Source organism: Artemia sp. Qi Xiang Cuo, chromosome 13, assembly GCF_049724085.1.
Source record: "Artemia sp. Qi Xiang Cuo chromosome 13, ASM4972408v1, whole genome shotgun sequence".
In the NCBI taxonomy this organism is placed as follows: Eukaryota; Metazoa; Arthropoda; class Branchiopoda; order Anostraca; family Artemiidae; genus Artemia; species Artemia sp. Qi Xiang Cuo.
Window position 1 is genome coordinate 23246626 of NC_142806.1, and position 122433 is coordinate 23369058.

Below are 122433 nucleotides of genomic sequence, written 5' to 3' on the forward strand. Positions count from 1 at the left end.
TACAGACGGACAGACGGACAACTTTTGCAATGTCTTAGGTATCCCTCCACTTACGTTTTGGGATCCCGACAAGCAAAACAAAAGAAGTCCAAAACGGATAATAGTTGAACAGGCATTTAAAATGAACAAGACCAAAGGTTTCTATGGAATCCCAAAATTTAATCTGTGATACAAACAATTGGCTCTTGTAGGTATCCGTTCTTCTCCGGACTCCTTAAAGTTGAACTGAAATGCAAATTTTTTTATGTGTATTTTAAGTGAATACAATGCAATATTGGATTGTGTTAAGAGGAGTTTTTGGCATTTTTACTGGTTTCTCTAGCATGATGTTCAGAGTATTTAAGGCCATGCTCACAGCGCAAAGTTTTACTATGACACGGCAACTTTGAACCTCAATAAAAACTCGGCTTTTCAGTGGCCCAATCAAATGAGCTTGGTTAACACTGCTCAGTACGTGAACGCCTATTTGTCGTAAATCGTTTTCGTCAAGCATGCAACACAGCTACTAGCTGTAGCAAGTCAATCCATGAAAGAAAGGACATAATAGCTAAATATTTCTCTTGTTTATAGACCAAACGTGTTACAACATAATGGCAGAAGTGATAGATATCGATCAGGAATATGAGGACGGTGATAAAGACTCGGACGATAGTGAACCCTCCAACAAAAAACCGGGGATCACAAAGAAAATGGAAGATCAAAGAGTGATTGGGAATGAGAATCTGGCCTTAATGAATGGTTTCGAAAATCAAAGGCGCAGGCCTGTCAAAACAGGAGATATTTACGTCACTGTCCTTGCTTCAAAAAGGATTTTGATTTTAAAAATGGGAAACACGACTCAAGAAGGCAGAAACAGACCAAATCTCCCGAAGAAAATAAAAAAAGCCTGGATAACTTCGTCTTCTAAGACCATAGCATTGAGTCTTCATTTTCTGGTGATTCAAAAATCGAAAGAGTGGCCACTGTTGAAGCGAAGCTAGTGACATTTCTCGTTGAGCACGATCTACCCTATTCGCTTCCTGGAACTTGTGAAAAGTATGCCAGGCCCAGATCTTCTAAGCCAGGCCACTCTTGGTGGAACTAAAGCAACTAATATTGCTCGACAAGCGTTGGACCCTCATTTTCATGAAAAGCTTCTTGAAAACCTGAAAACGAATCTTTTCTCCATAGTAATCGACAAGACCACAGATTCCTCTGTAGCCAAACAAATTGCTGTTTGTGTCAGCTTTTGTGACGAAGCCATGAATGTGCAGGTAGATTTGCTCGCTCTTGTCGAATGCAGCGACGGATCAGCGTCTGGTCTATTCAACCAGCTAGTGAAGGTGATGGATGATGTCAAGAAGGCGGGTGTTCGTCTACAAAACTGGGTCAGATTCTGCTCTGACACAAGGAATGCTATGATGGGGATAAACCACTCAGTCAAAACACTTGTTGAATGGAAATATCCCTGGTTACAGTTGTGAAATGTAGCTGCCATCTGTGTGCCCTAGTTGCAAGTCTTGCTTGCAAAAAATCTGTCCAAGAGCCTCGAAGATCTATGTCGGACTCTGTGCAATAACTTCAAGCATAGTGCAAAACCCCAACATGCATATAGCAACGAATTTCAAGTCTTTACTCTAGCAGAAAAGCAGATAGTCCTTGCTTTGGCTCCAACACACTGGTTGTTATTTTAAAACTGTGGACGTCGTATTCTCGAACAATGGAATAGTCTTACGCTTTACTGGAACTCGTTGGTACTTGATTATCCCTCGCATGCTAATAATAATGTAAGAATGACACTAAACAACCCATACTCGAGGGTTATGATGTTTTTTGTCGAGTACTTGCTAGGAGAGCTGAATGAGTTTAACACCATCTTCCAGTCTGAAAAACCCCTATTCACCTTATGAAAACCCAGGTGGAAAAACTTCTTCGGATAATAGCCATGAACTTTATGAAGCCTTCATATGTTAGAACAGTCAACCCTTTTGACATCAATCCGCATGACGAAGTGAACTATCTTCCCGACGAAAATGTCTATATTGGCTACAAAGAGTACGATTTCCTTGTGGGGCTCGAAACGAGAGAAGTTACCAAGCCGTTTTGTAGCGGAAAGTCTCCGAATTTGTTGCTCCACGAGGGATTTCTTTGTCGAAGCTGTTCGACAAATTCTTGACCATTTTCCATTCTCTGAAAATATCTACGAGCTGGTACACTTGCTTACCCCAAGCTCTAGTAATGAACTGAAAATTCCCAGTCTTCGTCAGTTCTTCGACTACTACGATTCTGTGCTTCAGAATAAAGCCAAGCTAGAGCAGGAATGTTGGTCTATACCAAGTGTAGCTCTACGTAGTACTGTCGATCTTCCGGACGTAGATGAAATGGAGATTGTCGTTTACTGGCACCACATCTTGCAAACGAAGTCACCAAATGGTAGTCGGATGTTCCCAAATGTCGGGAAAATGGTTCAGTACTTTTTCTCACTCCCTTTCTCAAACGTTATTGCCGAGCTCAAGTTTGCTCAAGGAAGTGAATACTGATAAGCGAAACCGACTGAGTGCAGTGACTCATTCGGCAACACTGAAAACTAAGCGTGCTCTTAAGCACAATTCAAAAGGAGGGGTTGACTCGGGCAAGTCAGTCCTAGAGCTAGAACCCGGACTAGTCAAGCGTGTACTCAAAGTTAAGGATAGTGCCTCTTCTAGTGACTGTAACGTTTTGAACCAAAGCATTGTGTATAGTCTGGCCAAAGATATTGTTTGTGACACACCTGAACAGTCCGATTCCGATTAATCTTGTCTGTTTATCTTGTATTATTTATCTGACTGTTCCTTCTTGAAGCTTTTGATATTGATTTTCATTAAACATTTATCGAAAAAGGTTAAGATACCAGAATCTAGTTACCCATCAATTATTCGATTGGATAGGCTTGAAGGCCAAAGGTAAAATCGCTTATAATTTCTTCACCATTAACTTCACATTTGCGTGATTTTCCCACCGTAGACTTTCCCAGCTGTAGTACCTTTATATTTTTACTTGTGTCGCGCGCTTTACGAAAACGACGACCGATAAGTTCGTAGTTACTGACTCATCTTACCGTCCTTTCCTTTGACCGCTTAAAAGAAGGATAGACAGCACGTGTTTTCTCAAATTTATGGCCGATCTTCACCACACTTCACTTGACACTGAATCAACATTACTATTAAAGCAAGATTTTTTAACCATTCTCTCAAAAATACAAAACACAGCTTTTCCGAGAATTTCGGGCATGCCGCGGTTTTTACCGCATTTTGGTTCAAGGATGCCGCGGAAATGCCGCTTTTTGACGAGACCGGCGGAGCGGTCTCGTCTAGTAGCAATACTGCTACAAACGCTTAAGACAGCAAAAAATTTTAGAAAGAAGTAGAATAGAATTGCTTAATTTCAAGTATTGCCAGCTATCTTTAAAGCTGTGACTGTGAATCCATACCTGGGGAGACTATAGCCAGCAAATTAAGGTAGGCTAACATTATAGGCTAGTGGGCTAACTCAATCTAAAGATTGGTAAAGTTCTAGGTAGGGTAACGTGCTAGGCTAACAAGTCATTGCAGCACCAAGCTGCAGGAGGTCAACACAGCTGTACATATTCTGCTACCCCACTCTATGGAAAAAATTTAATAAGGGGCCTGCCTCTATCTTAAAAAGTAGTTGATTTAGGTGAATGAAACTCTGGTGAACAGAATAGCTGAAGATCCTCAATGATTTCTGAGAAACGTATTTTGAGGTAGCTACCTCCACCTCTTCTCCCTTCAAAAGGCACTGACTGTTGGCAGTCTGGTAATTTTTTTGCAGTTCATATTATTGACTTACAAATAAAGTAAACATCAATGTCATTATAGGCTAGTGGGCTAACTCAATCTAAAGATTGGTAAAGTTCTAGGTAGGGTAATGTGCTAGGCTAACAAGTCACTGCAGCACCAAGCTGCAGGAGGTCAACACAGCTGTACATATTCTGCTACCCCAGTCTATGGAAAAAATTTAATAAGGGGCCTGCCTCTATCTTAAAAAGTAGTTGATTTAGGTGAATGAAACTTTGGTGAACAGAATAAGATCCTCAATGATTTCTGAGAAAAGTATTTTGAGATAGCTACCTCCACCTCTTCTCCCTTCAAAAGGCACTGACTGTTGACAGTCTGGTAATTTTTTTGCAGTTCATATTATTGACTTACAAATAAAGTAAACATACCACTCAATGTCTTTTTTTATGCTTTTTCCAAATAGAATAGGCCTAACAATTTTTGACAGAAATGAATTTGTTAAATTTTTCATTGTTCATATTATTGACTTTACATACCACTCAATGCCCTTTTTTATGCTCTTTCCAAATAAAATATAACCATTTTTGTCAGAAATAAAGGTCAATATCTACGAAATCATATTATTGAGTTAGGAATAAAGTGAATACACCATTCAATGCCTTTTTTATGCTGATTACGAATATAATAAGCATTTCTATCAGAAATGAATTTCAGCCCCCCCCCCCGATATAGGCTAAACCTAACCCAACCTAACCTAACCCTGAATTGGCCTATATAGGGGGGGGGGCTGAAACTCATTTCTGATAGAAATGCTTATTATATTGTAATCAGCATAAAAAAAGGCATCAAATGGTGTATTCACTTTTGTCCTAACTCAATAGCCTAATATGATTTTGTAGATATTGACCAAAATAAATTTTGCCCCCACCCCTATATACCAATTCAGGGTATAGTCTATAGTTGCAAATTAGGGGGGTGGAGGTAAATTTTATTTCTTATGTAAATGAGAGGTAAATTTAACCCCCCCCCCTAATATGCAAATATATACCCTGATATGGTATGTATAGAAGTGGGGGTAAAATTCATTTCTGACAAAAATGATTATTATATTTGGAAAGAGCATAAAAAAGGCATTGAGTGGTATGTTTACTTTATTCATAAGTCAATAATATGAACAATAAAAAATATACCATGAATTTTACCCCCACCCCTATATATACCAATTCAGGGTATATATTTGCACATAAGGGGGGTGGAGTGGTAAAGTTTAAACTTACCTCTTGTTTAAATGAGAAATAAAATTTACCCTCCCCCCTCCCCCGAATGTGTAAATATATACCCTGAATTGGTATATATATAGGGGTGGGGGTAAAATTCATTTCTGACAAAAAAATTATTATTATATTTGGAAAGAGCCTAAAAAAAGGGATTAAATGGTATGTTTACTTTATTCGTAAGTCAATAATATGAACTGTGTAAGTCATGCACCAGAATTTTTCAGGTAAAGCAGGCAAAGAGTTTACCTTCTTTGACTACTAAAATTAGTAAGCTAATCAATAGAAAACACAGAGCTTGGAACCATTATAGAAAAAATAAGACCACAGAAAATTATCTAGTCTTTAAATCCTTTTGTAATCAAACAACAAACCAAATTAAGGTGTTGAAGAGAAGGTTTGAAGAAAAACTGACAGAAGTTAATGTTAACCCTAAATCTTTTTGTCATTATGCCACTCAAGAATTTTGCAGCAGATGCACAATCCCAGATATCCTGCATGATAGTATATCACTTGCTGATCCTGAACTGAAAGTAGAAATTTTCAATCAATATTTCTCTTCTGTTTTTTTGTCCAACCCCAGTATTGTATATCCTAAACCTTCCTTATATGATATATCACATGCTATGGAACCAATTCTGATTACAGATACTTTGGTTCTAAAGGAACTGACATCCCTCAAACTGAATAAATCTGCTGGCCCAGACAGCATTCACCCACGTACCCTACACGAATGTTGTACAGTCTTGTGTCAACCTCTCCCTGCTTTTTGAATTATCATTAAATCTTTCTAGACTACCTCAGGATTGGAAAACTGCACATATTATTCTTATTTTTAAAAAAGGTAGAAAGGACCTTGCTGAAAATTATTGTCTCATCAGCAGTTCTTAAGGTTCTTGAAAGAATAATTAATTCTGCATTTGTTAAACACCTTGAAGCAAATAATGTTTTACACAGATCACAACATGGCTTTTGTTCTGGAATATCTGTTGACACCAATCTCCTTGAATCATATGATCACATCACCAAGTTGCTTGATATTGGGGTCCCTGCTGACATGATTCTGCTTGACTTTTTTAAAGCTTTTGACAAAGTGTGCCACAATCGACTTGCAATTAAATTGTGTGCAGTTAAGCTTGAAGAGAAATCCCTGCTTTGGATCCTTGATTTTCTTTATTTGCAAAACCAATGTGTTCAGTTGTTTGATGACTAAAGATTGTATTCTTTCTTCCTCAACGTGTGTTCTAAGTGGAGTTCCTCAGGGAAGTGTCTTGGGTCCTACATTATTTAATATTTTCATCAATGATGCTCCTTCCATTATCAGTAGTAATTCAACTCTTTATGCAGATGACCTGAAGCTTCTTGGACCAGCTTTGTCCTGTGAAGATCATGCCCTGGTACAAAATAATCTTCATCTGCTGGGTCACATGGCTGAGGCCTGGCTTCTTGAATTCAATGTTGCCAAGTGCCATATCATTCACTTTGGCAAACAGAATCCATGCTGCTCTTATTTTTTCTTAGGTCACCCACTCCTCCTCTGTTAATAATGAGCAAGATCTTGGTGTCACTATTGACAACAAATTACAATTCAGGACACATGCTAAGAGATCTTCAGCTGGAGCTAGCTTAATTTTGGGCTTGATTAAGTATACCATCTGAACTTGTTCCTCATTAATCATCAATCTTCTTTATAAGGGCTTATACATCCTAAGCTTGAAGTTGGAATGTCAATTGCCTCTTCATATTTAAAAAAAGATATAAAAGTTCTTGAAGATGTCCAGAGACGTGCCACTAAAGTGATATCTGGTATGCATGAGCTTTCCTATCCTGTAAGACTATCAAAGTTGGATCTCCCTACACTTGTATACAGGAGAAATAGAGGGGGATGCCATTTTAGCCTTTAAGTTATTGAGGGTTAACATTCTCCCAGCATTATTCCCTGCTGTTAGAACCAATTCAAGAACTAAAGGTCATCAACTGAAACTTGTCAAGCAGTCTACAACATCTAGAGTCTGTACTCAATTCTTCTCAACACATATTGTCAACAATTGGAACAAATTATCTAATAAAACTGGTAGTGCTGAATCTGTTGATGTTTTTAAACAAAGGCTAGATGCTGAGTGGTCCTCCAAAGAGTGTAAATCCAATTGGGATGCTATTGAAGATAGAGCAGCACCTGGTCCCCAGTGATTCTTGCATACAATTAATCATCATTCTGGAGCTCTACAAGGAGAAATCCTTAGATTGCTCCTAGCTGCAATTTAAGGTGTAAAATTTACCAGCAATCTTTATCTTATCTAATTGATTTAGCCTACTTCTCCAAAGAAGCACTACTATTTTATATTCATTCCAAAAATCATGGTCACTTTTCTGACAATGCACCCCCTTCCTTTGTTGGAAGGGGATTAGGAGAATAAAACTTTTGGGGATGGGTCTATATGTTAAAGTATGTCCTGGAAGGTATTTTGAAGTGCCTACCTCCACTCTTTCTCCCTCTAGAGGGCAGTGACCTTTGATGACCTTTAAGAATGTTTATGTTATGAAAGTGAAACCTTGCAAAACAAATCTTCTGCTTAAACAAAGTACAAGAAAACTGTTTTTAGTTTCACAACTTTGCTCAATCATAATTTATGAGGTTTCAAAGATCTGCAAACACAGTTCATAATTTTAGAAAAAACTCATTGTTATGGCTTGTAATTCTACTCAAATAACAGGAATTGCATTTTCAAGAGTAAAACCAGAGAAAAAGAAACTGAAAATTAAGGTAAAATGTTGTTGTCAAAATTCCAACATGTATAGACCTTTCAAGTCAGCAAATTTCAAAGACTTAGGAATCAGAAATGGGGCAACATAGAAGCTTGGTAATATCTTCCCAGAGTATGTTAATGGCCCAGGATTGATTACTGAAAGTAAGATTTTCCTAACCTAATCCCTTTCCAAGAAAGCAAAAAGTAGCTAATCTAGAATTTTACCAAAAATAAAAAATTGTTCAAATCTAGAGTGTAATTGCCCCTACTCCCATGCCCTCACCCCAAATCAGCACCCTTAAGTAATGGGGGGGTCAAATTTGAACTTCAACACACAATTGTTGACTTTCAAAAATAGTAGCCTAGATGCAATTCTTATCCTTATTTTAAATAATCTGGGTTGCAGCAGTAGCTAGCAACCTTGTAAGAGGTGGTCACATCCAATATATTTACATTCATGATTTGATTGTTTTCCCTCAGGTGAAACTAAACTTCATGAAGTTGAGAATACAGAATGACATCTTGTGATGCATAATGTCATGAAAAAATTCAACACAATAGAGAAATATATTATTAGGGCTTTATATGGGAGTGTAAGGGTGGGGGGGTACATTGTCTGAGTCAGCCATTAAGTAAGTAACAATGGGTTTATTTAAAAAAAAAAATATATATACATCATCGATTCCCTGAAGCAATGCTTGTGCGGGAGAAAACCCACCTAATAAATAAAAAACCAAGAAACCAAAAAAAAAAAAAAAAATAAACAAAAAAAGAAAAAAAAAAAAAAAAACATAATTAGAGCTCAACTTACCGGACTCGAAAACCAACGAACCTCCAAACAACACCCAACAAAATTATAATAATTATAATCATATTCAGCTGCAACTAAACCCTCCTCAAAAACAAAACTTAAGTGGCGTGGAATAATCCATTCAAAATATACACATCAAAACAATGGTTCTTTAGCGACTTACGAAAATCCTGCAAACCCCCAACATTCCTCTAATCCTCTGGCAAACTCTCCCAAACTAACGGAACAACATGGCGAATTGAAAACCTAGACCTAGACGTGACCATAGCTGGTCTTCGCACCAATTGAGAAGATCGTGTCAAATGATCGTGAGTAGTAGACGCAAGACTAAACATTCCTGAAAAACATGATGGTAACTCCGAAGCTAAATATTTAAACATAAACAGAGCATTATAGAATACACATATTCCTGCCAACGGTAGAATTTTATACTCGCGGTAAAGATGCCTCACCGATACAGAAATGTTAATTTGACTACTATAAAGAACTCTAATTGCCATATTCTGTGTCACGCAGAGCGGATGGAGTTGAGTTACGAATGTTTTCGACCAAACCATACAACAGTAAATGAGATATGGTTGAACCATAGAAAAATACAACATTCTCAGAATTTCACACGGAAAAAGATACCTAAGTTTACGCATAATACCAATATTACGAGACAATTTGCTGTTAACAGATGCAATATGGTTTTAAAAACTAAGGCTTTCATCAATTATAACACCAAGGTATCTAGTACTAGTAGATCTTACAATAGTATGGTGCCCTACTTCTATATTATTAATCCATGGATAATGTCCAGTAATTCTACCATAAATCAAAAAATTCGACTTATTATGATTCAGTTTCAATTTATTTACTCGCATCCACTTTTCAGTCGAAGAAATACCTTGTTTCAATATAGTCATCAACTCATTTTCAGTTCTAGCAGCTACGGTGAAATGGGCATCATCAGCAAAACATGGTAGAATTCCTTTTGTACCGTAAGTATCAAGGTCTAAAGAACAAGACACATTACTTGAAGCTCTACAAAGGTCATTAATATAAACCAAAAACAACAAAGGGCCCAAAACGGAACCCTGGGGTACTCCAATCGAAATATATTCAATTTTAGATGTAACTCCATCCATCACGACACACTGAGTCCTTTCACTAAGAAAACTAACTGTCACATTTAAAAAATCACCACGTATACCACTACTATATAGCTTTTGAACTAGTATATCATGATCAACAGAGTCAAATGCTTTAGTAATATCCAAAAATATCGAAGCTATCTTCAGACCCTTGTCTAAAGCATCATTAATAAAAGTTGTTAAAAACAAAACTCCATGCTCTGTAGAATGATGACTCCTAAACCCAAACTGACTAGAACTAAAAAATTGTCTTTTTTCGAAAAAACTTACCATCCTACTATGAATCAACTTTTCAAACACTCTTGAAATAAATGGCAGTAAAGAAATCGGTCTATAATCACTAAAACAATTCTTATCCCCTCCTTTAAATATCGGGATAACATTCGCGCACTTTAGACAATCAGGAAATATTCCAGCTTTTAAACAATTATTTATCAGTCCTAAAAAATGACTAGATATAACAGGTAATATTGACTTCAAAGCCTTCAACGAAATAAAATCGCCTCCTGATGCACCATTTTTCATATTATTTATAACATCAAATAATTCATCAACAGTTACAGATTTAAGGTACGCAGACACATCACAATCTTCAGGTAGGAACTGACGAAAATCTCCATCTTGATCAAATACTGGCACCGATGATGACACACGCTGTCCAATAGTAGCGAAGTGATTACACATCTCATCTGCAACATTATTATTCATTCCCATATTATCTGGACGGATCAAGACGCTACCAGGGCAAGTCACCGACTTAATCAATTTCCAAGTCTTACTCGGGTTACCCTCAACTTTTTTAAATTTAACCTTATAATATTCTACCTTAGCCAGTCGGAGTGCAGCATTTAACCTACTATTATAAACTCTATATATTACTTTATCATGAGGATCATTGCTCCTTGTTATTAACTGACTGCTATAAAACTGTCTTCTATTAACTGACTGCAACAAACTCTTTGTAATCCAAGGTTTATTCGGAGACACCCTTCTCTTCTGTATTCCTGACACTTCACAACATTCCAAAAACGTATCCTTAATCTTACCATACCAAAGCTCAAACTTCAAATTTAAATCTAATTCTTCTTGTAAAAATTTAAAGTCTAACTGTTCTATCCTAAGCTTAAATCTTGAAATAGTATTTGAATCAACTATTAATTTCTTAGGCTTAGGGCGAGCATCACAATTAATATTAATATTCTTAAATATACCCGGAACTAATATAGCCAAACCAAAGTGATCCGAAACATCATTTAACACAACACTCGACGAATCATGGGGAACATTCAAAAATACATTATCAATTAGAGATGAAGATGAATCCGCCACTCTAGTACAAATATTTACAGCAGGATGCATCCCATAACCTAACATTAAATTCAAAAAATTCCGGGCTTTTAAATTAGATGCTAAAAATTTCAAATCAATGTTAAAATCTCCACACACAAAACCCGGCATGTTCTTACGAGTTAGAAGGTCCATTTGTTGCTTTAATAATTCTAACAAAAAATCTACACTAGCTGAAGGGGGGCGATAACAAACAGCAATAAAAAATGGGTCACCATTCTTATCAACCTCCGTAACAAAACACTCAAAAATCATCTCTTTATTAACAGACAAATCATCCCTAACCTTCACATTCAAATCAGTTCTAATGTACAGGGCAAGTCCTCCATGCTGATGGTGAGTACGGTTCTTAAAATACATATTATAATTCAAAATATCCAATAGTCCAGAATTATTATTCATTAACCATGTTTCAGTAAGTGCAAGAATATGAAAATCAGATAGCATACACAGCTCCGACAAATAATCCAATGCACTATTTAACCCCTGACAATTCAAATGAAAAATGCCAAGTTTATCTGGTGCCAGTCTAGTATGTAAATCAACTGGGCACTTATAATTAACCTTCGGAAAAACATCATCTACCCCCATATCAAAATCCCTGTGAAGTATCCCTAATCCTAAATCCGAAACACTCAATGGATTATTCTCAAGCCAATCCAAACGATCATTACGAACAATTACCATTTTTTATAAATATATATATATATATATATAAAAGAAAAGGAGGGTAGTTGCAACCAAACCTAACCAACTGAATAACTTACTATAACTCGGAGGGTCGGTGGTCCCGTTTCCAACGTAATCGAAGCTCCAGAGAAAACACAATATAACCTAAAAATAATAAGAAACATATTAACAAAATAGTATAAATAAACAAACGAATACAAAAAAAGTGAAAAAATTGACACTAACACTAGCCTGTCACAATACAGGCTTACTGTTTCCATTACTGAATTCCAGAAAATTATAATTGAAGAAAACGCAATGTTCTACCTGTGTCTACCACTTACCCATTCTAAATTCTACCAAAAACTAAATAAATGAGGAAAAAAGAACAACTTTTCATTTTTTCCATAAACACAAATACAAAACAAAAAAAAACAAAATAAAAATATCTTAACAAACTCTTAATTCACCATTCATGATATAACCATCTATTGGTCACATAACTCAGGGATAGGCTCATCGTAACCAAATTTTGCCGCCACACCACCACGGTCGATCTGTATATATGGTGGAACTGTATTGGAAACCCATGATGAAACTCCTATAGCATTTAATCTAGATTTCTTTGCATACAACTTCCTTCGAGCTTCGCGAACTGATATTGGTGCATCATCGCTAACAGATACATTTCTATGGTGTCCAATAACTTTACCTTGTAATTTCTTTCCGTTTTGAAGTACACCGACCTTCACATCTCGAAAACTAACATCAACTTTAAAATACTGTTGCTCCTTACGGACATTACCAACAACTCAAAACCTCGGGACCATGGACAGACCAAGACCCTCCAAACACATCTGTTAAAAGAACGATTTGGCTTGGGTGGTATTTTCGGAGGGAGCATTCCAAACGATAATTTTCGTCTCTGTATGTCGATACTCAGATGCCATAAGCCGACGAGACAGATCTGCACTCCCAGTTTCATACTTTTTCGTTGCACTAGCGATAATTGACATTTGATTTCTTAAGCTTAGAACATCAGATTCAAGCTGTGTAACACGCGAATTCGTAGTATTAACTTCTGATTTTAGCTCAGACTGTGTATTCTCCACTGATACCATACGATTTTCTAACATTTTTATACTATCGTTTATAGAGTCTAGTTTTTTACCATTTTCAGTAAGTATTGTTAGCATCTTAGCAAAATCATCCGCCAGGGTCTTCAGTGAAGCGACATCGTTATTCCCTTCAGATGAAACGGTCGAATTCAACAAACTGTTCTCAACAGACTGGGATCCTACTTGGTCAGTTTTAGCAATCTTGCTTTTTCACCCCATGGCAAGTGCAAATAAAATAAAATATGTAATCTCTCTTACCTATTTTGGCACCTATAATTTATCCACGTCGATGCGGACGTGCAGTTCGCTAAGCCACCGTTAATTTGGGCACGGCTAACACCCCTATCTCCTGCACCGACGATTTCCAACAGCGTTTGAATACCGACGCTACTTCAGGAATCACAACCAACTTTCAGGAATACTTTGTAGCTTTTGCAAAATTCAATTAATCAAATATTTGCATTTCATTCCATTCCTCAGGGCAAGCGGTAAAGACACCTGAACTACTACTCAATCAGAGCTTGATTCATTGACTTTGGTCTATTTTTTTTTTGTCATAATTAAATGACGTAATCCAAGGTGTATAATCCCAAGCCAATTCAATGTTTCGCAATATCTTCACTGTCTAACAAATACACTTTTTTCAAACCAATTAAATTCAAAGTTAAATCCAATTTGCGTCCTCACTCCTATAGTAACTCCTAGTGTTAGTGTCAATTACTCCTAGGCTAGTGTTAGTGTCAATTTTTTCACTTTTTTTGTATTCATTTGTTTATTTATACTATTTTGTTAATATGTACAATAGCACAAAATAAGGAGTCTGGTATTACAGTACTACTTTTTTGTAAAGTTCTACTTGAGGTGCTACTTGCTATATTGGAAAGCAGTTGAGTTGGGCAAATAGAATTTTCAGGAATGAGTCCAGGGCCAAAATATACCCTGGGAAGGTATTTTCAAGCTGCATTTCTGTAATATCTACCATTTCCTTGTTTATAAGGATTTGAAGGTTACATTGATGATTAAAAAATAATGAAGGCCTATGGTGCTGATAGTGCATTAAAAGAGTTTTCTAATTATAATAATTGCAGAATTAGAGAAAAAACTGAAAATTATGGATATAATTTAAAAAAAGGTGAAGTAGTCTACCTAGCAACTTTAGTAAAACTTGTAATAAAATCCCATTGTAAGAAAAGTGATTGGTTTTAGGAAGGCACTCACCAAATTTTCACTCTTAAATTAAGATATACATTAATCACAATATTCCTTTAGTCCTCAGTTTTTTATATCATGAATAGGCCTTAAATTCAGCAGATAGAAGAGCTTTAGTAAAGGTCCTGTCCTTCTATGGTCGTTGGTCTCTTTTCATTGGCTCTAGTTTCTGAAAGTGTAATTCCTATTCTCTCTGCAGGATTTGAAGCTATGCTGCCTTAAATTGCAGCTTGGAGCAATCTAAGGATTTCTCCTTATAGAGCTCCAGAGTTGATGAATTTGAGTTGTATTCAATATTCTTTTGTGACCAGGTGCAGCATGCTGATCCATAGCTTCCCAGCTGAGTTTACACTCCCTGGAGCACCACTCAGCATTCAGCCTTCACTTGAAGATGTTGACAGATTTTTGAAGAGTTTATCCTAACTGTTGACAATTCATGAGGAAAAGAATTTTGTGTGGATTCTGGATAGGGTAGACTGATTAAAAAGTTTCAGGTGATGACCTCTTGTTCTTGAGTTAGGACCAATAGTCGGAAATAAGGCTGGGAGTGTATTAGCCCTCATTAACTTATAGGTTAAAATGGTATCACCTCTATTTCTCCTAGTGTTGGGAGTTTCAACTTTGCTAGTTTTGCAGGGTATGAAAGTTCCTGCGTGTTGGATATCATTTGGTGGTATGTATCTGGACATCTTCCAACTCTTTTTTAAAATAAGGGGAGGTTAGAGACATTCCAACTTCAAGCTTAAAATGCACAAGTCTCTTGTACAGAAGACTGATGAATTTATGGGGAACAAGTGGAAAGAGGATGCTTAATCAGCCCCATAGTTGAACTAGCACCAGCAGCCGACTTCTTTGCACAAATGCTGAATTTTCATTCATCAATAGTGACTCCAAGATCTTGCTAACTATTTACAGAGAAGAGCAGGTGGCATGAGAAAAAAATAAAGACCAACAAGGGTTCATTTTGCCAAAGTGAATGACATGGCACTTGGCAACATTAAATTTAAGAAGCCATTCTCAGCCCATTGATCAAGCTGTCTAAGATTATCAAACAGTTTGTGGTAACAAACTGTAAGTAAGGAGCAACCCAGCTCAATAGTAACCAAAACTCTAAAAAACAGAATTTTGATACCAATAGATAACTCAAAAGAATCAGATTTGTATACTGATTTCAAATATATAAGTTTCATCAAGTTTAGGCCTACCCATACAAATTTACGTGCCCGAGAAAATTTGCCTTATTTTCGAAAACACGCGGAAACATCCTCTAAAAGACATAGAGCCTTAATGAAAATCATTCCATCAGATTCAACATATCAGAGAACCCTACTGTAGAGGTTTCAAGCTCCTATCTGCAAAAATGTGGAATTTTGTTTTTTTTGCCAGAAGAAAGATCACAGATGCATGTTTTTTTTTCCAGCGGTGATAGTATCAACCCAGTGGTCCTAGAATATTGTGAGAGGGCTCATTCGAACGGAAATTAAAAGTTATTATGCCCTTTTAAGTGACCAAAAAAATGGAGGGCAACTAAGCCCCCTCCCATGCTCATTTTTTCCCAAAGTCACCCAATCAAAATTTTGAGATAGCCATTTTGTTCAGCATGGTCGAAAATGTAATAATTATGTCTTTTAGGATGACTTAAACCCTTAAAATTCCCAGGGGGAGGGCTGAAAGTTATGAACTTTACCCACTGTTTACATATAGTATTTTTTATTGGGAAGTATACAGACGTTTTCAGGGAATTCTTTCTGTTAGTGGTGGGGGGGGGGGATATGTGAGATGATCTTTCCATGAGGGAAGGGGCATTGCTATGAAGGGGGCGCTGGATTTCCCAGCATTATTTAAAAAAAATTAAATGAAAAGAAACAAGTGTTTCACCTAAAAGTAAGGAGCAACATCAAAACTTAAAACAAACAGAAATTATTGCATATATGATTGGGTTTGCCCCCTAGTCAATACCTTGCTCTTGAAGCCAAATTTTTTTTAGTACTTTCATAAGAGCTATTTATTCTAACTAATGGCCTTTGTGATTAAGGGGTCATGTTTAAAGAATCGGAACACAATTCGAACTTTAGCTAAAGAGCAAGGTATTGACTAGGGGGTGAACTCCCTAATATAAAATTATATGAATATAGAAGTTTGTTATTTAAGTTAATTTGTAAGTTACATATATTTATTATGGAGTTACAAGCTTAAGAAATTTTGCTGTTTATGTATAGTTTTAATAACTGGAGATGTTTTGCATGACAAAACGTTTTATACTCAGAGGAATTGGATATAGATAATTATCTCCATAATGTTACCTAGGATAGAATGATCATAATATGCCTGTAAGAGGTTTGGCATAATATGCTAAAGATTACCTTCAGGTTTTTTCATTGTCTTAGGGCTATCTTAGAAAGTTGTATGGGTGTTAAGATACAATGTTGAGGACAACTTGCCATACCCATATATATGTCATCAGTCCGATTCTGAAGATTTTATTTACCTAGTATACAGTTTTATCCAAGCTCTAGGACAAGCTGTACAATGAAGAATGAATATTCCTCAAAATAAGAACTTAAAAGTACCTTCCTAGGCCCTAATTTGGGCTCTAGATGTATTCTTGAAAGCTTGATTTACTTATCTTTACAATTTTACAAAGATAAGTAAGCTGAGGCTCCGACTCAAGCTTAGGCTGTTCAACAGCAACATCCTCTCGACACTTTGATATGGTTCTTAAACTTGGCACATAGATCAAATACTTGAAAAGAAACTTTTCGCATTTGAAAACATTTACTTAAGGCGCATTCTAAATATCCACGGGTCCAAAAAAGTAACAAGCGCTACTATACGACAGATGACATCCCAGCCACTGGTAACCAAAGTGATCAAATATAGGAAGTGAAGATACCTTGGTCAAGTGATCCGCATGCCCGAAACTCAACTACCGAAGATCGTCCTTCAGTGGCAGCCACGTGGTACCAGAAGAAGAGGACGCCCCAAAAATACCTTACGACGCAGCTACCGAGCTGACCTCACAAACCTCAATGCCTCAATCCAACCTGAATGTGAAGATGGCTGGTTGGCCGCAGCAATGAGAGATGACTGGCAACTCTTCTTGGATGCCCTAAGTGCCTCTGGAGGCACAGGAGGATCTAAGGTCTAAGGTAACAATTTTACAAGATAGGTAAAAACCCTTAATCTAGAGTTTTTTGAAAGAAAGTCTTTCATAGGCAGTGTTAGATATGGAAACTGAAGACAAGGGGTGTGGACCTGCAATGCTTTTTTGTAGTGATAATGTATTCATGGAAGGGGTATCAGATAGAATATAGTATGAATTTAAAGCTTTGAATTGCTGCTATAGGATATCTGTTTGGGTAATTATTGTGAACACTTTTTTTTTTGCTCAAAAGGTGTGTAGAAATGTAAGTGAAAACAGCCCACAAATCACTTATATTTATGCAAGGGGATAATCAAAATCTGTCAAAGTTGATTCTGAGTTTGGTTTTCATTACATTGTAGATTTCTTTCTATTGCATATGAAGTAATTAGGATTTAGCTTACTATTTATCAAATAATAATAATAAAAAAGAAGAAAAAACTGGAACAAATCCAAATTTGGATCTAAATATAAAACATCATAATCCCATATCTATACATGATTCCCACTATTAAAGCACAAAAAGTGCTGTTACACTGTTAGGTGATTCAAGATAAATATTACATAGCAGCTTAGCTGCATATCAAGTTGAGATGCAGTGTAAGCCAAATTTGACTGGAAGGATTTTTCATTTAGCAGTCAGCCTTGATGACATGTCTCATGAAGAAGAAAGTAAAGAACAATGTTGGCACAATGTGCTATTTATTTATTTATCATTATTATTTTTTTTTAGACCAGGGCACATTGTAGCGAAGGAGTTGTCGTAAAAACTTTAAAAAAGGCTCATTTAATTGTAAATTGAAAGGGCTAGTGCTCTTTTTAATAGTTGAAAGTGATTTGAGGGCAACTAACCCCCCTCCCACATCTATCATTTCCCCAACACACCCAATTAAAATTTTGAGATAGCCATTTTGTTGAACATAGTTAAAACATAGTTAAAAAGTCCAAAAATTGTGTCTTTCAGGATGACAACCCCCTCAACCCTCAGGGCAAGGGTTGTAATTTATGCCTTGGGGGCATATAAGGTTTTTATAGAAAGCATGGTCATATCTAAATCGGTTGGGGCTCATTGGATTGGCAATCAGAAACTCTAGTTCCCTTTTTAAGAGTCAAAGTGATTGGAGGTCAGCTACCTCCCTCCCCCCAATCCAAACGCCATATTTTTGTGAAATATATCTAATAGAAATTTTGAGATAGCAATTTTATTCGAAATAGTCCAAATATCATATAACAAGGCTTTTGGGGTTGAAACAAACCCCCAAAGCTTGGGGGCAAGGGTTGTAAGCTATGCCCCAAGGGCATTTATGGTTTTTACATAGGCTAAGGGGTGGTTGTATAAACTTTAGAAGAGGCTCATTTGGTTGAAAATTGGAAGTTCTATTTCCCTTTTAAGAGTCAAAAGTGATGAAGGTCAGCTAGCCCCCCACCCCACCCCTCTCCCCACTACCCCGCTTTTCACGAAACAAATCTGATTGAAATTGTGAGATAGAGGTTTTGTTCAAAGTAGTCCAAAGAACATAACAATGCCTCTAGAATTGACACAACCCCCCAGTGCCTGGAGATAGGGTTATAAGTCATGCTCTGGGGGCATATAAGGTTTTTGTGGAATGGATGGTCATATAAACTTCAGATGAGGCTAATTTCATTTGGAATTAGAAGTTATAGTGCCCTTTTTAAGAGTCAAAAGTGGTTTGAGAGCAAGCAGCCTGGAAGTGGCTCACTGGATTGGTAATCAGAAGTTCTAGTAACCCTTTTAAGTGACTGGAGGGCGGGTACCCTCACCCCCAACACCTTGTATTTTCCAAAAATGCATCTGATAGAAATTCTTAGAATGTAAGAGATGGCCTCAAATTTTCTTTTTTTTGAGACTGTCTCCAATTTTGGGACAATCATTTTATTCAAAATTTTCCAAAGATCATATAACAAGGCTTGCAGGGTTGTTACAAACCACCAGAGCCGTGGGGCGAGGGCTGTATGTTATACCCCGGGAGTATTTAAGGTTTTTATTGAAGGGATAGTTGTTTAACTTTATTAAAGGCTCATTTGGTTGAAAATCGAAAGTTCAAGTTCTCTTTTAAGAGTCAAAAGTGATAGAGGGCATTTAGCCCCTGCTCCCTGGGTAACTAGTACTAGTATCCCCTGATAACCCCTCTTTTCACCAAACATGTCTGATTGAAATTGTGAAATAGTAATTTTGTTCAAAATATTCCAAAGAACATAAAACAATACCTCTAGGGTTGATACAACCCCCCAGCGCCCTGGGGATATGGTTGTAAATGATTTCCTGGGGGCATATAAGGTTTTTATGGAATGGGCGGTTGTATAAAAGTCAGGTGGTGTTCATTTGATTTGAAATTGGAAGTTATAGTGCCCTATTTAAGAGTCAAAAGTGATTTGAGAGCAACCAGCCTTCCCTCCCGCCATGCCCATCATTTCCCCCAAAACCTCCAATCAAAACTTGGAGATACAATTTTGTTCATCGTAGTTGAAGAGTCCGGAAATTATTTATGTGAGGAATACCCCCCCCCCCCACAAATCTCAGGGCAAGGGTTGTAAGTTATGCCCTGGGGGCATATAAGGTTTTCATAGAAAGGGTGGTTATATGTACTTTGGAGGGGACCTATTCGATTGGTAATCAGAAGTTCAAGTGTCCTTTTAGGAGTCAGAGTGATTAGAGTGCAGCTACCCCCCCCCTCCCCCCCCCACACACGCACAGACGTCGTGTTTTCTTGAGTTGCATCCAAACAAAATTTTAAGACTGGCCTTTTATTCAAAATAGACCAAAGATCATATTATAAGGCTTTTGGGGTTGATACAAACCACCATAGCCTCGGAGCAAGGGTTGTGAGTTATGCCCCTGGGGCATTTAAAGTTCATATGGAAGGGATAGTTGTATAAACTTTATAGGTGGCTCATTTGGTTGATATTGGAAGTTCTAGTTCTCTTTTAAGACTCAAAAGTAGTGGAGGTCAACTAGCCTCCCCCCAAACACATCCCTCTTTTCACCAAACACATCTGATTGAAATTGTGCAATGGCCATTTTGTTTAAAATAGTCAAAAGATCACATAAAACTGCCTTCGGGGTTGACACCCCCCCCCCCCCCAGAGCCCTGGGGAAAGGGCTTTAAGTGACATATCAGGCTTTTATGGAATGGGTGGTCGTATAAAATTCAGACGAGTCTCATTTTATTTGAAATTGAAGTTATAGTGACCTTTTGAGTCAAAGTGATTTGGGAGCAGCCATCCCCCCACCCCCACCTCCCACGGCCATGATTTTCCAAAACAAATATCCAAACAAACTTTCGAGACATCAATTTTTTTTTACTATTATTGAAAGGTTCAGTAATTGTGTGTTTGGGGATGTTAACAAAAAGGCAATATTTGCACGCTACTACTACTACAACTACTGCTGCTTCTACAGCTACCACGACTACTACCACTACTAAAACTACTACTTCTGTAGCAATTTCTGCTAAAGCTAAGGATATTGAAATAAACATCTGAGGAAACGTTGAGGGGAACGTTGAACTAAATCAAAACATATTATGTGCTTACAGATTGCTAATACGGGTGCATCAACAATAATTTTTGAAAGGCTTATCAAAAGGAAACTTCAGTGGCATCATGAGTGGGATGTTCAGTTGACGAAAAGCCAAAATGTACCTGCTACTACTCCTATTAATATTGCTGCTACTGCTGTTACTACTAATGATAACACACTATTACTGCTACTAATGTTCCCTCTACTACCACCACTATTATGATACTAGTGCAATTAAGGGCACTTGTACAAAGATGAAAGTTTGACAGAACTTTTAGGGGAATTTCGAACTAAATCAAAACACACTATGTGCATGTAGATTGTCAAAATGGCGTATCTCAAGAATGGACTTGGGCATTAAGTGGGAACTTTCAGAGAATACTTAAAGAGGAAGACCAATTAACAAAAACGTAATATATGCATGTTACTTCTAACACTAATACTGCTGTTTCTTTTACTAATACTAATACTGCTACTAAACTACTCCAACCACTACTTCAATTGTAACAACTTGTAAGGCTTAGAGGATTAAGGTGAAAAGGGCGCCAAAAGGATGTCAAAAGTGCACATCAACAATAATTTTGAAACGGCTTACCGTGTCAAGGTGAAACTTCCGGGTTAATATGAAAGTGATGTTCAACTGACCCAAACGAAATAGTGACATGCTACTACCGCTATTAATACTGCTGCTGCTACTACTGCTACTGCAACACTGACACTACAACTACTTTTACTACCACCGAAACTACTGTGATAGTACTATTGAGGCTTTGTCTGTGAGGGTAAAATTTGAGAGAATACTAATGGCAAATTCGAACTAACAAAAGCACTATGTGCATTTAGATTGTCAAAATAGCGTATATTAAGAATTGATTTTTGTAATAAGTTAGAACTCTCAGGGAATGCTAAAAGGGGAAGATCAATTGACCAAAAGGCAATATGTGCACAATATTAATAACACTACTACTACTGCAACATTTACTAGTTCTACTACTAGTCTACTACTATTTCTATTGCTCGAACTACTATTTTTATCGCAACTACTTGTAAGGTTAAAAGCATTAATTTGAAAATTTCAAGAAGTATATGAATATATTGGTTATCAAAAGGGCATATCGACAGTGGAATAATAATGGCTAGTTGTATTAAGCTGAGTAGTAATACTACTGCTGTGAATTCTATTACAACTATACCTAGGGGTGTGACGGTGAAATTTTCACAGACTATTTCTGAAAATTTCTGTTGTACGGATGACAACCTGCCATCCGTATGCAGGTTGTCAAAAGGTTATATCAGCAATATCTTAGGAGCAGTTTTGGGTGTGAATTCAAAATTTACGAGGCTTAATATGGGAGCTGTTAAACTAACCAAAAGACAATTTAAATCATAATACTACTGCTTCTACTCCTACAACTACTACTTACTGCTGGTACTACTACTGCTACTAAAGCTAAGACTACTGTTATTACCTCTACTCCTACTGCTACTACTATAACTACTGGTGTTGATACTACTGCTACTAAAGCCAAGGGTATTAAGGCAAGAGTTTTAGGTAATATTTAATTGCAGAGTTTTAGGTAACATAAATTACAATAAACAATCGAGTCAAACTCAGAACGAACGGAAATTAACATGAGTAGGGCTCAAAACCCCTGTGCCTTCCCAAGGCCAGAACATAATTTGCACTTCACTGAAAAAATTTAAATGTTTTCACTTTTTTAAATTTAATAAATCGAATATTATTAACATTTTAAGGAATAATTATCAGCATATATACATTAAACTGACAATGGACATTCATTTGTATTTTTTTCAGTAAAGTTATGTTCTAGCCTTGGGAAGCAGAGGGGTTTTGAGCCCTGCTTATGTTAATTTCTGCTCGTTTTGAGTTTGAATCGGTTATTTATTGTGATTTCTGTTCGTGTTGGGTTTCATTTATTTATCAATGCGGATTTGTGGCAGTTTCCCTCTTGGTATATTATTTGATTCTATTTTGGCTCATTTTTGGTTTAATGGGGTTCTTTACTTTTCTTTGAAAAACTTGTTTTGTCGAAAAAGTTATTTTGATTAATGTTAAAAAAATTGTACTATGTGGTACTCTTCATGTAGAATGAATTTATCCTTTTTGCTTTTCTGTACAAGTAATTACCACCAGCACCTCATCCTAGAGAATCTCTGACAAAAAAAAGGAAAAAAAAAGATACGATACGCTACCCGCCAGAGATGCTATGAAATTTTAGATAATACGGTGAGAATTATGAATTTTTTTTTGTGTTTAGTTTTTTACATGATGCCGGTTGAGTAATTTTGTTTAAAACATGTTTCGTATCTAGCAGCATAACTGTAGGTTTAAGACAGAATACTAATAGATAGTGCACTTATTATAGATGGCATCTGGTGGTGATGAATCCGATGCAGATGTTATTAGGACAGCGAAAAAAGGAAACAACCTGCCTGTGTGGGGAAATGAAAGATCCATGAATTTGAATAGCCTTATCCTGACAAATATACAATCATCACAGTACTTTAAAGGTAAGTCGTCATTACCTAGTTCCTATTAGGAACCAAAATACAATTTTGCTACCTGGTGTATTGTATGTCACCAGTAATTACTACTGTGTTTTCTGGAATAACTTACATGCCTAATTCTAGCCCGGTAGTGCCTCAAAATATTGTATAGTTACGCGATTCACATATATGAAAATCACCATTTTAGTCCATTTGATGGATTGAAGAAGGTATTATTTGTATACTGACAAGGCCAGCATAGTTTTTCCTCTGATGTTCAAGCAAGCAGAAACCTGTTATCAGTTTTTGCAAGAAGATGAGAATTGGCTAGACTTAGAAAGCAAATTCAGGCTGGTAGTTGAACGTGTGCCGACTTGAAATCTTTTTTCTACTCAGAAAAAAAGAAAGGTAAACAGTCATTCTTTGTCTGGCTAAGCAATTATTTTGTTGGTTGAGAGACTTATTTCCTGGTGAATAAGCCTTCGTCAGTTAATTTGAAATCATTTTGCTGCATAAGTTTGGCTATCAGTACATCAATGCAGTTGTGCAGTTATGATTCTGTTACTGGAATTATTATAAAATAATTTAATTTTTTTTAGTTAGGAGTCTATCCAGTGTTTTTTCTCCAGTTCCGTAGGCTGTTCTTATCTAGATTTTTCAGATTCCTTTTAAGTCGAAATTGAAAACAGTACCATACTGGTGGATAATAAAAGTGATAGTTTAGGACTAAAAGAATTATTTCACCTATTAGCAGAACTGAAAAACTAGAAGCAGAAATATAGAATTCAACAGGATATTTGTTCTGCAATAGAGCTTTTGGTTCCTGCATATTGAAATGGTGGTACAACTAGTGCTCGGATTTTATTAAAACATTGTATTTAAATTGACATCATTTTGATTTTTGAATTGATTTTTTTTTAGCTTTATTACACACATAGGTACGAACAGCAAAAATTCAGTAGGGGGTATTATTTTTCGGGGGGATTTTCTAGCTCGTTAAAGTATATTTTTAACCATCTCTTCTATATTTCCTGTATTTTAATGATTTGTTTTTCAGGTAGGAGTGAGTCCTCCAGTAATCCTCAGGACAAACACTGCTTTTATCTTTTCTTCCCATGGGCTTGCACATGTTAATATTAAATTTTGTCCATTTTAGGAAGTGAGTAGCATATTTCTGCTTTTTGCTATGCTGAGCTTTTCAGTTATATAGTTGAACTATTATCAAAATCCTTAGCAAATGCCCTGACAAAGATAGGCTGGGTATTTTTACTATCCTTAAGGAAAAACCTGCTTGCATGGCCTGATCTGGGTGTTAGGGTAGACCTTTCACGAGTTTGTATAAACAGAATTGTGACTCCTAGCAGAACTGCAGGGTGACCTTGAAGGGCGATGCCCCTTGATGAAATTGTTGCCTAGTATGCAACAGAGCATTGCACTGGATCCTCATTAATGGATATTTTTTTATAGGTATTCTTTTGGCTGATTTGGGCTTAATAGCCTCTTCTTAGCCATTTTGTTTAATCTGGGTTGCCTTCTCGTTGTATTATGATATTTTCCGTCGTGAATTTATAATAAGTGGGAGGTAATAGGCTTGAGATTGCTTGTGGAGGATGTTGACTCTTGTTGGTAGAAGAGCATCGCAAAGTGTGGAGAATAATGTTATGACCAAGATGGGCATTGGATTGTGCGAAGCCTCCACTCATACTGGAGGTCCCAGGTACATCTTGCTCTCTGCTGTCTTAAGCTTTTTGTGTAGACTTGAGAATTTGTCATTAGTCCTTGACCTGCACTGGTGGATCCTTTGATTTTTTTGAGGCCACGCAAATTTTCAATGGTTTCAATGATGTGATAATTGCAAGATTGAACGTTGCAACGTTGAAAGACAACTATCATATTGAATTCAGACGTTTTTAACTAGACTAATTAGGACTTTTGGTTTAGCAAAATTTTATTGAAAAGGTGTTTTAGTCTCATTGTCTTGAGTAATGCAAGAATGTTGATGTAAAACGTACTTGCTGATGATGGTGAGGGAAAAGGATTTAGAGAGATATAATTCGTGTGTTTTTTTCAAAACTTGTTTTTTAACTTTTGGTGTTGCTGAAACTAAAGTCCATTTGTTTGTTATAAATTACTTTTCTTCTCAAGTTTCTCTTTAGTTTATCCGTAGTTTCTGATTAGTTTAGTTTATCTTCAATTGATTAATTTGTTACCTTTTCAATTTATTTTAGTGAATTTATTTGAGTTGAAGACTTACCATGAAGTTGTGGATGAGATTTACTACAAAGTAAGCCACCTTGAACCCTGGGAGAAAGGAAGCCGAAAAACTTTTGGTCAAACAGGAATGTGTGGTGGGGTAAGTAGTTTGAATTGGTCCGGAAAAGCTTGATTTGGAAAGTAATTATATCCAGCAATTCCCTTCTTGAAGGGATGTATTTGAGAAATGTATATATTTTTACTTTCCAAGCGTTGTTTGAAAACAGAACGTCACCATAAAAATAGAAATATGTATTGGAAATAAGAAAAGCTTGGAATTTCGCTTAAAAAATGATAAATAAAATTGTAATCAAGACTGCATGACGTACATATTCTGTTTGCAAGTCTTTAGGGTGACAATTAGAGGGCAGGGGGCAATTGCCCTTGCCTCAGATTTTTAAAAACACCTTTTTTTGGTATTTTACTTTTACCAAAAAAATAAATAAAAAACAAAAAAGTTTCCCCTAGATTTTGAAGAATACTTTTTTTGTATCTGTGCAAAAAAAAAAGAAATCCTTGCTCCTCCCCTAAATGTTAGGAAATTGGCGCCCCAGCAGGTTTTAGATTTAGGCTATTTAATATGGATAGACACTTTTTCTGTTTATTTTTGTTTTTACTAGCAATTGCTGTCACAGAGACAAGAAAAAGACTCAATTGTAATACTAGAGCAGGTTGTTCTATCTTATCGTTTTCTTCTTCTATCTTATTCTATCTTATCGTTTTTCTTCTTGTTTTTTTTTTACATATCTGAGTGTTATTGACTAGCGTGATATTGACCATAACTGTCTATGCTATGTGGTTTATACAGAAAAACTACTGCACTAGCTAATATTCATAAATTTATCCTTGATCAGATTTTATTGTCATTATGTTCTTATCTTTTTTCTTCTTCTATCTTATTCTATCTTATCGTTTTTCTTCTTGTTTTTTTTACATATCTGAATGTTATTGACTAGCGTGATAATGACCATAACTGTCTATACTATACGGTTTATACAGAAAAACTTCTACACTAGCTAATATTCATAAATTTATCCTTGATTAGTTTTTATTGTCATTATGTTCTTATATTTTTTCTTCTCCTATCTTATTCTATCTTATCGTTTTTCTTCTTGTTTTTTTTTTTTACATATCTGAGTGTTATTGACTAGCGTGGTATTGACCATAACTGTCTATACTATACGGTTTATACAGAAAAACTGTTACACTAGCTAATATTCATAAATTTATCCTTGATCAGTTTTTATTGTCATTATGTTCTTATCTTTTTTCTTCTTCTATCTTATCGTTTTTCTTCTTGTTTTTTTTTTACATATCTGAGTGTTATTGACTAGCGTGATATTGACCATAACTGTCTATACTATACGGTTTATACAGAAAAACTTCTACACTATCTAATATTCATAAATTTATCCTTGATCAGTTTTAATGTCATTATGTTCTTATCTTTTTTCTTCTTCTATCTTATTCTATCTTATCGTTTTTCTTCTTGTTTTTTTTTTTTACATATCTGAGTGTTATTGACTAGCGTGGTATTGACCATAACTGTCTATGCTATACGGTTTATACAGAAAAACTACTGCACTAGCTAATATTCATAAATTTATCCTTGATTAGTTTTTATTGTCATTATGTTCTTATCTTTTTTCTTCTATCTTATTCTATCTTATCGTTTTTCTTCTTGTTTTTTTTTTACATATCTGAGTGTTATTGACTAGTTGCGATATTGACCATAACTGTCTATACTATACGGTTTATACAGAAAAACTACTGCACTAGCTAATATTCGTAAATTTATCCTTGATTAGTTTTTATTTTCATTATGTTCTTATCTTTTTTCTTCTTCTATCTTATTCTATCTTATCGTTTTTCTTCTTGTTTTTTTCTTTTTTTTACATATCTGAGTGTTATTGACTATCGTGATATTGACCATAACTGTCTATATTATACGGTATATACAGAAAAACTATTACTTACTTACTTAGGTCCCGGCCATCCTCGTGGGACGTTTTGGGGCCACTCCTCTTGCTAGCTCATGCGTAAGGGCTCGGTACATTGCTCTATCTGGTGCGATACGTGATAGCTGGGCTATCTTGACGTTGTCGAAGTGGAAGTTCTCCACCCATCGTTTTCGTGGTCTGCCTCGTGAGCGAAGGCCATGGAGGGATCCTTCAAGGGCGATTTTCGGAGGGCGGCTCTGCTCCATTCGCTTGACGTGGCCAAACCAGCGCAGTTGTTGCTTCTTAATTTTACTGAGTATGGTTTCAGTGGACTGGAGCCTTTGACGTACTTCCACATTTTTGATTCGGTCAGTGTATTTGATTCTAGAAATGCGACGGAGACATCTCACCTCAAAAGCTAGAAGTTTTATCTCGTCTTCGGTTTTCAGAGTCCATGTTTCACATCCATAAATAACTATGGGGATTACTAAACTGTTGAATAGGCGCATTTTGAGTTTGTTGGATAGGTGGTTACTTTTCCAGAGGTTGGCTAGTCTTCGGAAGCTAGAGCTAGCAAGTGCAAGTCGACGTTTCACGACAGAGCTATGGCAATTATCTGAGGAGAGTAGGCTACCAAGGTACAGGAAGTGATCAACCGTTTCAACCTGTCTCCCGCCTATGGTGATAATGGGTGGGTTATCTAGTTCACGTCTCGTAGTTACCATGACTTTGGTCTTGCTGGCATTGATCTCCATCCCGAACGGCTTTGTGGTATCGTAGAGTTTATCAGCTTGTGCCTGCAATTATTGTGTAGAGTTGGCTAGCTCATCAATATCATCAGCGTAGGCAAGATTCTCTATTAACACCCCTCCTATTGTTGCGCCATATTCTGACTGCATCATCGACAGAACGGCATTTAGAAAGAGGTTGAAGAGATGTGGTGATAAGATGCAACCCTGAAGTACTCCTGACGAAGTTGTAAACTCTTCTGACAACCCATCAACGGTTATTACTTGGCCTCGGAACTGGTCGTACAGACTCTTGATTATTTGGACTATCTACTAAGGGATACCGTAGTGAAGGAGGATATGCCATAGTCCTTCGCGCCATATCAGGTCAAATGCCTGACAGAAATCAACGAATAGTTGGTAGAGTTCTTGGTTGACTTCGATGTGTCGTTCCATGAGTTGCCGAACGACAAATATCTGATCGATTGTTGATCTTCCAGGGCGGAAGCCGGCCTGATATTCTCCAATGGCAAAGGCAGTTGTTGCTTGAATGTGACGGAGTAGGATTTTTGTCAGGACACGTGACTGATGGCTCGTGAGGCTGATCGGACGGTAGTTTCCGCATTCTTTCTTTGACCCCTTTTTGTGAATGGGTACAATGGCAGCCTTGCACCACTGACGGGGTACGTGGCCGGTTTCCCGCACCGCAGACACAATGGCATGGTACAGATCAGTTACATCATCCGATCCGACGTTAATGAGTTCAGCGGTGACTCCGTCTGGGCCAGGGGCTTTTCCTTGTTTGAGCGTCTTGATTGCTTACTCGGTTTCTGACTTAAGTGGGGGTGGTGGTCTGAGTTCTTGGTCAGGTATGGGGAAGCGGGTTAGTATTTTAGGATCCGCAGCTACTGGGGAATTCAGTTTATCGTTAAAGTATTCTTTCCATCTTTCAAGTTTCATCTTTGAATCGTAGATGTTATTTCCGTCTTTGTCCAGGATCACTGATGTCTGCGGCTTTTTTTTACGGCTTAACTCGCGTACCATTCTGAAAACTGCTCCGCTATTCCCCTTCTTGGAGAGTACTTCGCAGTCTTCGCATTTCTTTCGCAGGTTGTTACGTAGTGCCTTTCTGATCTCTCACTCTACTCTTCTCTTGAGAAGCTTGTAAGTATCCCAACTGTGACGGTCGGATTTATTGCAAAAAAGTCGCTTATCCTCGCATAGCGCAATGATCTCATCTGTGATCCATGGTTTTTCATTTGGAGTTTTTCTTCCAAGGACGTCATTCACTGTCTCTATGATAGCTGATGTAGCCTGTTCGGTCAGGGAGTCTATCTCATTAGCAGTGGTCAAGGAAGAATGATTTTTCAGGATCTCTCGGAATTTTTCAGATAGAGTGGAAGTGTAGGTCTGCCTTTTTGCGGGATCCCGCAGCAGATCCAGCCGGAATCTTGGGATTTTTGTTGCTTTTTGTAATTTTGTCATTCTTAGCTTGAACCTTGACATCAGGAGAGTGTGGTCAGAGTCGAAGTCTGCTCCAGGTAATGCTACTGTGTCTAGTACGGAAGACTTTCAGCGCTTCGATATCAGGATATAATCAATCATGTTCTCGGTTTTACAGTCTGGGGATCTCCAGCTCACTTTACGTCAATGGCGGTGTTTGAAAATTGTGTTTGTTAAGAATAACTCCATTTTTCGGCAGAAGTCGAGCAGTCGTTTCCCTGTCGCATTGAGTTTTTCGTGGCCAAAAGTCCCCATTATATCGGATCGGCCGGTATTATCCATACCTACTATAGCGTTAAAGTTCCCCAAGACAATCAGTACGTCTTTTTTATGAATTTGGTCAATGACGGTTTGTAGTGTGAAAAAGAATTCATCGCATTCTTCCTCACTTCTGATGGAGTCTGGGGTATAGACTTGGACGACAGTGATATTCTTGGAAGCTCTCTTTAGTCGTAAGACGGTTATTCTTTCTGAGACTGGGGTGAAGGAGATTAGAGATTTTTTGGCAGCTGATGATACGAAGAATCCTACACCTTGTCGATGAACTCCGTCCTTGCGGCCGGACAACAAGAGGGAGGCTCCAGAGAGGTTTTACTCACTCGTTCGGGGGAGGTGAGTCTCAGAAAGCCCAATAACATCTCAAGAGTATCTCTGTAGTTCTCTAAGGGCAAGATCTAGTTTTCCCGGTCTGGCAAGTGTTCGGATGTTTAGTGTGCCAAAGTGTAGGGTAATTTTTGTCGGAAGGGAACAACCGTGTGGATTTTCGCCCCGAGTGGGGGTAGTCCAAGGCCTAGGATTGACGGCTGCCCCGGACGCGGTAGCATGTAAAATCGTAGTATTATCTGTCAAGTATCGTTGTTCGTCAGTTACCCCGGACGCGGTAGCACGTAAAATCGCATTATTATCCATGAAGATTGGTTGTTCGTGTGTTACCTCGGACACAGTAGCAGATGTTCGTATAATACTGGACCCTTTTTTCAGGATTTCAAGAGAGATGGTTTCTTGACTAAATGGGTGGTGGTGGAAAGCCATTCCTCTCCACCACCTTACATAGGCTGTTGTCCATAAATCTGGATCCTCCACCCTTCACAGTTGTCCTCCTATAGGGGATCCTCCCATGATGGTGTTCTGCTTCACCATGCAATTTAACCCCTTGCTGGGAGAAGGTTTGTAACGGACGGGACGTGTCCACACGCCGGTGGGCCCTGCTGAGTGTACATCCGAGGGGCCTTCTTCCTCCTCCGCCTGTATTTACGTCCCCCGGGCGAGGGTGCCCAAGTTTCAATTAAGGACCCCCAGGGACTGGGTCCCCCCTTGGTCCGCGCCTCCTACTCAATGGAAGTACCCTACATATCTGTAAGGCGATCCCCTATCCGCCACCTGGGGACGCGCTGAGTGGCCTGGGGGAGGCCCCTACTGAGAAAGCTCAGTAGGTCTCAGAGAAAGCTCAGTAGGTCTCAGAGAAAGCTCAGTAGGTCTCAGAGAAAGCTCAGTAGGTCTCAGTAAACTATTCAGTAAGTTTTTGAGTAGGTCTCAAAAACTGTTACACTAGCTAATATTCATAAATTTATCCTTGATCAGTTTTTATTGTCATTATGTTCTTATCTTTTTTCTTCTTCTATCTTATTCTATCTTCTCGTTTTTCTTCTTGTTTTTTTTTTTACATATTTGAATGTTATTGAATGGCGTGATATTGACCATAACTTTCTATACTATAAGTTTTATACAGAAAAACTTATACACTAGATAATATTTATAAATTTATCCCTGATTAGTTTTTATTGTCATTATGCTCTTCTCTTTTTTCTTCTTCTATCTTATTATATCTTATCGTTTTTCTTCTTGTTTTTTTTTTACATATCTGAGTGTTATTTACTAGCGTGATATTTACAATAAATGTCTACAATATAATGTTTATAAAGAAAAACTACTAAACTAGCTAATATTCATAAATTTATCCTTGATTTGTTTTTATTGTCATTATGTTCTCATCTTTTTTCTTCTTCTATCTTATTCTATCTTATCGTTTTTCTTCTGTTTTTTTTTTTAAATATCTGAGTGTTATTGACTAGCGTGATATTGACCATAACTGTCTATACTATACGGTTTATACAGAAAAACTGTTACACTAGCTAATATTCATAAATTTATCCTTGATCAGATTTTATTTTCATTATGTTCTTATCTTTTTTCTTCTTCTATCTTATTCTATCTTATCGTTTTTCTTCTGTTTTTTTTTTTACATATCTGAGTGTTATTGACTAGCGTGATATTGACCATAACTGTCTATACTATACGGTTTATACAGAAAAACTACTACACTAGCTAATATTCATAAATTTATCCTTGATTTGTTTTTATTGTCATTATGTTCTAATCTTTTTTCTTCTTCTATCTTATTATATCTTATCGTTTTTCTTCTTGTTTTTTTTACATATCTGAGTGTTATTGACTAGCGTGATATTGACCATAACTGTCGATACTATACGGTTTATACAGAAAAACTACTACACTAGCTAATATTCATAAATTTATCCTTGATTAGTTTTTATTGTCATTATGCTCTTATCTTTTTTCTTCTTCTATCTTATTCTATCTTATAAGTTTTATTCTTTTTTTTTTTTTTTACATATCTGAGTGGTATTGACTAGCGTGATATTGACCATAACTGTCTATACTATACGGTTTATACAGAAAAACTACTACACTAGCTAATATTCATAAATTTATCCCTGATTTGTTTTTATTGTCATTATGTTCTTCTCTTTTTTCTTCTTCTATCTTATTATAGCTTATCGTTTTTCTTCTTGTTTTTTTTTTTTACATATATGAGTGTTATTGACTAGCGTGATATGGACTATAACTGTATAAAGCTATACGGTTAATACAGAAAAACTACTGCACTACATAATGTTCATAAATTTATCATTGATCAGTTTTTATTGTCATTATGCCCTTGTCTTTTTTCTTCTATCTTATTTTATCTTATCGTTTTTATTCTTGTTTTTTTTTACATATCTGATTGTTATTGACTAGAGTGGTATTGACCATAACTGTCTATAATATAAGGTTTATAAAGAAAAACTACTACACTACCTAATATTCATAAATTTATCCTTGATTTGTTTTTATTGTCATTATGTTCTCATCTTTTTTCTTGTTCTATCTTATTCTATCTTATCGTTTTTCTTGTTTTTTTTTTACATATCTGAGTGTTATTGACTAGCGTGATATTGACCATAACTGTCTAAACTATACGGTTTATACAGAAAAACTATTACACTAGCTAATATTCATAAATTTATCCTTGATTTGTTTTTATTGTCAGTATCTTCTCATCTTTTTTATTCTTCTATCTTATTCTATCTTATCGTTTTTCTTATTGTTTTTTTTTTACATATATTATTGTTATTGACTAGCGTGTTATTGACCATAACTGTCTATACTATACGGTTAATACAGAAAAAACTACTACACTAGCTAATATTCATAAATTTATCCTTGATTAGTTTTTATTGTCATTATGTTCTTGTCTTTTTTCTTCTTCTATCTTATTCTATCTTATCGTTTTTCTTCTTGTTTTTTTTACATATTTGAGTGTTATTGACTGGCGTGATATTGACCATAACTGTCTATACTATACGGTTTATACAGAAAAACTACTACACTAGCTAATATTCATAAATTTATCCTTGATTTGTTTTTATTGTCATTATGTTCTTATCTTTTTTCTTCTTCTATCTTATTCTATCTTATCGTTTTTCTTCTTGTTTTTTTTTTTTAAATATCTGAGTGTTATTGAATAGCGTGATATTGACTATAACTGTATAAAACTATACGGTTTATACAGAAAAACTGCTACACTAGCTAATGTTCATAAATTTATCCTTGATCAGTTTTTATTGTCATTATGTTCTTATCTTTTTTCTTCTTCTATCTTATTCTATCTTATCGTTTTTGTTCTGTTTTTTTACATATCTGAGTGTTATTGACTAGCGTGATATTGACCATAACTGTCTATACTATACGGTTTATACAGAAAAACTACTACACTAGCTAATATTCATAAATTTATCCTTGATTTGTTTTTATTGTCATTATGTTCTCATCTTTTTTCTTCTTCTATCTTATTATATCTTATCGTTGTTCTTCTTGTTTTTTTTTTACATATCTGAGTGTTATTGACTAGCGTGATATTGACCATAACTGTCTAGACTATACGGTTTATACAGAAAAACTACTACACTAGCTAATATTCATAAATTTATCCTTGATTTGTTTTTATTGTCATTATGTTCTCATCTTTTTTCTTCTTCTATCTTATTATATCTTATCGTTTTTCTTCTTGTTTTTTTTTACATATCTGAGTGTTATTGACTAGCTTGATATTGACCATAACTGTCTATACTATACGGTTTATACAGAAAAACTACTACACTATCTAATATTCATAAATTTATCCTTGATTAGTTTTTATTGTCATTATGCTCTTATCTTTTTTCTTCTTCTATCTTATTCTATCTTATCGTTTTTATTCTGGTTTTTTTACATATCTGAGTGTTATTGACTAGCGTGATATTGACCATAACTGTCTATACTATACGGTTTATACAGAAAAACTACTACACTAGATAATATTCATAAATTTATCCTTGATTTGTTTTTATTGTCATTATGTTCTCATATTTTTTCTTCTTCTATCTTATTCTATCTTATAGTTTTTCTTCTTGTTTTTTTTTTACATATCTTATTGTTATTGACTAGCGTGATATTTACCATAACTGTCTATACTATACGGTTTATACAGAAAAACTACTACACTAGCTAATATTCATAAATTTATCCTTTATTAGTTTTTATTGTCATTATGCTCTTATCTTTTTTCTTCTTCTATCTTATTTTATCTTATCGTTTTTCTTCTTGTTTTTTTCTTTTTTTACATATCTGAGTGTTATTGACTAGCGTGATATTGACCATAACTGTCTATACTATACGGTTTATACAGAAAAACTACTAAAATAGCTAATATTGATAAATTTATCCTTGATTAGTTTTTATTGTCATTATGCTCTTATCTTTTTTCTTCTTCTATCTTATCGTTTTTCTTCTTGTTTTTTTATATATCTGAGTGTTATTGACTAGCGTGATATTGACCATAACTGTCTATACTATACGGTTTATACAGAAAAACTACTACACTAGCTAATATTCATAAATTTATCCTTGATTAGTTTTTATTGTCATTATGTTCTTATTTATTTTCTTCTTATATCTTATTCTATATTATCTTTTTTATTCTGTTTTTTTTTTACATATCTGAGTGTTATTGACTATCGTGATATTGACCATAACTGTCTATACTATACGGTTTATACAGAAAAACTACTACACTAGCTAATATTCATAAATTTATCCTTGATTTGTTTTTATTGTCATTATGTTCTCATCTTTTTTCTTGTTCTATATTATTCTATCTTATCTTTTTTATTATTGTTTTTTTTTTAAATATCTTAGTGTTATTTACTAGCGTTATATTGAACATAACTGTCTATAATATACGGTTTATAAAGAAAAACTACTAAACTATCTAATATTCATAAATTTATCCTTGATTTTTTTTTATTGTCATTATGCTCTTATCTTTTTTCTTCTTCTATCTTATTCTATCTTATCAGTTTTATTCTTGTTTTTTTTTACATATCTGAGTGTTATTGACTAGCGTGTTATTGACCATAACTGTCTATACTATACGGTTAATACAGAAAAACTACTACACTAGCTAATATTCATAAATTTATCCTTGATTAGTTTTTATTGTCATTATGTCCTTATCTTTTTTCTTCTTCTATCTTATTCTATCTTATCGTTTTTCTTCTTGTTTTTTTTTTTACATATCTGAGTGTTATTTACTAGCGTGATATTGACCATAACTGTCTATACTATAAGGTTTATACAGAAAAACTACTACACTAGCTAATATTCATAAATTTATCCCTGATTTGTTTTTATTGTCATTATGTTCTCCTCTTTTTTCTTCTTCTATCTTATTCTATCTTATCGTTTTTATTGTTTTTTTTTACATATCTGAGTGTTATTGACTAGCGTGATATGGACCAAAACTGTCTAAACTATACGTTTTATACATAAAAACTACTAAACTATCTAATATTTATAAATTTATCATTGAGTTGTTTTTATTGTAAGTATGTTGTTATATTTTTTCTTATCCTATATTATTATTTATTATCTTTGTCATTATTGTTTTTTTTTTACATATATGAGTGTTATTTAATATATTGATATTTAACATAAATTTCTATGCTAATATGTTAATAAAGAAAAAACTAATGAACTATCTAATGTTCATAAATTTGTCACTGATTAGTTTTTATTGTCATTATGTTCTCATCTTTTTTCTTCTTCTATCTTATTATATCTTATCGTTTTTCTTCTTGTTTTTTTTTACATATTTGATTGTTATTGACAAGCGTGATATTGACCATAACTGTCTATACTATACGGTTTATACAGAAAAACTACTACACTGGCTAATATTCATAAATTTTTCCTTGATTTGTGCTTATTGTCATTATGTTCTCATCTTTTTGCTTCTTCTATCTTATTCTATCTTATCGTTTTTCTTCTGTTTTTTTTTTACATATCTGAGTGTTATTGACTAGCGTGATATTGACCATAACTGTCTATACTATACGGTTTATACAGAAAAACTACTACACTAGCTAATATTCATAAATTTATCCTTGATTAGTTTTTATTGTCATTATGTTCTTATCTTTTTTCTTCTTCTATCTTATTCTATCTTATCGTTTTTCTTCTTGTTTTTTTTGCATATCTGAGTGTTATTGACTAGCGTGATATTGACCATAACTGTCTATACTATACGGTTTATAAAGAAAAACTACTACACTAGCTAATATTCATAAATTTATCTTAGATTAGTTTTTATTGTCATTATGTTCTTATCTTTTTTCTTCTTCTATTTTATTTTATCTTATCGTTGTACTTCTTGTTTTTTTTTACATATCTGAGTGTTATTGACTAGCGTGATATTGACTATAACTGTCTAAAACTATACGGTTTATACAGAAAAACTGCTACACTAGCTAATGTTCATAAATTTATCCTTGATCAGTTTTTATTGTCATTATGTTCTTATCTTTTTTCTTCTTCTATCTTATTCTAGCTTATCGTTTTTCTTCTTGTTTTTTTTTACATATCTGAGTGTTATTGACTAGCGTGATATTGACCATAACTGTCTATACTATACGGTTTATACAGAAAATCTGCTACACTAGCTAATATTCATAAATTTATCCTTGATTAGATTTTATTTTCATTATGTTCTTATCTTTTTTCTTCTTCTATCTTATTCTATCTTATCGTTTTTCTTCTTGTTTTTTTTTTTACATATCTGAGTGTTATTGACTAGCGTGATATTGACCATAACTGTCTATATTATTCGGTTTATACAGAAAAACTACTACACTAGCTAATGATCATAAATTTGTTCTTGATTAGTTTTTATTGTCATTATGTCTCACAGGATTGTCTTTTCGATGGCGCTTTTCCTGGTGTTTAGAAAAACTTGAATAACAATGTACATGACTATTGCAAGTGTAGAGGGAAAAAATGACAGAAAAATTGTCTAGTTGCCCCTTAAAACTTGAAATTTTTTTCTGCTCAAGAAATTGGTTAACAAAAATTGATAAGTTGACAATTAAATTGCTACAACAAGCGAATGTTCCTACTGGTTGAATGTCGAAGTTGGCTTTTAAATTACCACATCAAGTGAATATTCCTGATGTTCGAACGTTTAAGTTGGCTATTAAATTGCCAAAACTAGCGGATATTCCTACTGTTTGAACGTTTAAGTTGGCTATTAAATTGTCAAAACAAGCGAATGTTCTTTCTGTTTGAACGTCTGTAGTAGCCTAGAATTGGGGCACTGTAATTTCTATTAGAGTTTTTTCATTTCTAAGTAATAAACGCTCTGCAAAGAAGTAACCAAGTTTTTTTGAAGGAATTGTTATTTTGCATAATTCTCTTCTCCCCACTGGGTAAAAAACCCTAAAGAATTCCCATCCTGAACGATTCTGAGAATAGGTATATTACCATCGATTAGGGTAAGATGCCCAGTTGCTGGAAGCTAGTCACTATCTCAACAGATTTCAACTTAAAATTATAATACCATCTGGAAATTAAATTTTTTCTCTGTTGGATTTGTCTAAATATTTTAATAAGTATGTCATTAGTTTGAAAGTTTAAGGCATATATAATGATAATAGGGGTGCAGCTAAAGGGGGTGGGAGACCCGCTCAAGTTCCAAGGTGTCAGCACGCAGTGCCAACGCCATGGGACAGAAATTGATGTTTGATCCTCTTGATTTCTGGGAATATTTCTGGCTTACGCTTTTATTGTGAAAGTAAAGAGTAATATTAAACCCCAAAATTAGCAGAATTTATTCCGTATTGGAGGGGGACTGCCTCTTCTTCATCCCCACCCTCCTTCGTGGTTGTAGAAACTTCGGAGGATGCTCATTCGATTGGAAATTGAGAGTTCTTGTCCTTTTATGTAAGTAGTAATTGATTGGAGATCAACCAGCCCCTGTCCTAAAACTGTATTTTACATCTTTAAATGTTTTTACATTACCATTTTTAGGTACCTAGATTGTACTTTCTCTGTGACTGCTCAATTTTCTGGGTGAGGGAACTGTCCATGGGGGGATTTTCCAGGGGGAAAACACCTGCTCCCATCAAATATCTAGCACTTATCTAAATCGTGTCAAAATTAGGAACCTGCAGGTCCATGTTCAGGAGAGATACATTTTAACCAAAATATATGTCCAAGATAAACCAGTGTCAAAGTACTAGAGGCTTTTTCTTATATAGGTATTTTGATTAAGAAACACTATATATCCATCCTGCCATAAGGAATGCGCTGAAGTTCATTAATGTTATTAAACACCTTATTGGCTGTCCTCTCTTAGGAAATTCCACATTTTTGCTACAATAAAACACAATGTTTTCCCTTGTATTATAATTAGTGACTAATTGGATTAATTGGAACCATCTTGGTCAGAATATAAAAAAAAATGTTGGATATTTCTTCTTCTGAGAAAGTAATTAAGAAAATTCTTTTTAGTAAGTATAATGTTTAACTCTGTTTTTTTGGTGGGGGGGGGGACATTGTTTTTTTGGGAGAGTTGAGATCTTGAGGCATATTACATGTATTAGCGTGATCATTTATTTCTAAGGTTTGTGGTTTCGAAGGGAAAGTGAGAGCTGTTTGATTACCATGTTATTATTGCAGCAGTGTATGTAATTTACCACATCTACGGACATGTTTTTATTTCTTGGGGTGGTTGTTACACTGGTTTTATATTTTTTTTTTCGTTATAAATCTCCCCCTCTCTCTCTCACTCTATCTCTCACGTTCTCTTTTTATCACTTTCTCTTTTTCTCACTTTCTCTCTCTCTCTCTCTCTCTCTCTCTCTCTCTGTTTCTCTCTCTCTCTCTCTCTCTCTTTCTCTCTCTCTATCTCTATAACTATATCTCTTTCACACACTCTCTCTCTCTTTCTGAGAGAATGGTTTGGGAATGTATTTTCCTTATTTTAGGAGATATTGAGAGTGATAAAGAACACTACGTTTGTATGTTTTATATTCGCAAAGGGGAATAGGTTTGTGGTATCCCTCAGAATCGAGCTTTGTAGTAAAAACCACAGTTTTATATATATATATATATATATATATATATATATATATATATATATATATATATATATATATATATATATATATATATATATATATATATATATATATATATAGTAAATATATATGTAAATATATATGTGTGTGTGTAAGCATGTGTTGTTTTGTAGGTTCGTGGAGTGGGAGCTGGTGGAATTGTTTCCACTGCTTACTGTCTACTTTATAAATTGTTCACCCTGAAATTAACACGAAAGCAACTAACTGGACTAATAAATCATTGCGACTCTCCGTACATTCGTGGTCTCGGATTTATGTATATAAGGTATACTCAGCCACCAGCCGATTTATGGGATTGGTATGAACCATATTTTGAAGATGAAGAGGTTGGTAGCGTTTCAGTTTTTTTCTAGTGCTTTTTTTAGATTTTAGGCGAACAATACCAGGCGGTGGTTCGTTTGTCACATTCACAACCAATTTGTGATTGACTTCTAATACAGATTAAAGAAAAACAGCTTGGTGAATTAAATTAAGATGAATTCACTGGATTTTTTTTTTACAAATGGAGAAAACTAAACTTTCTAGTAAAAGATTTTATCATGATTCTTACTATAGGTATGGTAGTTGGTTAGTGTTTATAACAACTAGCCAATCATGTTTTGCTATACTATGGGTAGTCGATGCTAATGCTTATTGGTAATACTTTTACGATCAGTATCCAGTTAATTTTAAATCATCACGTGAGGGTTTACTCGGTTTTTTTTACGGACTTGAACCAGATCGAAACTTACGATTGTTTTGCTTTTGGAGGGGAGTAAGGGGACTTATAATATTATGTTTGGAAGAGAAGGGGAAATCCATCTTTTTTTCTAGTTCTCAAAAATAGTACAGGCTCGGTTTTTTATGATATTGATCTAACAATCTTTTCTTTATTATAGCAACAATTTTTTGTTGTTTTCTTATTGTTAAATCTAGGCAAGGAATTTAGGACGGTTCGAGTATTCATTTTACTTGGTATGCTGTCAGCTTGTGACTTTCGAATGACACCTGCAAAACTTGACTGGGGGATGGGTCTATTTCTTGGAAGAAGGTGCGTTTTACGGGTCCAATGTTTATATATTTCCCCCAAAGATTTTGCTTCATTTTGGTAAATTGACTTGAATATCCCTGATACGGTTGTGGCATTCAACGAAGATGCAGTGTGTCGCTTGCAATACGAATAGGATTCAAAAATTTATCAGAAAACAGTCTTTGGATTTAAACGTAGAATTGCAGCGTAAATACAAATAATGGCCAACGAAGAGCGAAAGATCAATGGATAAAAATATGAGTGTCAGCAACAGTATAGATTTGTTTTTTGAATGGATTCTTATAATAAAATCAAAGTAAACTGTTTGCATCAAGGGTGTATCCAGGATTTTTGTTAGGGGGGTAACTGTTTTTTCCGGGCCATGGGTGTTTAGAAAACACTTTAGAAAATGGATCAAAATGTGTTTATATATGCATTTTGTTGTATTTTATGTGTGGGACAATTTGTTTTTAGGGGGGGAGTTCAAGTCCATAAGCCCCCCCCTTCGATACAGCCTTGGTTTGGGTGGACACAGTTTAAAAAATCGCTTCAGTTAATTTACTGTATTTAGATGCTTGCAAGGTTAAAATTCTCTATGTTACACTTTTTAGGAAGCATTACCGAACTTTTTTTCTGTTAAAGTTAGCCCTTGTTGTCAAAGCTTAATGTAGAAGCTATGTTTTCTACTACTGATACTATTACTACTACTAACATCTCACTGCACCACCAAGCCCCCCGAGGACAACACAGCCACATACGCTGCTTCTCTATCCCAATCTATTCAAATCTTCCCTCCTTATACTGGAAGTACCCATTTCCCTTATATCTTCCCTCATTACATTCTCTCACCCTTTTAGGGGGTGACTTGCTTTTCGTTTGACCCTAAACGGTTAATTGGCAAAGACGATCTTGGAAAATCTGTCATCCTTCATCCGCAAGACGAGTCCGAGCCATCTTGACCTTTCTCTCATTATAGACAGTTAAAGTACGGAGAAAAGTGGGTCGAACCGGGCAAAATTGCAACAAAAGGTTTTTTTTACACTAAAATGTTCAGAAAAAATCGCTGAACTACATATCCAAAATCCTCTAAAATCACTGGTCGGGAAAACCCTCTGGGGCTGCTTAAAGGGGGTGGAATGGGGCGAAAAATTAGGTATTTACATTTTTGACATTAGGAAGCTTTTTTTACGCTAAAATGTTCAAAAAAAAAATCGCTGAAAAACATCTGAAATCCGCTAAAATCGCCCGCCGGGAAAACCCTTTGGGGCTGCTTAAAGGGCGTGGAAGGGGGCGAAAAAATAGGTTTTTTCATTTTTGACATTTGGGATGCTTTGTTTACAGTAAAATGTTCAGAAACAATCGCTGAACAACATATTCAAAATCTGCCAAAATTGCCCGCCGGGAGAACCTTTTGGGGCTGCTTAAAGGGGGTGAAAGGGGTGAAAAATCCTTTTTTCAATTTTTGTTATTTAGGTACGTTCGGAGACTCGATTCTGGTATAAACCAACTCGCTGAAACCGAAAATGATGTTACTTTTATTGTAACATGTCTGTAACTTATATAAAACTATAAATAAGATTTTAATAACTCCATCGCAAAAATAAAGAAAATAGCTTTTCTTCCGAAGTGTTAGAAAGATCAGATCAATGAAAGCCTGAAATACTTCAAACAGCAATACAGGAAAATCTCGAACGGCAATTTAAAGGAGCAGAGAAGTACCCCACTCTTTGTTGCTTCGCTAATCGTTGGAAACCTGGTTATCCGATGAGAATCAACCGTGTGAAGACCAAACTGCAGTAAAAGGGAAACTATAGGCATAGACGCACAGAAACTTGAAAAATCATTCTTTTTATCGGCTTCTTTTACAGTTGGAAACCAAAAACATTAACACGCCTATATATAAATCACAGTTTTGATAATCATAATTTTTAGATCACATAATATTGAGAATTATCATTTCATTAATGAGCACTACAAAAGAGCACAACCACAGTTATTGCAAAAAACAAAAATTCTTCTACTAGAGATGTTGGTTCAGAGTTATTACAACTTGTTCCCATGCACTCTCCGCAAGCAAGTGGGCAGGGCATGCCATTCTTACGGCAAGTGCATCTGGCCGTATCGCAACCTGATTTGCATTTGCAGCGGATAATTTGAAGAAGACTTTGGAGAACTTGTTTCCTCCCCGTCATTGCTGGGATGTAATTATCAGCAGAGAAACGCCATCTCCAGTTATCCAGTTTCATCACAGCAGTCTTGCTTTTCCGTTCTATTACCTGTAAATACAAGCGAAAAGAATGGAACTTTGCAGCTGAGGTTGTGGGAGGCATCCGATCAGGGCAGACAAATGCGGAAGAGGAAGCAAGCTTGTCCAAGAACAGGCAATGTCTCAAGGACAGGAGAATTTTTTCAGGCTTTCCTTTATAAATTTTCCAAAGAGCTTGTTCACCAGCTACAATGAGCTCGTCTTTCTTAGCCTTCGAGTCCATAAAGACCTTAGCGGCCTCATGGAAAGACAGATCGGACCGGTACAATGACAATCCGACAGATTTACCAATTCTTTGTAATGTCGAAGTGGTGTCACAGCCTAGGAACGCGTGCAGAAATAGAATTACACCACACATGTCCCTTAGTTTTTCTTTGATGGAACAAATATTCCATAGCTTATGTTCGTTTGAAGCTTTCGCCTCGGATCTGAAATACAGGCCTTTGTGGATGGCAGTGGCATGATAGAGGAGAAGGATAAGGAGGTCAGTGTCGTTGCCGATGAGACACGTCAACTGATTTCTTGCATTATGAATGGTAGTGGTTGCAATCAGGACATCCGCGTCAGTAGAGGTATGTTGTACCGAACAACCTGCTGTGGACAATTTTTCTCCTATCGCTAGAATTTGCAAGAACTCATCTTTATTTCTTGTTAACTTTGTTGTACCAGTGAATTCTACCACTGGGCACTGTTTACCCCTGGAACGTTTGAGGTGAGCCATACCTTTCGTCGAAGGACCATTGTCATATCCATCAAAAACTACCGAAGCTTTTCCAAATCTAGTGGTGACATACTTGACGTAACTTTCGCAAAATGAAGTCAAATGTAGAGTTGGGTTGCCAAGTCAATTTCTGGAGCAGCCAGCCGCCGTCAACGACATAGTGGATCGAGTCTAAGCGCTCATTCGAATGGTCCCCTGACGCCTTTCGAATTGCGTTTGCCAGAGATGGTTTGTCGGCAGGACGCAGAATTTCATAGGATCCAAAAAGGGATGGAGAATACGTACAAAGCTCATACGACAAAAGGTCTCCAAGATCGAATTCATCCTGGTTCACCACCGTAGCTAAGCGCTGGAACAGAAGCCCTTGATCTACATGAACCGGTTCACCATCGATATTAACAGCTGATTTAGATGCCATTGTAACAGCCTTGTCTTTCTTCCGGAACGAAAATGAATCAGCTGCCTTCCCAGTCATTTCGTCTAGAATTCGGGCTCCAACTTCTTTCGCGGTGTCCGCATCTACATTAGCTGATGCAGTTACGCCCGTAACGATGTTGAGGAGCCCTCCGTGTTCTCTGAACGGAATCAGGGTTCGCAAAAAGTCTAGGACCGCCTCCGTGTCATCAGTATCTCTTTTCATCCGCCACTGGAGCGTTTCGACTTTTCGATCACTTGTTTTAGTAACTCAGGCTAGTCAGACCTTGCATTGATGCACTTAATTCTAGAAAGATTGGCATCGAAAAAGCCCATATTAGACGCTGAGTTTGTGTGATCCCCCGTCCACGAGTTAGTCCACCTGGTGTCTTCAAACTGCGCATTAGAGCTTGCTCAATGACTAGATCCGGTGACAATTCAGCCCAGTATCGATCGCTTCTTCTTATAACAAGCTGACCGATTTTGAAACTTGAGTAGAGCTCTGGATTGTTTTCTTTCAGGTCAACCATAGTCTGGAGACTAGTAGAGAAGCATCTGTTTAAGGCTATCCAAATACAGATCCCAGTTCCCGCACCTCTCTGCTCTAGTAAAATTGCGCAATACTTTCACCATGTCCATGTACTGAAACCACAAGCATGCTGTTCGATTGTCCCTTAGCTCCTCCTTCTTCATCCGCTGCGATTCCGCTAAACTTTCATGTCTTTCCGACGACATCTAGTAGTCACATCACATCTAGTGACTGATCCTCGCCGTGGACGTTTTTCAAGGTACCGACAGATGGCTCTGATCTCAAAATAAATTGAGAAGGAGGTTCAATCCCCTCCTTCCTCGAACAATAACTTCTGTTTCAATATTGTTCGACCTAAGCTATGGCTTAGCTTCCTACGGATGAGGCAACATATCAAGTGTATCAAGTCTACTTACTCATAATAATGTGTCTGCCAAACCAGCTGCTATAACAGTCAGGTACTTTTGAAGATATATGGCGATCCTGTCGTGCGCGCTGTGCAGCCTGCGTTTTCAAATCCTAACCGTACCTAGTCTTTAATGGGCCGTATAGACTAGAATATTCAAGTTTTTATGCTTAGTCTATGCTAAGTCTTTCTTTTTCTAAAGTCTTGTTTTCACAAGTTTGATTCTCATCAGATAACCATGTTCCCGATGACTAGCGAAGCAAAAAAGAGTGAGGTACTTCTCTTCTCCTCTAAGTTCTTTATTTTCCGTTATTGCTTTTCGCAGGCTGTTCGAAGTATTTCAGTCGTCTATTGATCTAATCTTTCTGAAAAATTTCAGAAGAAAAGCTATTTCCTTTGTTTTGGCAATGGAGTTTTTAAAATCTCATTTTTTGTAGTTTAATATAAGTTAGAGAAGTGTTACAATAAAAGTGACATCATTTTCGGTTTCAGCAAGTTGATTTATACCAGAATCGAGTCTCCGAACGTACCGAAATAACAAAATCGAAAAAAGGATTTTTCACCCCTTTCACCCCCTTTAAGCAGCCGCAGAAGGTTTTCCCGGCCGGCAACTTTAGCGGGTTTTGGATATGTTGTTCTGCAATTTTTTCTGAACATTTTAGTGTAAACAAAGCTTCCCAAATGTCAAAAATTAAAAAACCTATTTTTTGCCCCCTTCCCCCCCCCCTTTAAGCAGCCCCAGAGAGTTTTCCCGGTGGGCGATTTAAGCAGATATTGGATATGTTGTTCAGCAATTTTTTTCTGAACATTTTAGTGTAAAAAACACTTCCTAAATGTCAAAAATGGAAAAGCCTATTTTTTCGCCCCCTTCCACCCCCTTTAAGCAGCCCCAGGAGGTTTACCCGGAGGGCGATTTTAGCGTATTTTGGATATGTTGTTCAGCGATTTTTTCCGAACATTTTGGTGTAAAAAAACCTTTTGTTGCAATTTTGTCCCGGTCAAACCGTACTTTTACTGGCCTATTATAGCTCACTGATCGTGGGATTTAGTCACGTTTTTTGTACAGCTTACAGTTTAAGATTTGGTCAATCGCGTTTGGATATACTATATTTAAAAATAATTTATTTTTCCTATGAATTTTCAGTAATAGCCTGAATAAATCAAAAAAAAACAACTGTAATTGTTAATTCCTATTAAAAAAATATTATTGACAAAAACATTAACAAAAACTATTTTATGTCGAATTTATAGTTTCAATTTTTCACTGAAGCGATGGAATAACCAAAATAATGACAGTTATTTTTATGTTTTTTTTTTTTTTGTCTGTCATAATTTTAGTCTCCGCCCTTTGTGATGCTTTTAAGACTATTTACTCCTCTTCGATACTAGAAAAGTATTAAGAGAAAAGAAAATACTTACTCTTTGGAGACTATTGCATTACAAAGTATTAATATCGCATAAAAATTGGTAGTGTTAAGTGTATAAATAACCCCTTACTTACACTATCCCTGAATTTTTTTGGGGTTTCCCTGAATCTCCAAAACGAAAATTGGGTTCTTCGAAATCTCTGCTTGAATAGAAGTACCCGTGGTCATGTTAAAATTCAACCTAAACTTTAAATAGTTTTTATGACCGTATCTTGGCCTAATTCATAGCCATCAGCCTTTCTCATAATTCTTTACGCTATTTAGTAGTTCAGTAGTTACCCAGAAGAGATGAGTACAAGAGACTCAGCATTATACTCATAGAAACAGAATTGCAAACAAACTATTAATATATCACTACAACACCAAGCCGCTTGCAGCAAACGTGTTTTCTATGATAGAGCAAACAATTATTTATACTCTCTAGACTGAATAGGATAACTAATGAATTCGAGAAATTTGTATTAAAAGGGTCGTGACACTAATCGAATAATAACAATAAAAGATTTTAATTTTTCAGATTTTAACTTTAAGGCGGAAGGCTCCTTACACTGAACGCTTTTCTCAGGTCACATAGGCCCGTTGCCTCCATACATATGTACACTAAAAACCTAGCTATTAGCTGGGAGAACCTAGGATATTCACAAAAATTAAGGGGGGCTATTGTTGTTTTTTAAATGATAGGGGAGAGGACAATTTTGTTGTTTTTTCACTTTATCGATGAAGATTTCAAAACAAGGCATTTTTAAAATTAAAATGGAAAAAAGGGTTTTTGAAATCTTGGGAATCTAGTGGAGGGGGTAATGAAATCTAGGGGTGTAGATTTTCCCTATCCTCATCCCAATTGAAACCACTAGGGAGACCCGATGATAAATTTGATCCCCCCCCCACTCTTTGCATATGTTCTGCCAGCTATCGGACTCTTCTTTTTCCTGCTATTTCCTCCAGATCAAATGATAATCTTAAGCAGCGATGATTCATTTTATAGCTATCTTAACACTAACGTTTGGGAAAGCATCGAGACTTGCTTTTTCAAGAAATGTTGTCCCAATCGGCTATGTAACTGGCTTCATCCAAATTTTTTTTTCTATAGTATCTATTCGAGTTATTTCTTACCGTTTTTCTGAAAAACTACTTGTTTTTAAATCTCAAGTAGTTTGAGAGAATACATAATTGTAGTTGCTGTCTAGGTAAATATCTCGGCTAGGTTTGAGAAGGAACTGTATATATCCGTATGTTTTAACTGTTTCTATGTTGATGGGAAAGACCAAAAATCTCAGTCAATCTGCTATTCTACCATTTTGCGTTCGTAAAGAGAGTTATTTAAATAAATAATTTTTCAAAAATTTACAGGAAACATAGACAGACACAAAGATCAATATAATCCCGCCCATATATGTATATTTAAGTGGAATTCCCTCCTCCCTCTTTTCCCCGAGATTGATTTAAAAGAATCTATCTCCAGTGAAAATAAGAACTAATGGTCTAAAAGTTCTTTTATTATATTTGGACCCTTCCTGTAAAGAATCCATTAATGGCCTGTACCCAAGGGTTGGACATGTTTTTAGCTATAGTCTCTACTATTGTTAAAGAGATTATGTTCCAAGAATTAGAATATTTTTTTAACTAGAAGTCTACCATGTTTTTAACTGTCCCCCTTAACAGTAAGCTAATTTTTGCTGAAGTTTTTGGTCTTTGAAGCTCTAAATCAGTTTTGGGAGTTGTGATTAAGTATTTATTCGTTTTTTTTTTCTTTATTTTTTAGTTGAAGCATCAACAGAACAGAGGACAATGTTAAGCTCTGAAGCAAGGTCGGAACCTTGCAAAATGTGGATACTAAAGAGGAGCTTAGACGATTATGGATTATCGAGTCCTTTTAAATACTGAAAGCCTATGAAATTATAAAAAAATTTTAGGCGCCGAAATTTTTTTTCGTCGGAGGGGTTGAAGATTTTTTTTAGAGTAAAGAGAGGGGTAGAGAGAAGCGTTTTTAGATTATGGAACTTCATAAAATTCTAAAAAAAAATTTTGTTCAAGATGAAAAAACTGTAATAGAGTTTGTAATTGCGCAAATATAATAAAATATACATTGTTTAAATCTTAAAATAAGGAAATAACGGAGAATACAATCGGTAGTTTAATATTTAGAACATAGTATTCAAAACTAGGGCATTGAAGCAATAAATGTTCTGGATTGGCCTTTTTTTAAATTTTTATTTTTGCAAATTTTTTATCTTTCTTCGCGGATCAACTGTTCGTTAGTCCTTTGGGTGCTTTTTACAACATGGTTATAATTAACCTAACCATCTTAAAGTAGATAACCTCTCTGTATTATCTATTTTACGGGTAGTTTTTTTAGTTGAAAAAATGGCAAAATAGTGGCTGAAAAATGGACTAAGGATCGGAAGCGTGTACAGCTGCTCTAGAATTTGATTGCAAATTGTAGCAACCTTTATCAAAAATTCTACTACTATCTCAAATATCCCATCGTTGTCTTGCAAATAGAATATTTTGCATCATAGTTGAGTAGGTGTACCCCAGGGATACATTTGGGACCTCTATTTTCTAATATTTATATTGGTAGCTTCAAGGACAAGACGAGGTAGGGCGAAAGTACCTTGCGCAAATGGTGCGGTACTTTTGACGTCTCCCTCGTCCTTAGGGTGGGATTTGTGTGCACCTATATTATCGGGTGTAGGCTAAAATATAAGGGTCCATTTTTCCAACGGGGCACCCCTGTAACCTCCATGGTATAAATTCAAAGCTTCTGGACAGCAATTTTTCTCAAAATGGTCGGAAGGTTCAATAACTTTAACTCCAGGAATGACTTGGCTTTTGCAACCGTTGGGATTATGATGGCTGAGTTGAATGGTGACCTCGGTGTACAAACAGCCAGTTAACACGGCTAAGTAGTTGCTGTCATTCACACTTACCTAATTTTAGATTGTTATACAGGGATATCAACCTAATTCTAACAATGACAAGATTACAATATCAAGATGTTACATCTACTTTTTTAAAGAGTGGCGAAGCAAAAGAAATGTAAGAATCGCTTCACTGAGCCTAACGTAATAACGAATGTTAATCTTATAGCTTTAATAAGTTTAATAGTGTTTTTGGTTGTCACAGAAGATAATTCTCTATCATTCAAAAGTATAGGTGCACACTGGCCCAGTAATGAAGGGGTGGGTGCGGTCAGTGGGTTTTTCTTTGAGGAGGGGGCAAAAACATGTAAAAAAATAATTACTCGGCAACAACTTTTCACATTCTATGGGTGGAAGGTCCCTTGGACCAACACGAGGTTGATAGGCCCTGTCCACCTGGGTTTTGGTACGTTAGTAACACCCCAAATCAAAATAAAAATAAAAAAAGTTGTAAAGAAGCTAGTTGTTTTTAGTTATCAAAAACTTTTTCTCTAAGACATGGGTTTCAATTCCTATTTGCCCGAGTGTTCATTACCTTATGTCGTCTTGCTTCTAATACTTCATATCTAATCTTATTAACACTTTTTGTCTTCACAGGGATGGAAAGCGGAACTCCGCTGGAGCCAGAAATAGCCAGAAACTTGCGACTTTTTCACCAGACAAGTAAACAGATAGGTTTTTTTCAAGTGTTGTTATAGTTGAACTTAGTCTTTACTCCCAAAACTGATTTCCTTTGATTTTACCATACTGAAAATCAGGAAAAATATGATTATGCAGTTCCTATCTCGTAATGATAAAATAACTCAATTTTTCAAAAAGATAGTGGTGTTGAAAGATTAGCTAATATCGAAATAAGCCTAGGTAGTTTGTACAGTAAACTTGTTCTCGGATTTTGAGAACCAGTGTTACTGTGATGTGTTAAGGTACTGGTAAGGAGTATCCAACACTATCGTGATAAACGAGAATACACCTATAAACCACTTTTATCGGCTAGCAACATTAGCCAACTGCAGTCGGTAACATTTCGGAATCAAAATAAAACCTGATATTCTAATTCTACACTTCGGTAGAATTCAATATCTCTCTCGACTACCACGACAGAATGGAGCTAGTTGGAGCTGGATTGTACGCACGCGGGTATAACCGAACGGAAAATTATACCTGGAGACGGAACCCTATTAAATTTGGATGCGGTAGCTCTTTGGTACCCTCTATTCATATCGAGGAACACTCCTACCAACACTTGAGTACCACACGCCCCGATTACTCCAATCGGAATCTAAATTCTTCTCTATCCTTATCCAAAGGATAATGAAAAGATAAACTCTCGTATTATACAAACAGACTTATAGTGTGTTCTCAAATTGTAGTAAAAATGAGCTCTCATGATAGACAGGATGGCCTTTAACTGTGTTTTTTTTTTTTTTTTTTTTTTTTTTTTGCGTCAGTGTTATTAGCCTCGACCATTCTCGCTATATTATTTGGTAAAAAAAAAAAAAAAAAAAAAAAAAAAAAAAAAAAAAAATGTTTTCCCAATTTAGTAATTGAGCTAAACCAGCACTTGAACAAGGTCATAACCCTACTCATGCATCCAATCACCTAGGAAAAAACAGTATAACTAATCCATTAGCCAAGTAATCATGTCCAAAATCGAGACCAGTTGACAATAATAAATGTACGTCGTTGCACAACTACAAACAAAAGTACATTAAATCTAATAAAATATTCCCCAAGTGATCACCTCACATCAGTGCTCCTCAGAGGAATACACACTTGCCAATACGGATTTCGACGCTTTAAATTGATGACCCAAGCAAGTGAGCGCGTCTGCCATAAGAAATTATGGCACCCTTTGTGTGGTGTCACCAGAGAAATATGCACAGAAAAATAAAATGAACTAAAATTGTATATCTACCCACCAGCTTTGAGCAGCTTCCATCAACACCCTTCACCAAGAACTAATTTGAATTACTGTATACACTAATCTGAAAGAATACCATCATGGCCAAATTACCTCCTTATTTGCATAACAACACTCCGTCAACAAATCCCCATTCACTTTCATGCAAAAACTTCTACCCACCTGTAATCAAGCACCTGCTTGAGTTGAAACTTACCCCAATTTAAAAAATATATAGAAAAAAAGTTCATCAAAAAAGTCACATCAAAATATCATTGAATATATCTTGATACCTTTTATTATACTTATTTAAAAGTTCATTATACTGAAAACAACGTTTTTTAAATTGCCAAGTAAATCTATTAGCGGAAAAACCCTTTAAGATTAATTTATGGCTAAGTATGTGACTTCTATTTTTAAAATCAATGTAATTACTGCAAATTCTCGCATATCTAAATAATTGGGAATAAAAAGCTGAATATTTGATATCTGACTGTATATTGCTTTTAAGGAATGGGAAATTGACTACTTCAAAATTAAAATAATCCGTTTTATTATAAATTTTAAAAATTAAATTATTATTATGCAAAACATTTATATCCAAATCCAAAAAGTGGTCATAATTACATTTCCCACCACTCGGTTCCAGAATTAATTCTGGTGGGTAAATATTATTTGAAATTTCCATAAAATCTTCACAATTTATTACCAGAAGATCATCTAAATATCTTTTATTATTTGAAAGCGAATGTATAAAATTACTTTGGTTATTCTTATTAATCATATATTCATATTCTAATTGGCTTAAAAACAAGTCCGTTATAAATGGATTGGCATTGCCCCCCATAGAAATTTTAATTATTTGCGTGTATAAATTACCATTAAACTTTATAAACATATTAATCTAGCCTTCTTATTATAAGCCTAAATTAAAAAAAAAACAAATTAGACAAAAGGAAAGCTTTCTTAATAATATTTTTTAAATTTCCAAATACTAAATTAAGTGGTAAATTTGTATATAAAGTAGCGAAATCAAATGAGTCTAATCTTTTGGCTGAAACTAGCCAAAGAATCCATTACTTGTAATGAATTATTGACATTCCAATATGGATTAAAATTAGGAAATTTTTTAATTCCCGAGCAATATGCCTGAAATTTATTTTGAATTTCCCCTAAAATACACGACAGGTCAGTAGCTGCAATTCTGGTTGGGCACCTGGCTGCACCAGCAATAAAGCTGGTTTAGGGGGATTCTTATGAAATTTTGCCGCCCAATATAAGAAGGGAAAGTTTTTATCATTATCATAAAATTTTAATATTACAATTTTTAAAAAGTATCTGTTCTATTTTTTTCATTAGACTACTTTTCTCGTCTTGAACCTTTTCATATGTATTCGTTGTACGGAACTCCTTTGATAAATCATCACAATAGAGTCTCTGAAAAATTTTTGCAAAATTATTATTAGCTTTATCCACAGGTTCAATTACAAGTTCATTCTGTATATTAGCGATTGCTTGTTTTATCTTATTATTATAAAACATTGCCTCATTATTAAGAGGGGAGTAGTGGGTTGGGTGGATGGGTCCTTTCCTTCAAAAGGGGTGCTTGCAGCCTTTTAGTCAAACTTTTGCCTGGAATCACGTTCCATAGCCAAGCCTTTGAATTTTAGAAATTTTTTCTGTACTTAACTCCTTTTTGGTCGAAACCTTGGGTGATAACTCATGTTGGTCATCACCTTGGCTGGAAAAATCAAGGAGAGTGTAATTTTGAGAATTGATTGTAATATCTTGTAGCCATTCAAAATAAGTAGAGGGCTGTCAAGCATGAAAATATAAAAGGTAGTCAAATATTTATATTATAATTGTTATAATGGTAATTATATTATATGGTAATTATTATAACACAATGATAATTAAACTATAGCGATAATTATAAGTTCTAGTTATATTATATATTTATAAATATGATCATATATATTTATAATAGAGTATTATATGATAATTGTTATCAATGATAGTTATAATCAAGAAGCAACATCTGATTAAACCTCTTATTCTGTCTTTATTTTTAAAATTAATAGTATATGAGGAAGGTCGTACTAAAGCATGAATATTAAGTCATTTCTGAGAGGGGAGGTTCAGCTGTATGAAAGCTCATTTTTTAGTCTATTAAGCCATTGCAGAACTGAAATGTAGATTTTTTGTATTTTTTGAAATGTAGATTTGGATGGGGTTTGATAAACGCTGAGTAATACTTTAGCTTAACAGAAATGAATTAAAATAGAGGAAAAAGCCTTGAAATATTAAACACCGGAGCCCAAAAGTATAGGAAATCAAAATTTCCATCTGATATTTATAATTAAATGGCAAATGCTGATGAAATTGCTTAATATATCACAGATTTTTAAAACTAATAGTATATCAGGAAAGTCTTACTAAACCATGAATATTTTATGGTAATCTATTATACATCAGGTTTTACACATTTGTTTCATGGTTTTTCTTACTTGAAGCTAATTGGTTGGTTATGATAAAGACAAAATTAAAGGTTTAGGTCCCTTAAACGTGTTTTGTTATGAAAGAAATATTTTAGTCTCAAAAGCTGTAAAACTGCATAATATATATGAGCTTTTTTAACGGTAATAATGTATCAGGAAAGTTTTTTTTTATTAAGAATCAACCTTTTTTTTATGCTCCAATATTCAATAGTTTCTGATTGTCTGTTGTATTTTATGTCTTAAGTGAAAATGTTGGGTTAACCTAAAAAAAGAATAAGTTTATGCGAGATTATTAGCAGTTATAACCGAAGAATAAAACGATGATTCTGCCAATGATTAATTTAGATATTTCACTGGGCATAGGCATTGGAACATTCCTTGTTATTACTGAATTACATTCTCAAATATCTATCTCTAGCAGCTCCCTAGGGCACTGAGCTTCAACAAACTTAAAAAAAAACCTAGGTTTGTTATATATTTCAAGTTTTATACACTTTAGCATTACCAACTGTAAGTAGAGATCCTAATCTAGGAGGGATACAAAACATCCCCCCCCCCTAAAAAAAAAAAATTATAATAATGGACTGAGCATTTAAAGATTAATAATTTTAATTTTCACTTCAGTAATCACCAGATTGGGTGACAATAAGACTAAAATCAAAAGCAAAGAAAACGTAAACACATTAAAACTTTTCCCCTGAAGGGGAAACTTTTTTAGGGCAAATAATTGATTTGAGATGAACTTCCTTTAATATATGAAAAAAAATAATAAGTGAAGTTTTAAGAAGAACGCATACAGTCCCTGAAAGTTTTACTCAACTGGCCCTTTTAATCACCTTGGTTGCATGAGTCATTCGTATTTCAGTGAATGACTCTTAAACCACTATTGACAGTAAAACGAATATTTTAGTGGCAAAATCTGATAAAACTTCATGTTATACCAAAACTTTTTTAAAACTGATAGTGTACAGGATAATGTTTTCATAATCATTCATTCTGCTATAGTTTTACTTACCTACTATAGACTTTGAATGAATGAATGGATTTATTTAGTGATTGAACTCGCAGAGAGTATTTCACTTTCTAGTCTAAAACTAGTGACTACTAACGCATTACATAATAATGCACTAAAACACTAATTCATAAAAACAATTTAAAAAAAACTGGCTAACTATAGGGTTTTTGTACAAAAAATGTTCGATTATATATTAAAAAAAAAAGTAAAAATGTCCCTAAATCTTCCCTAAATTATTAAATCACCTTACTGCTGTCAGAGATGATTGCGATTCAGCATAATAAATTGCTGTTCAAGCTCATCTTGGGCATGGAAATTCAATTTATACGATGTGAATTACAAGTCGACGGATATCGATACCGCTTCCGATATCGATACAAATCGATATCGCTTCCTATTACGCGCCATCGTCAGGCTTGGCGAGTTAAGAAATTGGCACCAATTAGGTATAAGATAATAATCCAAAATAAAATCACCAATAAAATAAAACTAAAAATGCTAAGTAGCTTTCATTAATTTGGCATAATAGAAACTTTAGTATAGTCAAATCAAAGTAGAACCACTTTGTCGTATGTGTAGATTCATAATAAAATCAAAATTTCTACTATGTCATATGATTCTGGCTACTTGGGTTTAGTTTTGTTTTATTCGGGATTTCATTTTGGTTCATTTTCTTTTTCCTGGTTGACGCAAATTTTTATTTCAAGCCTGAGGTGACGTGACACATTACGGTTATCATTTGTAAATTGCATCGTATTGCCTAACCTTCTATATCTAAGGTGAATTTATTCACCATTTTATTATATTGAATCAATTCTTATTACATAGCTGCTGAAAGGCAAAGAGTGGCGTATATCTTCACCGTCTCGAGAATTTTTTTTTCCTTCCTTGAGTGGGTATATTTATTTATATGGAAAATTATTACGGCCATTTTATTTTCTTCAACAGGAGATTGATGTCAAGGCTGGTGGTGGACAAACTATTACAGTTGGAGACATGGTGAAACAATTTTTGTCAAAGCTCGATTGGTTTGATACCTTATTTCCACGGATTCCAGTTCCTATACAGGTAGACGAAAGTTTGCAAGTAAAACGTGGGAAAACCAGCTGGTGACTATATGTCAACTATTAGAGCATCCTCTCTCAACGTGAGGGTTGTGATCCCCAGGGGTGTTGATCTCCGTGACAGGGCGTTGTTGTAAAAAAAAAAGAAAAAAAAAGAAAAATGAGCGTACACAGTCGGTAGACGAATATATTTCTGATGATTTTTTGCCTCAACTGCAGTGCTTTTGATCTAGAAACAAATTAAGTATGGTATCTTATCTTAACCTGAGAGTTGTTATCACCTAGAGGTAGTGATCCCCTAGACAAGGGGTTGTAGTAAAAAAATGAATGACTGTACACAATATGTGGACGGATATATTTTTGATCGTTTTTTGTGTCGACCGCAGTGCTTTTGATTTAGAAACAAATTAAGCATCTTATCTTAACCTTAGAGTTATTATCCCCCAGGGATAGTGATCTCCTAGACAAGGTGTTGTAGTAAAAAAAAAATGACTGTACTAATGGAATTTTCATACCAGAGTACATTGCTGTTTTTGGCCGTTTGTGCCACAACAGCAATTTTAACCAAAAAGTGTCCAAATGCTATTGAGCGAAAACCCTAATCAGCTTAAAACTACGGATAATCTTTGAGTTATGTTTCGCATTATCTGTGGGTATACGACCACCGAAGGATTTGTTCCGTTCCCAAATGTATTTGAAGTACATATAAAATAAAGGATTATTTAAAGAAAAAATTTAAAAGCTTTGTTTGAATGACGTAACTCATTTGAGACTGAATTTGGTGTTTATAGCATATTTCTTAGTTGCGTAGCTACGCAATGACAGCGGGGTGGACGTAGCGTGCTTAGCAAGTCACTTTTGGTAGTTGAGGTGGGGAGACCAATGGGTTTTAAGTTTAAGGCCCAAATTTTTGTCAATGGTTGTTCAGATCAGCCAGAAGAAAGAGGCAGTTTACCCCCTAGTCTCCCTCCACTTTAAACAATGTATTTACGCTAAGCTGCAAAATCATGGATAGGGCAGGGTAGTTTTCCTATTGTGGGAACGTTTTAGCGAAGTGCGAGATATTACGTCCATATGATTATGTGTACATAGCTGGAGAGCGGGGGGGGGGGGGGCTCCAGAATCAAGATTTATTGGACGAACCTCTATCCTTTCAAAGATTATAAATCAATTCCTAAATTATATTCTCGATATTTCTGACAAAAAAAGACCTTATTAAAATGACTTACGGAATGCTCCTAGTCTCCTAGTCCCTTTTTGTTTTTATTTTATTAGAAAGCAACTTCTAAATTTTTTGAACACGCTATGTCAATTTGCGACGCCTTCGATTTCTTCCTTAAGCGTAATTTGATTTGTTCTGTTGTAATTTGTTGTTGTAATAGGCTAGGCTGTGTTTTCAATAATTCTGGTTCAAGTTCTTTTAGCTTTCATACTAATTCCACTGCATGATAAATTAACACTATAGTACATTATGCATCGGAAAAGAAAATTATTTACAGAAGGTGCCTACAAAGTGAGTTCTACTCGAATATCGGCAACCCTAAACAAGAAAAACAACAAAATAAAAAAATAATAGTATAAAAGTAATGAAAAAGAGAAGTAATAAAAAAATAATCAAGGTAAAAATGAATGACACACCACATTCAACCTACAACCCACATTCCAAGTCAAATATTAACTTTAATATAGGTAAGCACCAGCACCGGCAACCATGATTTAATATTACTTAATAATTTTAAGTCAGATATAGTTTTACATCATTTTTAGAAAGCGAAATGGAAGATCGTGAATCCGCGTAACTTTCAGAAACTTCACACACTTTATTATTGATGTTTTTTTTTGGAAAAAATCTATATAGTTCAGTATGAATTCTAGAGCAAGGCAATTTTCTGAATGTATTCGTAAAATATACCTATTTTGAACTAAAGAAATTAGCGAAAAAAAAAATTAGTGTAGTTTTCAATTTCTATGACACTCGTGTCTAAGTACTAAAAACGTCCTATCGTTTCCATTAATAATAGCCAAAATACGTTCCCACGCTGTCTGCTTTGATTCTACTGTCTGCTTTGACTGTCTGAATTTTGATTCTAACTTTAAGCCAATAAGATGATCACAATCTTTTAATGTATATGACCACGTACATTCAAATGATCGACGACTACAGTGCTAATATATTCATCCCTGCATAATTCGATGAAACAAGAAAAGTCTACTTCCAACCGTTATTCTTATTATTGCCTAGTCAGAATGAAGAATCAGGGTATATTTTTTGGAAATTAAACTGGATAACATTTCTGGAAATTGGAAATAAAGCCAGTGCTTGAAACAGCAATTTTCCTATCTCCTAGGTAAATCAGCCATTTGATGTAAAGGTATAGTATTAGTAGACAATACTGAGGAACAAATTCATGTTGGTAGGTTTTTAAACCAATTCCTTGTCTTTTCAATTTCCGGTTTCTGTAACTTTAAAATCAAGGAAAAACATAATCTTGGCTTTACAACAGGTTTGGCTATGAGTCGGAGTCGGGCGTTACGACGGGGCGCAACGCCGGGCGTTATGAGTCAGGCGTTACGCTTTCACGTTCAGGTTTCACATAGTGAGTTTACATATTACATTTCTTTTTTTTGTAGATGTCAATAGAGAAGAAATTAAAGGAAAAATTCCCACACATGTCCGTCCGTGCTCCTGGACCTAAGCCTGTCGATAAAACATTGGGCGAATCTCCACGCAGTCCAAGCCGTCGCCGTTCACCAGAAAATGGGAGAAGAAGAACTTCAGGAAGCCGTGAGCGAAAACGTGAGAGGCCAACCTCGCGAGAAGGAAGAGGTGATAGTCGCCGGTCTAGAAGTCCAAGAAGACGCGATTCACCCCTGAGGAAAGATAGACGAAGATCTAGAAGTCGAGAGCGAGATTATAGAGGAGGCGATGTGAGCCAACGGGGATATGGATATCGCGGACATGAGGGTAATAGAAGGTACAGAGAAAAACATAGCTTCATAAAAGAGAAATATCTTCTGGGTGGGGAAAGGGTGATGCTTGCTGATTTTTTTGAAATTTTAACCTAATTGTAGCAATTGAATTATTTGACATCTGGAGATGAAAGCTTCAATAGTAAATTTTATTGCGTTTTATTGTAATTCCGTACGTATTTTGCCAAATTTAAAATTTTCCGATTTAAACTGCGCAGTTGCATGTTTCTTGTTTTATTCATTCAGTGCGGCAAATTTTAGTCGCCTGCATCATTTTTGAGCATAAAAAAAAAAAAAAAACAAAAAACAAAAAAAAAAAACGACGGTTTATTTTATAACCGTTAAAGCATAAAAATGAGACTTTGATAGTTTTTTGCAATGGTTTAACCAAAGGGTAAACTAAGGAAAAAACGAAAAAATTGCGTGAAATAGTCCTATTTAACTAATTTATATACTTTCTTTGAAAAATAGTCAAAATAGAGGGTCCACTGTCCAACTTTGGAGCTCCAGTTGTGCACACTGAAAATCAGCGGGTGATTTTGGTTCAAAGAGGCTGCAACATGCCTATCGTTGTGTTATAACCTTAGAAAGACCTGAGTCCTTATTTGAGTATTAGACCCCAAAGAAAAGAGAATTTATTATCTAAAAAGTATCTGAACTAAAAGTTTTCTTTCTTTTACTGGCTTAGTATTTCATACAAAATTACCAATCAGGCTCTAGAAAAACAGGGTTTTTAAGAGATGGAGGTATTTTCTCTTTAGAAATGCGGAATATTGTGATTCGCTCACGAAACTAAACCAATAGATTGAAAGCACACTATTTTTGTATGTATGTGTTGAACAGTACTATCTCTTTTTCTCTTTGATTAGACATTGCTTGCAATACCCTATGCACTATATGCTTTGTTTACCCCTACGTGTCTTTATGTGTCTCTTCTGATCTTATATTTATTTATTTTTTGTGTGTCCATCCTTAGTGTTATTGGGGTGTTGTCATTCGGCCGGAATTTTTCTTGACGAATTTCAAAACAACTTTATAAGTAAATTCTTTGGAGCTTATAATTTAGGGAGGTTTTATGATTAGTTTGACTCTAGTTCCTCCAGTCCATTTGTGGCACATCGGCATATGTGCCATTTGTGGCACAAAGCCTCTTCATTCATCGCGCATGGCTGACGCTGCAATGATAGCCTACCATTCAGGTGTCAGTGAGGTTAAAGCTATCTTCCGGTCCCGGTCTAGTATTCTGCGCAGTTTATTCTCCGGACGACCTCTTTTATGCATACCGTCAACTCAACACACAACAAGACGGAGCACTTAAGGCAAAAGGAGAAAAGAAACAAACTACAACAACTAAACTGGCAGAGAAAAGACAGTGGTGTGGCAGACTGACGTGTGGCAGGCAGACTGCGTTGATTTCGAGTCCGTCCAAGACAAGGTTATCCCTAAAAGATTCAAAACCCACTATACAGTTCTTTAATTCAGTTATCTATGCAGTTCCAAACATTATCCAAGTTATAAAATGACTCTTTTTATCATTAGGTGGAATGATGATTTGTTCAACCCCCTCTACAGAATGCGAAAATTGGAGTATAAACGAAAAAAAACAAACGAAAAATGAAACTTATAAGATTAGAGAAACAAACGTCTTAACACTTACATACAAAGAAACTCAAGATACGAGGCGTTTTTTTTAACTAAGGTCCGTTTGAACATAAGTTCGCAAAGAAAGATTATTTCAAAAAAGTAAATTTATTTTCAGAAAGTGCATACTTTACTCTATTTTTCGAAATAGTTACCAAAATTTTGAGACACTCATTATACCTCTCAACTAATTTTAAAGTAAAGTCTTTATAAAAACTTGCCTCCGGCTCCAATAACCAAGAGTTCACTGTTGTTTTTACGTCGTCGTCATCTTTTTAACGGTTGCCACTGAGGTGGCAACCGGTTGAACTGGAGACGAAATATGGATTTCACATATTCCGCCCAAATCGAGGCAACAGAACATGGAATGGAAACACACACTCCCGAAACTTTGAAGGTCGAACATCCTCTCTCCCAGTGCAAAATCATGGCGTCGGTGTTTGGGAATTGGCTTGGTGTTGTTTTGGTCGACTTTATGCTCGGAGAACCACTATCAATTCAGAAGCATACTGCCTAACCCTCAAAAAGTTCTCCAGAGCAAGAGATATAAAAAAAAAAAAAAAAAAAAAAAAAAAAAAAAAAAAAAAAAATTGGCATGCTGACAAAGGAAATTGTTATGCTGACAAAGGAAATTGTTCTTCTTCATAACAACGCAAGACTTCACACTGCTGGTCAGACCCGCAATTAGTGGGACGATTTGTCTGGGAAGTTTTAGATCACCCATAATATATTTCTAATCTTGCGCCAAACGACTACCATTCTCTTCTCCACTTCAAACAACACCTCAGGGGTAAACGTTACAGTGATCATGACGACGTAAAAACGGATGTCGTTTCCTGGTTTCCGAAAAAGACGTCACGTTTTTATACAGAGGTTACTTTAAAATTAGTTGAGAGGTATGATAAGTGTTACAACATACTTGGCAACTATGCTGTTAAATAAAGTGTGTACTTTTTGAAGATAAATAAACTTTTTTTTTAAATAATCATTCGTTGTGTACTTATGATCAAACGGACCTTAATTAAAAAACACGCCTCGTAGCTCGAAGGATCCATTTCCTCGCAGATTTCCAAATTTCCGTGTTTTCTTATATGTAGGCTACCTACTTCGATGCTAAATTGGAATACGAAGAAAAATATCTACAAAATCAAAAAATGGAAACAAAGAAACAAAATAAAAAAAAATATATTAAATAAATAAATTTAACATAAGGTTAGAAAAAATATAAAGGAAAATTGTAATAAAACAAAATTTAAATGTTACAAAATTAAAGTCTGTATCTGCTCAGAAATGGTACAAAAGTTTCCCAACCGGAACCTAGAAGGAAGAGCAAAAAATGCGCAATATAGACGGCCTAGCATTTCGGCCTTCGCTCTGGAGAGTATCTAAAGGATTTTCTCAGTTTCTCCTTTAATTGTGTATTCTAATCCGCTATATTGAATTATACAATAGAGAGGCTTCTGAATTAGGGGATATTTTAAGGAGATGCTGTTAAAGTAACCTTAAAGTCGAGTGTCAAAAATTAAAGTTTCCAAAGTTTTTCAAAGTCGAACTCCCAGTCAACACTGAATGAAATGAAAAAAAGGTAAATTTAAGAGAAAATATTTTGTTTTAAGACAGTTAACAATGTTCCTTTATGTAATTTATAAGTGTCTGTAACGCCCAGCCAATCATGTGAGGCTATTCAGTGAGGAACTGAAGCCAGAGTTTCTGCTGGGTATTTTCACTATCAGTCAGTCGATTACTAGTTATCAAAACGGAGTATACCCTTTCTCTCTCTTTTTATTTTTAAAAGCAAGCACGGGAGGGGATTCGATTTTTTTAAAGACGATGCAAAAAAGATATTTTTCTAAATTTGGGGATAGGGGTTAATTTTTTAATAAAAGTACCAACTGTTTTTTCAAAATCTAGGACGCATTTGCCCCCCCCCCCCCAGGTTGACATACCTGAATGTAGTTAGTGTATTTCACTAAAAGGAGACGAACTTCATGCGCAGTTCAGTAAGTAAACGTGTTATGTCTCAGAGCTGAAGAAACGAGTTGAAACTTTCAACAATAGCTTTTTGGAGGGGGAGGCGGTAAGGGGACTTATAATTTCGTATTTTCGGGGAGGTGGTACAAATTTTTCACCAGTCTTTATAAAGAAAGTGTTTTCCTTTTTCTAGTGATTTAAACATAGGAAATTATGGTACACTTAAATACGGCCTTTTTATAATAATCAATTTAAAACAAAATTCCACGAAACGAGTTTTTCAAAGAAAAGTAAAGACCTCCATTAATTCAAAAATGAGAAGAAATCAAGTCAAATAATATTCCAAGCGTAAAACTACCACAAATCACTATCAATAGCTAAATGAAACTCAAAACGAATAGAAATTACAATAAACAGCCGAGTCAAACTCAAAACGAGCAAAAATTAACATGAGTAGGGCTGATAAGCCCCATACATTCTCAAGACTAGAACATAATTTGCGCTTTTACTGAAAAAAAAAAACAAAAAAAACAACAAAAAACGAATGACCGTGGATTGTCAGCTTAATTGACATATACTGATCTTTATCCCTTAAAGTTTTGATAATTTTTATTTATGAAAGTAAAAAAGTGAAAACATTTAAAACCTATTTTGTTTTCAGTTTTTTGTTTTCATATTTTCGTTTTGATTAGCTCAACATCCCTCACAAGAAGCCCTAGTGGTTGATAACCTGTATGCTCAGATACAGGTTGAAATTTTCATCTCAATGTTCTTAGCCCTACAAGTAGTTGCAATAGAAGTAGTAGTAGTAAATGTAACATTAACAGTAGTGTGCACATATTGCCTTTTGGTGAGATTATCTTCTCCTTTAAGTATTCTCTGGAAGTTCCACCTTAAAACCCAAATCAATTCTTGAGATACGCTATTTTGACAATGTGCATGCACATAGGGTCTTTGCATTTGGTTCAAATTTCCCCACAATACTGTAAATGGAATAGTTTAATAGTAGTAGTTGTAGTACTATTGATAGCATGCAAATATTACCTTTTTGATCATGTACCTTTTTACTTCTTATATTTTTCAAATTAATATGCTTAGCTTTTCTTGTCTTACGCGCTTTTGACAATCCCTATGCATATAAAATGTTTTGATTTAGTTCAAAACTCCCCTCAACATTCTCTGAAAATCTCACCTGAATACCCTTCGTCTTCTTGGACAGCAAAATTTTGCTGTAGTTTTGGTAATTTGTTTAAGAAGTGAATTTTCACTTCGACTAGAAATTTTTTTTTATAAGTGGCAGTTTTGCACTAAAAAGAATAAAAGTTATAAAAGAAATAATTTTGGGACTTTTTAACTACGCTGAGCAAAATGACCATCTCCAAATTTTGATTGGATGTGTTAGGGGAAATGGTGGATGTGAGAGGGGTGTTAGTTGCCCTCCAATCACCTTCGACTATTAAAAAGGGCACTAGCCCTTTCAATTTCCAATCGAATGAGCATTTTTCGAAGTTTCTACGACAACTCCTTCGATATGAAGTGCCCTGGTCTAAAAAAAATAAATAATACGTTGTGCCAACATCGCTCTTTACTTAGGCAACGCTATTGCGCTGCATATGATTAAATAAAAAAAAAAAACAAGTATTTTCTTGGATCAACATTAAAACTCAAAAACGAACAGAAATTATTGCGTATAGGAAGGGGTTAGCCCTCTCCTCAATACCTTGCTTTTTACAGTAAGTTTTTAGTTGTTTTTTTTTTGTTTTTTGTTTTTTTTTCAAAGAGCTTCCTATTCTAATGAAAAGGCTCGTAAATTTTAATAGGTAAAACTAAACTTGATGAATCCTATACATTTGGAATCAGCATAATAAGCTGGTTCTTTTTATGTATCTATTGATATCAAAATTCCATTTTTTAAAGCTTTGGTTACTGTTGACCCGAGTCGCTCTTTACTTACAGTTCGTTACTACGTACTATTCGATTTCTTTCTAAAAAGTTCAAAAATTCTAAATGATATAATCTTGATACTTGTTTCATCATTATAATTGTTTCATGTTACTGTCAGAAAAATAACATCTGAGAAAAAAAGGTTAAATAGTATTTCGGAAGTTTACAATTAGATTTTGTTTTATGCAGGCATGAATCCTATGAAGAAATGTTGGCCAAAGAACGACAAAGACAGCAGAGATCGAGTGATCGGCACAGAGACCGTAGCCGAGAAAGGAGATACTAGGACTATATGCTTTTGTGAATTTCAACATTTTTATACTGTTCCTTTATAGATGAAATACATTAAATTATGTTTTTTTTGTTTTTTTTTGGCAAATTCCAGTCCTTCGTTTTGAATAAAGGAATCATAAATAAATCTTGGCTGGAGATCTCTTTGATTTTTGTTTTATTTTGGTTTCTGCGTTTTCTTTGCATTTATTATTTCGGTCGTACTTCACGTATCTCAAGAATTTATTAAAAAAAGAAAGTCATTAATAAATCTTTTAGTGTTGGTAATTTGTTTAAGAAGTGAATTTTCACTTCGACTAGAAATTTTTGTTTTATAAGTGGCAGTTTTGCGCTAAAAAGAATAAAAGTTATAAAAAACATTAAGTGAAAAACTGAAATTTAAAACCTGAAGATCGTTTTCGACCTTGTAAGCCCTGGCCATAAGTGTTTCTACCTTATAGTATTCTCTAAGTAATAACCTTGTGAGTTATCCAAAATTTGACTGCATCATTTTAAATATTAGTAAAACACATTGCTTGGCTATTGTGTCGCGGCACGAGCACTTGTAACCCCTTTCTCTCTCTCTCTCTCTCTCTCTCTCTCTCTCTCTCTCTCTCTCTCTCTCTCTCTCTCTATCTATCTGTCTCTCTTTCTCTCTTCTGCTTTCCCCTTCTTCATGAGTAAAAAGATGAGTAATTTTAATTTTCTCTGTACTATTTCTCTTTTATCGAAATTCGTTTAATGGGAAAAATACCATAATTTTAATATCCCCCATACAACAGGATCTACCCTACGCTCTGTTTACACGATCGTGAATTGAAACATTCTAGGTATTCCCTTTTGTCAGAGCCGGAGTTAGGTTTTTTCTCAGGGGGAGGGGGGGCAAATGTAGACTTTGCCGCCCCCTGCTGCACCATCAGTGCTGATCTCCCCGCCTAGATCTGGCCCTGCCTTTTCTGACCTTTCTTTTTCTTTCTTTATCCATTTAATTTCGGGTGGCAAATACCTCTTTATTATAAAGAGGATGTTATATACCTATTCTCCCATAAGGTGTTTGCTTTAGTTGGACTTCCTCTCTAAAACTCCCTCTATAAATTTGTTCAGATGTTCATGACTAGTACTCTGTTCCCTGTGTTATTGTGGATGAATTGTGTTTTCACTTTCTGTATAATTACTGAATGTCTCTACTACCCAAATAAATATTGAGGTATCTCCACACGCTTTTTTGTACACGTGTATGTGTGTGTGTCGGTTTGTAGTTTGTGTACGTTTCAGATGCAGCAATTTTATTTTGTTCTGTTTTTCTATTCATTTTTATTAGGTACCATTTTCTGTACTCGATAAGTTAAAGATGATTTTATTTCGTCTGTTGGACATATTCATGCTTTTCTTGCCGTCTAGTTTTCTGTGCTAACGCGCGAAGCTCAAAAGATGCATCTCAAGAAATCCTTTTTTGAAAACTTAGCTCTTGAATAAAGCTATCTATCATACTTTTTTCTGAATGCGTTGTTTGACTTTTCTGATAAGGATGAAAGTCAGTTGATTTCTCGATGAGAAAACAAAAGGAAGTAATTTATTCATTGATGATACAACGAAATGCAATTTGACAAGGAGGGGCTCTTTCATCCCTCTGAAAGGACTTCAGGGATAAGGGCTTATCCTTAATTTCAACTAAGGATTGCATCAAAATACTAAAAACGCAGGTCTTGATTACCGTGGTAAGGTCCATGATCCTGATTACCTGGTGTAACGATTTCAAACGCTAAAGTACCAGAAGCGTTAAAGTGAAAATGTTTTTTGCCTCGGCCTTATCTTAGCTGTATTCATGTCTATAAAGACATAATTTTCTAAGATTTTTTATGGTTGTTTCAAAGTTATAAAGTTTTTCAGGGCAGTACCAGATTCTTGTCAATTTGCCGTATTGAATTAAGGAAATAAATAAATGAAACTGACTAGTTAAATTGAAAGTTGATGTTTGCTACTATCAAAACTGTATATGAAGGGTCTTTCTCGTTTAAAAAAAATTCCTCATTTTTACTATTTTGGTAAATATTGAGCAGTTCACATAAATGACCTAAGAATAAGGCGAACATACCACTCGGTGCCTTTTTTATGCTCTTTTCGAATATAATAATTGTTTTTGTTACAAATTCAATTTTCAGCCATTTACGGACCCTCAAAGATGATACCTTCTTCTCTTATTTTAGATACGGCTTATATACCTCTGTATGCGTCACTCTTGTTCAAGGTTCTTTGTTATACTAGCATACTGAATCGGCGATAACAAAATCGAGAATCAATAAAAGCATGGGAAATATCTAATATGGGCTACATATTTGGGTACGGTTAGATAGGTTAAGTTAGGTTACAATTGAATTTGCGAGAAAAAAGATTAATATATTCGGAAAGAGGGTAAAAAAAAGCATCGAGTGGTACGTTCACTTTATTTGTAGGTCATTTAAGTGAACTGCACAGTATTTACCCCTATTTTTATGGTAGATAGATAGATTTTTAGGTACATATAATCAGCTGAAAATGAGAACATATATAACCATGTATTCCCCACAAGGCTTTCTGGCCAGGAATACAGGGAGAAAAAAAACAATCAAAAAGGGAAAAAATATAAAACTTGACAATCTAAGATCGATTCTAACCTTGTAAAGCCGGGTCAGAAGTGTTTCTACTTTAGAGTATTTTGTAACTTCAGATAATAACCTTATGAGTCATCCGAAATTATACCGTGTCATCTTAAAGAATTAGTATAATATGGCTAAGTTATTACGTTCTGCCAGCATTTGTACCCCTCTTTTGCTGCTCTCCCCTTCTCCCTCATGAGTTAAATTTGGTGTTAGCTACAAACAAAACTTGTATTTGAAGGATCGTTCTCGTTAGAAATTTAATTCATCATTTTTCTATTTTGTATCATGTGATGAGATAGAGGGATAAATGTTTACATATATATAATCAAAAAACAATGAGAACACATATAACCATGTATTTTTTGCCAGCCTCTATGACCGGGAATACAGGGAGAAAAAACACAAAAATTGAGAAAAATAAATAAAAAATAACGCACACACCAAAAAGGAAAATTACACTTAACCGCACTTTACGGACTACCCCTCGAAAACCAAGCCACAGCAAAATGCCATACGCAATAAATAATAGTACACACAATGACATTCGATTTTTAACCGATTCAGGCAAAGTAATCCTGACAGAATGGGAAGCAATCAGAAGGTTCAAGTCTTATTAGCCTGATGAATTGAATGGAATTCGAATGTTACCAGAATTACGAACATACTATGTAGAATGGCCAGAGACAAGAGATGAACTAGTTCTGAGGGTCGCAGAAACATTACTGTGATGTTTACCATTTAAACATTTGCCTCTCAATTACTTGGACTATCTGTCTTGGCTTTTTTTTTTTCTATAATTACCCAGCCCAGTCTTGATGCAACCTATTGCCCAAAATACTTGATAACTTCAATTCAAAATCAACACACATAACAAAAAATTGATCTCAAATTAAGTAGCGTCTTATTATGAGAAATATTCGTTTAATGGATAAAAATACCTACTTTGTCGTATATTTTAGAGAGTAGTATAAAAAGGGAAGAAAAAGTTGACAAAGTCTATATGGTAGGGCAATAAGAGACTGAAGAATGAATTAAACTATGAAAGAAAACTTTTAGAATTGACCCAGGGAAAATTTTGTTCAATATTTCTCAGAACTTCGAGATTCCGCAATATCTTCATTTTAAATAGACTAATATGATGCCTGAAAAAAGATTTTCATCAAGGAGAATATACAGGTACCACACATACCAGTCGCTAGGTCTGCTGAAAAAACCCATTCAAAGATGAATTTTTAATAGTTGGAGGTAAGCCTGAGAAATTTGCAAGAAAATCAGAACGCTCGCCTTAGGAACAAATAAGGCTTGGCAATTAGCTTGGGTGCAATGGGCGTGTAAGCCTATTCAAACAATCAAGTTTTATTTTCTCTTTCCTTGGTACTCTAACAGTTGAAAGTAGAAGTAATAGAGCAAAAAATACAATAAAAAAGAGGTGAAGAGTGAAAAAAAAGAAAGAGAAAAGAATACTTATGTTGATAGCACTAATAGAAGTAGCCAATAACCAAATGAAATCAAATAAGGCTCTACAAAGAGGAACCATCAGCCTCAATGGGTATCGGAACTCATTCAGCTGCTCAAAAGCCAAAATTATGATCGCCACCTTTCAATTTTTTTTAGATTTTAGTTTGAGAGCAATTTGTATTTTCATTTGGATGTGTTCTAAAAATAAGGATTAACAAAAAAAATGCTATGGTAATAATGTTAGCTATTAAATGCTAAATTATTTTTTTTAAACGACATTTTCCTCATGAATGAACTTTTTGAGCAATTAAACACGCAAATGGACTATTTTGGTAAAATACTTCAACTATAAACTACCAAGCTAAATAAAATGAACGAAAAATAGAAAACAAAAGCAAACAGACAACTATATGTGCCATCTATGAGTTAAAATGAAAATGTATATAGAGATTTTAAACACCTATTTTATGCCATATAATACTTAAATCAAAAGGGAAATTATAATAGTAGTAACTCAGATTTAGCCTTAAATCCAAACTAAGACATGCATACATTGGACATCAACATTACACGCTTTACTGTCTCTTCAATAACACCTTAACATTTTGAAAAATTTAATTTTGAAGAGAAAAAATAGGTAACAATGATCATTAATAACTTGGAATAAGTGATAACATGGGTGATGGGCGACGGTTTGAGGTAACAATCAGGTCCCCAGCTGAAAAGTTTACTGACCACGAACAAAACTTTTGGTGCTTCACCCCAAAAACCAGTAATATATATATATTTTTTTCTCAGTTATTTGTTTAATGGATATTAAATAAAGTACATTTGATAATAGAATGACTTATGCAATACAGAGTAGTAGAGTATACCAACTTCTTAGGGGTAAAGTTAAGATGGGATTTGAAAAGTTCATACATAAAAATTTTTCAAGAACCAAGATCAACGGAGTGTAATATATAGTGCAATTTTATGAAACAGCTCGTTTTGAGGAACTGTAGGCTAGCTATCAGAAGCCACAAGCTTGATAATATTTGTCTGTTTTTTGAAAAAGGGGTAAAACGCCTCCAAAAGGATGATTCATCTTGGTGAAAATCCCGGCATCAAATTCAGCGTTACAAAAAAGCCAATTGCAGAGGTCACAAGCGCTTCTCTCTAAAAATGCGATTTTTTTTCAAATCAAAAATTTTAACGCATGTGCATTTTATTTATTTGTTGTTTTTTTCCCTCGGTTGTTCGTATAGAGTCAATGGTCCAAGAAAACCGGAAGGAGAATTGTTTTAATGAAATTTAAATGTTCTAGTTGTCTTTTATCTATCAGAAAAGATTGCACCACAGCAAAGAGGTGTTTCTGCCATTTTGTGCCATAAAAGAGGACGAAAAAGCTATCGTCAGAAAATTTAGAGATAGCCAGTCAATTTAAAATTATCAAAAATTTGTCTATTGAAATTATCATTTTCAGAGGCCCTAATGTTGCGCGACGGTGCATTCCTTCCTAAAAATGCACCTAGTCCGTACAAAATAAACGGTTAATTCGTTTTAAAGCTTAATTTAACTAAGTTGTTTTATTTGAGGGTTGGTAAAATTCAATATTATATATTATTGTGTCTCGTATAGTTTGTGTTTTAGTACATTGCTATTCAATCTCTGAACTCTTTTCCGAAATCGTAAACATGCAAACAATCAGTATTTCTTTTCCTTGTGTGGTCTATTGAATTACTCACGGCTTCATTAAATTGATATCTAAATTGAGTGATTGAATTGAGGGAATCTTAATCTGTAGATTCATTACTACTATTCCCTTCAGAGGTGACAGATTAATCGCCGGCACTTTTATCGCCTGATGCTTGTGCATTAGGTTAGTTTCAAATTTTTCCACCACTGTATTATTTGTTTTCTATGTCATTGCAAAACTTCTTATTTAGATATTTCGGTAATTCTATTTTGTTTGATTGCTACGTATGTATTTAATAATAATGTTTGTATTTTTTATGTAAATTATAGGTAATTTACAAAATACATCACAAAAAACAACAAAAGCAACATTGAGACATTGATTTTAATACACATATGTTCTGCGGTGCATGCAGATAAAGTTTGATTTGTGTCATATTAATTGCCTACTCACACACATCCGACAACCATGATTATATATCACATTCAGAAAAGCCGTTGGCTTTTCCTTATCTGGGTATTGTAAAGAATGAACCCCAGTCGTAACTAACGTCATCATATGGTTTTACTATAGCGTCATTTATGGTTATAACTCACAATAAATGTATTCTGTTATTTTAAAGAAATGCTTTGATAAAAAGTGACTATTTTATCAAATACAAAATATTTAAAGTTTTTCACCCATGACTCTGAATCGAAACTACTAAAGCACTTAAAAATTAAAACACACATCAGCAATCTTCATTAGTTTCGAAATTAACTTTAAATAGCGTAAATTAACTTGTGTGAAGACAATATTGACTGAAGATGTTAAAATGAAAAGAGACGAACCCATTTCTGAGGAGGTAGTTGACGATTTGGCATTCAATAGGAATGAAAAGCAGCTTAGTCTTCTTATTTTGAAATATATCAAAACATCACAACAGCAGAATGGCTTAAAGCACGGTGATTACAAGCGCTACAGTCAGTACTGTGCCAGAAGAATAAAAAGACTGTGAAAGGCCTTAAAACTTAAGCAAGGGGATCGTCGTCATTTCAAGAAAAAAGACATTGCTACTGAAATGCTGAAGGATGAGAGGTATTTGCATCTTGTTCTAGTTGACGCTGAACGGGCTTGGGCTTACGCTACAGAGTTAAAAAGAACATCATGTGATAAAGCACCTTGGTAAAGCAGTTGAAAGATCAGAACATTTAAAGAGCTTTGTCAAGTTCATCTGTTGATGCAAGGTCAAAGCTAGAAAGCCAGGCATACTTGGCTTCGAGGGATGTACTATTTCGAACGAGAAAAATTTCGAGAAGCTCAAGAATTCCTCTCAAGGGCTAAAACTTTCTATGAGAATCTTAGTCCATCCTTCCCTACGACGACTCTCCATTGCACGCTCAGAAAGCTGAAGAACTTATCCCATTGCTAAGATTCTGTGCTTTCAATCTCAGGGAAAAGTCGGCTCGAGAAATCATTAGCTCAGAAGGTGAAATAAGAAACTTAGACAGGCTAATTGCCCAAGCTCGACGTGAAGAAGCAGCCAACATTTTTGAAATCACCTGGCGGGGTAGAAGTGTGCCCGTACGTCAAGAGAAAGTCAGGTTGACCATCTTAGCATGTCAGGACATAGAGAAGAAAATGGAAGGAGCTACAATTGCTGAAGATAAAATTGAGCTTATTGATTCTCTCCTTATGAATATTAAGGATTCGTATGTGTTGCTCCGCGAAGAAATGGCTACCAATCCTGGTTTGCTGAGGAAAGAAGATGGACCAGTGTCGCTAAGCTATTTGAACTACTTGCGAATTAACAAAACCATTCAGAAAACCTTTTTAAGCTTGGATGGTCTCAAAAATAGCATGACCGGTCAAGATTCTGATGGAAAAAAGGCGGGAAAAACCCAAGATGTAATTCGGATGTATGAACTGATCCTTCAGAATCTGGGTGAGCTTCGCAATTTAGAGGGTATTGAAGGTGATCACGAATTTAAGAGGCAAATTGAAGGGGACGAGCTAGGAACGAAGTTCATTAGGCTCTACTATATTGGAGTCACCTTGGAGCAAATGAAACGATGGAGAGAAGCGATAGCTATTTATGAGAAGGCAGACAATTACGGAAGGGAGTTGGAGCCCTATTCCAGGTTTTAAGTTCAAGAGTCGCAAAAGAGGTGGATCCTGTTGCCGAGCAAATCAAAAGCAGCAAGTTTAGAATTCATGCTGAAAGTATGTTACAAACAGGTGTGCCAGTTCAAGAAATGAGGGACCTGACTATCAAAGATCGCCTGCCAATTTCTGAACACTTTGATGATTACGTTGAGGAGGGTTTGGTAAAGGCTGGAAGCCCTCGAGTTATTAAGATGCCTCCTTCTATGGAACCTTCGCCATGCAAGACACTTTTCTTTTATGTGGCATTTAACAGTGTAAAATTCCCTGATCTTGAGGACAAAATTGAACCTGTCAGAGGAGGTATAGGTGGCAAAGTCAAATCAATATTCAACTGGAGAAGGAAATAACATGTTTTGTGTTTTTTTTTCACATTCGTTTCTTTTTTTTTCTTATTTGTTTTGTAAAATTTTGGTTTGAAGTAAAGTCCGAAAGAGGAATTTGGCTGAAAAAAAAGTATTTAAAAATTTTATTTTATTTAGTTCTGTATGTTGTTATAAACTAATATAAAAAGATGCATAGAACAAAGTCACCTCAGTATTGAAATTTACTTTTAAGTGATATGAACTAAATTAGATTTCCTACTAAAAGTTCATGAAGAGGGTGTTTGTCCCATTTGCTTGAATATTCTACAGGATTCTGTCCAGTCTTAATTTTGTAAGCACGTATTTTGTGGCCGATATATTAAAATATGGCTCAAAGCAAAGCCTACCTGTCCAATTGACCGAGGCGCTTTATTTATCAAAGATTTGAAACCAGTATATCCATATAATGAAGCAAATACTATTTCAGTAAAAAATATCCTGACAATTTTCGACTTCCTAAACAAACCTAAAATATATTTTCACTTTTTTTTCTGTTTTAAGTTTCTAATCAGTCTAACTCTTTTTCATTCGTGCGGGTTTTTGGGTGTTTGGTCAGCTATTTGGCATTTGATCTGGGGTGTTGACCTAGTTTTCTGTTTTTTTTCCTGCGTCTTTTTTAATTAAATATCCAGGAGGAGAAAGAAAAATCCTGCTCTCTAGTTTATTTTTTATTTATTCTGACCAAAAACTAGTAAGACTTTTGTTTTCTCTGTGTTTTTCCGAGCGTCTGGGCGATCGCTTTGCATAATATCTTGTTTTTAGATCTGCTGGTTAGGTTCCTAATAACAGGATGTTTTGTATATTTTACTGTATTTTCTTTATTGCTGCCTTTCGATTTTCTGTATCTTTTGGATCCGGATCTGTATTGTCCCCTTCACATTTTGAATTTCCTTCTCTTCGTACTTTTGGGTTTTCGTTTTCTTCTATTCGTATGTTATATTTTAACCCTTGCAATCATAGAGAAAAGAATAAATTTGTTTGAAAATTATGTGAAAAAATCTGTAGAAATTATATACCCCCAAAAATACTCCCCCGGAAAATACTCCCCTAGGAAATATCTCAACCCTTGGAAAAACCCCAAAAGACCCACCGGAACATAACCCCTCCCCCCAATGGGAAATATCCCCCCATGGAAAATAATCCCCCGGTAAATACCCCCGGAAAACAACCCCCCCCCCCGTTGAAAATAAAGCTTTCCAAATTTTAGTATTTTATACGAGTTTTTTTTTTTTCCGTAGGGGAACGGAATTATAATATTACATATAGTGCCAAAAATGATTATCCAGTATCTTATTTATAGCATTAGCAAATTAGATTTTGAAAAATCTGGGTTGCAGCGGTAGCTAGCAACCTAGTAAGGACGATCACGTCCAATGCTAAGAAATACAATGACCAATAACTCCTGAAAATAGTGTCAGATCAAAACAAGAACTGCACTATTAGAACCGCCTTGTCCAATTCTAGTAAGAGATGATCACGTCCCATAAGTAGAAAGGGGTCAGGAGGTCCCACGAGAACACCATATATGGGCATAGAGTCCCTAGGGAGAACACCTGTGCTGTCAGTCCCGATCCCACACCATATATGGGCATGGAATCCCTAGGGAGAACACCTGTGCTGTCAGTTCGACGGAGCACCATATATGGGCATGGAATCCCCAGGGAGAACATATTTGCGAGAAAATGTTCCCGGGCGAAGTTTATTAATGTCTTTGATGTATTTCCAAGGAGAATTGTCTCCGGGCGAAGTTTATTAATGTCTTTGGAGTTCTTCCAGGAGAATTGTTTCCGGGCGAATGTTTTGATCTTATAGATGAAGAGATAAACGTTTTCAAATATGGTTTCCTGGTAATTTCAAATGTGACAGCACAGGGATGCCAAAAACAAAAGGAACACGCAGAAATTACGTTTCGGGGTTATTTGGGCGAAACCGTTTTAGACATTTTAGGGAATTATTTCGGCGAAACTGTTAGAGACATTTTAAAAGATGATTTTAGAAGATGTTTTAGAAGAGGATTTGAGGGTGAAAAACTGTGGTCGTTATAATACACAAGTTCCATTTGAACAGTGTCGTGAGGTCCCCTACCCCAACCCCAAAGGACCCCATACCCCAACCTCAAAGGACCCCCATACCCCAACCCAAAGAACCCCCTCCCCAAATCCAAAGGCCCCCGGGCCCCCAAAGGTCCCCCAGCACCTCAAAGGCCCCCAGAACCCCCATTTTTTAATATTTTTTAATTTGCGCATTTTGGGACACAGAAGGGCCCCACCCCCAACTTTTGACTCCCCCTCACAACTGTAGTGTTTTGTCATGGCTTACCATGTCACAGTTACATTCTCTTGATTTTTCAAAGTTCATTTTGAACTCCATTCGTTAAAATTCATGAGTTAGCTTATTTCAGTAGCGGCATGTCATGATTTAATTTGTCAAAGTGTAATTCTCTTGATTTTCAAAGTTTATTGCGGGTATCTATCTTTGAAATGCAAGAATTGGAATATTTCAGTTTTGTTTTGTTATGGTTTACCATGTCGCAGTTACATTCTCTTGATTTTCAAAGTTCATTGCGGAATTCTTTCATTGAAATGCAAGAGTTGGAATATTTCAGTAGTGTTTTGTTGTAGTTTACCTTGTCAAAGTTACATTTTCTTGATTTTTCAAAGTTCATTTTGAATTTCTTTCGGTGAAATACAAGAGTTGGAATATTTCAGTAGTGTTTTGATATGGTTTACCTTGTCACAGTTAAATTCTCTTGATTTTTCAAAGTTCATTTTGAATTTGTTTCATTGTAATGCAAGAATTGGAATATTTCACTAGTGTTTTGTCATGGTTTACCATTTCACAGTTATATTCTCTTGATTTTTATAAGTTTACTTTGGATTTCTTTCGATCAATTGCAAGAGTTGGAATATTTCAGTAGTGTTTTGTTGCGGTTTACCTTGTCACAGTTACATTCTATTAATTTTTCAAAGCTCATTTTGAATTTCTATCATTGAAATGCAAGAGTTGGAATATTTCAGCAGTATTTTGTCGTGGTTTACCTTGTCACACTTACATTCTCTTAATTTTTCAAAGTTCATTTTGAATTTCTTTCGATGAAATGAAAGAGTTGAAATATTTCAATAGTGCTTTGTCATGGTTTACCTTGTCACACTTACATTCTCTTAATTTTTCAAAGTTCATTTTGGTTTTATTTCTGTGAAATGCAAGAGTTGGAATATTTCAGTAGTGTTTTGATTTGGTTTACCTTGTCACAGTTACATTCTCTTGATTTTTCAAATTTCATTTTGGTTTTATTTCATTGAAATGCAAGAGTTGGAATATTTCATTAGTGTTGTGTCGTGGTTTACCATGTCACACTTACATTCTCTTAATTTTTCAAAGTTCATTTTGGATTTCTTTCGATGAAATGCAGGAGTTAGAATATTTCAATAGTGTTTTGTCATGGTTTACCTTGACACAGTTACATTCTCTTAATTTTTCAATGTTCATTTTGGATTTCTTTCGTTGAAATGCAAGAGTTGGAATATTTCAGTAGTGTTGTGTTGTGATTCACCTAATCACAGTTACATTTTCTTCATTTTTCAAAGTTCATTTTGAATTTCTTTCGTTGAAATGCAAGAGTTGGAATATTTCAGTAGTGTTTTGTCATGGCTTACCTTGTCACAGTTAAATTCTCTTGATTTTTCAAAGTTCATTTTGAATTTCTTTCATTGAAATGCAAGAGCTGGAATATTTCAATAGTGTTTTGTTGGGGTTTACCTTGTCAAAGTTACATTCTCTTAATTTTTCAAAGTTCATTTTGAATTTCTTTCGTTGAAATGCAAGATTTGGAATATTTAAGTAGTGTTTTGTCTTGGTTGACCTTGTCACAGAAACATTCTCTTAATTTTCCAAAGTTCAGTTTTAATTTTATTCGTTGAAATGCAAGAGTTGTAGTATTTCAGTAGTGTTTTGTCATGGTTTACCTTGTCACAGTTACATTCTCTTGATTTTCAAAGTTCATTTTGAATTTCTTTCATTGAAATGCAAGAATTGGATTATTTCAGTAGTGTTTTTTCGTGGTTTACCTTGCCACAGTTACATTCTCTTTATTTTTCAATATTCATTTTGAATTTTTTACATTGGAATGCAAGAGTTGGAATATTTCAGTAGTGTTTTGTCATGATTTACCTTGTCACAGTTACATTATCTTAATTTTCAACGTTCATTTCTGATTTCTTTCATTGAAATGCAAGAGTTGTATTATTTCAGTAGTGTTTTTTTGTAGTTTACCTTGTCGCAGTTACATTCTCCTAATTTTTCAAAGTTCATTGTGGATTTCATTCGTTGAAATGCAAGAGTTGGAATATTTCAGTAGTGTTTTGTTGTGGTTTACCTTGTCACAGTTACATTCTCTTGATTTTTCAAAGTTAATTTTGATTTTTTTTCATTAAAATGCAAGAGTTGGATTATTTCAGTAGTGTTTTGTCGTGATTTACCTTGTCACAGTTACATTCTCTTGATTTTTCAAAGTTCATTTTGATTTTTTTTTTCGTTGAAGTGCAAGAGTTGGATTATTTCAGTAGTGTTTTGTCGTGGTTAACCTTGTCACAGTTACATTCTCGTGATTTTTCAAAGTTCATTTTGAATTTCTTTCGTTGAAATGAAAGAGTTGGAATATTTAAGTAGTGTTTTGTTGTGGTTTATCGTGTCACAGTTACATTTTCTTGATTTTTCAAAGTTCATTTTTATTTTTTTCATTGAAATGCAAGACTTGGATTATTTCAGTAGTGTTTTATCGTGGTTTACCTTGTCACAGTTAAATTCTCTTGATTTTCAAAGTTCATTGTGGATTTCTTTCATTGAAATGCAAGAGTTGGAATATTTCAGTAGTGTTTTGTTTTGGTTTACCTTGTCACAGTTACATTTTATTGATTTTCAACGTTCATTGCGGATTTTTATCATTGAAATGCAAGAGTTGGAACATTTCAGTAGTGTTTTGTTGTAGTTTACTTGCATTTATTTGGATTATTTCAGTAGTGTTTTGTCATAGTTTACCTTGTCGCAGTTACATTCTCTTGATTTTTCAACGTTCATTGCGGATTTCTTTCATTGAAATGCAAGAGTTGGAACATTTAAGTAGTGTTTTGTTGTAGTTTACCTTGTCACAGTTACATTTTCTTGATTTTTCAAAGTTAATTTTGAATTTATTTCGTTGAAATGCAATAGTTGGATTATTTCAGTAGTGTTTTGTCTTGGTTTACCTTGTCGCAGTTACATTCTCTTGATTTTTCAACGTTCATTGCGGATTTCTTTCATTGAAATGCAAGAGTTGGAACATTTCAGTAGTGTTTTGTTGTAGTTTACCTTGTCACAGTTACATTTTCTTGATTTTTTACAGATACATTCTCTTGATTTTCCAAAGTTCATTTTGAATTTCATTCGTTGAAATGCAAGAGTTGGATTATTTCAGTAGTGTTTTGTCGTGGTTGATTTTCAAAGTTCATTGTGAATTTCTTTCATTTAAATGCAAGAGTTGGATTATTTCAGTAGTGTTTTGTGATGGTTTACCTTGTCACAGTTACATTCTCTTGATTTTCAACGTTCATTGCTGATTTCTTTCATTGAAATGCAAGAGTTAGGATTATTTCAGTTTACCTTGTCACAGTTACATTTTCTTGATTTTTCAAAGTTCATTTTGAATTTCTTTCATTGAAATGCAGGAGTTGGATTATTTCAGTAGTGTTTTGTCTTGGGTTACCTTGTTGCAGTTATATTCTCTTGATTTTTCAACGTTCATTGCGGATTTCTTTCATTGAAATGCAAGAGTTGGAACATTTCAATAGTGTTTTGTTGTAGTTTACCTTGTCACAGTTACATTTTCTTGATTTTTCAAAGTTCATTTTGAATTTCTTTCGTTGAAATGCAAGAGTTTGAATATTTCACTAGTGTTTTGTCTTGGTTTACCTTTTCACACTTACATTATATTGATTTTCAAATTCGATTTTGAATTAATTTCGTTGAAAAGCAATAGTTGGAATATTTCAGTGGTGTTTTGTTGTGATTTATCGTGTCACAGTTACATTCTCTTAATTTTTCAAAGTTCATTTTGATTGTTTTCATTGAAATACAAGAGTTTGAATAATTCAGTTATGTTTTATCGTGGTTTACCTTGTCACACCTACATTCTCTTAATTTTTCAAAGTTCATTTTGAATTTCTTTCATTGAAATGCAAGAGTTGGATTATTTCAGTAGTGTTTTGTGATGGTTTACCTTGTCGCAGTTACATTCTCTTGATTTTTCAACGTTCATTGCGGATTTCTTTCATTGAAATGCAAGAGTTAGAACCTTTCAGTAGTGTTTTGTTGTAGTTTACCTTGTCACAGTTACATTTTCTTGATTTTTCAAAGTTCATTTTGAATTTCTTTCGTTGAAATGCAAGAGTTGGAATATTTCAGTAGTGTTTTGTCGTGGTTTACCTTGTAACAGTTACATTCTCTTGATTTTTCAAATTTCATTTTGAATTTATTTCGTTGAAATGCAAGAATTGGAATATTTCAGTAGTGTTTTGTTGTGATTTATCGTGTCACAGTTACATTCTCTTGATTTTTCAAAGTTCATTTTGATTGTTTTCATTGAAATGCAAGAGTTTGAATATTTAAGTTATGTTTTATAGTGGTTTACCTTGTCATACTTACATTCTCTTGATTTTTCACTGTTCATTTGAATTTCTTTCATTGAAATGCAAGAGTTGGATTATTTCAGTAGTGTTTTGTCATGGCTTACCATGTCGCGGTTACATTCTCTTGATTTTTCAAATTTCATTTTGGATTTCTTTCATTGAAATGCAAGAGTTGAAATATTTCAGTAGTGTTTTGTCATGGTTTACCTTGTCACAGTTACATCTTCTTAATTTTTAAAGTTCATTTTGAATTTCTTTTCGTTGAAATGCAAGAATTGGAATATTTCAGTAGTGTTTTGTCGTGGTTTACCTTGTCACAGATACATTCTCTTGATTTTCAAAGCTCATTTTGTATTTCTTTCATTGAAATGCAAGAATTGGATTATTTCAGTAGTGTTTTGTCATGGTTTACCTTGCCACAGTTACATTCTCTTTATTTTTCAATATTCATTTTGAATTTTTTACATTGGAATGCAAGAGTTGGATTATTTCAGTAGTGTTTTGTCATGATTTACCTTGTCACAGTTACATTCTCTTGATTTTAAACGTTCATTGATGATTTCTTTCATTGAAACGCAAGAGTTGGATTATTTCAGTAGTGTTTTGTTGTAGTTTACCTTGTCGAAGTTACATTCTCTTGATTTTCCAAAGTTCATTGTGGATTTCATTCGTTGAAATGCAAGAGTTGGATTATTTCAGGAGTGTTTTGTTGTGGTTTACCTTGTCACAGTTACATTCTCTTGATTGTTCAAATTCATTTTGATTTTTTTTTCATTTAAATGCAAGAGTTGGATTATTTCATTAGTGTTTTGTCGTGATTTACCTTGTCACAGTTATATTCTCTTGATTTTTCAAAGTTCATTTTGATTTTTTTTTTCGTTGAAGTGCAAGAGTTGGATTATTTCATTAGTGTTTTGTCGTGGTTTACCTTGTCACAGTTATATTCTCTTTATTTTTCAAAGTTCATTTTGAATTTCTTTCATTGAAATGAAAGAGTTGGAATATTTCAATAGTGTTTTAGTTGTGGTTTATCGTGTCACAGTTACATTCTCTTGATTTTTCAAAGTTAATTTTGATTTTTGTCATTGAAATGCAAGATTTGGATTATTTCAGTAGTGTTTTGTCGTGGTTTACCATGTTTACCATGTTACCACAGTTAAATTCTCTTGATTTTCAAAGTTCATTGTGGATTTCATTCATTGAAATGCAAGAGTTGGAATATTTCAGTAGTGTTTTGTTGTGGTTTACCTTGTCACAGTTACATTTTCTTGATTTTCAACGTTCATTGCGGATATCTTTCATTGAAATGCAAGAGTTGGAATATTTCAGTAGTGTTTTGTTGTAGTTTACTTGCATTTATTTGGATTATTTCAGTAGTGTTTTGTCTTGGTTTACATTGTCGCAGTTACATTCTCTTGATTTTTCAACGTTCGTTGTGGATTTCTTTCATTGAAATGCAAGAGTTGGAACATTTAAGTAGTGTTTTGTTGTAGTTTACCTTGTCATAGTTACATTTTCTTGATTTTTCAAAGTTCATTTTGAATTTCTTTCGTTGAAATGCAAGAGTTGGATTATTTCAGTAGTGTTTTGTCATGGTTTACCTTGTCGCAGTTACATTCTCTTGATTTTTCAACGTTCATTGTGGATTTCTTTTATTGAAATGCAAGAGTTGGAACATTTCAGTAGTGTTTTGTCGTGGTTTACCTTGTCACAGTTACATTCTCTTGATTTTCAAAGTTCATTGTGGATTTCTTTCATTGAAATACAAGAGATGGATTATTTCAGTAGTGTTTTGTCATGGTTTACCTTATCGCAGTTACATTCTCTTGATTTTCAAAGTTCGTTTTGGATTTCAGTCATTGAAATGCAAGAGTTGGAATATTTCAGTAGTGTTTTGCTATAGTTTACCTTGTCGCAGTTACATTGTCTTGATTTTTCAAAGTTCTTATTGAATTTTATTCATTGAAATGCAAGAGTTGGAATATTTCAGTAGTGTTTTGTTGTGGTTTACCTTGTCACAGTTACATTCTCTTGATTTTTTAAAAGTTCATGTAGAATTTCTTTCGTTGAAATGCAAGAGTTGGAATATTTCAGTAGTGTTTTGATGTGGTTTACATTGTCACGATTACATTCTCTTGATTTTTCAAAGTGAATTTTTGTTTTTCTTTCGTTGAAATGCAAGAGTTGGAATATTTCAGTAGTGTTTTGTTGTGGTTTACCTTGTCACACTTACATTCTATTAATTTTTCTAAGTTCATTTTGGATTTTTTTCGATGAAATGCAAGAGTTGGAATATTTCAGTAGTGTTTTGTTGTGGTTTACCTTGTCACAGTTACATTCTCTTGATTTTTCAAAGTTCATTTTGAATTTCTTTCGTTGAAATGCAAGAGTTGGATTATTTCAGTAGTGTTTTGTCATTGTTTACCTAGTCACAGTTACATTCTCTTGATTTTTTCAAATTTCATATTGGATTTCTTTCGTTGAAATGCAAGAGTTGGAATATTTCAGTAGTGTTTTATTGTGGTTTACCTTGTCACAGTAACATTCTTTTGATTTTTCAAAGTTCATTTTGGATTTCTTTCGTTGAAATATAAGAGTTTGGAATTATTTCAATAGTGTTTTGTCGTGGTTTACCATTTCAATGTTACATTCTCTTGATTTTTCAAAGTTCTTTTTGAATTTCTTTCATTGAAATGAAAGAGTTGGATTATTTTAGAAGTGTTTTGTCGTGGTTTCATTTTCACTGTGACAAGGTAAACTACAACAAAACACTACTGAAATGTTCCAACTCTTGCATTTCAATGAAAGAAATCCGCAATGAACGTTGAAAACGTTGAACGTTTTCACGACGTGGTTTCATTTTCAAAGTTCATTTTGGTTTTATTTCGGTGAAATGCAAGAGTTGGAATATTTCAGTAGTGTTTTGTTGTGGTTTACCATGTCACACTTACATTCTCTGGATTTTTCAAAGTTCATTTTGTATTTCGTTCAACGAAATACAAGAGTTAGAATATTTCAATAGTGTTTTGTCGTGGTTTACCTAGTCACAGTTACATTCTCTTAATTTTTCAAAGTTCATTTTGGATTTCTTTCGTTGAAATGCAAGAGTTGGAATATTTCAGTAGTGTTCTGTTGTGATTCACCTTATCACAGCTACATATTCTTGATTTTTCAAAGTTCATTATGAATTTCTTTCGTTTAAATGTAAGAGTTGTAATATTTCAGTAGTGTTTTGTCATGGCTTACCTTGTCACAGTTACATTCTCTTGATTTTTCAAAGTTCATTTTGAGTTTCTTTCATTGAAATGCAAGAGCTGGAATATTTCAATAGTTTTTTTTTGTGGTTTACCTTGTCACAGTTACATTCTCTTAATTTTTCAAAGTTCATTTGGGATTTCTTTCATTGAAATGCAAGAGTTGAAATATTTCAGTAGTGTTTTGTCATGGTTTACCTTGTCACAGTTACATTCTCTTAATTTTCAAATTTAATTTTGAATTTGTTTTCGTTGAAATGCAAGAGTTGGAATATGTCAGTAGTGTCTTGTCATGGTTTACCTTCTCACAGTTACATTCTCTTGATTTTCCAAATTTCATTGTGAATTTCATTCATTGAAACGCAAGAGTTGGATTATTTAAATATTGTTTTGTTATGATTGAACTTGTCAGACTTACATTCTCTTGATTTTTCAAATTTAATTTTGTATTTCTTTCATTGAAATGCAAGAGTTGGATTATTTCAGTAGTGTTTTGTCGTGGTTTACCTTGTCACAGTTACATTCTCTTTATTTTTCAATATTCATTTTGAATTTTTTTCATTGGAATGCAAGAGTTGGATTATTTCAGTAGTGTTTTGTCATGATTTACCTTGTCACAGTTACATTCTCTTGATTTTCAACGTTCATTGCTGATTTCTTTCATTGAAATGCAAGAGTTGGATTATTTCAGTAGTGTTTTGTTGTAGTTTACCTTGTCGCAGTTACATTCTCCTGATTTTCCAAAGTTCATTGTGGATTTCATTCGTTGAAATGCAAGAGTTGGAATATTTCAGTAGTGTTTTGTTGTGGTTTACCTTGTCACAGTTACATTCTCTTGATTGTTCAAAGTTAATTTTGATTTTTTTTTCATTGAAATGCAAGAGTTGGATTATTTCAGTAGTGTTTTGTCGTGATTTACCTTGTCACAGTTATATTCTCTTGATTTTTCAAAGTTAATTTTGTTTTTTTTTTTCGTTTAAATGCAAGAGTTGGATTATTTCAGTAGTGTTTTGTCGTGGTTTACCTTGTCACAGTTAAATTCTCGTGATTTTTAAATGTTCATTTTGATTTTTTTTCGTTAGAATGCAAGAGTTGGAATATTTCAGTAGTGTTTTGTTGCGGTTTATCGTGTCACAGTTACATTTTTTTAATTTTTCAAAGTTCATTTTGATTTTTTTCATTGAAATGCAAGAGTTGGATTATTTCAGTAGTGTTTTATCGTGGTTTACCTTGTCACAGTTACATTCTCTTGATTTTTAAAGTTCATTGTGGAGTTCTTTCATTGGAATGCAAGAGTTGGAATATTTCAGTAGTGTTTTGTTTTGGTTTACTTTGTCACAGTTACATTTTCTTGATTTTCAACGTTCATTGCGGATATCTTTCATTGAAATGCAAGAGTTGGAATATTTCAGTAGTGTTTTGTTGTAGTTTACTTGCATTTATTTGGATTATTTCAGTAGTGTTTTGTCATGGTTTACCTTGTCACAGATACATTCTCTTGATTTTCCAAAGTTCATTGCGAATTTCATTTATTGAAATGCAAGAGTTGGAATATTTCAGTAGTGTTTTGTTGTAGTTTACCTTGTCACAGTTACATTTTCTTGATTTTTCACAGATACATTCTCTTGATTTTCCAAAGTTCATTTTGAATTTCATTCGTTGAAATGCAAGAGTTGAAATATTTCAGTGGTGTCTTGTCGTGGTTTACCTTCTCAGAGTTACATTCTCTTGATTTTTCAAAGTTCATTTTGAATTTCTTTCATTGAAATGCAAGAATTGGATTATTTCAGTAGTGTTTTGTCGTGGTTTACCTTGTCACAGTTACATTCTCTTAATTTTTCAATGTTCATTTTGAATTTCTTTCATTGAAATGCAAGAGCTGGATTATTTCAGTAGTGTTTTGTCATGGTTTACCTTGTCACAGTTACATTCTCTTGATTTTCAATGTTCATTGCTGATTTCTTTCATTGAAATGCAAGAGTTAGGATTATTTCAGTTTACCTTGTCACAGTTACATTTTCTTGATTTTTCGAAGTTCCTTTTGAATTTTTTTCGTTGAAATGCAAGAGTTGGATTATTTCAGTAGTGTTTTGTCATGGTTTACCTTGTCGCGGTTACATTCTCTTGATTTTTAAACGTTCATTGAGGATTTCTTTCATTGAAATGCAAGAGTTTCAATAGAAACATTTCAATAGTGTTTTGTTGTAGTTTACCTTGTCACAGTTACATTTTCTTGATTTTTCAAAGTTCATTTTGAATTTCTTTCGTTTAAATGCAAGAGTTGGAATATTTCAGTAGTGTTTTGTTGCGGTTTATCTTGTCACAGTTAAATTCTCCTGATTTTTCAAAGCCCATTTTTAATTTCTATCATTGAAATGCAAGAGTTGGGATATTTCAGTAGTGTTTCGTCGTGGTTTACCTTGTCACAGTTACATTCTCTTAATTTTTCAAAGTTCATTTTGAATTTATTTCTATGAAATGAAAGAGTTGAAATATTTCAGTAGTGATTTGTCATGGTTTACCTTGTCACAGTTACATTCTCTTGAATTTTCAAACTTCTTTTTGGTTTTATATTGGTGAAATGCAAGAGTTGAAATATTTTCAGTAGTGTTTTGATCTGGTTTACCTTGTCACAGTTACATTCTCTTGATTTTTCAAAGTTAATTTTGGTTTTATTTCAGTGAAATGAAAGAGTTGGAATATTTCAGTAGTGTTTTGTTGTGGTTTACCTTGTCACACTTACATTTTCGTAATTTTTTAAGGTTCATTTTGGATTTATTTCGATGAACTGCAAGAGTTGGAATATTTCAACAGTGTTTCGCATGGTTTACCTTGTCAAAGTTACATTGTCCTAATTTTTTAAAGTTCATTTTGGATTTCTTTCATTGAAATGCAAGAGTTGGAATATTTCAGTAGTGTTCTGTTGTGGTTCACCTTGTCAGAGTTGCATGCTCTTGATTTTTGCATGTTCAATTTTAATTTCGTTTGTGGAAATGTAAGAATTGGGACGTTTCAGTAGTATTTAGTCAGGGCTTACATTTTCACAGCTAGATTCTCCTGATTTTTCAATTTTACTATTTATTTTCCTTCATTGAAGTGCAAGATCTGGAATATTTCAGTAGTGTTTTGTCATGGTTTACCTTGTCACAGTTACATTTTCTTAATTTTTAAAGTTCATTTTGAATTTCTTTTCGTTGAAATGCAAGAGTTGGAATATTTCAGTAGTGTTTTGTCATGGTTTACCTTGTCACAGATACATTCTCTTTATTTTCCAAAGTTCATTTTGAATTTCATTCGTTGAAATGCAAGAGTTGGAATATTTCAGTAGTGTTTTTTCATGGTTTAACTGGTCACAGTTATATTCTCTTGATTTTTCAAAGTTCATTTTGAATTTCTTTCATTGAAATGCAAGAGTTGGAATATTTCAGTAGTGTTTTGTCGTGGTTTACCTTGTCACAGTTACATTCTATTGATTTTTCAAAGTTCATTTTGAATTTCTTTCGTGAAATGCAAGAGTTGGAATATTTCAGTGGTGTTTTGCCGTGGTTTACTTCGTCAAAGTTACATTCTATTAATTTTTCAAAGCTCATTTTGGAATTCTTTCGTTGAAATGCTAGAGTTGGAATATTTCAGTAGTGTTTTGTCGTGGTTTACTTTGTCACAGTTACATTCTCTTGATTTTTCAAAGTTCATTGTGGATTTCTTTCGTTGAAATATGTTTTTTTGTGCTTTACCTTGGCACATTTACATTTTCTTGTTTTTTGTTAGGTTAGGTTAGGCTAGATCAAGTTAGGTTAGGTTAGGTTAGCCTAAGTACGCGCGCGTACGTATGCTAACCTAACCTAACCTAACCTAACCTAACCTAACTGTGCATTTAAACGAAAGAAATCAAAAATGAAGTTTGAAAAATTAAGAGAATGTAACTGTGACAAGGTAAACCACGACAAAACACTACTGAAATAATCCAACTCTTGCATTTCAATGAAAGAAATTCAAAATTAACTTTGAAAAATTAAGAGAATGTAACTGCGACATGGTAAACCATGACAAAAAATATTCCAAATCGTGCATTTCAACGAAAGAAATCGAAAATGAAGTTTGTAAAATTAAGAGAATGTAACTGTGACAAGGTAAACCACGACAAAACACTACTGAAATAATCCAACTCTTGCATTTCAATGAAAGAAATTCAAAATGAACTTTGAAAAATTAAGAGAATGTAACCGCGACATGGTAAACCATGACAAAACACTACTGAAATAATCCAACTCTTGCATTTCAATGAAAAAAATTCAAATGAACTTTGAAAAATTAAGAGAATGTAACTATGACAAGGTAAACCACGACAAAACACAACTGAAATATTCAAACTCTTGCATTTCAATGAAAAAAATGAAAATGAACTTTGAAAAATCAAGAGAATGTAACTGTGACACGATAAGCCACAACAAAACACTACTGAAACATTCCAACTCTTGCATTTCAACGAAAGAAATTCAAAATGAACTTTGAAAAATCGAGAGAATTTAACTACGAGATAGTAAACCATGACGAAACACTAGTGAAATAATCCAACTCATGCATTTCAATGAAAGAAATCCAAAATGAACTTTGAAAAATCACGAGAATGTAACTCTGACAAGGTAAACCACAACAAAACACTACTGAAATATTCCAACTCATGCATTTCAACGAAAGAAATTCAAACTGAACATTGAAAAAACATGAAAATGGAACTGTGACAAAGTAAACTAAGACAAAACACTACTGAAATTATACAACTCATTCATCTAAATGAGAGATATTCATAATGAACTTTGAAACATCAAGAGAATGTAACTGTGACACAGTAAACAAAGACAAAACACTACTTAAATATTCCAACTCTTGCATTTCAATAAAAGAAATCCGCAGCGAACGTTTAAAAATCAAGAGAATGTAACTGCGACAAGGTAAACCATGACAAAACACTACTGAAATAATCCAACTCTTGCATTTCAACGAAAGAAATTCAAAATGAACTTTGAAAAATCAAGAAAATGTAACTATGACAAGGTAAACTACAACAAAACACTACTGAAATATTCCAACTCTTGCATTTCAATGATAAAAATCCGCAATGAACGTTGAAAATCAAGAAAATGTAACTGTGACAAGGTAAACCACAACAAAACACTACTGAAATATTCCAACTCTTGCAATTCAATGAAAGAAATGCACAATGAACTTTGAAAATCAAGAGAATGTAACTGTGACATGGTAAACCACGACAAAACACTACTGAATTAATCCAACTCCTGCATTTCAATGAAAAAAATCAAAATGAACTTTGAAAAATCAAGAAAATGTAACTGTGACACGATAAACCACAACAAAAGACTACTGAAATATTCCAACTCTTGCATTTCAACGAAAAAAATTCAAAATGAACTTTGAAAAATTACGAGAATATAACTGTGACAAGGTAAATCACGACAAAACACTACTGAAATAATCCAACTCTTGCATTTCAACGAAAAAAAAAAAATCAAAATGAACTTTGAAAAATCAAGAGAATGTAACTGTGACAAGGTAAATCACGACAAAACACTACTGTAATAATCCAACTCTTGCATTTCAATGAAAAAAAATCAAAATGAACTTTGAAAAATCAAGAGAATGTAACTGTGACAAGGTAAACCACAACAAAACACTACTGAAATATTCCAACTCTTGCATTTCAACGAATGAAATCCACAATGAACTTTGAAAAATCAGGAAAATGTAACTGCGACAAGGTAAACTACAACAAAACACTACTCAAATAATCCAATTCTTGCATTTAAATGAAAGAGATCAACAATGAACTTTGAAAATCAAGAGAATGTAACAGTGACAATGTAAATCACGACAAAACACTACTGAAAGATTATAACTCTTCAATTTCAATGAAAAAAATTCAAAATGAACTTTGAAAAATCAAGAGAATATAACTGTGATAAGGTGAACCACGACAAAACACTACTGAAATATTCTAACTCTTGCATTTCAAGGATAGAAATTCAAAATGAACATTGATAAATTAAGAGAATGTAACTGTGACAGGGTAAATCATGACAAAACACTACTGAAATATTCCAACTCTTGCATTTCAACGAAAGAAATCCAAAATAAACTTTTAAAATCAAGAGAACGAAAGTGTGACAGGGTAAACCACGACAAAACACTACTGAATTATTCCAACTCTTGCATTTCAACGAAAGAAATTCAAAATGAACTTTGAAAAATCAATAGAATGTAGCTGTGACAAGGTAAACCACGATAAAACACTACTGAAATAATTAAACTCTTGCATTTCAATGAAAAAAATCAAAATGAACTTTGAAAAAATAAAGAGAATGTAACCGTGACAAGATAAACCACAACAAAATACTACTGAAATATTCCAACTCTTGAAATTCAACGATATAGATTAAAAATCAAATTTGAAAAGTGATGAGAATGTAACTGTGACAAGGTAAACCTTGACGAAACACTCCTGAAATATTGCAACTCATGCATTTCAATGAAAGAAATCCAAAATGAACTTTGAAAAATCAAGAGAATGTAACTTTGACAAGGTAAACCACAACAAATCACTACTGAAATATTCCAACTCTTGCATTTCAACGAATGAAATTCAAAATGAACTTTGAAAATTCAAGAAAATGTAGCTGCGACAGGGTAAACTACAACAAAACACTACTGAAATATTCCAACTTTTGCATTTCAATGAAAGAAATCTACAATGAACGTTGAAAATCAAGAGAATGTAACTGCGACAAGGTAAACTACATCAAAACACTACTGAAATATTCCAACTCTTGCATTTCAATGAAAGAAATCCACAATGAACTTTGAAAATCAAGAGAATGTAACTGTGACAAGGTAAACCATGACAAAACACTACTGAAATATTCCAACTCTTGCATTTCAACGAAAGAAATCCAAAATGAACTTTGAAAAATCAAGAGAATGTAACTGTGACATGGTAAACCATGACAAAACAATAATGTTGTGAGAGGGAGTCAAAAGTTGAGGGATGGGGCCCTTTTGTGTCCCAAAATGCGCAAATTAAAAAATATTAAAAAATGGGGGCTCAGGGGGCCTTTTGGGCACCGGGGGACCTTTGGGGGCCCGGGGGACTTTTGGGGTTGGGGGGGGGTCCTTTGGGTTGGGGTATGGGGGTCCTTTGAGGTTGGGGTATAGGGTCCTTTGGGGTTGGGGTAGGGGACCTCACGACACTGTTCAAATGGAACTTGTGTATTATAGCGACCACAGAGTTTTACCCTCAAATGCTCTTCTAAGACATCTTCTAAAATCATCTTTCAAAATGCCTTTAACTGTTTTGCCTAAATAATTCCCTAAAATGTCTAAGACGGTTTCGCCCAAATAACCCCTAAACGTAATTTCTGCGTGTTTCTTTGTTTTTGGCATCCCTGTGCTGTCATATTTGAAATTACTAGGAAACCATATTTGAAAACGTTTATCTCTTCATCTATAAGATCAAAACATTCGCCCGGAAACAATTCTCCTGGAAGAACTCCAAAGACATTAATAAACTTCGCCCGGAGACAATTCTCCTTGGAAATACATCAAAGACATTAATAAACTTCACAATTTCTCGGAAACGTGTTCTCCCTGGGGATTCCATGCCCATATATGGTGCTCCGTCGGACTGACAGCACAGGTGTTCTCCCTAGGGATTCCATGCCCATATATGGTGTGGGATCGGGACTGCCAGCACAAGTGTTCTCCCTAGGGACTCTATGCCCATATATGGTGTTCTCGTGGGACCTCCTGACCCCTTTCTACTCCCATAATAAGAAATACAAAAGCCCAAAACAAGAAAACAAGCTTGAACTACGATATTATACATAAAAGGCATCTTTTTATCAGTTTTATTTTTTCATCATCTAGCAGCGTACTTTAAAATCATTGAAAGGTGTTCAATGGCTCATTTTAAAGGAAATTGTTACATCTAGTGCCTTTTGTAATTAAAAAAAACTAGTTTTTGAAATACAATCAATTTTTACAAGACCAACTGTGTGTTCATGTACAAGCTTGATGAATGACGTTATAATCGTAGGTTGTAACCATATAAGACGGAATAAATGAATGCGATATTTATACACGCTTATCTTTTGACGAGATTTTCATTAGAATTGGAAGATTTCTCAAGAGTAGCATAAAATTTAAGCATGAATGAAAGTGATAAAGCAGAATGTATTCCGTCAGATTACGTGATTAACCGGATGTAAATATTTTTAAACTCGAACTGTCAAGAAAAAGGCCTTTCGAAGAAATGAGTAACCAAGGTAACAAGGCTGTGAATCCAAAAAAGGAAAAATTTCGTGATTTAAGCTTTGAAAATTTGAGTGCGTCAGTACCTATAAAAGCAGAATCTATTTCTGCCCGATTACATGAAAAATCGGGCACATGCATTTCTAAAATTGAACCGTCAAAAAAAAGGCATTTTGAAGAAATAAGTGATCAAGGTCCTAGCAGGACTGTGAATCCGAAACAAGAAAAAAAGCAAGAAAAAAACAAACAAATCAAAGAACGACGTCGAAAAAAAATCTAACAATCGACGAGAATTTTGGAACGACAAAAGACGATCCCTATTGGAACGATCCCTTGTGGTATTTGTTTGGCTTGTTTAATACCAAGTTACCATTTAAGTAAAAAGTATTGTCTCAACCGTCTTGTCTCAACTTCATTTTTTTCAAGCAGAGTGTGTTAAAATTCCAATTGCTGTCAAATTGATTCAAGATTCATGCCTAAGGCATAAACCATATGTTACCACAGATTGCATTGAACTCGAATCCTCCAGGGCCAGAAGGAGAATCCTCTCTCAGCTTAACTGTGGCAACTTGTAACAAAAATTTTTCATTTAGTTTATGGTGTCTAAGACGTGATAATAATTTGTGAAAAATTATCCCATACAATCGTGGAGCAATTAATCCTGGTTGTAGGGATAGCTGCAACCTAGGAAGAGGCAAACACGTCCAATAGTTTCAAAAATAATAGCCTAAAACTCCTTAAAAACTGTGTCAAAAAGATGCATTCAAAAAAAAAGGCATGATCACGTCCCAAAGTAAAATTTTTATAGTAAAGTTATTATAAAGAACGAACTTTAGCTTATAGTAACTGAAATATTAAAATAAACCGTCATACACATGATCATGCAACGCATATAGATAGGATATATAAAGGATCAGTACAGTGATGTCAGAACGAGACACAAAGGACACCCTTGTAACTGGCGAGGCCGAAACTGATGTAAAGTAAACTTAAAGTCCCTTACATTAGTAGAAGGGCCTCATGAGCTCGTGTCACCCACCCCTGCTGCCACCTATAACTTTTTTTAACACCAAATATGGGCATAGCCTCCCTAGGGAGAACACGTGGTTAATGGGGTCAATGACCTCTTTCTCCATGGTCTCTTTCTCCAGGTGTGTTTTTGGCACGCTCTCAGCAAATGTTATGATCCAGAAATAGTATTTGTTGTTGTTTCCGAGGCAAATGTCAAGGTCAATGTTGTTGTTGTTGTTATAAGTGCAGGCTCTCAGCGAATGTTATGAGTTTCCAGAAATTTGGAACACCTGTGCTGTCGACCTCAATTCCCCTATCGTGAATCAATAATTCCCTTTAGAAACAACAAATTAATTCCCCTTTCTTGACAGATCAATCAACCAATGACATCATCTGTTAGAATTTAAAAATTTTCGCATAGAAACGATTCTCCAGGAATATATCCAAGTCATTAATGTCTTTGCCTCGGAAACAACTCTACTGGTCGAACTCCAAAAGATATTAATAACCAAACGCAATGGAAACAATTCTCCAAGAAACATCTTAGCGATGAATTGTTTTAGCGCGCGAAAAGTTTTCTTTGTAATTTCAATGTGAAAGCACAGGGATGCCAAACAAAAGGAACACGCTGAAATTACGTTTAGGGATTATTTGGGCGAAACCGTTTTAGCCATTTTATGGGATTATTTCGGCGAAACAGTTAGAGACATTTTAAAAGATAATTTTAGAAGAGAATTTGAGGGTGAAACTCTGTGATCGTTATAATACACAAGTTCCATTTGAACAGTATTGTGAGGTCCTCTACCCAGCCCCAATGGGTTCCAATCCTCTTACCCCAACCTCGAAGGAAGCCCCCAGTCCTCAAAGGCCCCCCAAGCTCCCAAAGGGCCACCGGCACCCCCAAAGTAAACTAAAAAGTAAAAATTTCGAAATGTTATCCCCTAAACGCCCTCCTCAGGGTTCCTTCTTTAATTTAATTCCTTTAAAATGAGCCATTATACAGCTCTATGATTTTCCAGTGCCCAGCTATATATTTGCGCATTAGGGGGTGGGGGGGGGGAGAAGTTTAAACTTACCTTTTATTTACATCAGAAATAAAATTTACCCCCACCCCCACCCTAATGTGCGAATATATACCCTGAATTGGTATATATGGAGGTGGGGGTAAAATTCATTTCCGACAAAAATGACTATTATATTTGGAAAGAGCATAAGAAAAGGCATCGAGTGGTATGTTTACTTTATTCGTAAGTCAATAATATGAATAGCGAAAAATTTACCCATATCTTTAATATTTCGAAAGCACCTAGGGAAGGGGATCAAGTTGAAACATGCTGAAAACTGCGAGGAGGATGTTGAACTTAAGGGTAATTGTCTTTATTGTTCCCGCTCAATTTTCGAAACTGGTCTTACAGATCTTGGTAACGCCACTGCTTGTATCTCGTCGATAGCAAACCCGGTATGAGACTATTGACAGAAACACAATTAGTCTTCGACACCTGGGTTCTTATTGTTAATCCAGTTTAACGCAGGAGAAAAAACAAAAGTAGAAGCACGTTAGATTCTATGAAGATCAAATTAGATGAGCAGGTTAAAATATGTAGAAGAAAATATAACCACTTCTGAACTAAAAATTGAATTTTTTTGCATATGAAATTAATCTTGATTGGGTCACTTTGGGAAAAAAAGAGCATGGGAGGGGGCCAAGCTGCCCTCCAGTTTTTGTATCACTTAAAAAGAGTACTAGAACTTTTAATTTCTGTTCAAATGAGCCCTTTCTTGATATTCTAGGACTACTGGTTCGATACAATCACCCCTGGGGAAAAAAAGAAAAAAAACAAACAAATAAACACGCATCCATGATCTTTCTTCTGACAAAAAATACAAAATTCCACATTTTTGCAGATAGGAGCTTGAAACCTCTATAGCAAGGTTCTCTGATACACTGAATCTGATGGTGTGATTTTCATTAGAGTTCTACGACTTTTAGGGGTTGTTTCCCCTTTTTTCTAAAATAAGTCAAATTTTATCAGACGCGTAACTTTTGATACATATTTGAAATCAGCATAAAAATCTGATTCTTCTGATGCATCTATTGGTATCAAAACTCTGTTTTTTAGAGTTTCAGTTACTATTGAGCCGGGTCACTCCTTACTTACAGTTAGTTACCACGAACTGTCTGACAATGGGTAAAGTTCATAACTTCCAGCCCTTCCCTCGGGAACTGTGGGGGATTAAGTCATCCTCAAAGGCATATTTATCAGATTTTCGGCTATGCTGAACAAAATTGATATCTCAAAATTTCGATTGGGTGACTTTGGGAAAAAAATGAGCGTGGAAGGGGGCCAAGTTGCCCTCCAATTTTTTGGTCACTTAAAAAGGACACTAGAACTTTTAATTTCAGTTCAAATGAGCCCTCTTACGATATTCTAGGACTACTGGATCGATACGATCACCCCTGGGGAAATAAAAAAAAAAGAAAGAAAAAAAAAACAAATAAACACTCATCCGTGATCAAAAATTGTATTTTTGTCCTTCTGACAAAAATACAAAATTCCGCATTTTTGCAGATAGGAGCTTGAAACTTCCACAATAGGGTTTTCTGATACGCTCAATCTGATGGTGTGATTTTCATTAAAGGTCTATGACTTTTTGGGGGTTTTTCCCTCTTTTTTCGAAAATAAGGCAAATTTTCTCAGGCGCGTAACTTTTGACGAATATGACTAAACTTAATGAAACTTATATATATGGAATCAGCATACAAATTTGATTCTATTGATGTATCTATGAGCATCAAAATTCCGGTTTTTAGAGTTTTGGTTACTATTGAGTCGGGTCGCTCCTTACTTACAGTTCGTTACCACGAACTGTTTGATATCAAAAGAATCGGCTTATTACGCTGATTACAAATATAAAGTTTTATTAAGTTTTGTGTTACCTACCAAAGGCTACAAGCCTGAGAAAAATTGCCTGATTTTCGAAAAAGAGGGAAAATATCCCCTAAAAGTCAAAGAATCCTATTGAAAACCACACCACCAGATTCAGCGTATTAGAGGATCCTACTGTAAAGGTTTCAAGCAGGGTGCTACCACTTCGAATAACCGTCAAAAGCATCAAAAGTCATAACATCCAAAAGGAAAATCCGTCAGAACCACCAACCGTCACAATATGCCAAAAAATTTATAATTTTATATAATAGCAATAAGTATATAATAGTTTAGAAACAAATTTTGGCTATATATTTGCACATCAGGGGGTGGGGGTAAATCATAGCATATATTAAATACTTAACCCAACCTAACCTAGGTATCTTTCCCCCATTAAACCCCCAAAAGGTAGGGTTTTAAATTTGGGTTGTTGTGACGGTTGGTGGTTCTGACGGATTATTTTGTCGATGTTATGATGGATTTTGTGCATGTTATGGCGTTGGATGTCCTGACGGTTGGATGTTATTACGCCTTCCCGTTTCAAACTCCTGTCTGAAAAAATGTGGAATTTCGTATTTTTTTACCAGAAGAATGATCACTGATGCCTGTTGTTTTTTTTTCCAGGGGTGATCGTATCGACCAAGTGATTCTAGAATGTCGGGAGAGAGGTCACTCGAACAGAAATTAAAAAGTCTAGTGTCCTTTTTAAGTTACCAAGAAGATTGGAGAGCAACTAGACCCCTCCCACGCCCCTTTTTTTCTAAAACCGGCGATTCAATATTTGAGAGCGCCATTTTGTTCAGCATAGTTGAAAGGCCCAATAAATATCCTTTGCAGTTAACATAACCCCCGCAGCCCCTGGGGAAAGGTCTTTAAGTTAAAAATTTTGCCCATTTTTTACGTATAGTATTTGTTACTGGGACGTATTCATACATTTTTAGGATGGGGGAGGGGAGAATTTTCTGCTGGGATAACTTTCCAAGGGTAGAATTTTCCATGTGGAAGGACGTTCGGGGGGGGGGTTAACTTGAACGGGGAAATTTTATCATGGGGGACTCTCCCGTAATTCATGTACGAAATTATTTTTATATGTCTTGTTTTAGCTTTACCGACTCAATTTTACCCACGGAGATGTTGAGGGTAATTGTCCTGGTTAAATTTTCACCGGGATTTAACTGTCTATAGGATATTTTCGTGGGGAGGGGATTTTTCCGTGTAGATTTAGCCAGATTTTCTGGCATTATTTAAAAAATGATCAGAAATTAAGTAAAAAAATAAATATCCATTTATTTATTTGTTTATGCATGCATGTATTTGTAAATTTTTCCCCCACAACGGCTCCATATTTTTGTTTTAAAATTGGCACCCTGGTATATTTTGCCTGAAAAAAAACCCATCTAGATGGGTCATAAGTTTGAGAAATTTTTTAAGATCCCTAATTTCAAAAAATAATTCATATGATAACGTCATATCTATGAAAATATTTCAAAAGTACAAATACGTCATTTCCGCGCCAGGAGCTGTTCTTTCATTTTTAGTATCTATGGCGCATGTAAAAATACACAAAAACAAGGCTAAGTATAAAATATCAAATGTAATGATTCTATTTACAAAAGATATTTCCAGCAGTTTGATAATATCTCTAGGACAAAAACATAAATTAACTCTTGCTCAAAATGAACAAACTAGAGCATCAAATGAGACAAGATCAAGAGGACGACCTTAAAAAACGTAAATCCGCAATCGGTGAAAATGAACATTCTAGACCATCAAATGTGACATGACTAATCCAAGCAGCTAAGGCAAAGGGTATTGAAAAAATATCTGATGATTGATAAAGAAAATGAATAAAAAAAATATGTCGTTAGAATACTGGCGAAAAAGACAATTATGAGTCGAAAACTAATTTTAAGAAAAAATAAATACGCTTTAATATTTAACCGGCAGCTAAAATTACAACGACTCAAAAACGAAACTGAAATATAAAGAAATGCGTGGTTAAAAGATAAGCAGCAGTGGAAATTGCAACGAGTCAAAAACGAAAGCGATGCGGTCACTGAAAAAAATTCTAAAGTAATGATGAACTAAATTGAAGAACAAAGACATATGCGGTTAAAAGATAAGCGGCAGCGAGACTTACAGCGAGGGGAAAAAAGTGAAGTACAAAAAATGCGGTTACAAGACACACTACAATGGAAATCAGGACGAATCAAAAATTAAAGTGAAGAACAAAGAAATATGTGGCTAAAAGATATGTAACAGTGGAGATATTCGAAGAAATATTGCGAGACACAAAAAACTATGCCAAGGGTTACATGAAAATGTCCAGGATAATGTAAATCAGCCTGCTGCTTCACTGGAGCAACAGCCATGGATACGAGACAAGTGACAATGAAAATCGATATATATAAAAGCCTGTCTATCACATCACAAATAAAAAATCGTTAAACACATACAAAAAGTCAAGGATGATGTAAATCAACCTCCTGCTTCACTGTAGCAACGGCATCGGATATGAGACAAGTGACTATGAAAATGGTGGAAAGAAAAAGATGGAATATCACGTGGCTTTCCACTCTCTGAAATCATGTACACCAGGCAGTGCTTACCAAGCGTGGTGGGAGTGTGCAAAGAACGGCGGACCTGGGGGAGCTATACCAAGAGTGTTGGAACTATGTCAAGCATGGTGGATATGGGACAAGCCTGGTAAAAGGACGCGACTTTGATCATCACAGCAAGCTGGGAATGTACATTACACACTTACTAATTAAAATTAAAGAGCCGTAATAATCACATCACATCACATCAAAAATACAAGTACATCAAAATGCATCACATAAAATACATCAAACACAAAGATTCATTTATTCCAAATCAGACCAAAATATTTCTTCAAAACCGCTGTTTTCATGCGCTGAATGACTGGTGGATTCTTCGTTGTCTCCCGATCCCTTCTGTGTATTTTTCTTGTTGTCCACGTCAACCAAACTTGACCTTCTTTTCTTCCCTCTTTTGGTTTCTTGAGACGAGCTTGGCTCTCTGGTGTTCATATCCTCTGAGACCATAGGCTCTCTGATTTCCATATTCCTTACCAACCTCGAGTCTAAAATTTCAGGTAGTAAGGATTCATTCCAGAGAGCTTCAAGTTTTGGAAATATTTTCGCCCAGTATTCTTTCGACCGGTGAACTGTAATTGTATCCCAGTCATCAATGGAGTAAAAAACTATTAAGGGGCATATCTTTCTATCTAGTATCTCGAGTTGACCTTGTATCTGGGAAAAATACCTATGATTTTTTTTAACTGAAGACCTTCACTGGATAATTCAATAAAAAATCCTTTGACTAGATTTTTGGACTGAGCAGCATCATAAATGGTTTTGAATTCTGGTATATTATGTACAGTTTTTATCTCTATAGGTGTGCCATCAGAGAGCAATCCATCTACAGATACACAAAGATATTGATGTTGTGGATGCACATTAAGTCCTATTTCATCTCCCTTTATGACTTTTAAGTTGAATTTCTTTTCATATGCTTCTAGAGCAACTACTTCTAAATCCAAACCCTTTTTCATAAGGGCAGAGCAGAATCTAGATGCCAAATTTCGAATTTGCTTAACAATTGGGGCAACTCTAATGCTATTTTTTCTAGTTGCAATTCTATGAAAATAACTGCTCGTTATTCTTCTAGATCTCTCTTCAACCCAGTTCTCATTTTTTGATTGCCCCTTGGTATTATAAAACAAACGGCTAATGCTAGCACTATCCAATTTTAAATGTTGCTTAGTATATTTTTGTCTGGCTGAGCTTATTTCATCAGAAGTCATATCTGGCTTATTGCAGTTTGGTCCATATTCCCGATCGCCAAAGTTGTTATTTCTGTTTTTTAACTTAGCAAAATGTTTTCCTCCAAGAGAACTATAATAACTGGTCAAATTACGTTTAGATCTTAAGCGATGTTCTGCTGTTTTTTTGCAATACTTTTTCGTCAAGCAAGAAGGACTGGACCTAAAAATATTTTTCCAAGCTAATTGATGCCATTTTGGACCTGAATTATAAGCAAGGCTGGCTCCATTTACTCTTGCATGGTATGAACCTCCCTTAGACCGGCTTATTTGCTTTCCCCCGATGAACTTTGCAACAACTGACATGTAGCTTTCAGCTAAGTTTGTAGTTACGTCATTTCGGAGCTGCTCTGATTTTCGACACACAACCTCTACCCCTGGCATAACATCCTCAAACACGTGCATGGGCAGAGTATTCCACCGACTTTCTATTTTGTCATTAATGAATTTAGGGCAACCGGAATCGGATTTTGTGGGGTTTCCAAAAACTTGATACGGACCTCTTTTTAACAGGCTCTTCAATTCTTCCGCTGTTTCATTATTTTCGGAATTTATTTTGATCGAACCCCTTAAATTTTTGGTCAATTGCTGGATAATTCCTCTGGGAAGAAATTTGGGGTACAAACCTTTCTTATTTTTCCACAAGTTATATAGATGCGTTGTATAGTTCTTTGTGACGTGATTGGCACATTCATCTTTCCGTATGTTTGAACCGTAAGAGACACACTGTTTTAGCTTATAAAAAACACTTGAATCACCGTCACCAATAAACTCTAAAAACTGTAATCCATGCATCTCTTCACTGGAACGAAAGCCTTCAACTAGAATGTCTGTTTCCATGCTCTTCGAATTTCCGTTATAGTTCAGAAAACAGAAATGGTCTTTAGGACTTACTTTAGAGTTTGCAAAAGAAAAACACATATAAAAATATTTATTTTTTATGCCAATATATAACAGTTTTTTCGTCAATGCATTTATGATAACCGCAACACAACCTTTGGCTGAATAATCATGCCCTTTGCTACGCTTATTCTACCCTCCATCACATATCACTTTTATCCAGTATGAGTCCTCTTTATACCTATCTTCATGAATGGCTAATTGTAAGGCCTCTCGTCCATTTTCTCGCAAAATTTCCGACGAACTATTCATCCAAGCACTACACAGCTGTCTTTCAATACGGGAATAAACTATTTGCGACATTGGCTTCACTCCAAGCACTCCGAAGAGTTCACACTATGTAGAATATCCACCTCAAGTGCCCATGGCTCCCCACACGGCCTTCAAATTCAAGCAACCTTTTAAAATTGAGTCTTTTTTTGAGAAAGTAACCTGTTTACTTTCTGTACTAAAGCATGAAAGATATTATTTTACACTTGTTACTGGACAATCTGGTTCATTTTTAATCCTCTTTTCCCAGTTACACTTTTTACATTTAACTTTCAGTTCAGTTTGCAGGCCTTTCTGTTCTAATTGTTTTATTATCAAATTATCATATGATAGTCTACAACTAATCTTGTGTGTGAATACAGAAGCTACTTCACTGAGGAAATGTCTTAGATTTACAATGCAATTTCCATCTGAAATTCCAGATAAGTCAATATCGGTAAATGTTGCTGACCTATCGATACCAGAAGAACCTCCACCGCTTCCCAAATTCTGTGCTTCGTTTAGTTTAGGATTTACTGAAAGTTCTTCTGTAATTTCAGATAAGGTTGAAAAATCATCTTTTTGTTCTCCAAGCCGTACCTTCCTAAAAATAAAAAATGAAACATAAAAAGGAATGCTGGTTGATAAACTCATCATTCACAACATATATACACATAAGGGAAGTAATTATTGATGTATTGGAAACACTACTACTACTAACAACTCACCGCAGCACTAAGTCACCTGAGGCCAAAACAGCTACACACGCCCCCAACCCATCTTATTCTATTCAAAGCCCCCTTTTTACACCCTCCTTGGAAGTTTCCATTTCCCTTGAATCTTTCTTTATGACATCATTCCACTCCAACCACAGACGACCTGCTTTCCGTTTAGCTCTAGGTGGTTGACCGAAAAGAAAAAATCTTCAGCAGTCTGTTATCTCTCATGCGCACAACGTGCCCTAACCATCTCAAATTTTCTCTCATTATAGTCATAGAAAGAGGGATTTGACCACACTGGGGCAAATCCGGATTGACTACTCCCTCTTAATTTATTAACATGTCAATACAACATTTTATTATCATGCCGTCTAGCTGCATCTTCCAGATCCTCGGCAATTTTAGCCAAGGTCTCCACTTCACACCTCCTGAGTTCTTATTTTTTGCTTTCTCCACTTTCATTACATTTTTATTTTCATATGATCCATTGGAAGTGATCTGTTTTATACAGCTCATAAGGATAGATATAACTTTACAAATCTCAGGAATAGCTCAGGGATAGATTATTGTTTTTTCCCTTTAGAAACTACTATAAAAAAAAGCCGAAGTAAAGCTTATTGCATATCATTATATACCAGAACTCCCGTGTCAAGGCCCTGGGATGTCTTCTTCATAGCTTCACAAGTCTGATAGCTGGAAACCAGGCGCTAGAAAGGCCCCCTACTCCCCCTCCTCGCCCAAAAAACAAAGCTAAAAAACTTTCAAGCAAGTTTGCTTCCTCTATTGGATATCCTGGAGGCAAGTAGGCTAGTTAATCTTCCTCCAAATCATAAAACATCCTTTCATCTGAAACAGAAATTTATATTGTTTGTGTAGAGCTGGTAAGATTTTTCTGCATCCTCCTCCATAAAATTACATTGTACGTGTCTGGGAAGCCTAATGTGAATTTGTCTCCTAACCATTGTACATATAAAAAAAGGTTTTTTCCATAAATTTTAGATTGAAGGGGATGTAAACCCAGAACCCATCGGAAGCAATTTTAAAAGCTTCTGGACTGGATATTAGTATATGTAATATTTACTTACCGGTATTTTAAATTCAGCCACCTTCTGTTTATATTTTCTTCCTCATGGCTCAAAGGTCTTTTTGACAGTTTCTATCCGAAAGTCATAATGATATACAGAACAGAGTCCAATCAAAATTGCGGGCTTTCTTCCTATTGGCTGACGAAATAACGCTACCAAGCGGGAAAAAGTGGGAAAATAAAGTAAAAATCGAGCATTTTTTATATTTTTATTTTTTTGCTTTTATATTTAATTTGTGATAGACATCAGACACTTTCTGTAATCATTGTAGATTATAAAATCTGCATACTGTCCAAAATTCTAGCCTTTGGAGCAGATTTCATGCCTTATAGAAATAAAATAATGAAAACTGAAAATAATTTTTTGCACCAAAAAAAAATAAAAATTAATAATTCTGCAACCAACATTTTTTTTTTAAATACCAGTAGAATCAACCGCAAAAATATCTACTTTCATTTCCCATCTACTAAATTTTTATTCAACAAACTAAAATAACTTGTTTTCTTTTTTTCGACAAAAGTAAACAAATATATAGAAAAAGTGAAACCAACATTATTTTACTTTTTAACTCGGGAGTCGTCAAAAAAAAAATCAGCGCAAAATCACTTATATCGCAGCAGTTATTCCCGATTTCCTAGCATAGGGAAAATAGCATTAGCCACTAATAAAGACGATTAGCCTTAAAGACAATATGAGACCCCATTTGTTAATTAGCGTAGCTGCAAGATCACATGGAACGGCTAAGATCATTCGGTTGAAACTTTCAGAAAATATCAATTGTGATATTGGACTAAATCGGAAAGCACCATGTCCAATCAGGTTGCAAAATGGCATGTTTGCAATATCGCAGGAATAGCTAAGGGTTTTAAACTTAAACTTTCAGAGGATGTTGGGGCATATTTTAAACTTAATAAGAAATACAACTATATGCATCGTGGTTGCCAAATGGGCGTGTCCGCAATATCTCAGGAACAGCTAATGGCATTTAGTTGAAAATTTAATATATTGAACTTATAAAGAGAAAGCCATAATGTTCAAAATAGTCCAAAGCCCAAAAAACTATATTTCTGAGGCTGAACACCCCCCCCCCGTCCCCGTAGTAAGGACCGTAAGTTATGCAAGTTGCCCATTGTTACCATGTAAGGTTTATAGAAGGGGTGGTTGTTCAAATTTTGATTGAAAATCGAAAGTTTTAGTGGCCAAATAAATATGCCTCCAAGGTTGACAAACCACCTCCCAGCCTCCGGGCAAAAGTCAAAAGCTATGCAATTTGCCCATCGTTGACATATTAGGATTTTTATTGGAAAAGAGGACATGTTTAATCCTGGGTCTCCAAAAAGGCTTAGGGTATAAAGGTGAAACTTTAAGGAAATGTTGAGAGGGATGCCGAGCACAATTAAAACACTCTATATGCTTGCTTGTGGTGAAAAGGGAGTATCAGTAATATCTAAAGAGTGACGGAATTTATTAAGTTGAAAATTTCTAGGTATGTTGAGGAGATGTTGAAGAGGAATTTTAGGGTAGCCATCCCCCTCCTTACTATTTTTTGTTGCCTCTTCTGCACAACAGTGATCGAAATTTGGGAGTTGTTATTTTGTTCAAAACGAGTCAAAAGGTCTAATAGTTATACTTCCAAGGATATCATGCGCCGTAGCCTCATCATTTGGAAAAGGGGAAATATTTGAGTATGTGTGTTTAAGAAAAGGCTAAGGGCATTAAGGTAAAACTTTGGAGAATACTGAGGAATATGTATACTAAATCAAAAGATACTATAGGTATCTAGTTTATCAAGAAGAAAGATCTAAAACATTATAACAACGGGCATGTTGGGTATTGAGTTGAAACTTTCAGGATATGTTTAGGGGGATGTTGAAAACTGGTTGGAGGGTCTTCAACCCCATTCCATATCTTTTTAGCTTCCCTCCCTCCAAAAACATATTTCATATATACTTATTTTATATATTTTCAACATTGGAAAATAAACAGAAATACAGTGTTATATTTTTGTAGTGTGTTGTATCTTGAATACAATGCACAGTATTGTATCTTGAAGCGTTGAGATTTCCGGGAATTAATATTCTTAATCATAAAATGTTTTATTTATTTTCATTAGTTCTTTCCAGTCATGTTGATTATAATAACTACTGCTACTACTACTACTAACAACTCACCGCAGCACCAAGCCGCCTGAGGCCAACACAGCTACGCACGCTCCTCCTCCACCCCAATCTATTCAAAGCCTCCCTTTTTACACCCGCCCACGAAGTTCCCATTTCCTTTAAATCTTTCTTTATGACGTCCTCCCACTCCAGACGGGGACGACCTGCTTTCCGTTTAGCCCTAGATGGTTGGCCGAAAACAACAATCTTCGGCAATCTTTCATCCTTCATCCGCACAATGTGCCATAACCACCTCAACCTTTCTTTCATTATAGCCCTAGAGAGCGGTATTGAACCACATTTTTCGTATAGCCTATTGTTTGAAATACGGTCAGTCAGCCTGGTACCCAGAACAATCCGTAGGCAATTTCTCTGGAAAACATCTAGCAAATCTTCATCCGCTTTTCGGAGCGTCCATGCTTCAGAGCCATATTTGACCACTGTCATCAGTGTAGCTTCTAATATTCTAATCTTGGTTTACAGACTTATCTTCCTATTCTTCCAAACTTTTTTTAACTGTGAAAATACACCCTGAGCCTTGGCTATTCTACATTTAACATCTTCACTGCTTCCATCATCTTTACTAATAATACTACCAAGGTAAGTGAAGTTGCCCATCTGATCAATCTTTTCGTTACCCAACGTCACCTTTTCATCTTCACTTATTCCTAGCCTTAGTGACTTAGTCTTCCTAACATTAATTTTCAAACCAATTCTAGCACCCTGAACTCGCAAAACCTCTAAAACTTCATTCATTTTGCTCATACTTTCATCTAGGATGCTTAAATCATCAACATAATTCAAGTCCAGGAGAATTTTTCCTCCCCATTTGATTCCGTGGTCTCCCATTGCCTTTCCTGTGCTTCTTAAAACAAAGTCCATCAAAATAATCCATATAACGGGGGATAGAACCTAACCCTGCTTAACTCCTGATTTAATACAAAACCAGCTGCTAACCTCGTTTCCTACCTTAACCACAGCAGTGTTATTCTCGTACATAGCACTAATCACGTTATTTGTATTTGTTTGGGATGCCTTACAAGGATAAAACCTTTACTAAGGCTCTTCTATCAAAAGAATTGAATGCTGGCTCATAATCTATAAAACTGAGAACCAAAGGTGTTCGATAACTCAGTCAGTTCTGCATTAATAGCCTAAGAGTAAAAATTTGGTCGACACATCCTCTACCTTGTCTAACACTACACTGTTCTTCTCTTAAAACTTTGTCTATGGCATCTCTAAGTCTAAAAAGTATCATATTCCTAAGTAATTTACTACCTACAGAGACCAGATTAATGCCTCGATAATTACCACACTCACTTTTATCACCTTTCTTATAAAGTGGCTTAATTAAGGTCTTCCTAAAATCGTTAGGTACTTCCCCTGTTTCAAAAATCATATTCATAATCTTCAATAACTTATTTCTAACCTCAGAGCCACCATATTTAAGAAACTCATTTACCACCCTATCAGCACCTGGAGCCTTATTATTCTTCTATCCTTTTAGTACTGTTGCTAATTCCTCCTCACAAAACAAATCTTTCTTCACATCCAAGGTATCACAAAATTTTTCATTTCGCTCTATAGTTTTTCCTGCAACTCTATCTCGGTTAAGCAAGTTCTCAAAATTTTCGGCCCATCTCGGTTTAGTTTTTTCCTTATCGCTAATTGCGACCCCATTCCTATCTTTAACTGGGACAAGTCTGGATTGACTACTCCCTCTCAATTTGTTAACGTTCCAGTACAATATTTTACTATTATGCCGTCGAGCTGCATCTTCCAGATCCTCGGCAATTTTATCCATGGCCTCCACTTCACATCTCCTTAGTTCATATTTTAATGCTTTCTCCACTTTGTTTACATTTCTTTTGTTTTCATGCGATCTGTCGCTCAAATAATTCATGTACAAGCCCCTTCTCCTCTCTATTAAACATAAAGCCTTTTCACTAATATTCTTAGCTGCAATTCTAGCTTTCTTCCCTAATACACCTTCAGCAACTTCACAAATTATTTTTCTAAAATTATTCCAACCATCTTCCACATTATCAAATTTTAAACTCTCAACTATGATAACGATTTGTTTTTATTCGCCCTCTATGATTTTAGATTGTAAATCATACTGCTCAAAATACATATAGTTTTCAATAAAACAAAAATGACGCAACAGGCTGTAGAAATTTTACGACTAGCGAAGGGGAAGGGGCACTAGACAGACTCTTGTTTGTAGTATTTTTTTTCTTTTAAGTTCGATTTCAATATTCAATTTAATTTTTGGTGGTTTTAAAATTTATTTATTCATATTCATTTATATTTGTATATCGAATATGTTAGCTTTATGTCTAATTAAACAAAAAAAAAGTTCTTTTTCAACTGAAAGTAGGAGCAACATTAAAACTTTAAAAGAACAGAAATTATTACGTATATGAGGGGTGTTGCCCCCTCCTCAACACCTTGATCTTCACGCTAAAGCGTGTTAGTTATTTTAAAAGAGCTTCTTATTGTTTTAATTAAACGACCCTTGTGTTTTAGATGTTGCTCCTTAAAGAATCGGGACAAAATTCAAACTTTTGCTTGAAGAGCGAGGTGTTGAGGAGGGAGCAACACCCCTAACATACGTAATAATTTTTGTTCGTCTTAGGGTTTAATGTTGCTCCTTACTTTCAGTTGAAAAAAACTTTGTTTTTATTTCTAAAAGGTTTTTTTTCAAAAATAATTCCAGAAAACCTTGTTTCACGTCCACGAAAAAATTCCCCTTTCCACGTAAATATCCTCTAGACAGTTCAATCCCAATGAAAATTTACCCCGGACAATTACCCTTAACATCTCCACGCGTAAAATTGAGTCGGCAAAGAGGAAGCTAGACATATAAAAAGAACTTTGTATAGGAATTCTGGCAAATTCACCCAGTGAAAGAAATTTCCCCTGAGAAGTTCACCCCCTGGAAACTTCCCTTCTCATGGGAAATTATAACTGTCGAAAATCCTCCCCGCGGAAAATTCGTCATCCCCTCCACCCGAACTGGGTTGATATGATGACTCCTGAGAAAAACAAGAAAATGCATTCTGGCAAAAAATATAAATGCCACGTTTTTGCAGAGAACAGCATGAAACCTCAACAATAGGTTTCTGCGATACGCTGAATCAAATAACGCAATTTTCATTAAGATTCTTTGACTTTTAGGGGGTGTTTCCCTTCTTTTTCAAAAAATCAGGCAAATTTTCTCAGGCTCGTAGCCTTTGATGGGTATCACTAAACTTAATGAAACTTATAAATTTGGAATTAGGATAATAGATCAAGTCTTTGGTATACATATTGGTATCAAAATTGTGTTTTTTAGAGTTTCGGTTACTATTTAGCCGCATTGCTCCTTACTTACAATTCGTTATAACGAACGGTTTGATATGATCATTTATTTTAAATCCTGTTATTTTTGGTTTCATTTATTACTTAATAGTAATTTCTGTTAAATTTAAGTTTGAGTTATTGAAGGACTTTCTTTGTGCAGGTCATAAGTTTAACATGGCTCTTTACCTTTCTTAACATTTTTTTTTTCGGAAATTTGTTAAAATTAATACAACACAAAACAGAGAAATACAAACTTAATAAAAAAAAAAAAAAAAAAACAAGATAGAGAATATAATTCATAAATAGCGTAGCTATTACCGCCAAATTCTTATAATTTCGCAGAATTTGTAAGGAATGGTTGAAAAAAAAGGTGCATTAAACCAAAACTATCTCATTATTATCTGGTGCAAAGATTCAATCACGGAGAGACTCAAAAAGCTGAGATAGGATTGATTAAACGTTGGCAATGGTAAATCTACATACAATTCAGTAGCATTTGAGCAACAAGACAGCATTTGCAAAATCTCTCTTAGACTTAGTTCATCCGTAGCCTAGTGACGTACAGCGCAGCCACTATTGACTTCCATGTAAGATAATCCTTAGCTAAAGACCCTAGCTCGGGGGATATAAATGCAAAACTCTTGACTCGCCTTCTAGGGACCAGCCAAGTGTGGCACATTGTCTACAATTTTTCCAAAAACCAAGGAGTCCAGATGGAAGTAGTTCTTGTCTCATTCACGTCATGTAACTTGAGTAGCGTCATGTTATTAGTCTGACTTCACTTGTTATTTGTGGTTGCATAGTGAGAGACCTAGTTTGGATGTTAGGCTCCCCATCAGTCCAGCTAATCGCAAGTATTCTTTGTAGGGAATTGTTTTCAAATCGAAGCGACCTTTTCTCTATCCCTTTAGACGGACACCAAGATTTGCATCCTTATGTCATAATAGAGGTATCATTACTATTGAATTCCCACAGCTCCAGCTTAAGACAGTGCTTGCTACATCGCCAAACAGCATTAGTTGAGAAAATACTGTACCCATATATACAATTTGATGTATGATCTCTTTATTAGGACTGCCTTCTTGAGTTAGTGTGCTACTCAGGTACTTGAATTTTCAGCTTCCTCAGTTTCTTTTCCACAAGTTTCAAAAAGGTTCCAAGCGATGTGGTAACACCATTTGACATAAGCTTGATCTTCCTCACATTGATTTGCAGATCTGTTTAAAAGGCAGTTGAAGCTAACTCCTCAAAACTCTGTTCCATACCTTCTGTGAAATGACCAACAAGAGCCATGCCGTTGGCAAAATTGCAGTCGTAAATATGTATTAGAGGGTTTAATTGAACGCCACCACAGAATTTGCAAAATCTCAAGATGAAGTATATTTTTATGGCAAATAAAATTGAGGATAAGAGGCATCCTTGCCTTACACCAGACTCTATAGTAGACCACTTTGTTTGTTCATGTTCAGTATGTACTGCAAATTACTGCCATTTCTATAGAGCTTTCATCAACTTTATAATATGGCCGTGTACATTTTTAGAAGAAGTATTTTCAGACTTTCCACTTAAGATTATTCTGTTTCACAGTGTACAAATTTAAATTAAATCTTCTTGTAATTTTCTCATTCTAGTTAATATCTACATAAATGTAGTTTCAGAATACTTTTTGGTGAGGCTGAGCCTTACTTTCTAAAGATTCATGTATATTATAAATGATTCTTTCTTGTTTTTTTTTTGTTTTCAAAAAACTGTCTACAAAATGAAAGGTGGTTTTTATTTTTCCGTAGAAAACCTTTGTGGGATATTCAGAATTATGGTTTTAAATTTTGTGTACATAGATGGCATCGAGGTAATGTAGCGGGAATTTCACCTGAAGGAATTGAGTCACCTGGACTTTTTGGATAAGCGATAATTGTTTTGTAATCAGATGCCGTGACGACAACAAGGAAGTGGTTTCATTTTGAAACCGCGCTGTGCTGATAAGGGACTTGTATCCATATTTAAATGGTATGTATATATTTTTTTTGTATTTCTTAGCAAGAAAAAGGAAAAAAAAAAATTGATTTCGGAATGGTCTACGAATTCATCAATATAATAGGCTTACTAAAACAGTATGTCTCTTTGGAAGAAAAATATTTAAGCAAACCGGTGTGCAAAGGCACGGGGGAGGAATAATTCATTCTGTCAATGATTGTTGGAGCCCTCTCCCCTCCAGTTTAAGTGCTAAGTAGCTAACAAAATAGTGCAACATCTAGTATTTTCAATTCTTTGATTAAGTGGCACGGCCGTCCAAAGCCACAGTAACTTTTATGTCACGGGGCTGGGTGAAAAATGATAGCAAAAGGTGTGTTTTGGATAAGGATTAACATGGTAAAGGTTCAAATGTAAGAAACCAGTAGATTTATTTTTATACCTACTTCAGGCCAGATTTTATGCCGACTCTGTTAAATTAGCTCCAGGGATGTAATTTACTATGGGGAAGGGTGCAACTGACCCCAAACCTCAGTTTGCCCCATAAGACCCCAGTTTGTCCTCCATACTGCTATTTGCCCCCCCCCCCGGGTGAAATATAGTATCTTCAAAAATCTTATCAAAACTCAGATAGGCCTACATAATTTAAGAATTCACTGGACCAATTCATTTTTCTTAGTATACCTTTGCCTTTATGCTACTATATGGCTCATTTTTCATTTTCCAGTGTCATTTTCGGTACTTACGTGTCATGCCAACCATGCCCAAAAAGCTTGATCTGTTCAATCTGTGTGCAACCGGTTTCTCTGTGGGCAATCTCAAATAATAAGCTTAGCTTGAGTGAGATAAACTACTCTAATTAAGATAAACTATATCTTAATTAAATATTCCATGATTCTCTGTTATTTTTAATTAAATTCTTCCATTATTCTCGGTTGTAGTTTCCATAATTTTGTTACTAAAGAATTATGTCAACATAGTTTTCACTAATAATTTTGTTAATAAAGAATTATTTTGGTATATTTCATTGTGATTAACCTAACTTCAGCATCTTGAGTGTGGTCGATATAACGCATAAGTACTTCATTTTCACATGACTTGGGAAAGCTGGCTCCAAATTCCACCCCCCCCCCCAGTATTTTTACGAAATTATTTCGCTGATTAGCTCATTCGCCAATAGTGCTTTATCTAACTAAGTTCAAAAGGGGATAGACTCGACACAAGGCCGTATCCAGGGGGGGGGGGGTTACCCGGTCTGAACCCCCCCTCCCCCGAAATTTTTGACCGAGTCGAAAATTAGTAAAACCTAGGTAAAAATCAGTAAAATTAGTCGAAAACTGAGTCAAAAATTAGTAACCCCCCCCCCCCGAAAAAGTCAAAAATTAGTAACCCCCCCCCCCCGAAAAAAATCCTGGATCCGCCCTTGACTCGGCACTCCTTGAATCGCATATTTCCCAAAAGGCAATTATCATGGGTCTAGTACTTCTGACACCTTGCTCTTTTCCTATTTTAGTTTTTTGCTCATTTAAGCTGTATTGAAATAACCTTTAGGGAAAAAATGCAAAAATTATTTTGAGTCTTTTATTAGGTTTAGTAATAACCTGAAGAAAATTATGTCAACATAGTTTTGTACAGGGACAAAATTTCTCCAAAATCCTGACGGGGAAAATTTGCGTCCGATTTTCCCAAGTCAAGTGAAAAATGCTCCATAATCTACCATAAAGTCAAAAATATACTAAAGAAAACTAATCTGTTTCTGTGGATTCTTGAATTTTGTAAGCCTATCTTACTTTTGACTAGATTTTTGAAGGGGGAAAATTGGGGTCTATGGGGCAGTTGCCTCCTGTCCCATAGCAAACCACGCCCCTGGTTGTGTAGTCCTCTTGTGAGATTTTTATTTGTCCCCCTTATTACACGGAGGAAAAGCGGTTTCGGCGGCTTTTCTTGGTCGTACTGAAATAAATTTTGGTACTTGTTAATTATCTGAACACACTCAAGAAATTTGCTTTGTTTGATCTAAGTAAACCGGGTTTTCTCTCGCACTCAGTTATAATTAGCTTATTCTTTCGTGAAATAAAGTATGATGCAGGTATATTTTAATTAAATATTTAATATATAGAGGTGTTTAGGTTAGGTATTTGATATAATGCATTCTGGGCGGCCTGCTTTCCATAATCCTTTGTTGTAGTTCCCATAATTTTGTTACTAAAGTATTATATTTTCATCATATTTTGATATATGTCATTATGACTAACCTAACTCCATTTCATGTGTGTGTTCTGTAGAATTAACAAGTACCTAAATTTTGACACTGATTACCACTAAATGTTCTCTCTATGGAGTACAGGTCAAGGTTGCCAACTTTTGGTCGACGAATATATCCCTTGAACATCCATAAATGTGTCCTTTTCAGACAAATTATGTCCATATTTTATCTATAATATATCCATCTTGAAATCTCGGAAACTAGTTTTTTTACGACTTGTAAACCTCTTTCAAAGTGGTCAGTTAACATCGATTATAATGAAAACGAAAAAGATTCATTTAGTACATCCATACAAAATGAACTAGTATGAAAGCATAAAAGTCATAAAAACATGTAAACTGCAAAACACTTCTTGTGGGAGCTTAAGGCTCATCTTCCTACGAGAGTTCCGCTTGACAGGTATGGTCGGCATGAGGGTCAGCATTTTCAATTCTTTTGGTAGCTTTTTGCAAATCAGAGTATTTCTTGCGCATGTCATAAGGTAAAATCCAGGAGTCAAGCGACGTTGCGGACCGCTGGGTAAGCTGGGTGGCCCTTTAATCTGGGGGATGACATCCCCAAAGGCATAATTACTGGACCTTTGAACAATGCTGAACAAAATACATGTCACCAAATTCTGATTGGATGCTGGTTTTCGGAACTGATAGGCACGGGGAGGGGGGGCTGCCCTAAAATCACTTTTGACTCTTATAAAGGGCACTAAACTTCAATCAAATGAGCCCCATCTCAAATTTATACGACTACCCATTCCATATAACCTTATATGCCTCTGGGGCATAACTTACAACCCTTGACCCAGGACTCTTAGGGGTTATGTAAACGCTGAGGGCATTGTTATATGTTTTTTTTACCATTTTTAACAAAATTACTATCTCAAAATTTCTGTCGGATGCATCTAGGGAAAAGAAGACGTGGGTGGAGGGGGGGAGGGGGAGGCTGGTTTGCATCTGACCACTTCTGATTCTTAAAAATAGCACTAGAACATCTGATTTTTAATACAGTGAGTCCCCTCCAAAGTTTGTAAAACCAACCCTTCCATAGAAATCGTATATGTTAATAATGGGGAACTAGTATAACTCGTAACCCTTGCCCTGAAAGCTTTTTTTTTGGGGGGGGGTTCATCTACAAAAATATAATTACTGGGACTTTTAATATATGCTGAACAAAATGACAATATCAAAATTTTGATTGGACATGTTTGGGGAAATGAAGGGTTTGGGTGGGGGGGGGGCTTTTCACCTTCCAATCACTTATAATTCTTATTAGAACTTTCAATTTCCAATCGAGGCGCTTTCGAATTTTCAACGACAACCCTTTCTACACGATGTGCCTTGGTCAGAAGTAAAAAAATTGCAACCTTATCGCTCTTTCATTCATTAAATTAAAAAAACAGGTTTTTCTACTTGAAGTAATAAGCAACATTAAAACTTAAACAATCAAAAATTATTCCATATATTAGGGGAGCTGCCTTTTCCTCAATACCCCTATCTTCACGCTAATCTTTTCAAGAACTTTTAAAAAAAGGTTTGATTTCAATTACACAGCCCTTGTGTTTTAAGAATCGTTCTTAAAAAAAAAATCGACAAAAGGTCGAACATTAGCGTAGAGAGGGGGGTATTGAGGAGGGAGTAGCCCCCGTCATATACGGAATAATTTCTGTACGTTTTAATTTTTAATGTCGCTCCTTACTTTCGGCTGAAAAACTAGTTTTTGTATTTATTTATGATCGTTTTTCAGATAAGCCTAAGAAATCCACCCCCTTCTGTGGAAAATTTTCCCACGAAAAATTCCTCTATATAAAGTTCCTCCCATGTAAAATTCTTCCGCTCGGAAATTACCGCCGGACAATTCCATCCCTGCTGCGAATCCTTCCCAAATTTTTTTTTTTTGCTTACGATTCTGCCTGGAAAATACTCCTTACCATACTTTTATTTGAAGTAACACTTGTATTCATTTAGTTTCTGATCCTTTTTAAGGTCATTGGGGAATATCCATGTTTGGAAAGTACCCCCCCCCCTGGAAATTTTATCCCCCAGAAATTTCCCATGGAGAATTTCTCCTGGTGATAATTCCCCCATGGAAATTTCTCTCGTGGAACCCGCCCCCCCCCCCGCCCCAAAAAAAAGATCCCAAAAGAATTCCAACTCTGCTGAAAATTTCCCCCTGAGATTTCCCTCAAAGCGTCTCCACATGTACAATGGGATTAACAACGAGAAAAAAGACAAATAACACACATTCTGTATACAAATTATGGTAATTTTCTCCCCATGTAAAATTTCCCCTGAAAAGTTCACCCCCAGAAACTTCCATCCCAATGGGAAATTCTCCCTATAGAAAATCCATTCCCAGAAGATCTCCTTCCTTCCTTAGAAAATGTCGGTATACTTCCCTATAACAAATACTATGTGTAAACAATGGGCAAATTTCATAACTTGCGGCTCTTCCTCTGGTGGTTCTGAGGGGTCATGTCATCTCCAGACATATCTATTGATATGCTATCTCAAAATTTTGATCAGACAACTTTCAGGAAAAAAGGGTGTGGGACGGGGCTGCTTGTCCTCCAGTTTTTTGGTCAATTAAAAAGGACAATAGACCTTTTAATCTTCGCTTGAACGAGCCCTCTAGCGAAATTCTAGTACCATTGGTTCGATATGATCACCCCTGGAAAAAGCAATAACAACAAATAAACATGAATCCGTGATGCTTCTTCTGGCAAACACTATAAAATTTTATTTTTATAGATATAAGCTTGGTACCTCTACAGTGGGGTTCTCTGATGCGTTAAATCTGATGGCGTGATTTCCATTAAAATTCTTTAACTTTTATGGGGTGTTTTTCACCTTTTTCGAAAATTTGGCAAATTTTTGTCAGACCCACTAAACTTAAAACTAAACTTACCACACTAACACTAAACTTAAAAAATACTATATATTTGGAATCAGCACAGTAATTTAATTTTTTGGTACGTCTATCGATATCAAAATTGATTCCAGATCATCAAGAATCTAATTTTTTTCTTTGGCTAACTTTTCATTTTCAGTTAGTAATACTTGATAAATAGATAGATGTTTTTGCCTGACTACTGGAAGCCGGAAGCCATTGTTATCGAAAAAGGTGCCTGCTTGCCTATTATCTTGACTGTAGCGTAAAAGCAAGGAGAAATAAAATCGTTTATAGATGAAAAATAAAAATTTGTAGAGAACTTCAAGAGTATTTGCAGATAATTCTCTGCGGGAAAGAGCAAGCAACTCCGAAAAATAATAACGTTTGTAAAAAATAACATTTGTAAAAATTTGTAGAAAATAAGTAGTTAAGTAAATTTAGTGCTAGACAAGTAGTTTTAATACTGATTTGATGAAAAATGTCATTTTTTTTACAAAAATATCTATCCAGTGGGGAGATATTCTATTTTATGTCATAAATTTGTAAAATATGTCCCTTTTATATCCCAGATTTCTAAAATATGTCCCTTTTTTTCCTATTATGTCATTGTGTCCCGGTACACAGGAATGTGTCCATTGAACATAAAATATGTCCAGTTGGCAACCCTGGTACAGGTAGAGGCTGTGTTTGCAGCTTCCATGCCCAGAACGATAGCTCACCGGCCAAAACCAGTTTTGTGTTTGGTCTGATAACTAGACCACAAAAATAATGGTGCTTGCATATTGTTAAGGTTAATCTACTTAAATTCTTAACATTGAAGACACAGACCAGGCGAATTTGAAACACGCCCATTTACAAACCGCTCACTAATAGATTCACCCCTTAGGGGGGTTTATTCCTTGATTGTATTATGAGTGTTGACTAAATGCTTGATCGGGAGATAATGCGAGTACGCGGTATGACACTAAGTGGCCCACAAATATTTAAGAAGCCCCGGGTAATTGATTGAGGGGGGGGAGCTTGAGTGATTAGCACGATTTTGCACGGCCTCTTTTGAATCCATCACTGTAGCAACAAAAGAACATGCATTGCACCGATCTATTACCCATACTCACTAACGTGACTATTGCGTCCTCCCCCCTAGGAGCCAAGATATAGCCCTAAGTTCTATATAAAGTTACTGATATTCTTTTTCAAAATACATTTTTTGCGCTATGAAGCCAAAGATGATGAGAAAGGCGCCAAAAAATCATGCCAGCCAACAAAGGAAGTAACAGTTTTGTATAGAAATTAAATTAAAAAAAAGTTTTTTCACCTGAATGTAAGGAGCAGCATTAAAGCTCAAAACGAAAGGAAATTATTGCGTGTATGATGGGGGTTGCTACTCCTTAAAACCTCGCTCTTCACGCTAGTTTTTTAGAACTTTAAAAAAAAGCTTCTTATTGTTCTAATTAAACGAACAGTGTTTCGGGAGCCGTTGCTAAAGAATTGGGACATAATTCAAACTTTAGTGTAAAGAGTGAGGTGTTGAGGAGTAATCCTTATTATATACGTAATAATTTCTGTTCGTTTTAAATTTTAACGTTGCTCCTTACAGTCAGTTGAAAAAACTGTTTTTTTATTTAATTTCCTACCGTTTTCAAGTAATGCCAGGAGATCTGGCAACATCTCCACGGATAAATCCCTCTTGATCACAGATTTGTTCTCTAGATAATCCAATCCTGGTGAAAATTTACCTCGGACAAGTACGCTTAACATCTCCACGCGTAAAATTGAGTCGGCAATAAGAAAGCAATAACTCAGAAGAATTTTTGTATAAGACTTCAGGAAAATTCCCCTAGTTTAAAATTTCCCCTGAAAAATTTACCGCCTGGAAACGACCCTCCCCCGGGACAAGTCTACCCTGGTATACTCGCCCCCGCACAAACCTCCCCCCCCTGGAAAAGGTATTCAAACGTACCACGAACAAATACTATACGTGAATAATGGGCACATTTTGTAACGTAAGGACCTTTCCCCACGGGATGTGGGGGGACCAGATATCTCCAAATGCCTTGTTATTTGGCCTTTAACCTGTGGCGTCTTTTGGTTTTTGCATGGAGGAAGTTGCCCCCCCCCCAATAAATTGAAAAAAGCTATTATATAGCCCATCTCCTTGACTCTCTGGATGTGGAACTTGTTTGCCCCCTCAATAAAAATGCTGGAGCTACGCCCCTGCCTTTCAACTAAGCTGAAGGAAATGGCTATCTTAAAATTTTGTTAGGACCGTTTTGCGATAAAAGGGGCGTGTAAGGGGACCTAGTTCCCCTCCAATGTTTTTGGTTACTTAAAAAGGGCACTAGAACTTTTAATTTCCGTTTTAATGAGCCCTATCAAGATCTTCTAAGACCAATGAGTCGATACGATCACCCGGGACGCTCCGGGTCGCTCCTTACTTAAAGTTCGTTACCACGAACTGTTTGACTAGGGCCATATCGAACCATATTCGGGAGGGGATACGATATTATCACGGTAGCAGTCATTGCACATGGGAATAGTTTTGAATGCGAATCTATGGGTCCCATGTTTTTGCTAGTATAATGTCTAGTCCAGAAAGCAATAATTCCAGAAAGCAGATCAAAGCAATGATAAATTGTAGGACAGTCATTGAAAACCAGATAATAGCAACAGACTGCCAGTGAAAATATGGTCGTCATTCAGTTATCTAGTTTATAAATTAGCAAGGGTGCGGAAACCTCTTGTTCACTTTATATTTGAAATTGAAGTTCCATTTAAATGTTTCTGAATTATAATCCACTCAAATCTATTGACCCAATATAATTTTTATCACATTGGTTCAATATCATTAAGTCTTGTATGCAGAATCAATAAACCATACTTGTTCGGCTAATTTCTAAGTTATATTATGCACCCCCACCATCATATGTAGATTTAGTCAAATCAGGTTGGTGATTTAACTTTTTTAGTGAGAAGGATGTGTGCATGAATATTTCTCGGGGAAGGCTCTAAAATAAAATACAAAAATGTAATAATTTGCATAAGAAAAATGCAGAAATTTCCGGAAAAAAGGATATCAGGCCTCGGGTCGATTAGGATTTCAGCTTCCAGGTCCCGAGATCACTTACATCCGTAGAGTTTTAGTAAAGAACCTGGGAATAAAAACTTGACTAAACTTAACTGAATCGTCTTTACGAAAAGAAAAACAATTCTGGAAAGTAAAAAAACGAAAGACATAAAAAGTATAAGATAATTACTGTTACACAGATTGAGACTAATTTTGGCTGTGTCAATTCATGAACCCCAAAATTTTGTTCAGTCTCAAATGGTCTGGAAACTTATAGTATTTGTGGAAAAGGGTCAAGTAGACCCTAATAAGGACATGACATTTTAGAATTTTGGTTGTATCAATATCAAGCGCCTTAAACTGCCAAAAAACCTGTCCCAGTTGCCTTAAACTTACAGGGCATATAGACAGGATCAATAAAGGCCCCCTTTGATCAGCATATAAAGATAAAGAAAGTATTAATAAAAATCAGTTACTTCAAGTAGGGACACGCGAATTTCTAAAAACCTTAAATTCTCCTATTTTTGGCTTGAAACTTACAGGGCATGAGAAAGGGACGAAGGGAGATAAATCAACACCCCCATGCTTTCTAAAAGCCAGAATATTCAGAAATTCAGTAACTCACTGAAAAAAAATTCTTTTAAATGTTTTAACTTTTATAACCTTAAGGAACAAAATTAATTAAGATTTTAAGGAATAAATATTAGTATATGTATATTAAACTGACAATGCACATTTTTTTCAGTGACTTTATTTGATTTTTTCAGTAAAGTAAAATTTATATTCTGGCTTTTGGAAAGCTTAGGGGTTTAGATCCCTACTCACATTAATTTCTGCTCGTTTTGAGTTTGACTATGTTATTTATTTTGATTTATGTTTGTTTTGGGTTTCATTTGTTTATTTATGCTGATTTGTGGTAGTTGTATGTTTGGTAGATTATTTGACTCTATTTTTGTTCATTTTTGGTTTAATGGATTAATTTTTTTATGAAAAAACCTCATTTGGGGATAAAGTTTTTTAAATAAATTTTTGAAAACGTCAGTTGTTGTGTATTGATTTGCCAAACCCCAAAATGGGACAGACATTATTTTTCTTCTGTCAACCTAATTGATATTGATCAAACAGTCAATAAGACCGGGTCAAGACAAAATTAAATAAAAATAACGAATTATAGAAGAAAAAATTCTGCTATATCGCTTCGTAGTCAGACAAAGTTTAGCATTCTTCCTAGCTAATTGTTTTGAAAACTACAAAACAACTGAACGTAAATGATAACATGGGAACCTCAATAGAAAAATAAGTCAAGAAACAATAGTTTGAATTTTTTGCGAATTTCGAATTCTTTATTTTATCTAAATACAACAAAACAGACTTTTTTATAAATCACATTGTCATGCATCTATTAAAAAAACAAAAAAAAATAAAAGTTCTGACAAAACAGTACTTGAAACAATTCTTTTGATAAATAATAGAAAAAGATAAAAGTATATTCAAGGGCTTCTACTAGCTAAGGGTCGGAACGGCCTCAGTGCTAGACTGAAAATTATAATACTCAATCCTTATAATTATAAATCCTCCTCCTCATCCACCCCATGCCAAAAATATTAGTGAACAGTTATTACAAAAAACGACGTATTAAATAAAATTTTGACATAATGTTTTAAATTTTATAATTTTATAAATCTATGTTGCATTCCATTAAATTTCGATTAAAAAAAAACAAAACACAACTGAATAACCCAGCAGTGGAAAATTCTACCAACACTTCGACAATTCACCCTCAATTAAACTCTTTCAATTAATGCGAATACTAGGATAATTAACCAAAAAAAACCTTTACAAATATATTTTAAAACGAAAATAAGAGCCATAATATACCAAGACACGACCAGAAATAAAATTATATAAAAAGTCAAAACTTAATATTAACACAAATTGCTATTATACAATAAATGGAACATAAAACGAATATCAATTAAAATTAATAATTATATCGAAACTTGGAAAAAATATATTTTCCAAAAAGCTTTTCAGCGAAAAGTGAAGAGCCATAATATATCCTGAAATGACCCGAAATAAATTCGTATAAAAAGTCAAACTTAATATGAACACAAATTCCTATGATCGAATAAATGAAATAAAAAAAAAATATCAATTAAATGAATAATTAAATCTAAAATAAGTGTAAGAGATGCTACTTTGGATGAATAGACGGAACCTATAAGGTTCAAGCATTAAAATGAAAAGTCAGGTCGTATCACAAATAAGACATTGACCGCCTGCCTTTTTCTGCCTTCTACTAGCCAAGGGTCGAAACGGCTTCAGTGCCAGACTGAAAATATAATATTGAATCCGTATAATTAAAAGCCTCCCCATCCACCCCGTGCAAAAATATTAGTAAAAAGGTATTGCAAAAAACTACGGATTATCGAGAATTTTGACAAAATGTTTAAATTTTTTAATTCTGAAAATGAATGTTGCATTTAAATATTTTTGGTAAAAAATTGACAATCGAGAAGTGGAAAATCTACAAGCACTTCGACGATTAACCTTCAATGAAACTCTTTCAATAAATGCGACTAAGAAAACAACACATTTTCCAATAAGCTATCCAACGAAAAGTAGAGAGCCATAATATAACCTGAAATGACCCGAAATTAAGTCATATAAAAAGTCAAACTTAATATGAACATAAATTGATATGATCAAATAAATGAAATATAAAAGAAGGAACCTATTAGGTCCAAGTATTAAAATGAAAAGTCAGGTCTTATCACAAATAAGACCTTGACCGCCTGTCTTCTTAGCCCATCAAAAGCCAGAGCGTCCTTTGGGTATGTATTTACCATAACAAATCAACCAAGAATCATTAATCTGATAAGCCTTGAATTTTTATCAAAGATTTTTTTCTTTTCATCAAATTTGACTCAAAACCATATTAAATAAACTGATAAATGATTTATATGTTCGTCGCCCATTAAATTGTAATAAAATAAATATAAAAATACAAGCAAAAACGACGGCTCAGGTTCAGAGTCAGACCAAATAATTGGCAAAAATTCTTCAGCGGCTAATTCTTCTTGTCTCTGTTTTTTGTGGTTTGTGTTATTTGCGTTGAAAATCTGCCTCTTATCGCTATTATAGCCCAACGTTTTCATAGCTGTTCCAATATATATTGGCTCTCTGGGCTCTAAATTCCTGAGAAGGCGCGAATCAATTATTTATGGTAAGACTTTCCTTCCAGAAGCTTAAAAGGCTCGGGAATACTCGGGCCCAATGCTCTCTATTGCGTTCAATTGTAAGGACTTCCCAGTCCTTCTCGTTATTATAGACAAGCAGGCAACATTTTTCTTGATTTGAAATTTCAAGCTGTCCTTGAATTTGGCTATAATACTTGTGAGTGGTTTTGAGCTTAATATCTAAGCCAATGCTCTGCAGAAAGAAGTCTTTGACGAGGCCTTTCGTACGAGCTGCATCAATTATTGTTTTGTTCTCTGGAATATTGTGGACAGTCTGAGCCTCAATTGGTGTCCCATCTGGCACAATCCCGTCTAAGGAAGTACTAAGAAACTGGGGTGCCAAGTGAACCAAAAGACCAATATCCTCACCTTTCGTAATTTCCGCGCCAATTTTTTCTTCCTATGCTCTGAAAGCAACAGGTTCTAACCGACTACCTTTCAGAATAGCAGTTGAGCAGTAACCACAACCTCCACTTCTAATATATTTCATAATCGGTGCAGTTTTAGTTGATTGTTTGCGTGTAGCTATTCTGTGAAAGTACGTGCTGGTTATTCTATTACTTCTTTGATGTATCCAGTTTTCATTGGAAGATTGGCCTTTGGTTCTCTCGTAAAGTTCTTTCAAAGCGGTGTCACTACTCTTTAGATAGGACTCCTCAAATGTAACCATAGCTATTTTTAGCTCCTCTTCTTTCATATCAGGCCTGTTGCAGCTCAGTCCATAGTCAGAGTTACCCAGAGAGAGTTGTTGATTGCATTTTCTTTTGGCCTGGAATCTACCTCCATTATTACTATAGTACCGTATCAGATTTCGCTTAGATTTAGCTCGGTGGTTTGCGGTTTTACTACAGAATTTCTTCATTATATTTGTTGGACTGTGATTAAATGTTTTTTTCCATGTATAAGCATGCCACTTTGGACCAATTGCGTAGGACAAGCTTGCACCACCAATTTGGGCATGATATGACCCTCGCTTTGACCTACTAATTTGCTTGCCTCCGCAAAACTTGGCAGCTACTGACATGTAATTTTCGGCAAGGTTCGTTGTTACATCGGTAAGGAGGAAATTTTTGCTTTCTTTCACATGTTCTCAACCCAATCTCTCACATCCGGGAGAACCTGTGCTGGCAAGTTGTACCAACGATCCTCTATAAAGCCATTGGGTAGTTGACTTTTTTTGGGGCAAATATCATTGCACTTTATATGATTTCCAAAGACATTATCGGGACCTTTGTGGAGCAAACTTTTTAAATTATCGGCTGTACACTCATGTACACTGCATTTATTTTATTGCCCCACGAAGGTATTTTGTAAGTCTTTGTATAATCTCTCTTTTTAGAAATTTTGCATGTGCACCTTTCTTCATTTTCACTAGATTATATAGATACGAAGTGTAGTTTTTGTAATATGGTTTGCACACTCTTCTTTTTCAATTAGAGGACCGTATGAGATTTTCTTTTTCAATTTGTATAAAACACTCGTGTCTTCATCTCCAATAAACGACGGTACTGCAGTCCATGCATTTCATCGCTCACTCTAAAACCTTCAATGAGAATATCCATCTCCATACTCTTTGACGGGCCATCATAATTCATAAAACACAAATGTTGTAGAGGAGTTTTTACCTCTTTTTTCGCCCGAAAACAAACATAGCAATATTTATTTTTTATGCCCACGTACAGCAATTTTTTTGTGTAAGCGTCAATGATTACAGCCACACAACCCTTAGGTGTATAATCATGCCCCTTACTCCGTTTGTTCCACCCACCATCACAAACCACTTTGGTCCAGT

General features: G+C 35.0%; 2 protein-coding genes and 2 pseudogenes across 3 annotated transcripts in view; 3 read left to right on the forward strand and 1 right to left on the reverse strand.

Moving 5' to 3' along the window:
- Window positions 1-3339: 3339 nt before the first annotated feature.
- On the forward strand, window positions 3340-64571 carry LOC148945088 (pre-mRNA-splicing factor 38B-like). 2 transcript variants are annotated; one of them, XM_089099481.1, is made up of 7 exons: window positions 3340-3476; window positions 23158-23302; window positions 25507-25631; window positions 39607-39819; window positions 55548-55667; window positions 58295-58638; window positions 64379-64570. In XM_089099481.1, the coding sequence occupies exons 2-7, from the start codon at window positions 23158-23160 to the stop codon at window positions 64473-64475; spliced, it is 1044 nt and encodes a 347-aa protein (XP_088955607.1). In that variant the 5' UTR covers window positions 3340-3476; the 3' UTR covers window positions 64476-64570. The 2 variants fall into 2 exon arrangements, with proteins under 2 accessions (XP_088955607.1, XP_088955608.1); XM_089099482.1 differs by lacking the exon at window positions 3340-3476 and adding an exon at window positions 3878-3898 and having other exon boundaries at window positions 64379-64571.
- Window positions 64572-71048: 6477 nt separating this feature from the next.
- LOC148945089 (signal recognition particle subunit SRP68 pseudogene) lies at window positions 71049-72726 on the forward strand (annotated as a pseudogene).
- Window positions 72727-97781: 25055 nt separating this feature from the next.
- LOC148945090 (uncharacterized) lies at window positions 97782-100564 on the reverse strand (annotated as a pseudogene).
- Window positions 100565-121910: 21346 nt separating this feature from the next.
- LOC148945091 (protein CFDP2-like) overlaps window positions 121911-122433 on the forward strand; it is a 6373-nt gene continuing 5850 nt past the window's right edge. The window contains exon 1 of the mRNA XM_089098941.1: window positions 121911-121951. Coding sequence (XP_088955067.1) covers window positions 121911-121951 — 41 coding nt within the window. The remainder of the gene's footprint in view (window positions 121952-122433) is intronic.

Bases quoted from the DNA above. Each gene is read 5' to 3' on its own strand.
- LOC148945088 (XM_089099481.1), top strand. From the start codon at position 23,158: ATGGCATCTGGTGGTGATGAATCCGATGCAGATGTTATTAGGACAGCG. The intron at 25,632-39,606 runs GTAAGTAGTTTG...GTTGTTTTGTAG, and splicing joins AAACAGGAATGTGTGGTGGG to GTTCGTGGAGTGGGAGCTGG. The intron at 39,820-55,547 runs GTTGGTAGCGTT...TTTCTTCAACAG, and splicing joins CATATTTTGAAGATGAAGAG to GAGATTGATGTCAAGGCTGG.